The sequence below is a fragment of the Pseudonaja textilis genome, chromosome 2, assembly GCF_049901715.1.
Source record: "Pseudonaja textilis isolate UNSWEBS1 chromosome 2, rPseTex1.2, whole genome shotgun sequence".
NCBI lineage: Eukaryota > Metazoa > Chordata > Lepidosauria > Squamata > Elapidae > Pseudonaja > Pseudonaja textilis.
The window spans coordinates 73,149,111-73,259,855 of NC_141991.1; the positions used below are offsets into that span (position 1 = coordinate 73,149,111).

The 110,745-nt window shown below is 37.5% G+C and overlaps 2 protein-coding genes across 2 annotated transcripts; both read right to left on the reverse strand.

The window, feature by feature from the left end:
* Nucleotides 1-12,428: 12,428 nt before the first annotated feature.
* SLC6A7 (solute carrier family 6 member 7) lies at nucleotides 12,429-49,486 on the reverse strand. The gene is made up of 14 exons (XM_026696171.2): nucleotides 49,282-49,486; nucleotides 37,509-37,692; nucleotides 32,668-32,799; nucleotides 31,190-31,424; nucleotides 29,782-29,920; nucleotides 28,461-28,595; nucleotides 27,619-27,722; nucleotides 26,306-26,430; nucleotides 24,662-24,774; nucleotides 24,439-24,570; nucleotides 23,172-23,271; nucleotides 21,480-21,580; nucleotides 17,085-17,255; nucleotides 12,429-14,667 (listed from the first exon to the last, which is right to left on the reverse strand). The coding sequence occupies exons 1-14, from the start codon at nucleotides 49,312-49,314 to the stop codon at nucleotides 14,455-14,457; spliced, it is 1,917 nt and encodes a 638-aa protein (XP_026551956.1). The 5' UTR covers nucleotides 49,315-49,486; the 3' UTR covers nucleotides 12,429-14,454.
* An 8,778-nt stretch (nucleotides 49,487-58,264) lies between these two features.
* On the reverse strand, nucleotides 58,265-92,518 carry CDX1 (caudal type homeobox 1). Its single transcript, XM_026696136.2, has 3 exons — nucleotides 92,092-92,518; nucleotides 61,332-61,477; nucleotides 58,265-60,910 (listed from the first exon to the last, which is right to left on the reverse strand). Exons 1-3 carry the CDS (start codon nucleotides 92,516-92,518, stop codon nucleotides 60,707-60,709), a joined length of 777 nt encoding a protein of 258 aa, XP_026551921.2. The 3' UTR covers nucleotides 58,265-60,706.
* Nucleotides 92,519-110,745: the final 18,227 nt, after the last annotated feature.

Sequence of the window (110,745 nt, forward strand, 5' to 3'; positions counted from 1 at the left end):
TATTAATAGTATGGTTTGTTTCAGTTTGTTTTTTTCTTTCAGAAGTTCACGTGAAATTGTCCCAAAACCATAAGTAAAAAGATCAGGAGAGCTTGGGCAGGGGGAGAACGTGCATCTTTCTGTTGATTGCTTCTCCACCACACATTACAGGAAGTCCTGGACTTGCAACAGTTCATTTAATGGCCAATAGAAGTTATAACAGCACTGGAAAAAGTGGCTTATAGCAATAGCACTTAGACTTATGTACTTTTTCACAGTGCTTTTACAGAGTCAGCCTATTGCCCCTAACAATCTGGGTCCTCATTTTACCCACCTCAGAGGGATGGAAGGCTGAGTCAACCTTGAGCCTGGTGGGATTCGATCTGCCAAATTGCAGGCAGCCAGGCAGTCAGCAGAAGTAGCCTGCAGTACTGCATTCTAACTACTGCGCCACCGTGACTCTTAAATTATAACTATTTTTTCCACATTTATGACCATTGCAGTGTCCCCATGGTCACAGGATCAAAATTCAGTGTTTGCAGTGTCCTGGAATCATATGATGCCCTTTTATGACCTTCTGACAAGCGAAGTCAATGGGAAAACCAGATTTACTTAATAACCGTGTACTTAACAGCTACAGTGATTCACCATTCAACATGGCAAGAAAAGTTGTAAAATGGGGCAAAATTCACATAACAAATGTCTCACTTAGCAACAGAAATTTTGGGGCTCAATTGTGATCGTAAGTTGAAGATTACCTCCTGTGACATACAAAGACACCTTTGTTTGACAGAGGCGCACAACTCTGTACATAGCATATAGATGTCTCTTCTATGAACCAGAAAGAAGTGTTAGATCTGTCCAAAGCAGTTCATATTTATTCCCATGAGAATTTTTCATGTTATCACTGATTTATCACTTTAGCCTCAATTTACCTTTCTATTCCCTGACAGTTATGTGGTAAGGAAGTTTTTTTTCCACACAATACCAGCATGCAACGATTTGCACACAAACTTTTGGGAGGAGGGGGGCTTGAAGGGCAACTTTTCCCATATCGGATGGGCTTTGTGAATTTTGCCCTATCTAGCAGCGTCTGAAAATACAGTGCTTGAGGACTAGGCTGTTGGTGAGACTCTGAAGATCAATACCCGAGACAGGGGAGTTACCAGAAAAAAAGAAAAGAAAAGATGGCAGGAATCATAGTAGATACAGATGCATTTCAGCACCTAAGTAGCAGCAAAGGGTAGAAGGGGAGGTAGGGTAGGATTGCTTAAAAGTCACAATAGTTGTGATGATACAACTGGTGCCCTTCTCCCTTTTTACATGACACTTCCACTTGATGGGCTTTTTAACACCTCTGCGCACCATCAGCAGGCACCTCTGAATATACAACAATACTGTATGCTTTTTATTTTATTTATTAAATTTTTATGCCATCCATCTCACTGCCTGAGATGATTTTATATTCATATTCCCTTCCAAAATATTCCCTTCCAAAAAAAATTCTAAAAACCCAATTATGTTATATGGGGGTTTTTTTGTATGGTATCTTCAGTTGAATTTCAGGTTTCCTTATTTAGAAGGTTCACAGATGTTCATCTGGAGAGACAGGCCTGGTTATTTCTCCATCTGGCATGGCCTCCTCAGAAGAGTTTCCTCTGGAAAAGAACAACAGCCCTGTAACTGAAGGCTGTTGTGAAACAGAAGGGTTAAGAGAAATTTAACTGTGTACCAGGACAGTCTCACATTTCACCTCAGCAGTGAACTTACTAGAAACATTCCCAGATAAGGCATTGCCCTGCCTCATTCAGAGACTTTTATGAGGGATCCAGATAAGGTCAACATAGATTTGTAATACTCTGTTTCCCTGGCACTTGTTCTTGTCTTTTCTTCTTCTACTTTACTTTAGTACTGAAATACTGGTAAGGAAAGAAAATAGCTGCAAAATGTCCAGCAGCGTGAGAAACCATTGATTTAGAGACATTTTTAGTAACATTTTGCAAGACTCCACCTTTTAGCTTCAGCTTTCATATATGCAAAATAAAGGTCCTGATTCCGAACTATCAGTTTTTTATTAGCATGACATTCTGTAACTGCAACAAGTAATCTAAATTAATATTCCTAATACTCAAATAATTAGTTGCAATTATTTGCAAACTGTTTAAATATATTTTCCAATCCTTAAACAAAACTGCAAGAATTTGACAATGAATAATGGCTAAAGTTTTAGAGCAACTTGTAGAATAGAGTTATTTTTACAATTTCCCTCCATATTCACCTAGCATTAATATTACATTAATGGTGCCAACACAAGCATAAAGTGAGCAAGATTCTTTATAGAAGATCATACTCCCTACTATCTGAAAAGGAGTGCATTTGCTTTAGCTTATATTTTCTAACTTGATGGAAGATGTAGCATCCAATACTGGGGAAGTGTACTGGGTTGGGGAAAAACTACTTTTGTAGTTGGAATATAAAAAAATGTAGAATATAAAATATTCATTGAAAGGCAATGCAAAGTCTAAACAGTAGTACAGTATGTGATATCAACTAGCAAACTGCATGTAATTAATATTTTTTAGCATTCTGATCATTATACTTAATCATTAGGAAGTGGAAGTTTCTGCCAATCTTATGGGTTGCAATAGTACTAGTGATTGCAATTCTTAAATTGATATGACAATTGATTAATTTATATGTTTATTTCTGTATTGTTTACCTATTTCATTCTCTCTCATTAGTGCCTATATCTCCTGCAATGACAAGTGACCATTCTAGAAGGAAGGCTAGCTGGCTCAGGTACATTATTACTAAAGCTGAACTATTGATTGACCAATATGGTGAATTCTCCATAGATGGAAATACCCAGAAAGCACATAAGTATATTACTAGAAGGAACTGTATGAGGTAAGTAGAATTTCTACAAGAACAATAATAACCCTTTCTAACTCTAATGTTGGCATTAGCAGCAAAGAAAATTAAACTTAGATTATATAATTAAGCATTTCTGGGAGGTGTTCGTGTTCCTTTCTGCAACTGCCACACAATTCACAATGACAAGAAGGGCTTCTTGGAACGCTAGGCTGCCATTAGTTTCCATTATTATCGTTCTAATCTTCACAGCTTGAAATATGAAATAACTGCTAGATCCCTCAATGCTATATAATATATTGGTTAAAATATTGTTCTAAGGCACCATTTGAACACAAAGCCTCCTGGTCATACATCTCATAGGTTCGCTGTTGTAGGGATAAAATAAAGAAAAATCCACACAATATGCCACACAAGGGAAAGATAAGATATAAATGCAATGAATAAATAATAAATTAATGTAATCTGGTTTACATTTATCTTTCTCTATACATGATATATTCTATGAAAAATAGCACTAAAGAATGCCACAGCTCTTTGCATTTCTACTGTATTATGCAATCAAATTGCACAAAACTATGCAATTTAAAGTAAGGAGCATTCATATGCTCTGCTTTATCGCAAATACAGGTAGCCCTTGATTTAAAACACTGACCATTCAAAGTTACAATGGCATTGAAAAAAGTGATTTATGACCATTTTTCACATTTACGACAATTCTGGCATCCCCATGGTCATGTAATTAAAATTCAGATGCTTGGCAACTGCGTCATATTTATAATGGTTGCAGTATCCCGGAGTCATGTGCTCACTTTTTGTGACCTTCTGACAACCAAAGTCAACAGGGAAGCAGATTTGCCTAACAATCATGTTACTATCTTAACAACTTCAGTGATCTACTTTCCAACTATGGCAAGAAAGATCTTAAAATGGGGCAAAATTTAACAAATTTTTACTTAGAAATTGAAATTTTAGATTCAATTGTGGTCATAAGTTGAGGACTAACTACCTCTTAATTGCAAAGCATAGTTAGTGTCAGGTGCAAACAACCATATCCCTCCATGTAGAGTTCAATTATCTATTTTATTGCTCAAATGTATACAGATGAATCTTCTCAGACTGATGTTTTGTACCTGGATAAAACTAGATAAGGTTCAATGGCATTCAAGGGAGGTCAGATTTTGTCCCGTTGTGCCCACTTTGGGATTTCAGACTAATTCCTCACTTGATTCCTCCTTCTGGCTTGGCCAGTCTCTCTCTTATGGCTATATCTCTCCAGGCATACAGGCATAAAATCACAAAATTAGGCTCAGTACTCTTCAATATCTTCATTAATGACTTAGATGAGGGAAGAGAAGGGGAACTTACCAAATTTGCAGATGATCCTAAGCTGGCAGGAATAGCTAACACCCAAGAAGATAGGCTCAAGATCCAGAGGGATATTGACAGACTAGAACACTGGGCTGTATCTAACAAAATGAAATTCAATATAGAGAAGAGTAAAATCCTACACTTAGGCAAGAAAAACCAAAAGTACACATATAGACTGGGTGAAACCAGGCTCAATAGCAGTAACTGTGAGAGGGATCTTGGAGTCCTAGTGGACAACCAGCTAAATATGAGCCAGTAGTGTGCAGCAGCTGCCAAAAAAGCTAATGCAATCCTAAATTGTATTAACAGAGGGATACAGTCAAGATCAAGGGAAGTACTAATACCACTCTATAAAGCCTTAGTAAGACCACACCTAGAGTACTGCATCCAGTTTTGGTTACCACATTATAAAAAAGAAGTTGAGACTCTAGAAAAAGTACAGAGAAGAGCAACCAGGATGATTAGAGGACTGGAGGCTAAAACATACAATGAACGGTTGCAGGAACTGGGCTTGACTAGTCTAGTAAAGAGAAGAACCAGAGGAGACATGATAGCGGTCTTCCAATATTTGAGGAGCTGCCACAGACAGGAAGGGGTCTAGCTATTTTCTAAAACTCCTGTAGGCCAGACAAGGAATAATGGATAGAAACTGAACAAGGAGAGATTTAACCTGGAAACAAGGAGAAACTTTCTGACAGTGAGAACAATCAACCAATGAAACAGCTTGCCCTCGGAAGTTGTGGGAGCGCCATCAGTTGAGACCTTCAAGAAGTGATTGGATTGCCATTTGTCAGAAATGGTATAGGGTCTGCCGCTTGGGCGGGGGGTTGAACTAGATGACCTACAAGGTCCTTTCCAACTCTGATTATCTGTATCTGTATCTATCTGTAAAATAAAGTATTAGTTCCTAATTATGTTTGCACTCTAGCTATCAGTTGTAGGTAAGAACAAAGATCAAATAGACTGTTGATCTCCAAGATACCCTTATTATCCAATAAAGAAATATAATAAAATCAAAGGCCTAGAATAAACTAAAAAAAAAAAGAGTTCCACTCCTCCATCCATCCTTATGTAATTTGGCATCCACAAACACTATTTATTTATGCAGTCATGAATTCTCCTTCATCCATCTAACCATCCATTCATTCTTTCTTTCTTTCATTTCTATGTGTAGCCTTTCTACCAAAAATTTAGCTAGCAGCCAAAATTGAGAAGATAATTTATGTTTCAGTTCATCCTTCAAAAGAATAATAAGACTGAGCATTTATTATCATGCCTTTTATGTTACAGATTAGCAGTTTGTAAATGTGAGTTCAAAGATATCTAGTGGCAAGAGCCATTTAAGCCATTACTGTCACTGCAACGTTTTTCCTAGTCACTTGAACTTTTATGTTAGATATCCCCTAACAAAAATACTGTGAAACATAGAAAAATGCCCACCAAATTAACACCCTTTCCCCAGTGTGCCCAACCATTCTGCTCAACAACTATGCAAAACCCTTGCTGGTCATCAGCTACTTTTACATAACCAATTGCTTTCTTCTCTACCGAGCTTCTGAAATCAATGTGGTTCCTCGGCTTTCACCCAGTCAAAGGCAATTTGGGCAGTAAAGTAGCCTCTCCTTGGGCAAACAGTGTCAAGGTTAGAGCAAGTCATTAATTGTAATAATAAATCTTTATTGCAAATCCCTCTTCTTCCCATCCCCCAGCCTGGATGTAACTTTCCATAAACTACATTTATGGTATGCTTTATAATGATTAACTCATTGCTTGGTAGCTTGCAAAAGTTTTTGAAAAGCCTGGCCCTGGCTAAGCTAAGAGTGGGTTGGAATCTGAAACAGAAAGAGAAAAGCATTTCTCTTTTTCAGGATGGTTTAACCGCTCCTTTCATTTGTAGAGCTAATGGCCTGCTGGCAAATCTGATTAGGAAAGCGAAGAATGCAGCTAGTTGCCTTTCCAATGAAATAATGTTAAGACAGCTTCTTTTTCTAAGCTCTGTAATGGAAAATAAAATACGATTACATAGACCCGTTGTCAGGTTGACTAATTTAACTGCCTCAAACTCTTCCCCAGTTTCCCTTCCATGGGGAGATATAAACATATGACGGATCAGAAAGAAGAGTTTTTATACAAACACCACAATCAAAGACATCAATTTGGCATCTATTTTGCTATTTGGAGGGGTCACTTGGCAATTATATTTATTCTTTTGAGTCCCTTCACTTGCACTTTGGTTCCCCTGTGAACGTTTTAGGGCATTTTATTACCATAATTTTCTTGTGACCCCTTTTTAGCCTGCACTTTTTTCATTGATGGTTAGCTTCAATTTATACTTTTCAATGGTTTTATTCTCTTGTTTTATATTTGACTGACATGCGTCTTAACGTTTTGTTCTACATCATGCTCATATCTGTTAATTTCAAGGTGATTCATTAAGTCATGCAAGGACAACTCAGAATAGTTCAATCAGGCCTTCTGCAAGAAATATCTACTGAAGAATTGACAAACTTTGTATCAGAAAGCAATACAACATAAATATTTGAAAAAACAACGAATTTGTTTTGCTTTAAATTTGTCCCCTCCAATGATGATTATTACCAGAGGGACTCTGCTTAATCAAATGCATTGGGGAAGCTAGAAATGAAGACATTCCTACATACAGTCCTATACCTATACCATTAGACATATTTCAGTTCAAATTAAACCTGAATTCTTTCTGTGATTTGGACAAACAACCTGCAATCCCCAAAGCCCCTTTTGTCTCCCCCAAAAGCCTCTTCTGTAATGTCACTTTTAGCAGCACGACTAGAAAAACTTTGTTTCCTGTCATTTTGAGGCAAGAAGATCCGAAGGAAGCATTGTACACCTTAAAGTTCACATTTTTATAAAGGCAGAGCTACCCTATTGGGAGAAGGAAAAGGGCATTGGGTGAGCAAGAGCAGGAGCAAAGAGAGGGGAGAGAGGAGGTGGGAGGCAGTTTCAGTGTGTTATTTCTCAAAGGCAATGCCCATTTTTCTACCATTTCTGCTCTTTTACCTTTTTGTTCAGGTCACCTATAATACAGAGGCCAACTGCTGTTTAAATTCATGCTCATTCTCCCCAGCAGAGAAATCCCAGCTCTGTGGTGCTCTTTTGGTTGCTGCTGCTGCTGCTGCTGCTGCTGCTGTTCAATAAATGGGGGCACCCCAAACCCCCAGGCTTCTCTGGCCAGCTTAACTGTCCCATAGCTTTTCAAAGGAAGCTGAACTGAAGAAAAAAAAAATCATTATTAAAGCCTTCCTTCATTTCCTAGCTGCTGCTTAGTCTCAATGGCCTGTTTTCTTTGCCTTATTAAAATCATGAAACACGCCCAAGTAATGTAGACTTTGAAGAAAGCAGTTCTGTACATAAAAGATAAAATGTGATTATTAAAATTTTCACATGAAGCTGCTTCATGTGAAATTAATAAAAGCAGAATCGTTTATTTTAGTGACGCTACTTTAAGGATGCTTTTAACATGAAATCACCTTGCTTTATTCATGGAATCTTACACAGAGCTTACACTCTTAGAGACATGTAACTCTTGAGATGCTTGCATGAAGACATCATGACAGAAACATAATTGCTAGAGAAACTCCAAAAGAAAATACAAAGTCCAGGAAACAACATGTGCATTTTAAAAGAAGTTTTTCAATATTGATTTTTTTCCCATGCTTCCACTGACTTCCTTTAGGTTTGAGAGTGATGGTGATGTGATCCTACATCTCCATTGTCCAAGTCTAGCCATTACTCTGTGATAGCTGTGATCTGTTTCTATCCATCGCATTGGAATGTTTGTATTCCTTGCACTTACGGCTACTGAATGCTTTAGTTTGCTTAATCTTCTATGGAACTGAGCTGCCTGCTGGCCCTGATTTACAAGAAGGAAAGGGAAAGCCATCTATCTCCTTAAAGAAGGTCACATCTAAATGTCTTTCTTTCTTTCTTTCTTTCTTTCTTTCTTTCTTTCTTTCTTTCTTTCTTTCTTTCTTTCTTTCTTTCTTTCTTTCTTGACAGCAAGACAGGAAGTCTGTTAGCTTTTCATTCACATTGAAAAGAAAAGAGCTTCTTTGGGAAGTCACAGACAAGATACATTGTCTTTACACTATCTTGACTATCTATTACGAATCCAGTGGATAATGGCATGGTGCAGTGCAGGAATTCTACGTTACATATGATGGATACCAGGAAAGTCATATTTAACTATGGTGAACATTTAGAGCAATGTTGTATTTGTTCTCTTTTAGCCAAGAAGCTAAATAGCAGTGACATCTGGGAAATGTCTGATACTAAGCACTTGCACCTGGAGTCAATTATTATACTGCCAATATTGATGTCCCATAGAACTGTTTTAGAGAGTTTTTACCCTAAGGGAAGCCTTGACATTCTGAAAAGTATGAGCTTTGCAAAGCTGAAAGCCTAAGTATATACAAACTGAAGCAGAAATTACTTAACTCGGGCAAAAACAAACTCAAATTGTTGATACTAACAAACAAACATTTGAATATTTTTATCCAAGGCAATGTATAATTAAGTAGGAAGGAAGGAAGGATTTTGACATTTAATATTGAATCATATTTTTAACAGAACTTTTCAGAATATTATTTGGCTATTAAAATAAATAGGCATTCGCCTTAAATCTACAAATAATGATGCAGATAGATAAATATGAGATCTTCCCCTACACAAAACTTATATTCAGTATTTAAATTTCAAATCTTCCTGAAAATACCTTACAGAACTGAACAGCATCCTCTTAAACATAGGACTTTCATTTTAGCATGCTGTTCTGTTTGATGTTATAATCATTCATCATCTACAAAGGTGATAAGCAGAAAAACATATAAGAATTTTCTTCTAATTCCAACTTTGTCCATTCAGTTGAATAACTAAAAAGGAAGGTATATTTCTTCAGGGTTTTTTTTCCTTATATGACCTATGTTTATGATTTCAGTTTCCAGGAACAAGGAGAGACCAGGATGGGTTAAACTATCTGCATAAATTTGGGTTGTGAATATGTATTCTTAGAACACCTGCTTCAAGGTGGGAGGAGAAAGAAGCAGACAAGGAATATTCTGCAATGTATGTATGAGGGGCCAGTCCTACCATCAACATTCAAATTGCTGTCCACTCACAACCAGCACTTCAAAGCTTTCCACCTTCATTTCACAAAGCTGATATTTGTTGCAATTCAGTGAGAAATGTCCTTTTGACCTCTTTCTCCCACACCCTGGGAAAATGTGTGTCCTTCTTCCTCCTTTTATTCCTCCCAATTCTATCATTTTAGAAGACATCTTTAACATTGTTCTGCAAATGTATAAAAATACAGAGACTGTTTAAAGTGCTGAATCTTCATGCTATGTTCAAACTCTTAGAATCTTTCTTTTTTTTAAACGACTTAGTAGTAAATCCCTAATTTAGTCCCAATATCACTAAATAGGCAATAACTATAGTTTTCTGTTTGGTCACCACTAATACAAGCATTGAAGAGATAACTAAAAGCTATTGTTTGCAATTTGTACTGTTTCCTTTCAATGGTTTTGGCACCAGACTGTATTTCTAGTAATACTTCTTAAGTAATAGAATTCCCACGTCAGAAGAAAATCACAAACATAGGTCATGTGACCACCTTTTGCAACCTTCTGACAAGCAAAGTCAATGGGGATGCCAGATTCACTTAACAGCCATGTTGCTAATTGAACAACTGCAGTGATTCACAACTGTGGCAAGAAAGGCCATCAAACGGGACAAAAATCATATAATAATTGCCTCACTTAGAAAACAGAAATGTTGGGCCCAACTGTGGTTGTAAGTCAAGGACTATCTGTATAGCCTTGTTTGGATTTAAAATTACTACATGTAGTAGCATAATCTTGGAGAGAAATATGATGGGAGGACCACAATGTGATGTTAAATTATATGCTTAAAACATAGAATTTGTCATCTTGTGAAGAGCTTAGCTCTACTGAGCCTGGGATATGGGAAAGAAGATAGTTCTACATAAGTGGAAAGACAATTATTCTCCTGATTTTTTAAAAAATGGATTCGGGATATAACTGTGTGATTTGTTTTTAAAAAATCTTTGCATTGTAAAAATGAGATGATTCGGCCTGTTGCTATAGGGTCAAGACTGAGTTATAAGTTTAATGGTTGAATTAATGTTATATGCTGCAGTTATTTCCAATTATTATTTGGAGAGGCTTTTTGTAGTTTTTTCTTCTTCTCTTCTTTGCCACATTTAGTTAAAGTGCTTTTTAAATCAGTTGGAAATTCTAAAGCCTCAAGTGACTACTGTTGGGAGAAAAAAAAACTTGTAGTCCAGTCTGTCTTATAACCATTAAGCCTTGCTGGTTTCTTCTAGGAATGTAGCTGCTTATGAATGATTGCAAGGTCAGTTCTAATATGGTTATGCTGGTTGATCCAAACACAACAGGAGGAATTCAGTAATTTGCATACTCCTCCTTGTGAAGCTAATAAATAATCAAGGCTATTATGTTGTCCATGCTGACTGATATCCTATTTATTTTTGCATAATGTATAATACATCCACAGTAATCAAGATCCAAATTATCTATATGCATGACCTGTGCAAGACAATCTAAAAATTGTGTGTGGCGGAGGAGAAGTTGGGTACATTTTAGAATGGATTATTGGAATACTACATCCATGAGGCAAATCAGAATCATTTATTACATACAAATTTATTCCATACAAAGAACATGACCAAAATTGTTCTCAGTGAGTTTCCTATAATCACTGGCACATTGGCAAAATAGCCACCATCAGCATCCAGTCCTCTTAAAAAGAATTGTCATTATAAAGCGCTAATCCATTATAATACAAACATTCAGTTGCATTCAGCACAGGTGTCAAATTCACCACTTTGTCGTCACGTGACATTTTGCGACATTTTTCCCCTTTGCGAACCTGGAGTGGCAATGGCTTGATGCATCTGGCCAGCAGGCCTCCAGTTTGACAAGACTGATTTACAGTATTTGACACTGTATGGAGCATATTATCCTATCTTTAAAAACTGGAGAGAGAACAAAATATGATCACTAATAAACCAAATGTTTATAAACACTGCTGTTTGACAATATCTCTTATTCAAATAGTACTGAATAACTGTGAGGAAGGTTGACTGTGCTGCATTAGTAACAGAGTCTTCATTGCCAATGAAAATAACAATACAGAATACTTTATAACACTTTATTGCATGTTCCATGTTGCATGTTTCATATTGAGGGTCAAAGGTATGTACAAGATCTGTTTTTTTTCACTGTATCAGCCAATGTTAATATAAAAATCAGATTCTTTCTTCTTGACTCTTGCTTTTTGAAAAAAAAATCTCCCCCTTTACCAATATTTGAGGAAAAATATTCATATATGCATTCAAGGATTTTAATAGAAATTTTCCCCTACTCAGCTAATGTGAATTACTTTTTATTTGCCAGTGTGTGTGAAAAAAACACTGAATTTTTATTTCTTTGGATATTCAGAGTGACCACTAAGAGAGCCTATAATGCAAATGAATAGGCCACAGATCAGACATTTATAGTCTGTATTAGGTCTAAGAAAAAAGTGCCTTGGTTTTGCGCACCATGGAAGTTTTTCCAGGTGATTTTAAAAGGAGTGGGAAGATAAGAAAGTACAATGTGGGTGAGTTTGGCTGGACAACAGATATGAACCGATAATTAAAAAGCGCACTAAAAACATAATTATTCAGGTTTCTGGCCAGGATGTTAAGGTGAGAAAAAGATCAGTTTGGCAGTTGAAGAGTGACAGTTAGAAAGTGAAGGATACAGTAGGCCAAATCAAGGCAGTGTTTCTCAGCTTCGCTACTTAAAGAGATGTGGACATGAACTCTCAGAATTCCCCAGCACCTATATAGGTAGTCCTTGACTTATGACCACAACTGAGCCCAAAATTTCTGTTGCAAAGTGAGACATTTGTTAAGTGAATTTTACCCCATTTTACAACTTTTCTCGCCACAGTTGTTAAGTGAATCTCTAAAATCAGTAACATGAATCCGGCTTCCCCATTGACTTTGCTTGTCAGAAGGTTGCAAAAGGGCGACTCTGTCAGAAGGTTGCAAAACATGAACCCTGGGGCTCTGCAACCATCATAAATATGAGTCAGTTGCCAAGTTTCTGAAATTTAATCACGTGATCATGGGGATGTTACAATGGTCATAAGTGTAGAAAACGGTCATAACGTGTGTTTTTCAGTGCCATTGTAACTTTGAATGGACTACCTGTATTTAAAACTAAGATTTCGTCAGAGATATTTCCTCTAAAATCTCATCAGAGATTTTATTGTAAAATGCTTCCCAAGGAATGATTTTATCAGAACTGACAGCATTGGCAATATCAACATTTCATGTTGAAGGTTGTCCTTTATGCTGGTTGTCCTCATGAACAATGCTAAAGAGTAAATTTTATCTTCTACTATATCTGCAATACACAACTGTATTCCAGATAATGGTATAAATTTTACACTCCATTAATGGCTGATTTCAGCACAAGGCAATGTCAGCATCCTATAATAAATTGTGAAACCAACACGTTTCCATAATGAATTAAAAAGCGTATTGTACCATGCAATCATTCCTTTATTAGTCAGTCCAGCCATTCATCCATCTAAGCAGTCAGCCAGCCCACCATAACATTTCTATATTATACCCGTTTTACATATCTCCACTTATGATACTATCATTCTTTAGAAAGAAAAGAAGTAATATGGACAATGTTTGTAGGCAAGTATTCTGACATCTGCATGTGTGGAAAGCTGGGTCCCCGTCACTAGAGTTGCTGTAGCCACTTCAATTTCATACAGGTTACAGTGATCTAGACTTAATGGTATTCTATAAAGCAATTTCATACAGGAAAAATCACTGATGGGCACGTAATTTTTTGCATTTTCAAAGTCCCATGCTCTCTGAAACCCTGAATAACTAACATCAGTTCTTCAGGGTTTCGGAGAGCATGGGACTTTGAATTTGCAAAAGAAAATGTGCTCCATCAGTGATTTTCCTTGTATGAAACTGCTTCATAGAATACTATTAAGTCACATGGAGTTATATAAAATAGCTTCCTATATTCACATAAACTGTACTTTTCATACATAGTGAATGTATGGACTCTTGGCATTAAAACGTCATATGAATGTGCATAGTACTTGAATTTGAACTCTTATTCCTGCAGTTTTCAGAGATAATTTATGAGACTCTAAAGATATAAATTAACCCCTTTATAAACAGATGCCAAAGTGTCCAGTCACCATACAAACAATTGTCAAAAATGTCGGTTGTAGTTGTTATTATTATTTTTATAATGTATCTTCATGTGAAAGACATTTTTCAGTCAGTTTAACTTTTCGAATGAAGATATTTCTTTTACTGACATGAATTTGCTTCCCTGGTTTGTGTTAATCCTTAGAAAAAAAAGAGACCTAAGTAAGTTATTTTTAACTTCTGAAAATCTACATCAGCCCAAGACAAGACTGAATGCATTATTCATTGAATTTTAGGGTTGTCTTGTCACCAAACAATTCCTCTAGTCTATATCTTTTAATTTACCCTAGACTTAAAAATTAGACTAATTGATTTGGAATTTTAGACTTACTATGATATTGAATTTTTCTTGAAATTAATACAAATATTCAAGGTCTCTTTCTATAAGGAATATACTCCATAAGCTATTTTCAAACTCCTTAGGCACTATGCAAAGTTACCATTTACTACGCCACAGAAGATAGAACAATAGAAGGATTTTGAGACTTGGTCCACTGGATAAAGAAAGTTCCATGTTTCTATGGTACAAGGAAGTTTGTGAATAAAGAAGTACAAGCATATAACTACAGGAAAAATAGACTGGATCAATACAATAGAAAGTAGCATACAGTATACTTATTCTGAATTTGAGGAACCCATTCTTGGTGACAGCAGCAAGGACAACATGGATGAGTGACCTGCATCAAGCATCAAAGCACTAAGACAAGTTCATTGCACATTTTGTCACATTGAACAGAAACCTCAACAACATTGGGATTTACAGCCAAATGCCCTAGTATAAGATTCTGAATAGGCAATTTTTGGCTGTATCTGGAAACAGACTGCTGATTGGACTGATGTGCCAAAGTGCAAAATTGGGCGGAATATATTCCCCACAATCTCTTTGCCTTCCATCACCTGATGTGAATAGGGAGACTGTTCCTTCATATGATAGATTCTTCTTCATCCTCTTCAATCTCTTTATCAATTTGAAAAGCTATGTTTTCATAGCTAGTTATCCCTCCATATTTTCTCATATGGACCATCAAAGGTTTAGGAGACTGGCTACCTGCCAGGGTGGCCACATACATGCCAGTTCTGTTCTCCTCCAGAGAAGGACCCCAATCCATAGTTGGTCTGCTAGCTTGCTGGATTCTCTGCAGGGAAATGAACAAATGAATCAGTGTTAATGATATGCCCAATGAAATTCCAAAAGCTAGGAAATAATTATTTTGTAGTTCATGGGTATTAACAGAATCGGCCATGTATTATTTGTGGGTTTTGATGGGATTCCAGTTAATCTAAGCTAACCTCCAGTTTGCATAAGAACTGATTTTGTTAATCTTTCACCAATGATTCAGTTTAATCATACCATATGTAGTATCTACAATACTTGTCTTACTGTTAACATAAGAAATGATTCCACTAGCAGTTCAAAAAATAGAAATTTCTGCATTTCTTTTCTCCTGGAACTATAAGGAATTATGGCACTCAAGTTCTGTTCTGCCTTGGAATCTCACTAAGCCTTCTCAAGACTTGTAAACCCTTAGATACGAAAAACTTATAGTTTTGTTGCAGGTTGTTTTTTGAGATCTAATTACTTGACCTAATGTGGTTGTAACACCTGCACAAGTGAGGTACCAATAACTTCTGCTGGGACCAACGTTCTTCCTTGTTTACTTACTTTATCTTCCACCTGCCTTTCCCACTCTGTCTTACTTAGTAAATACAATACATTAACAGACACCATCAAGGAAAATAATAAGTTTGTTCTGCTGATTGAACATGAAGATTTGCCCCATAAACGAGGAAGAATGTTGGTACCAGCAGAGATGCCCAAATGAATTATTTGCTTCCTTTTCACAAAATTGCTTCCGTTTTTGTGAAGGAAGGAGACAGGTCTATGTTTTTTTTAAACTCACAGAGCACTGGAAGCTTCAGGGACAATGCACCCAGCAATTGATTTGATGCAAGGAGAGTGAGCATTTGCTCGCCAGCCTTCTCTGTGCTTATTTATGGGCTTGGTTGGCTGAGCAATAACAGGGTGAAGGCGCAGATTGACAATACATAACAATACAGGTGATACCATGTTGAAAGCCGATTGGATTTGCAGACAAGTAAGACACAGAGGAAGAATGATGGGTTGACCTTCAAGTGTGCAAAATGGTTGCAAGCAGTAAGGCTGGGGTGTGGCCAAGCTCTTTATTTATTCACTGTATGAATAGAATGAACTGTATGAGTTCGCAATGACCCTTCAGGTGTAATTCTAAAGTTCAGACTTGTACCAAACAAATTTGAACAAATCTGGAGGAGCATTGGGCATTTCCTGCCCAGCTGTAAGTTCAAAAGCTTTCAGGTTTTTTTAAGTTAACCAGTAATGAATACGCCTGACTCTAAATTGTGCTTAACTCCAATTATGATATACATATTTATAGACCATTTGATTAGAAGTGCATATTTGATTAAACCACAATTAATACTAATTGGCTTCAATCCGAATGCTTTAGTTAACTATCAGAATGAAAATTCCAGTTTTATTCCTTATGGCAAAAAGGACTGAAAAGAAAATATTGCTGAGGTTTAACAAAGGTGATTATACACCACTGTACAAAAATTAGAAGTGGCTAATTGCCACTTCCATGCCCTCTAATTTCCTTACATGTGTAATTATTGTTTTCCTTTGACTCTTCATCTCTGTAATGCAACCAACTTGTTCGTAGCCCTGGTCTGATCCTCTTCCTTGGGACCGTGCAAAGCCTTGATGAAAATTAGGGACATACTTTCTTAATAGGAGAAATGGAGAAACAGATAACCGATAATCAGAGTTGGAAGGGACCTTGTAGGTCATCTAGTCCAACTCCCTGTCCAAGCAGGAGACCTACAGTATTTCTGACAGATGGCAGTCCAATCTCTTCTTGAAAGTTTCAAGTGATGGTGCTCCCATAACTTTTGAGGGCAAGCTGTTCCATTGGTTGATTGTTCTCACTGTCAGAAAGTTTCTCCTTATTTCCAGGTTAAATCTCTCCTTGTTCAGTTTACATCCATTATTCCTTGTCTGGCCTTCAGGTGCTTTAGAAAATAGCTTGACCCCTTCCTGTCTGTGGCAGCCCCTCAAATATTGGAACACTGCTATCATGTCTCCCCTGGTCCTTCTCTTCACTAGACTAGTGAAGAAGCTCTGGTGGTGCAGTGGTTGGTATGCAGGCTCACTCTGTCCACAGCCAAGAGTTCGATCCTGACCAGCTCAAGGTTGATTCAGCCTTGCATCCTTCTGAGGTTGGTAAAATGAGAAGCCAGATTGCTTGGGGCAATATGCTGACACTGTAAAACCACTTAGAGTACTGTAAAGCACTATGAGACAGTATATAAGTTTAAGTGCAACTGCTATTGCTAGACTGCTATGGAACAAAAACCATTATAACTCTAGTACAAGTCCTATAATGGTTTTAACAGTGTTTTGAACTCTAAGAATCTTCTCAAGTATTCCTTTTCTCTTTGCAACTATTTCATTTGTTTTAGCCTAACAGGATTACGCTGATGTTTTGTATTGGATGCTTTTCTCCTTGTTACTTACTTGCCAGAGTGTCCCTTCTTCTCGGAGCACAGCAAACAGCATTCCCATGGGAATCATCAGGCAAGAGAAGATCCCCATTAGGATGCCCAGAGCCTCAGACCAAAATGGAAAGCAGTAGGTCCCATTGTACTTTGAAGGCTGGTACTTGATAATGCTATACACAAGCAGTGCCTGAAACAGAGCATCAGATATCAGAGAACCGATCAATCTGCTATGGGAGTTTTCATTTCCCTTCAAACTTAGCTATTACAAGTTAATTAGATATATATCATACTGCTTAACAGATGCAATATTAATCCCATGGGATTAGGATAGTGGCACTCCAGAACATCATCAAGGAGATGTACTCTTTTATCCTTAGCTGCATAGAACTATCTATTTCCATATAAATGGTTGGGGATTGATACAAAATGAAGTTAGCATTTATTTAATCACTAAAGGGTTATCCTTTGGTGTTGTTGTTTTTTTCTGCTGTTGATATGGAACACCTGTGTAGAGTAAAATGAACTCCCTCAACTTCAGTAGATGATGTTTCATCACCACCTTGTACAAACAAATAGTCCTTAACCTTGGGATGTTCTCCTGCTTAGCAGAATAGGCAAAGCTTTCCTGGAAAAAGATAAGATAAACCTATCCTTCTTGCCCTTAGTAAAATCAAGTGAGAAAGAACTGTGGCCCCATGCTTCTGCAGAGTCATTTGCAAAAATGAATTAAGCAAATGTAAATTCATTTATATTATAAATTAACTCATCAAAAACAACACTAACCATAAAAACCTCCAATCTTGTCCTGATCTAAACTTACAGCAATGTGCCCGCTCCCATATACTACCCACAGAACTCAAAAATCATCTAGACAATGGAGAGAAGGACCTGTACATTGATTACAATGCAGACTGTATCAAAAGAAAGTCACACAACCCACAACTCAGCACCCAACCCTACTTCAACCAATCCACCATCACTCAAGACTAGGCATGCACTCCCCCAACTACCTCAATTCAAACTACAACTGGCCTTAAATGCAAGCTACTCAATGCAAGAAACCTTGTAAATAAAATAGAAAATAAAATAAATATATTTCTCCTCTTACTAAATACGGCTAAATTCGACATCATATTTGTCTGTGAAACATGGCTCAACACATCTCTCCCTGACTCCATTACCACAGTAATAGACTGTCATGTTTACCGATCTGATTGTGAAATCCATAGAGGAGGTGGTGTTGCTATCTTCTATAAAAAGTCCTTACATCTAAAAAAACATCCAAGTTACCCAAGAGCTTGCTCTTCCTGAGACCATTATCTGTGAACTGACCTTAAATATCACATTTTGGTTCTTACTATGTTACGGAGCCCCTGATTATGACATTGAACATGTAAACAAGCTAAATACACTACTAACATGGGCAGCATCCTGCCCACATGCTTTTATCTTTCTTGGTGACTTCAATCTACCTCATATTAACTGGACCCTAAACGAATGTACAACTGAACCCATACATGCAACCTTCTACAATGCTGTAACAAATCTGGGACTGGAACAACTAGTAAGCAACAATACTAGGCTTAACAACTGCCTCGATCTCATCTTCTGCAGTAGTTTGAATTCAATTTATGGAATGCAAATTAAAGAATCCTTTTCCAACAGTGACCACAACGTGATTGACTTTTGTCTCAACATACATCCACATAAAAATCACCACAATGATGTAATCCCCATTTATAACTTCAAAAAAGGCAACTATGATCTTATAGACAACGATCTCTCATCCCTTAATTGGCAATTTCTATTCATTGGATGCATTACTGTTGAAGACCATTGCAACATATTTTTACTTGAAGTCAAGAGTCATCAAATTATATGTACCACTAACAACTCCCAAAACCAGAAAACCAGAAAAAAACAGATTACCCATAACAATAAGGAAGCTTCAATCCAAAAAGAAATCACTTTGGCAGAAAAACAAATCTGGTCACGTTGCCAACTTCAAAAGCTGATACAAAAATTTGTGCCACCAGATAAAGACTGAATGCATCAATTATCATATTAAAAAAGAGGAAAACCTACGGACCAATTCCACCTGTGCTTTCTACAATTTTGTAAACAGCAAACTAAAAGACTGAAAGTCCATCCCACCCCTTTAATGGTAAAGACTGTAATGATGACACCATTAAAGCAAACCTCTTTAACACATTCTTTGGCTCAGTATTTGTAAACAGCAATGGATCATACCCAGTATTTCCTAGTTGAACCACAGACAACTACAATGATCTAATAAATATCGATTTTACAGAAGACATTGTTGAAAAAGCACTGCGCAATCTAAAACCATCTCTATCTATTGAACCAGACGGAATATGTGCCTACTTCTTAAAAAAGCTGTCCACTGCCATAAATGAACCTCTAAGCATAATCTTGGAAAATCTTTCAGGACCAGCTCCTTGCCAAACCTATGGTCACTAGTCACAGTCATCCCCATCTTCAAAAAGGGAGACCCCAGCCTAGTTGAAAATTATAGACCAATCTTCTTATGCTGCGTCACCTGTAAAGTCATGGAATCAATTATTAACCAATCCATTATCCACCACTTAGAGACAAACAACCTACCCTCTAATAAACAATTTGGTTTCAGAAAAAAAACTATCCTGCAATCTGCAACTCTTACACTGCAAAAACATATGGACTACACAACTGGATCAGGGCAAAACAATAGCCTCAAACTACATAGACTTCTGTAAAGCCTTTGATTCAGTGATACATGACAAACTACTATTAAAACTAAAATCTTATGGTATCTCTGGACACCTACATAATGGGATAGAAGCATTCTTGTCAAACAGACAACAAATGGTGGAAATTGGGAATATCCTATCAAATTCTGTACCTGTCAACAGTGGTGTCCCCCAAGGCAGTGTTCTAGGACCAACTCTCTTCATACTCTACATAAATGACCTCTGTGATCATATTAAGAGCAACTGCATTCTCTTCACTGATGATGTAAAGCTATTCAACACCACAGGCAATATTTCTACCCTCCAAAAAGACCTTGACTCTTTATCAGTATGGTCAATCAAATGGTAACTTCAAATCTCAACAAATAAATGCTCTATCTTGCATATTGGCAAAAAAAATCAGAAAATAAAATACAAGCTAAATAGTCAAAACCTTGTTGATGATCCAAACTCTGTCAAGGACCTTGGAGTACTCATCTCTAATGATCTAAGTGCTAGAGCCCACTGTAACTACATAGCCAAAAAGGCACTAAGAGTTGTTAACCTAATCCTATGTAGTTTCTTCTCTGGTAATATCATACTACTAACTAGAGCATACAAAACATTTGCTAGACCTAAACTTGAATACAGCTCATCAGTTTGGAACCCATATGATGTATCTGATATTAACACAATTGAAAAAGTCCAGAAATATTTCACAAGAAGAATATTTCTACTCATTGCAGAATACCTTATGCTACCAGACTTGAAACTCTTGACCTAGAAAACCTAGAACTACACCACTTCCGGTCCCATCTAAATATAGTATATAAAATCATACATTGCAATATCCTAGCAGTCAATGAATACTTCAGCTTCAATCATAACAATACAAGAGCACACAATAGATACAAACTCAAGGTTAACCACACCAAACTTGACTGCAGAAAATACAACTTCAGCAACAGAGTGGTCAATGTCTGGAATACTCTACCTGACTCTGTGGTTTCTTCTCCAAACCCCCAAAACTTTAACCTTAGACTGTCTACTATTGGCCTCACCCCTTTCCTAAGAGGCCTGTAGGGGGCGTGCATAAGTACACCAATCGTGCCTACCATTCCTGTCCTATTGTTTCTTTTTATTTTTCTTATAAGTATCTATCCCATGTATTCAAAACTATGTTTATTCTTATACCTGTATCTTGTAAGCAATTGACAAATCAAAAATAAATAAATAAAAAATAAAACTAGGGTGATTTTTTTAATGGTTTAGAGCGCATGTTAGGTGGTCAAAAATCCCAATGAGATTGAACATCAGCGCAGAGCTAATCAGGAGGGTGGTCCATGTTTGCTAGCTGTAAATACATTTGTTAGCTTTATCTCTTTGGAATTCCCTGACTGGAAGAGGGAATGTAAGGTCATTCTTTTTGTTTTCCTTAATGTTCTTCCAATATTCTTAGGTATTCCTTGATTGCTGTTTTATATTATTTTCTCACACTGCCATGCAACAAAGCCTTGAGTACTCATACCGATATAATCATTGCTTCTAAATTCAAAAGTATCTATGATTCAAATCTCCTGGGCTGGGGAAGGAACAATGCAACAAAGATGAAAAATAAATCTCTGGGTGACAGACATAGGGACAATAAGAAGACCTAGATGCTTCAGAGCGATTATAGTTACCGTCATTGTTACTGGAGACAGGAACAACCAGCAGGCCCTAAAGTAAATTCCTGGTTTGAAACCCAGCATCATGTGAATGTCACGGCAAAATCTGTTCATGCCTACGGAGAAGAAAAGGAATGGGAAACAATGATGTTGTTCAGTCAGAAGTGTATTATCGAATTGAAACTAACAGTTTAACTGTTTGACTCTATATAGATTTACTTAAATGTTTTTCAAAGTCCGGTGAGACTTTCTTCCTGGTAAACATGCATAAAATTGTAACCTGAGAGGAAATCCCGCTGAGTACAGTGAGAATAACTTCTAGGTAAGCAGGCATTAGTTTGTGCAGTCCAAGACACACAGTCTGTGATATCCAAACAATATTTTGATATTTCTACAGCAGTCTAAACCACTGGGTTGTAATGTGAAAATTGATGCAATATTTAAACCATGTGAATGGGATAGGGTCTCCTGCCTGAGGAGGGGGTTGGACTCAGAGGTGGTATTCAGCATGTTCTGACCAGTTCTGGAGAACTGGTAGAGGAAATGTTGAGTAGTTCAGAGAATCGGCAAATACCACCTCTGACTGGCCCCTCCCCCATCTATTATCTGCCTCCCGAGTCCCAGCTGATTGGCTGGGTCTTCTTTTGTTGCCTTGCACACAGGAGTGGGATTCAAATTTTTTAACAACCGTTTCTGTGCGTGTGGCTTAGATGGTAGGTGTGGCTTGGTGGTCATGTGATTGGGTGGACATGGCTGGGTGTGGCCAACTCAATATCACTCACATCGAGGCATGTATCTCCTCGCCTGGCCTCTCATGACTGTGGGGATGCTGCAACAGTCGTAAGTGTGAAAAATGATCAAAAGTCACTTTTTTCAGTGCCATAGTAACTTTAAATGGTCAATCCACACAAGCAAATACCAGCAAAAGGAGGGGGAAAAAACTTCAGAGAAGTTCCAGAGACAGGAAGTCTAATCCTGCCAAGAATGTAATAAGGGTTAATGGAGAGGCAGTTTCTGTAAGCAACACCAAAATGTTTCCTTCCTGCCTTCCTTACAGGATTAGGCCAGTAATTTCTTCTAACAACTGGTTCTCCGAACAGCTTAGAATGTTAACAACCAGTTCTAGCGAATAGGTGCGAACTGGTAGAATCCCATCCCTGCCTGCACAGGAGAACAGAACTGGAAAGCAGGTTAGTGGGGTCAGGAGGGAGTGGGATTTTGCAGTAGCCTTCCCTCAGGAGTGGGGAAGGAATGGGGATTTTGCAGTATCCTTCCCCTGCCACGTGCACCAAGCCACGCTCATAGAACCAGTAGTAAAAAAAATTGAATCCCACCACTGGTTGGGCTAAAACAGTGCCTTCAACCTTTGGGGCACCAGGGACCAGTTCCAGTTCCATGGAGAGAGGTTTTTCTGCACAGCCAAGGGGACGTGGTTTTGCTTGCTGCCTGCATCACACGGATGTGGCTTCGCTTGTTTGCACGGCCTGCTTTCTGGCTGCTGTAGCCTGGTGCTGGTCCATGGACTTGGGGTTGGGGACTCCTGTGGACTTAAAGACCTCCAAGGTTCCTATTAAATCACTGTTACTCTTATTCTGACTTTTAAGAAAATGCCACTGATCCTAGATTTTGGCTCCAAAAAAATAATACATTTTTGCACTTCTCGTTTCACTTTAAAGAAAGCTTGTAACAATAGCAAAGATATTTTACCATAAACACGTGTTACTACTAGACAGGTAGTTATGACCACTACCATGAGCCCAAACCCAGCACTGTAGTCATCCAGCAGCACCAACCAGTACATTCCACCCTGCAGAGAAAAATTCAGAAAAGGTCCATTTTATATATATAATTACATAAATATATATAATTATTTATCAATAGAAGAGTATATTTATAGTTCTGGATCAAACTGTGGGTTTCTTGGCTGTTTTTTTGCAGACATTTCATCACCCAACTAGGTAACATCATCAGGGCAAGAAAACAGCCAAGCTCAAAGAGCACCAAGGACCCCACACTTATTTATTTATTTATTTGAAAGCAAAAGCTGCCCAACTCCATTTTGTGAGAGCTACATTTTAAAACATATTAAATGGAATATTATCTTTGTTTCTGAATAAAGTTGTTTGGGACAAAATATCATAGCTATAGGTTAGGTTTCATTAGCTAAACATTCAGAAAAGGAATAAATGCCAGGATTTATATTTTTATTTTAGCTGAAATTCCAAAGAAACTGATAAGACCCTGCTCAGATTTTGAATGTTGGGGATCAAGTAGCTGCAATTAACTGTTAATAGAAATTAGCCAATTAGTTGGGTAGACAGATAAATGACATCTTCTGCTTTGATGATCTTCTCTTGTACTCATGTCGCATAGTTTACTAGATAATGTGTGCAATCCTTTCATTCCTTGTCCTTTTGTTCCTTTCTCCTAATACAGTACAGGTTTTACTTGTAACTATGCCCTAGATCAGGGGTCCCCAACCACCGGTCCCCGCACCGGTACTGGTCCATGGAACAATTTCTACTGGGCTGCCAGTTTGCTGGGCACCACCATCTTGTTTTGATGAAAAAGTGCTTCCGGTGAGCTTTTCCAGGTAGAAAGCGGCATTTGGGTGCTGAAAGAATCCTTGCGCCTTAGTTTCATCGAGGTGGGGGGGTGGCTTTGAACAAAACTAAGGCGCGAGGATTCTTTCAGCATGCATGGCAAGGCGAGGCGAGCGACCGTCCCGAAGCCGTCGTGAAGCCCATTGACACAGGTACAAAGGAGGAGTTGAAGGTGGTGGGAAGAAGCAGAGGACGGCTGGCTGGCCGGTCGCTCGGCTCACCTTGCCATGCGTGCTGATGCCTGTACCGGGCTGCGGATGATTTTGTGATGCCGGTACCGGGCCGCGGCACAAAATAGGTTGGGGGCCACTGCCCTAGATTATTATGTTAAACCCCAGCTATTGCAATATCTTCCAATCTACTTTGCTTACCTCTGTTGTGAGAATGAGCCCCATTAAAAACATCGCAACACAAATGATGCCTGAGAAAAAAGCCTTCTTCGGCCGCAGGTAATATGGGAACTCATCTGTCACTGCAGTAACAATGGTCTCTAGAAAGGCAAACTGAACACAAAAGCGATCTCATCAACTGTAAGGTCCATTCATTTGAAGGTCCATGGTTAAAGCCTTTCCTCTCAACAGCCTTTGCCCTTACCTGACTGTCCAAGCCAAGAGTCAACAGCATGAAGAAAAAGAGGAAAGACCAGAAAGGAGAAAGAGGAAGCATTGTCATGGCTTGTGGATACACTACAAAAGCCAACCCTGGACCTAGAATGGGCCAAGAATGAGAAGAATTATGAATGCAATCAAGGAGACATCATCAGGGCTGCATTTTGGGAGCATAAAAATTGAGTCACTGAACAAATGAGGTTGCAGGTCTCACTTTGTCAGCTTGCTCACATTGTCACACAATCTGCATTTTCCTTGGCAATATTTTCAGAAGTGGTTTGCCATTGCCTGCTTTCTAGGACTGAAAGAGAGTGAATGCCCCAAAATCATGCAGCTGGTTTTGTGCCTAAAGTAGGAGTATAAGTCTTAGTTTCTAGCTCACTGCCTTAACCGCTATACCAAACTAGTTTTACTCCATAGTTGGTAGCCGAATGCTTTCAATTGCCCTCTTGGTAATATGAATAGGGTGGGATTGGATCTCTTCTGAAATTCATATCGATAAAAAATTATAGCTCACACGTGATCAATCAGGAAATATATTTCACAATTTCCACTTAATTTGGCTGTACATTTATCAGCTAATGCTAACACCTGCTGGATGCAATGTACATTTTTCTTGGCAAAAATACAAATGCAGTTAGTGATAGTCAAGCTCTGGATTACAATGCTAATGAGATTTAAAACCTTTTATTGTTGATTGCTTGTTCTCTAGTACATTTTATCATAGAGTGATGCACAAAGAAGAAAAGTAATCTCTTCTCAGTCTATGGGTTATATGATTAGTTGGAGAAGCTATTCATTATGTACAGTTGTTCTTTGTCTTCTGTTAACCTGCTTATTCTATTGCCTTTAATCTTTCCAAGCATCAACATCTTTAAAAATTATGTGTCCAAAATATTAAACTTTAGCCAAATGGAGGGTGCACTTTGTGAAGGCAGCAAGATTTAGGGTGCCACTATTTCCTACCAGTCCCAGGATGGGAGGATAGTACCATGAAGCAGTTGGGTGAATATAACCTAGGAATAGGTAAGCTCCAATTCTAACCTACGCTCAACCATGGACGTTCACTGGGAGATGCTGGGCTAGTCCCTTTCTCTCAGCCAACCTATTTCACCAGGGCGTTCTGGTGGGTAAAAATAGGAGGAGAAAGTGCTATATGAATCTCCTTAATCTTCTGAATGAAAGATAGCATATAATATAATAACGAAATTAATTTAATTTCTCTTTTCCAAAAGGTCTGGCTTTATCCCAGTATTCATAGTTTTTAACATATCAGTGATCTGGGAGTCCTCCTTGTATAGTGCTTCTTGTGTTTGTACCCTTTCTTCCTCATATCTACCTTACCATTAGATCTTGCTTCTTACTGTATCCAATGTTGTGTAAAAGTTTCTTTTGATTCTAGTTTTCTTAAATCTCCTGTCCTTTCCAGTCAATTTTTTGTTCTGAATTTCTTTACATTTTATATTTAAATATACCTGCTTGTCTCTTCTTCTTTTTATCTAGAATTTGGAACTCAGTTGAATTCATATTTCCTCTGTCATTGCAGTGCAAATTCTCTGGCAGTCTAACAGACATTCTAACCTGCGTATATATACTTGTACAAAAGATAGAAGAAATTTTTAGGTTTTACCTGCTTTGGCCACTTCCTGAACAGGAACATCAAGTTCTTGGGACATGTATCCCAAAACAGAAAAAATGGCAAAGCCAGCCAAAATGCTGGTAACAGCATTCCCCACAGTGACTATAAATGTATCCCTACAGAACAACAACAAAATAGGACCTTAATAATCTGATCTCAGACATTGCAGAATATCTAAGGAGATATAAGATAGCAATAGCACTTAGATTTATATACTGCTTCGCAGTGTTTTACATCCCTCCATAAGTGGTTTACAGAGTCAGCATATTGCCCCTAACAATCTGGGTCCTCATTTTACCACCACCCTGGAAGGATGGAAGTCTGAGTCAACCTTGAGCCATTGAGATTCAAACTGCTGGCAGTTGTCAGTCAGCAGAATCAGCCTGCAGTACTGCATTCCAACCATGGCTCTTGATAATAAACAGGCTGGTATACTTACTTGCTATTAATGCAAAGGTAGAGTGTAGAACTCTTCAGATGTTGAACTCTACCTGCTATCGGCCCAATCTAATAGGACTACTGGTGAGATACATTAGGAACTGCAAGCCAATAAATGCCTGGAAGATCACTTTTATCCATGCCCATGTTAAATGGCATCTGTATATACATATATGCCTACTACGCACACTGTCTTCTGGGGAAAGCAATGTTATGCCGACTTGTAGAACTGAAATAAGAAACACAGTGTGCCCTGGCATTGGAAATGGGGAGATCTTAGGATATGCAACATTGGTAGATATTTCAGGAAGAAAAAGCAATGGATATAAGAATTCTCACTAATTTGAAAATTAGTAGGGACAAAGCAATCATGACAGACATATAGATGGATAAAAATGTTGGATCCAGTCTAAACATCTGACTGACTATGCGACAAACCATAATAATAATAATTTCTTTGATTTATATGATTGTCAATCTTATCTAAGCAACTCTAGGCACCTTGCAAAAGTTTTTTAAAAAAACCAATCCAATTTAAGTTAAAAGCCAATATACTGTACAAAAAGCATACCAGCAACAGCCTGACATCAGCTCAACAAAGGCATTGTTAAAGTTCCTACCATTGCCAGACAACCAGACACAATGAAAGATATCTTCCAACTCAATTAGCCTTTCCTTTCCTTTCCTTACCTCTCCACTCCTCCCCTCTGCTCTCCTTCCCTTCCCTTTTATAAGTTTAGCTGTATATCCATAATTCTCTTTTCTCTCCTCTGACATCCCATCCGTGATTCTGTTTAAAATACACAAAACAATAATTTGCTTTAAATACGCTCCATCTCTAGTACATATAAATTGAGAATATATACCTGTAAATATTCTGGTGGAAGGTATTATATGATGCAAAGGTGAGAAGTCCCCCAAATCCTACCCCAAGAGAGTAAAAGATCTGCAAAGCTGCTTCAATCCACACCTACATTAGAAATAGAAAACAAGAAGTTAAATAATTTCAATAAGCCAGCAAGCAACCAGTATTGGTTACTAAAGCTTTTACCCACAATGGTATACAAGCTGTCTTTTTCAACACAATGAATATAAAGATAGTTTGAAAAGGATGCATTTGAATTCTCTGTGAAGGGAAACTAGAAAGAGTGGTTTTTCCTGGCACATTTTTTTTTTCAGTCATAGCTTTTATAATGATGAAATTCTAAAGAAAAATGTTGCCAAATTACTGTCATCTATCACTACCTGAAATTTCTTTTAAATATATTTTATATCTTCCCTGCCATAAATGCTCATCATATAAGGGAATCAAAGAAAATGCTACTTGACAAATAGTAGAGAAATATGAAAACTTATTCATACTTTCTCCTTTGTGCAATAATGAACTACAGTATGCATAGACAGGCCCACTCAAATACATTTCAGGTTCATATATAAACTTCTAGTCCTTAAACAGAGAATGTTAAATAATGTTAACAATGCCTTGATCAGTTTCTGGTTATTGCAGTTTTCTTGGCAGGGTTACAGAAATGCCACTGCCTTTTTAAAGGATTTCTTTTAAAGTTTCCAGTTTACCCAAAGATCTGGAGTTTACCCAAAGTCCCAGCCAAGAACTCCGCTTAGTTTCTAAGATCGCTCAAAAAATGAGATACTCAAAAGATATACATAAATAAACTCTTTTATATAATAATATTGACACAGAGCTCACATTGGGAGACAGTAGCAGGTCAAACTGGGGTGTGAGATAGAACTTGATTCCTAACCAGGCCCCGTCAAGTGTCACCCCACGAATCAGGAGCATGATCAGAATAAGGTAAGGAAACGTGGCGGTGAAATAAACAACCTACAAGAAAATAGAGGCATTTATTTGTAGCAGTTCTAAAAAGATGTTTCTTTTTTGACAACCCTATAACTCTTGTAATCTTCCATAAATTTACATTACTGCCATGTGCAAAATGGTTATCGTGATTCCATGAACAATAATGAAGGATCCATAAATTGAAATAAGAGAAATGGCAAAAGCCATAAAGCCCTTCAACAACCTGCTTAACGCATACAAAAAATCCAGAAACAGAATGTGTCATTCTATATTTGAAAAACTCTAGTGGGTCTGCTCATTATATCTATTATCAAATACTTTTGACTATCAAAATATCTTATTTAATAATCAAGTAAAATCTTTCTTCCTGTGTTTGATCTAGTACAATCCACTTGCAGAGCATTATGACAGCATTTTTAGATTTGTGATCTTTCGCAAAAATGCTCAGAACCTATAGGTGATGCTGGAGTATTACATTTTCTATCAGTCCTCCACAATTATTAAATTATACTGCTGAAATAAAGAAAAGTTGAAAGAATCAGGAGTGAGTTTGGCATAGAAGAAATGTAAAATTCATTTCTTAGCTCATAACTTAAGTGTAGCACACAAAATTATCTGCTACAATGTCCTACCAGTCAATAACTACTTCAGCTTCAACCACAACAATACAAGAGCACACAACAGATACAAACTCAATGTAAACCACTCCAAACTTGATTGCTGAAAGTATGACTTCAGCAACAGAGTGGTCAATGCCTGGAATGCACTACTTGAGTCTGTTGTTACATCCTCTAACCCCCACTCCTTTAACCTCAAACTATCCACTATTGACCTCACCCCATTCCTGAGAGGTCTGTAAGGGGTGTGCATAAGTGCACCATTGTGTCCTATTTTCCCCATTTATTCGTACCTATTTCCTGTATTCTTACTCATGTTTCTACTTTTCCTATTATCTTGTAAGGGATTGACAAACCAAATCAAATCAATAAATAAAATAAATAAAATGATCTAAGAATTCATGGAGGAGGGAGTTGACCCCATGGGAAAAATAACGTTAAAGATGCTCACCCCTGTCCTAAAATATAGAAAAAACATGTTTTCCAATTCCTACTACAATTATAACATCTACAAAAAGTCAGATAAAATTATTTTATAATTTGAGTGTGGGGAAGAAAAACAGACAGGTGCCTTCTGCTAATTTATACTTTACCTTGCCAGAAGATTTGACTCCCTTTAAGATGCAAAGATATACGATCAGCCAAGCTAGCAGGAGGCAGAGGCAGAGATTCCAGCGAATCCTCCCAGGATCTCCAATGCCTGAGCTCCCTTGGATGTGGAGGACATATCGGCTTAAAAAAAAGAGAGAAAAACTTCAGTGGGTGGAATTTCCTCCTGCAATTATTCATGATGAGGTGACAAAGTAGATCAACCTGAAAAGCCTTTCCAACTAGCAAAAAGCATAACATTGTGTGGAGATGGCTTTATATGACAGTACTGTATGTGTGTATATATTTTCCCCATACATATGTGTGCACCATGCAGGGAAGCAATAATTAAATGGTTGTTAAATCAGATGTATTTAATCTGGTTAAATACATCCAATTAAATGGAGGCTTTTTTTTAGCTTGGGATTTGGTGGCTTTTTCTTGAATAGAGACTTCCTTGTCTAAAGAATTTGCAATATTACCACAAATTAAGAAATGCTTTATACGGTTCATTTTTTGCATTTGTATTATTTCAAATAATAAATTGGTGATCAGTGCATGTGTCATGTTTGTGCATGATAAAAAACATTTATGTGTGTGGTAGCTACACACAACGCGACACACAAAAGCTATTTTTCACGTTACATTAATTTGCATGGTGTTCAGCATACACTCTGCTTAAGGTGCCTTTGTCAATAAGGCCTTTAATAATTTCCAGTCCTAGTAACAAAATAGTTTATTTTGAACACAGTGAACAATGCCTCCACATAGACTGATGAAGATGAACTAAAGTTCCAGTCCCTCCTCTTTGGCTGTTTTAACCTTATATGGATTGCTATAGAGTCTCCTTTTCATAATTCTCACTAAAATATTATGCAGTTAGAAAACAAAAGCAAGACCTATCTTACGCATATAATAATATGGATAGATTCATATATTTCACAGCAAATGTCACATCCATATCATGAACCATTTGTGAAGATTTGGATAGGAAATGTCCTCAATTATTTGCCCCTCAACTACAACTCTCATACTGTGGCACTTAAAAGTTTATGAACTCTTTTCAATTTTCAATATTTCTGCATAAATATGACCTAAAAGGAGATCTGTTTGTCACATAAATCCTAACACTAGATACAGAGAACCCAATTAAATAAATGAGTCAAAAACTCATTTTGCCTGTGCATTTACTGAGGAAAAAAATCCAAATCTATTCATCACATTTTAGGTTATATTTATGCAGAAATATTGAACATTCAAACCAATTCACAAACTTTTAAGCACTATCATTACTAACCTCTGACCATGCTTATGAGTGTTGAAGAATATCTAGAGAGCTCTTAGACTGAAGAAGGCAAACTTATCACCATGGGTTACCTTCCTTCCCACCCTTTTCTTGTCTAAGCTACTTACCTCCAATATTCCTCACTCGGACTGACAGTGTTAGAAGTGTTGAAAGGGGCAGCACTGTTCCCTGTGTGCATGACATGGTGGTCCAGGCACAGGTCTGTGTTCCACCAGTTGCCGCAGTACTGCCAAGGCAAGTTGTTGGTCAACGAGGCAAAGAGGTAGAAGAGAACATAGGCAATGATCATGTTATAGTAAATGGCCACCAAGGAGACAATCAGGATTGTGGCCATACCAATACCTAAAGAAGAGCAGAAATGATATATAGTGGCAACAAAACACAGGCAACCCCCACAGTTGATAGTTGTTTACTGCAACATTCATGATGCAGCTACACGAAGCCCTGATGGCACAGTGATTCAGTGCTTTATTGCAGGCAACTCTGCCCACAACCTAGAGTTCAATCCTGATGGAGCTCAAGGGTTCCATCCTTCCAAGGTTGGCAAAATGAGGACCCAGATTGTTGAGGGCAATATGCAAATAATGCTGACATTGTAAACTATCCAGAGAGTTCTGGAAAGCACTATGGGGCAGTATATAAGCCTAAATGCTATTGTCCCAAAGGTACTTCTTCAAGAGACAAGTGGACTGTCTGGTTTTTCTTTGAAGGTGTTTCACTTCTCATCCAAGAAGCTTCTTCAGCTCTGACTTGATGGTGGGAAAGAATTTATACTCGCATTCCACACCATCCGGTCAGAACAGAAGAAGCTTCTTGGATGAGAAGCAAAACATCTTTAAAAAAAACAAAAAAAACAAACCAGAAAGTCCAGTTGCCCGTTTAAAAAGCACCTTTGGGACAATCATGACCTGGATAACTGAAAATCTCCATAGACATCTAAATGCTGTTGATATAAATGCAGTCCATGAGCTCAGTTGAGATTGCTAGCTTTTTCTAGCCACCTTGTGAGGGCACCAATAGTCTTGCTGTTTTCTTCTATTGCTTTAACTGCATTGGATCATGCATTAAATTTAGCCCTTTTTTTCAAAATCCTAGATTAGTCAGGATATCCCAGGATATCCAAGTTATCTAAGTTAAAATCCTATAGATGTGTTGGAATTATAACTCCCAGAGTTCTTAACTAGTAAAGCTGAAAAACGGCTGGAAATTTGAATAATTTCATTCATTCTTAACACATTTGGAATTTATTAATTCTATAACACTGTTCTAACATAATTTATAGTGAGTTAATTTTGAAATGTTTCAATATCTATCTATATTCAATCTGCCAAGTGTTAGTCCACCTAGCCAGTCTTGCTTCTAAAACTTTGGGAAAGAGAATTCTCTTCCCAAATGTTTTTTTTTTCACTTTCACAGTAATCAAAGTATACTTCCGGTAGTAAATTACTGCTCTCACATATTGAAGTAAGGAAGGCTCTACAATGCGTGAGGACTAACCTGTTCCACCGTCAACCATAAGAATTTCATCTGCAAAAGAAATGAAGGCAGGCACCATGACAAAACTAGATTAGTATTTCACACAGACCTTTGAAGAGTGGGCTTATCTTCCAAACAGCAAGAGGCCCCAGGCTTGAGAACTGGCCTAATGATAGCTCCATGAAGAAAATGGGTATCCCACATATAGCCAACATAATGAAATAAGGAACGAGGAATGCTCCTGCGGGAGAGAAATTATAAGCAAGTGACAAAAGGGACACAATTGGGATGGAAAGTTGAATGTGATAATCACAGCATGAGCCCAATGATATTCCTTCCTTATATATGAGGTATGGTCCTCATAAAATGAGAATATGGACCATCTAGCAAAAGTGAGAGATGAGAAGATTCAGAACATACAGTGGAATAGATCTTCATGCCAAAAAATAGCTAAAATAGGGACCTTTTTTGCAAGGAGATGTTCTGATGGTCACACACTTGGAAGCCTTTAAGAGGTGATTAGAAGATAATCTAAAAGAGGCTCGCAGTGTTTCACAAAATTCTAGAGACCACATGGCAGGGCCAGACAAGTCTCTACAGTAAGAAAACAGCTGGTCCTCAGGTCTTGCAGAACTTCAATCTTGAAAAAGGAACATTTGGCTTGTGCAATTCAAGTTACACTGCAGTTAATTCAGAAATAAAATGGCTTAATTACTGGGCACAGTCAACAACAGAAGATCATAGAAGTGCTCAGCTTCTTCTGCAATGATTTGAAGAACCCATGTGGAACTTCCTGGAGTAGAAATCTGGTATTAGTAAATCTCCAGGAAGTTCAGGAAATCTACACCGGATAGTGTAGACAATATTGTATTAGTTTTTCACTGAAGAATCAGAGGTGGTATTCAGCAGGTTCTGACCAGTTCTGGAGAACCAGTAGCGGAAATTTTGAGTAGTTCTGACAACCTGCAATTACCACCTCTGACTGGCCCCTCCCCCATCTATTCTCTGCCTCCTGAGTCCCAGCTGATCGACTGGGTCTTCTTTTGTTGCCCTGCACAGGAGAACAGAGCTGGAAAGCAGGTTAGTGGGGTGGGGAGGGGATGAGGATTTTGCAGTAACCTTCCCCTGCCACACCCACCAAGCCATGCCCACCAAGCCACCCCACGCCCACCAAGTCATGCCCACAGAACTGGTAGTAAAAAATTTTTAATCCCACCACTGTGAAGAATATCATGACCTGGTCCATAGTAGCTTTCAAAGAAGCAACAAAGTCTTAATTTATTCTTTGGCAGAGGGGAACTAAGGCACAGTGTGTTTCAGAAGGAGAATCAATAGATGGTGTATATGTACTGTATCTTCCTTTCTTCATAAATTTTTGTGGGCAGAAAAAAGATGGAAAAAATTGAAGAAAAACATGGGATGACTATTTAGATGTACTTATATGTTCTCCCCATCACCACTATCTATTAATATGTCTGGATACATATCTTACAGAGTTTTGAAGGCTAATTGTGTTGCAACCCAAATATGTAGAGGATTAAAAGCCAAATATGAAAGAAAATTGAATTTCCTACTGCAGCAGTTGGCAGGCTTTAGTTTGTGGAAGTAGTTATTTATTTTATTATTCCTTTTTATTGGCATTTTAAGATCCTTGCAAAAATATGTATACTTAAAATTAAGGAATCTAAATCACAAATATATTTTTGAGTACTAGAAGTGAGCAGGGAGGAGAGAGCCAGTTTGGTTTAATGGTTAAGCTAACAGGCTAGAAACCAGGATACCATGAGTTCTAGTCCTGCCTTAGGCATGAAGCCTACTGGGTGACTTGGGTCAGCCATTCCCTGCCAGCCTTAGGAAGCAAACAAAGGCAAATTACTTCTGAAATCTTGCCAAGAAAACTGCAGGGATTTGTCTAACCAATCACCGGCAGTCAACGCTGATTCAAAGGCACCAAAGGGGAAAAAGTGTGTGTGGAGTTCACAGTCCTTCCATATTGAAACCTACTTCTATTTATTTAAAGTTCTCTTTAATTTAGCAATAAATTTCAAATTCAAGAAAGTCTCTCTGTCATTGCTATCCCTTAACACTTTGAAGGTAGACTAATTGCTCATCTACTGCAAATCAACCAGAGATCTGTTATAACATCCCGATTACTTTTTCCTGCAACCCTGTTATAAATGATTTGACAAGATCACAGGATTGTGTTCTGTGTTCTGTTCTGATTGATGCACTCAACAATCCTACTTAATTCTCAGCTTAGTACCTTGGTAAGTAGCAAGGAACCAGAACAACTTTGTGAATAGGATAAAGCACTTTCTATATTGCTGATTACCTGTGTTACATAAATATCACAAGACTGGCTGCATTCCCTCAGGAATCAGAATATGTTTCCCCCTCTTCCTCCTCCAGTATGAAGCACCTCCATACTAGCATGCTTCTTAACTCCCACCTCCAAATACACACACACCTTTAACCAGTGATATTGGCAAATTTATATCATTTTCTTTCCATGCCAAGTGCTCATTGTTTATTTTTCTGAAGTGCAGGAAAATGCAATGAAAAGATAACTTTAATAAACTCAATGGAAAACAAATTAACTTGTGTGGGATCATTTTTTTTCTTAATTATATCTGTATCCTGGAAATAATTTTCTAATTTCTAATTTGGGAAGTTTCTACTTTCCCAAAGCTGAATCTTCGAATATCAGAATTTTTCCCCCTCCTTTTGCTGATATTGTTGCCCAGTAGAAAATATTTCCAGCAGTGTGTTGCCCTTTGGTGTAATTTATTCATGCAAGCTGAATAACACACTGACTCAGAACGGGGAAGCCACCTATTGATTCATCAGCATGGCTTTTGGGAATACATGAGATATTTGGCCAATAAGCTTGGCATCATGCTGAAGCTGCTTCACAGTAAATAATTGACATAGTATGATGTCCAGAATGTTTTAAAGGAAAGGTTGTATTGTACACGCACACACAAAGAATTTATACTTACATATTTATATCCCATATTTATTATTTTTATAAATAATGTAAGGCAGTGACTATATACATTACTCTTTCCTCCTCCTATTTTCCTCACAAAAACCCCGGTTTAGCTGAGAGAGAGCAACCAAGTCAAATTTGCCTAGCCAATTCTCCTGCTTAAGGAGGGACAAGAATTTACTGTCTCCAGGTTTCTAAGCCTGGTGCCTTCAGACGTCTTCTTCATTTACCCAAAAGTCTCCTGAATTTCACCCAGACCCAGAAATGTTTTCATGAGGAGCAGGAGCTTTCAGCTACACAGTTCAGATGAAAGCAATACTTGTCACATGTTTAAAAAGAAGAGCAAGAGAAAGGGAGATAAAATCATTAGCAAATTATGGGTGAATGAGGGTACACGGTGCCAGAGATATCATGCTGGAAAGTGCAGCCTTATCATTTCATAATCAGCAGAGGCCAAATCAATTGGCTGTTTGTTACTTGACAACATTTGAAAGTATGATGAATGTACAGATCAATCTATATCCAGTTGTGTCCATATGACATTCATTATTCTTCCTTTTGAAGGCCGCTTCTCCAACTATAGGAACGTTTGTAAATAATTTTACAACTGAGAAATATTTTGAAATAAGACATTTGCAGACCCCATGAATTATGTGCCATTGTACTTGAATAGAAACCTGTGAAAAGATTTCTGCAGCAAGCCTAGTGACAAGTAACTCGTGAAGAAATGTATTAAATTATATAAGGGATAGGGTGAGCAAACAGCAGGTGACAAATTGATCAGAAGGAAAAGGAGATGATACACACTATGGACTCCAGAGTCTTTCCATCAGCAATGAACAGAAGTAATACATATAATTTAGAAATGGGTTGTTCATACTTGGAATGTCTGTCTCTTTATTTTTACTGTAAGCCTTCTATCACCATTTTGATGCTGTGATTATTATGGAATACCTGAAAGTATCTTCCATATCACTTGTATGCTTCATGTTTATTTTTTTCTAAACTTTGCTCCTTACTCCTAATTCTTGCTAGTTTTACAAATGGAAGTATGGATAAGCTCAGTGGAACAAGTATACAGTTTCTAACAGATCAATGTCTGCTATCTAATTTGTAGAAAGTCTGTCTCATATGTATGCTTCATTTGATATCTGTACATTAGGCTTAAGTAAGTGCACGTTTATCCCTAAAAGGCTTTTGTGACTATTGAATTTGTAGCAATATATCACATAGTATTAGTTGATGTGATAGTGGTTGTGGGTAACATAATAATGACTTGGAATCTTTCCATGCCATTACCCACGTAATGTAAAGTGGAATTTAATAAATGTAGAATCTAATGTGTCTCTGATGCTATATTTGATATTATGTTGTTATTTGTGCTTTATATAGCATCAGAGAACATTAGATACTACATTTATTAAATTCCAGTTTACAGGGAGTTATGGCATGGAAATATTCCAAGTTATTATTTACGTTATTTGCTTGTTTGTGCTTTAGAGTGATGTAGTGGCCTAGTGGTGAAGATGCTCGCCTCCCACTCGGAAAGTTGAGAGTTAGCAGTAGCGGCAGATGTTTTTCTCTTAAGGCACAAAGAAAAAATATCTGCTGTGAACTTTGCATGGTGTCAGGAAGGGCATCCGTCCAGTAAACACTCAGGTCCATCCAGTTGCCCTGACTCTACCCTGAATTCAGGGATTACAGGATTATAAAAAGGCAGTTGTTATTTGTGCTTTAGCCTCATTTTTAAATTTTAATATGGACTGCTCAGTCTCCACTTCAACTGGAGCAACCATACTTACATAAAATTTCTCTTCTCAGGGGCCCTACTTTTTAAAAGATGCTGATATCTTTCCCTGTTGCCAGTTGTCAATACAGATATGAAAATCTCACTATAAAACAATAAGAACAATAGAAATCTTCCACACAAAGGCAAGGAACAATAACAGTCAAGTTCTCACCTCCCCCATTTGTATAGGCACGATATGGAAATCTCCAAACATTCCCCAATCCAACGCAGTAGCCAATACAAGACAAAAGGAAATCCAGCTTGCCTGTCCAATTTCCTCTGTCTTCAGGATATTCGGTCTCTAGGTCACCATCTCCTTGGTCACTAGGTGTCATTAACAAGTCTGGAATGACTGGCTGATAAGAAAGAGATAGAGAAATGCAGAGGAAATGAAAGAGTCACATGAAAAAAGGGCGAGGGGAGAGGACAAGGCATATTTCAGAGCAAGGAGATGATGGCTTTCAACGTATTTAGTATCTAACAGAAGCTAGAATGAGGTATACAAGTCCTTATTTCATAGGTTCACTGAACCAGAGCTTTTCATATTACTTAGTATGTATCGTGAAGTGAGATTGGTAGCAAAGAAATGTAATAATAAATAAAAGTGCATCCTTCGGTCTTGCACTACCTTGTAAATTGCATGTGTAAATCAGCCATCACAGCTGGGAGGTAGGGTTCAGCCATCAGGTAGGGTTTCATCTCCATTCTCACATCCCACCAATATTTCTTCTGTCCATAAAGCCAATTTGTATATTTCAGATGTGACTCTCGAAGTCTGCTTCACAAAGCTGACAGCCTTTACAGCAAGCTCTCCAGTACCACGGAAAGCTCTTGGCAATTCTCACAGCCCAGCTGCTTCTAAGTCAGAGTGTGGATTATGTGAACTGACATAACCACACAGAGCTTTAGCACAGTGCCAGAATCTGTGCAGGCACAGTGACTGGCAAAGGAGCATCCACAACCACATCAAGAAAAGAAAAGGAGTTATTAAATATTATATAAAAGCAAGACTCTTTTTGAGAATGCTTATATTGTCATCTCATTGAAACATTTTAAATGCTACTTTTATCCTATCAGATTAAGTTGTGTAGCCATACGTTTGGCAATCCAACAAATAGTACTAATTTACCCATTCTGATATTTTTTTGTATGAATAGCAATAGCAATAACACTTAAATTTATATTCCACTTCACAGTTCTTTGAGCCCTCTCTAAGCAGTTTACAGAATCGGCATATTTCCTCCAACCTCATTTTATCAACCTCAGAAGGATGGAAGGTTGAATCAACCTTGAGTCCATCAGGATCAAACTCCTGGCAGTGAGCAGAGTTAGCCTGTATTCTAACTACCACCAGAGTTCTAGTAAAATATCTAGAAATAGTAGTTGATAGCAGAAGGAAAATTTTCCAAGGACTTACCCAATAACCTTAGACAAAACATCCACAATTCTGCAGTCTCAAAATATGAGCAACAGTGCCCATAATTCCAAGTTGGATACTCCTTTAGGAAAGGCTTTATGAGAATATACCTTCCAGGTGTTTTAAAAATGTAAATGCACTTGTCCTATTTAAGAACAGCCCAACTAGCTCTGCCTTTAAAATGTTCCTCCCTGCCTCCTTTTCATGGCTATCAACTACATCTTCTCAAGAAGCTGCCTCATGGGTTCCATCTAATCTGGAAAATGTACATATAGATAGATTTGCTTGGATTTTTTTTTCATTCTTGATATGAATAACTATGGGCACTTCCATGTCATCATTTCTACAACCTCTAATATCCATCTGCACTATCCTAAAAATGCAAGATGAGTCAATGATTCTTTGGGTGGCCAAAAGGGAAGCACTCACACGCACACACACACACACACACACATACACTTAATGTTCATCGTACAACACCCTTAACTCTTCTCACAAATGATTTAAAGAAAAAAGACCTATTGATGGGGGACAATTCAGTTATCCCTTCTCATTAGATGAAGCTTGGTAAAACAGCGATGTGGTACGACAGCTTGTTAGATTCAATAGAGACTGAGCAGAACTAAAGAGCAGGAGACAAGAAGGGGCAATATTCCATCAAAGGGATCCAATGTTACCACTGTCTTTGCACACTGCTTTCACACCTAAGGGGAAACTGATGGATTACTAGCCAAAGAGCAATAATGCTGTGAAACTGCTGTGAAACTATGGCTGATTTAGGTGGAACCCAAAACGCTTGTGTAGAAATGCTCTCTGGTTATCTAAGAATGACCCACTGTAGATGTTTAGAAAATAGCTAAAATCTATATTGGTCATTCATATATTCCTTAGAGACAATTCCAGGCTGAATTCTGGAAGTCTGGTGAGCTCTGACCTAATTTAAGCATTAGCTCTTCTTTTTCACAAGTCATTCTCTTTTCACTTACCACAGTTATAGATGCAAAACTTATTTTGCTCAGTTTCCATGGAAACAATGAAGAAAAAGTTAACACAGAAAACTGGCCCTAATAGTGGAGCACTATTAAGTCTTTTCCCACAAGGCTTGAGTTAGGTGGTGTCAAGCCTCTTACATGATTTTATTTGTTATTCTAAGTGCTCTCTCTTCTGAAAGTACATTATTCTTTTCTTTGTTTTATGGTTCATATTATTTTTAATAACATATGCCACTCAGCATCTTTATGAAGTTCAGCAACTTTTAAATTTGACAAATAGCTAAATAAACTTCCTCTACTCTGTTTTTGAACTATAAGTCAACAACATCTACTTTTCTTCCCCACCTCCCAAGCATTTCAAAGCCTAAGTATACATTTTTGAATATTCAGATACTATCACATCTTCTATGACTAAATTATGTGGAAATGCCGCTTTAGAATACTAGTTCTATTTCTGATTTTTTAAAAGTGGAATTAGATTATAGGATACATTTTTATCTTACATATATTTCCCAATGATTTTCCACAAATATTAGTCATGAACAACAAGGAACGTGTTTGTATCCAAAAGGAAAGAGGAACTAGCAGTCATGATAATTTACAAGGGGACACTTAACTGCTGGTGGATTCAACCTTCAACCTATTTGCCAGCAAATTCCAGGAAAAAAATTACCATCAATTGTCAAGCTGGGTTATTCTAGAGTTTTGATTTATGATGCCAAAATTTAATATGAATTGTTTGTTTGTTCATTTGTTTGTTTGTTGTGCCTTTGAGACAGACAGCTTTGATTTTTCAAAACTGCCTAGATTAATCCTTGCAGTTTTCTTTAAAAAGTTTTTAGGAGTGATTCAACGTTGCCTTCTTCCTAGGTCTGAGAGAGAATAATGGTTTTAATTATTGTTATATGTTACAGAGATTATAATTACGTTTGCATTATTGTTATACCATTTATTCTTTTATGATTGTTGCTCTGAGCTGCTTAGGACTGAAATTGATTGAAGCAGCATAAAAGCATATGAAATAAATAAATGCTGCTTTTATTATCATTCAGCTGAACCTCTTTTCCTGTAACTTAAAGCTATTGTCCTGAACTCTTAAATTTAACACTCTGGAATAATAAAGACTGGTTCAGCTTCTAGGATGTCTGTATCACAAACTTTCTACCGCCACAGACCACTGAATAAGCTTCCAGAATATGTGATATCACCCAGTTAAGCAATTCTTTCAAATTTAATAACATGGGGAATTCACATTTTGGGTGAATAAGAAAGGGATTTTTGTTGCATTTGTATACGTCTTCCTGTCCCTTCCATTGTGAACCTAAATCTGAATCCAAATTATGACATCCAAAAATAAGTATTCACCATTTGAATTATTTTATGAATCCTCTGCTACAGGGGTGTTAAACTCAGGGCCCGAGGGCCAGATCCTGCTTGCGGCGTGCTTAAATCTGCCCACCGGGGCCAACCTGAAAACCCTGAAAACAGTGAAGGACTGGTCCATGGTGCCTCTGCCAGTGAAAACAGAGCTCAGGAGGGCCGTGGGCAGCCCTCCCAAGGTCTGTTTTCATTGGCAGAGGGTTGCAGGAGGCCATTGCAGCTGAAAATGGAGCCCGAGAGCCTATTTTCACTGGCACAGCAATTGGGCAACCACAGACATCCCTGACATGAGTAATGTTGACCTGGCCATGCCCACCCCAGCCCCCTGAGGTCAAAAACAACCCAGATGCGGCCCTCAATGAAATCTAGTTTGACCCCGCTCTACTACAACAAGAACTCTTTGCGTTATTTTTTCTGGTCAAGGAAACAGAAATCTCTGAGTATCAAGCTCACTGTGCGTGAGTTTGGTAGCCATATAAATTTGTTTAATAAACATGTATAGAGTTGCATAAAGTAGGATGGGTGTCAATGGCTAATGGGTGTCAATGGCTAATGACAAAACATGTAACACAATGCTGCAACATAACTCTGCATTAATTTCAATATACACCACACTGTCACAGGTGTCACATCAAGACTTCACAATGTTTATTTATTTATCTAAGCAATTCTCAGCTTGCTACATATGTCCCACATATGTATTGTATCCCTCACCTATAAAGGGGTGGCTTTTTCTTTCCCACGCACACATTTAAAACAAAGTTCTTTCACTTACGGAAAATGGACTTTTCTATGCATTCCATGGACTCTCACTTTGTAATAGTCAAACCTATCAGCACTTTGAAGTCAGCTAGACCAACAAAGAGATGGGACAGGAATCCCAGGAATGCTGAATATAATCCTGAAAGCCTATCATAGTTTCTCTCTGCCCCATCAAATATGAGCAACATTAAGGTAGGATTATCTTGAGTTTCTTTCTAATGCTTTTCTCTTTCTCAGGACTGAGAAATCTTTTTGAAAGTCCTCTTTAATCATTTGCTCATTTCTTGTCTATTCCAAAGGCCATGCTAGCTGGGGAATTCTGGGAGTTGAAATCCACACATCTTAAAGTCACCAAGCTTGAGAAACATTGCCATAGGCAAATTTACATAGTTAAAAAGCTACGTAATACAGAACACATTTTCAGGTACATTCTCCGTATGTTGCATTTAGTTCCCCACAATGGCTTCAACCCATTTGAAGATTCCTAGGTCTCAAGAAAGCCAGAATGAAGAAGGCTGCCAAATGATATGCAGGTGGGCATTATCAAGGTTTCTTTGTGATTTTGCACAGTAGTATGAAAAAGTCACAGATATTCATCTTTTTCGAAAAACATAACCTTAGAGACACTTTCCAAAGGCAAGTTGCACTATAAAACAGTGACGCTGAGTTCTGAGCAAACATACATAAGATTGTACTCAACAGCAGTTTGGAGTGTAGAGGACAGAAATTGGCAAGGAAGGAATTGGATTTTAATGTAGATGCTAATAGATCTAATCATTGTATCTTTTATGACTATGTAACAAAGAGCAAAGCAGGACAACTGGATGCACACAGTCTTTGTTTGAAAGCTCTGTGGGATGGAGAAATTTCACTGAAAATATTAAAATATATTAAGGTGAGAAAAAGTAAAGTGAAGCGTAAATGTGCGTGTACATGCACACGACCAGCAAACCCCTGCCAACAAAAATGCAGCTCACCTCTAATTTTCTCCCTTTAGTTTACATTAAAGGAAACCTTGTGATCCTAAAAAAAACCTGGCTCTTGGGTGATCCTTTCTTTCTCACTCACAGGCATCCATTGCTAGAATAAACAAATTGTGAGACGTTTTCATTGGAGAATGGAAAGATTATATGCTATGTTTTCTATATTTTCCTTACTTCTGAAGGAAGGCATAAAGGAAAACTCCCTCAAGAATAGAGCCTCTCCGCAGGGAATTTCAGGGAGTCTGTAGTTGTCCCTTGGTAATCTACAAAATCTACCTACGTTTTCTAGAAAGACTTCCAACAGATATAGTAAAAATAGGAAATAGGAAAGAAACTGTTGAAACAAAAAGCAGAGTGGGAGAAAGTGAGAAGCACTGAGACAGATAAAATACTATATCTGGCCTTGTAATTCATATGGAAGAGAAGGGATTTGGTAATTATTCAGCTCTACATTGTATATGCTTGACTAAGTCATAAGGGGCTTCTGATTCTGGCTGAAATGAAGAAAGGGGAAGCCCACCCAAATAAGTTTAGGAAATGAAAATTTGATTGATACCTTAAAGGATTCATTCATTCATCCATCCATCTCATTTCCATACTCACCTAAGTGACTCTGGGTAGCTTACAATAAAAAAAAAACCATGCCGCCAATTATAAAAGCATAAATACATGCAAACTTAAAAAAACTGTATCAAAAGATAGAATTGCAGTATTAAAAATTTAAAAAGTGCAGAGAACACCCTTATGACAGCAACCACCCTGAGGGTTGCCTGTCATTCCTCAACCTCCATGTAAATTGGCAGAGTCAGGTTTTAGCACTTTTTCTGAAGGTCAGAAGAGTGAGGCCCATCTCACTTTTGGGGTGGGGGGGGTAAAGTGTTCCAATTAGCATGGAAATTATACTTTCAGAGAATTAAAGAGAATTCTGAAGAGCCAGTCTTTCCATATGTTATTTAAAATGGGTAAAATAAAAGCTCAGTGTTATCTTGTTTGTTTTAAAACGTACTCTTATACACATACAAAACAAAAGACTGTTTTCATCTCAGATCATCTACTCCTTCAAGTAATGTTTGCAACTTTTCAGCCAAATTAAATTGGATTTATTATTTAACAGTTTTAATGCTGTTATTAATATTATTTAAAGCTGTAATGTTATTTTTTCACAAGTTACTAAATTAAACTTCTTTTACTGTTGATACACTGTGTTAATGATTCAGGAACGACAGACAGGTAAAATGGGGAAATTTTTCAGCAGAAAGAACAATTACTCCTTCTGATTCCTTGTTTCAACTGGTAGAAACAAAAGGCCTCTGTCAAGCATAGAGCCTTGAATCTGCATTCCTGCGCCTGGAGCATCACAACAGTGGTTGTGAGATGAGGAAGGTTGCCATTAAAGACAATCCCCATGCCAGATGCCTAGAAAAAGAGAGGTGTAAACTTAACAATAACATTATAACACTTTATACTGCCTTGGTAAGGCCACATTTGGAATACCTCATCCACTTTTGGTCACCATGATGTAAAAAAATATATTGAGACTCTAGAAAGAGTGAAGAGAAAAGCAACAAAGTTGCTTGGGGGACTGGAGGCTAAAACATATAAAGAATGGTTGCTGGAACTGGATATGTCTAGTTTGAAGAAAAGAAGGACTAGCGGGGACATAATAGCAGTCTTCCATGCCTGTCTTGGCTTCTTCCAAACTATGGAAAAGACTCCCTTAGGAGTTGTGCTTGATCCTCACTGCCTCACCCTTTAAAAAAAAAACTCTGTGAACGATCACCTGGCTTTTAATAGTTAAAGTCATTTTGAAGTCCACCTTACATATTATTATTTGTTTTGTATTTTGGAACATTGTTAACTGAGTTGAGTGCTCATGTAGGGAACAATAAATCAAATAAAAATACTTATTAAAGATGTATTGCAAATAATTTTATGTCAAGACCCATAAAATTTCCAAAACCTTAATGTGGCAAGATTTACTTTACCATTATCAAATTACATATATTGTTTCCACTGCATGGGGAATATATTTTGTAAACATGATTATCTAACTTTCTTGAGATCAACTTTAATAAATGTCTGGAATATAGCATTATTGTATATTGGGTGGAAAACTTGCTCCTTAGATAGTCCCACCTCAGGACTGGACTTGCATTCTTCTCATAAATATCAGGTAAATGCCTTTCATTTAAAATAAATAAAAAATAAATAAACACATAAATAAATAAATTGAATAGCTAAAATGCATGAGTCGATTCTTAATTGACATGTCTTTATTTTGCTAATAATGGTTATTCCTTCTGTACTACTCTCAGAACAGATGGTGCTTCCAGACTAGACTTTTCTTATTCCATCACCATTCCTTTGTGGAATTTTTTTTTACAGGCTGTCTAGATGTCACTGCCTTGCATCCTTTTTCCCATTGTTTACCTTTTCAACAAAAGCAAAAGTATAAAGAGGGAAGGAGGGAAAAGTTGTACAGGGCATTTGGATTGGATCTATTAGTAAAAACATTTTCTCATGCTAAGTGGGGGTGGAAAATCTATGGTACAACTGAATCACAGGGTATACTTGAAAAATCAATATAAGCTGTCTTTTTCAAATCAAAAGTCTTTCCTTATTATTATGGTTTGTTGTACGGTCAACCAGATGTTTAGACTGGGTCTGGTATTTTTATCCACCTGTTTAGTCCTTTCCAAGGACTTTGGATTAGCAAATGATGATGCTTGATGGCATCATTGCAAGCTATAAGCGGTTCTAACTAATCCTGTCTTTTTCAATTGACCAATGGTAATTTCATCAATGCCGTTGGTATTCAAGTTTGTTGTCAGTTGTTTTGGGATTACCTATTACTACTGGTTCAAACTTTGCTTAATAGGGGACATGGGTGCAATTCCAAAACAACTGAAGCATCACTTCAACATGAAATCATAGCTACCAATTCTTTAGCTGATGTTGCCTTCACACACATCAAGTTCTTGTCATAATACACCAGCATTGTATATGTATGGATCTCTAGAGGGACCACTGTGGCTGGTTTATGCCATCAACATTGATGGCATAAATAAATCAACATTGATTTTCAGATCTTGATACTTTGTGATCTTCGTGTTCTTTGTCTTCTATTCTACTATCCCCCAGATAACATCAATTATCCACAATTTCTTCTGTTCAACCCCAGTTAAATCTGGTATGTTATGTGCCAAGATTTTATTTGTGTTTGGAAATTATTAATAACGATTTGCATAATGTTGGAATCAGAACAGCCTATTTTGTACACTATAATGAAATTTTCAATTAGATGTGAAATAAATCAAAAGTTGCTGCCTGTACAATTTCCTGCCATTTGTAGTTATCCTGTCCACATTCTGCATTATCACCCACTGCTAAGGAGAGAACAAGACTTACATTCATGGGGAAATGAGATCACATCAATTATTTCCTCAGGCCATTTTGCTGGAAGAGGATTTAAAAAGGATAGTGGGTCTTACTGTTAAAGAAAAGAATACCTTATTTGAAGGTGTATCCCAGCTCAGGGGGGTCAAACTCAATTTCATTGAGGGACGAATCAGGGTTGTGTTTTACCTCAGGAGCCATGGTGGGCGTGGCCAGCTTGACATCACTTGTGTTGGGGACACCTGTGGTGGCCCAAGTGCTCTGTCAGCAAAAATGGGCTCCAGGGGTACGTTTTCAGCTGCAATGGTTTCCTGCAACCCTCTGCCAGCAAAAAAGGAGCTTGGGAGGGCTGTGTTTTTGCTGGTAGAGGTACAGTGGGCCAGTCCTTTCCGGGTTGGCACCACAGGCCAGATCTAAGAATCCTGTGGGCCGAATCAAATTCAAGGCTGGGTTTGACACCTGTGTTTTAGATGAAATGGGTTCATTTCTGTCAAGAAGGTGAGATCTGGGGCCTTAAGCTGCCCGTCAGTAGTACCATCTGGATAACAGATTGAACAGGCACACAGGCTACCCAAACATTGTCTTTCCAAAATGACAATATGCATGATTGTATTTCTATTTATAAGACAGTAATTACTAAATTGGCACACATGCACACTTACAGAAGCCTGCTCTATACCATTTTGTTTTCTTTTGTCCTCATTATTGGGTTTTTCCTGTTTGCCTTTGGGTGATACTTAAGAGGAACTTTAGGATATTTGATGCCTGTATCTATGTCACCCATGCTCATCACCAAAGCATGGAAAATTCAGCTTGCTTAATAGCTTACAAATCAGATGGATCATGGCCAGCTGATTTTTTTCAAACTGTGAGACTCAGGGCCGTGGATTTGCCCATATTATACTAGCAAAATACTGTCTTTGAGGAATCGCTGTGACTATTTATATTCCACGTTTGCTTACCCAGAAACAAGATATTCCTTTTACTGCTCTCAAAAGACACCTGTCAAAGAGACCTGTCAAAGAGATTAGCATCTTGAGAGTCACTGAAAAACAAAAAAGCCTTACTGTTTTATCAAAAGTTTAATAAAGCTTGGCTTGGCTTTGTCAGGGAGAAAAAGAGAGACTTTTTATACCTATATTCTTTGTCCAAAAGGCAAGAATCAATCAAGAAATGATCTAAAAATTGAATGAATGATCATCAATATATGTACTGTAAGCCTTTGGATTGTGCCTTTGGATTTCTTCTGAAGTTCACCAGAGACAATAAGGGGATAAAATTCAAGGATCAAGTGGATATATTAGAATTAGAATTCTTTTATTGGCCAAGTTTGATTGGACACACAAGGAATTTTTCTTGGTGCAATATATGAATTTATAACATTGTGAAATCTGTACTGGCCAATTTTTGTACGGAAATCTGTAGGAAAAATATTCTGTCCCTCCAGAATTCCAAGGAGGCAATTAATTAATGGAAAACAATCTGGAACAATAGAAGTCAATGTCTTCTGTCCATATTTCTATATCTGTAGGTAACAAATCAAGTGAAACCAAGCTTGATTCAAATAGAATCCGACTGAACCAATAACAGATAACTGACTGCTTCAGCTTGTTATTTAATTGTTCTGAGTACTTTTTTTCACTTTTTTAAAAACTCTAAACCAGAGGTCTCCAAACTTGGCAACTTTAAGACTTGTGGACTTCAACTTCCAGAATTCTTCAGGCTGGCTGGGGAATTATGGGAGTTGAAGTCCACAAGTCTCAAAGTTGCCAAGTTTGGAGATCCCTGCTCTAAACAATGTTCTCCTCCTTTTCCTTCTCTGCTCTATACAAAATGTTTGCCCTGTAGGCAAACTAGGTATGAAATATAGTGCCCAGGAAAAGCAACCCTCATAAAAGCAACCTTCATAAATCACATTCATCCATAGCCAAACATGTTCTCATTGCATAAATCCTCTCAGAGGGCTTAAGGTAGTGGCAGTAACTTGGAAAGATCTAGAATCTATTTAACTACAAAACAGAAGTTTGAACAATATATATCAGGAAGTCTGTATTATTTTTGGAAATGGACAGAGCCAATTTCTATTTGTCCAGCATAGAAAAGCAGAGTTTTTGTAATGAGTTGGAATCTTCAGCCAACAAAAAGTTCCTTAAAAGTTCTGAGTCCACCAAGAACCAGCCAACACAATGTTATAGGTTGGTTCTTGGTGGACTCAGAACTTTTAGGGATTTTTTTTTGGGGGGGGGCAAGGGCTAGAAAACAGGAAAGACATCTCTAGGTAACAAAACTCAATGCCCCCCAAAAGGAAGGAAAATGCCACCAGGTAACACAGGACTTTCAGGGTGGGTTGAGGGGGAGGGGTGGAATATGGAAAGAGACCCATAGACTAGCCCCAGTGATTGTGCCAGCACTTCCCAAGTGCAGCAAGGCAGACTGAATGCAACATCACAATCCCTTCCATCTCTCTCCCTTATTCTGTAACACGGTGTTCAGTCACACCTGTCACATGTTGAATAAAGTGGAGCAAAGGGACAGTAACTGTTGCAAACACTCTCTGAACCTCACCCCAAAACCCACTGACTTCCAGTCTTGCCCTCCCGCCCACCTGCTAATTACCCACATGAGTCACCCCAGTGGAAGCACCTGCTGCCTTTTAGAAAAAACAGCTGCCTCTTGGGTTGGATGCAGCTGACTCCCTGTGAAATGCAGGCGATGAGGGAACTTGCTAATTATAAAGGGTGAGACCGAAGGTTTCGTCCTGAGAGCTACCCACCCATCTCATGTGCTGCCATCAATCTAGGAGCAGAGAAAGCTCTACTCCTCCCAAGGGCGATACAGATAAATCCTTGGGGAATCTGGTTACACACAATAGACCCCTTGCCACACTTACCTAAGGCTGCTATGCTGTATCTCAGCCCCTCTGATAGGAAAAAAGAACCACCTGCTGCAGCTCCTCTCTGTTCCACCTCTGTGGCATCCCATGAAGTGCTTCCAATACAAATTGCAGCCTCTTACCTTTTGAGCATGATGCTCCTGGCTCTTCTGCATGGTAGAGCCTGGTTGCTATGCTCTCCCTGCCTACGTGTGTACTCTTCCTCTTCCACTTGTTCAAGAGATGTCTTCTTTCTCTCTGCACAATGGGAAAGGAAGAAAGCAGCATCCAAAACAATAAGCAGATCAATAAATATCCTCCTGGTTGTCTTTTCTGTCTGTTTCCAGATTGCTGCTTCCTGACTGAGTGTAACTGGCACAGTGAGAAGAGATGTTAACACTCTCTAGAATAAAGCAAAATGAGAGAGAGAGAGAGAGTGAAAGAGGGAAGGACTAGGAACAACAGAAGCTGGCTAGTGTGCAGGTTTGCTTAGCATTAAATGAATATTGCAGATTGTCAAAAAGAAAGACAAAGGGCAAAATATTCATACACTTAAATCTATAGAAGAGAATATCTGTTGCTCGGGATATGTGGGATTCTTGTTGCTCGATGAGCTTGGTTATTTTCTTGCAGATGTTTCATTACCAAACTAGGTAATATCATCAGTGTTAGTGTCAGATCCATGTATCTGTCATTTCTTTAGTGGAAGAAGAAAAAGTGGGGGGAGGCTGTAACCTGAATATATTTAACCTTATATCGAATTTATATAACCCACACATGATACAATGGAGGGAGAAAAGCCAGATGGCCAGAACCTATCAGCTCCAAGAGGCACAGGCAGGAGATGAGAAGATCATAAAAATTCCACAGTGAGATGTATCCGGGAAATCTCTGGAAAAAGTTCATTCTAAAAAAGGTGGGGGGGAATTGGGTATGTCCTGGGAAACTGTGAGAAAGATCGTTCCTACAGAAGGGGAATTAACATACTGGCTCTTGTTTCTCTAAATACACATCGAGATAAGGGGAGGGGTTCTAAACTCCCTTATCTATCCCTGTATGCTTGAGGGACCTCAGGCGCTGCTTTGAACTCCTACATGAATTGTCTCGTCTCAATAAATGATTCCTTTTGATACATTTGATTCTCAGAAGTTCATTCTTGCTAATTGAATGGGATAAAGTTCTGTAGCCAGTTAGTAGGGAGTGGGGACTAAAGCAGGCTTTTAACACTCAAGGCCCACCGGCCGGATTCGGATCTGTCACTCTGGAAACAGCAAAGGACTCAGCTGTGGTGCCTTTCCCAGTAAAAACAGAGCTCGGGAGGGCTCAGACAGCTCTCTGCTGGCAGAGAGTTTCAGGAGGTTGTTGTGGCTGAAAACGGAGCTCAGGAGCTTGTTTTCGCTGGCAGAGCACTCAGGCCACCACAAGTACCCCCGACACCAGTGATGTCAAGCTGGCCATGCCCAACCCAGCCCACCGAGGTCAAACACAACCCTGATGCAACCCTCAATGAAATCGAGTTTGACACCCCTATACTAGAGGCTTGCCTTGTCAGTGGTTCATTGATTGGGTTGTTGTTCACCTTTAGCTTATTTGTCTGAGTTGGCAGTTCCTTGATTGGGGTATTGTTTGCTTCTTGATTGTTGGTCTAATGTTAACCTTGGTGTTAGACTCTGCATAGCTGGGTGTTGATTGCTGGTGAGGAGGTGTTTTGATCTTTCTGTTTATTTTCTCTCTTTTTTTGGCTTTTGATTGTCTTTTTGGAATGATATGTAGATGCTGTTTATTTCTGACAAATCAGCCATCAACAGGCACATAGAGATAAACAATATGCACACACAAAAGGGGTTGTAGAATTGCAAGAATGTATGAGCTCTTAAAGAATGTATGACCTTTTTGGTAGACCAAGTGCTTGAGATATTTATCAAGGTAAGCATCTATCTTCCCACTATCATTACAAACTGGCAGCACAAGAAACAGCTGATCACAATGAAAAGCCATTACAACATTTACCAGAGTTTGTGATTGTTTGTTTGGAGTAGATTGCCTGCAAACTCCTATCAAATATTTGGGGATTGCAATAGTAGAAAGGGACATTCTGAACACTGCCAAAATCATTCATTGAAGCTCATGAGAGTTATTGGGCTATATCAACTCCATCTATTCGGCACAAACACTACACTTCCTCTCATCATCATGGATACTGCGATTATTGGCTCATTCAGCCTCGTTCCATCTGCATGAGTAGGAGTGACATAAAAAATGAGAAGACAGAGGCTGGATGAATGCAAAAACAAAACCCAAAAACCCAAAGACCTCTTAATAGTAAGAGCAATTTAATGAGAAATTTAAAGTAATAACATCTGGATCATCACTTGAACATCATTTGTACTGAAAAAAATCATAACCAATCAATTGCAAACAGCAGCTTTACTTGAAACAGCTTACATCCTGAGACAATATCTTTAACACCATGAAACAACAATATCTGATTGTCCAGGTCTTTGGGAAGGATTTGATGGGTAGACAAAAATGCCAAATCCAGTCTAAGATACATTAGACTGAACCAATTAGTGTGTGACTAACAATAATAGGAGAACTAATGACCCAGCAATTTAATGGCCTCTCTTTGAATTGCAGTGGCTGGACCATCATCTGTCATGCTGCTTTAATCAGGATTCCTCCAATGAATAAGTTGGATTTGGTGCCCTAAGTGGTCATTTCCAAATCTACAATTCTAGGACAGTTGCTGTTAGTGGAATAGGTTTAATTCATCCAAACAACAATTTTCCACTCAAGAACCTGACAATATCATATTGCTTCACAATATGGCTCTAGTTACATGGAAAGTTCCATTTTCTGTTCCCCTTTCTCTGTTATGAGGATTCTAAACTCTGCTATCCCAGATTATTCTATCCCTTTTCAAAACACTTAATTTACTGATTTCATAAAAAATATTAATAAGTCTGTTCAAGATCCATGCTATCTAAAGAAATGAGAGGGGAAATGCACAGCAGCAGACCTGAAATGCAAATTTATACATTAAGTTTGATTGAGCAATGTTGGGTATAAAACTAGAAATATTCCCAGAAATAATAATCCACTTGAAGCAGGACCTTACTACAAGAACAGAGAACACATGTTTTTCTTAGGTCCTCCTAGTTTTCTTTTCAGTTTACATCTCTTCAAAAGTTCCTGTCAACTCGTAGGGCAGTTCCATTTTAAGCTCTGCAGTTTTTCATTCTTCTCTCTTCCCCTAAGATTGACAGGAGTGCAGAGTTTACAGTTAAACTGTAGCATTTTCTTGTTCTTCTTCCTCAGTACTTGATATCCTTGCTCCCTCTACTGGCAAAAGTAGATAGGGTAAAATTCAGAAGGAATGTAATAATAAAATAAGAGTAGAAAACCAGTGACGTCGTTGTTGCTGGTTAATAAATGACAAGAAACAAATGACATCCATTTCCAGATGTACAAAACATAGTTGATCCAAGGCAAATTAGCATGTCTCAACTAAGCTTTTGGAAGCTCAGATGTATGGGAAGATGCTTTCAAAGCAAAAGCATCTGATCCCATTTCAGGACTGAGAGGAGATGGAGACTGAGGACTAGTTTTATGGCTGTTTCTCATCACTGTGCACACAGTCTTTGCGGGAACCAAAAGGACCAGTCTGTCACTTCATGGACTTTTAACCCGCTAGGTAAACAAGCAAAGCCTGATAGAGTTTCGGTTGGAAGTTCATCTTCTCAGTATATGGCAGGAGCCGCTTTGAATTCACATTTTCTTTATTAGTTTTCTGAGAACTCCTCTTTTATACGCATTTAATATTTTGTTAGTTGTCAACCAGCACCCAGAATTTGATGGTCCTCCAGGCAAAATGGCCTCCGGTGCCTAGAATTCCATACTCAGTATTTGTCAATCTTAGCAACTCTAAGATGTATGGACTCAAGCTCCCAGAATTGCCCTGCCGCCAAGGCTGGCTGGGGAATTCTGGGAGCTGAAGTCCACACATCTTAGAGCTGCTAAAGTTGAGAAACACTGCCATAGATTATCGGGTTGGCTGGGAATTCTGACTGATACCTAATATATTTAGAAAGTGCCACCATTTATGGAACGGTGCATGGGATTTTTCCTCATATTTGCTAGTTTGTGCTGGCTTTTATCTCTGTTTCACCACTGTCCTTACCCTGAGAATTATTTGAATGATGCATGTAGTTTTCGCATCTTCTTTATCGTGCACACACAAACTCACAATTTGATAGAAGGTTTCTATAAAAATGTCACAATGAAGTAGAAAATAATATATCATCTAAGCAAAAGGAAGAAAAACAAAGAAAAATGATAAAGTAGCGCTTGGTAATTGGAGCCTTGGAAGCTAATCTGGACACAATCGTGGTTTCTAATCTCAGAAAATTAAGCATGTACTGAGAGTGGAGAGTAGGTATAGGCAGACAGATTTCCTGGATCCTTTTCCTTGTATAAGACAGGAGTTTGGCAGAATTGGTAAGGCTGAGCCTTCAACTCTCAGATCAAAATATAATTTCCGCTGTTAAATACAAGTTCTGATTGGCCTCGTACAACCTTTGAAAGAATCCTTTTCAGAAGCAGATATGGGCTGTTGTTGATATATCAATTCACCAGGAAACATCATGTGTCCATGAGTCTAAGAAGGTGAAAGAGAAAGGGCCATAGGCACATTGCTAAATATACATAACCTCTTTCTGTTTCCTTACTAGCAGCTTCATCTGCAGATGATTTTTTTTCTTTTGGAAAAATGTTTTTTGTGCACTCCACGGGTGATGTGCTCACAACAACCTCGGGATCAGTTTGATTGAAGCAGAAAGACTAACCAAAGATTACCCAGAAATTTGAGCCACTCTCCAGAGAATTGAAAGGGAATGCAACTGGACATTCATGCTTGTGTGGTGTCTGCTGGGCCCTTATTTCACAATCTGTGTATCTCTTGTCACTGAAAAAGTTGTCCATCCACACACTCTATTATATTATTAGCTCTCCATATAGTATAGAAATACAAATCACCAAGATTGGTGATGATGATAGTATTTTCCCCCCTGCGGCCATCTTTAGAGGGGAATTCCCAAGCTCAGATATTTTTCTCCTTTTTGTTTCTGGTGCTCCTATTTATTTTCCTATCTGCTCCTAAAATGCTGTAGGGCAAGAAGTAACCAGCTTCTTAATTGGTATGGCTTTTCCATTGATACGATTACATGAGAATTCCATGAAGTCGCCTAGTTGTTATGGTTTCCTTATGGCTGTTCCTGCCATAGAAAAGAAATATTTGTGAGGGAATAAAGGAGAAAGAAAGGCTCCGGACTGGCCAAAGTACATATTACACAAGCTATAAGCAATTCACATACATTTCTGTATACAATTTAAACAGATTTCAGGGAAGGGCTCAAACAGCATGTGGACTGTAGCACATCAGAAGTACATTAACTCTTTCATCTGCCATAGACTTGACAAAACTCAATCAATCAGAATAGAGCTGGAAGGGACCTTCGAGGTATAGTCCAATCCCCTGATCAAGCAGGAGACACTATACCATTTCAGAAATGTGACTGTCCAGTGACCCACAACGTCCGAAGGCAAGCTGTTCCACTGGTTAATTGTTCTCACTCTTAGAAAGTTTCTCCTTAATTCCAGGTTGCTTCTCTCCTTGATTAGTCTCTATCCATTGTTTCTTGTCTTATCTTCTGGTGCTTTGGAAAATATGTTGACCCCCTCTTCTTTGTGGCAAATACTAGAATACTGCTATCATGTCACCCCTAGTCCTTCTGTTTTTTTTAGACTATCCATATCCGACTCCTGCAACAGTTCTTCTATGTTCTAGTGCAGAGAAGAGCATCTTAGTTGCTGCTCTCTGCACTTTTTCCAAAGTCTCAATATATTTTTGTAATGTGGTGACCAAAACTGGATTAAGGTATGGTCTTACTAAGGATTTATAAAGTAGCATTAATACTTCACCACCACCCTGCTAAGCCTCAAGTGTGACCATCCATTGATACAAAGAGAGTGAAAGACATAATGTTATGTACAGTGTAGTAAAGCAGCAAAGAGTATGTTGCTTGGATATTGTCACCAGTAAAAGGGAGGACTGTTAATGACAGTATAAATGTTTGCATTTACTCTTTTCTTCTGTTTTATTACAAACTTAGGGCCATGGGATACAGTCTGCATAGAATAGATGGTAGCTGTTTATCAGATTTTCTGAGATGTTGGATTGTTATTTCACATAATAAGAAAGCTGGCTTTCCAGGATGAATCTGACTTTTGATCACATTAGTTCTCCACTGTTCTCTGCTTCTTCAGGTCCAGCCACAGAAGCTGAGTCAGAGCCCTTGGCAAATTGGTAAGTCATCTTCTGTCTCAAGCAGCAAGCCCATCTCCACAAGCATTGTGCTACAATAGCAATAGCACTTAGACTTACATACTGCTTCACAGTGCTTTTACAGCACTCTCTAAGCAGTTTACAGAGTCAGCATTATTGCCCTCAACAATCTGGGTCCTCATTTTACCGACCTCGGAAGGATGGAAGGCTGAGTCAACCTTGAGCTGAGATGAGATTTGAACTGCCAAATTGCAGGCAGGCAGCAATCAGCAGAAGTAGCCTGCAGTACTGCACTCTAACCACTGTGCCACCACAGTTTGATTTCTTTTCAGGAAACTGAGGCCAAAAGGAGGTGCTGTGTGTGTGTGTGCATGTGCACACGCACATGTATGTGTGCATGAGAGAGAGTGGGGGGGGAGGGGGGAAGGAGGAAGAGGGAATGAAATGCTATGACACAGCTTTGTTCTATCAACAGAAGGCATATCTATTATTTTCAACACTGTGAAAAACAATCTGTTCTAAATCCTCTTCTATGCATCTAGTAAATATAGGAGAACTTAATTATTTCTCCAAAATGGCTGGTCTGGTTAATCTTCATCAGAACAGTTCTAGATATTATAGCATTCTAATATATTTAGCAGGCACCTGTCAAATCTAACCCTATCCAGTTTGTAAAATGGCTGTCACTCTCCTATGTGAGGTACACCCAAGGTTTGGATCTGGCTTTTTCAACAGTTACTCAGTGTGAACAGAATCTTACCACCATCTTTCTGGAATTTCTGTCTGTCCCCAAGTGACATCCTGATTCCACAGTCCAAAGTGCCATCTGCAAAGTTAGTCCTGGTGTCAACAAGTAGAAGCAATGTGAGTCACAAAGCAATTAAGCTCAAGAAATGGTGAAGTGTTGACTGTGTTGTGTCCCAAAGACATCAGTGCCAGCTGCTTCACGTGCTATCTCAAACCATCTTTCTATGTTTGCTGTTCTTAGATGGGGGCTTGTCAGCCTGGGGACAGTCATAAAGCAAGATTAAAAACCCAGAGTAACTAATTGTTTATGACTCACTGTCCTTGGTCTTTGGCCCTAAGAAAGCAGCCCTTCCCTTCTCTTCATTTTCCTCGGCTGCCCCCTTGTTAAGATGTCAACAGTCCAAAAGAGCCGCACATTCCGAGCTTCAAGGCAGAGTAAACTGGTTTAAAATGTGACATGAGTGTAACAAAGATTTAAACTTTTCTTTCGTGTGTGTGAAAGTTGCACGTTTTTTGTTTTTTGTTTGCAAAAGTAATGTTTGCAAAAATTGACAAGAAATGGATTGATTTAGTAGAGGCAACACAGTCAGCCAGATGTTTAGACTGGATTTGGCATTTTTATCCACCTATCCACCTATCCTTCCCAAGGTCTGAGATATCCAGATGTTTTATTTATTTTTATTTATCACATTTATTTACTGCCCACCTCATGATTCAAAGTGACTCTGAGTTGGCTTGATGTTGTACCTCAATAGCGTTAAAGGTATTGTTACAGGATGTAAATTGTTGCAAGTAAAGTTGCCTTTTGGAATTGACTAATAATGGTTTTGTTAGTGCTGATGATGTTTATTATTATCATGGTTACATTATTATTATTACTACACAGTATGCTATGAAATCATTGATATCTTTGCTGAGTGCTTGCAACTAAAAACAGATTTAGTTCAAACAAGAGATATTTCTCAGTAATCACACCTAATCAAAATAATTAGTTGATAACTTTCAGAAAATAAAAATAAATAAGAGAATGCATGTATAATTTATTGTAGTTCTTTTTATTTTCTGTATATTTAGAACTTACTGGTTATTTATTTACAGAGGAAAAATTCAGCAAAACAATCCAATCTAACTCAGCAAACTTTTTTACATGTATATAATCTTAAGATTAGGAAACAATTGGAAATAGATCTTCCTTGCACCAGTCCTTTAATGTGGGAGAAACAAAGGAGTTGAAAGAAATTTTAGTAGTATTAGTAGTTTAATTAAACCAATTCAAAGAAGTGAACCAAAAGAAACATAATGAATTGATACTGATATTCCAAATATAATAGACTAAATTTCAGATATGAAACAACAATATTCAAATATTCCCTTTGAAGAATAAATGCATTTATTCTTAGCTTTTAGAATGCTAAACCATGAAAGTCCTTGTTTATTACTGAAATGGGTTTATTACAAAAATCTCCTGCCTATAGAAACACAGACATGAAACATTTCAAAGCCATTTAATAATTCAAGTCTAATAATTTGTAGCATAAAAAATATGCTTTGCTTTACTACAAAGAGTATCTACCTGTATCATGTTCTAAATTTTAAAAAGGCATATGGTCACATTCTCTCAGCCCAACCCACCTCACAAGGTTGTTGTTGGAAAAAAAGGTAGAAGTATTATGTACTCTACTTTGACTTGTACAAAAATAAAGATGGGAAATTATTAGTTGTTTAGACAGGATTTGGTATCTTTATCCACCTATTGAGTCTTTCTGGATCTGGGACAGGCAGACATCGTTACTTTTTTATTTATTCAATTTATATGCTGCCTATCTCCCTGATAAGACAACCCTGGGCAGTCTGTTTGATGATGTTGTATCATTATTATTTACTCCTTCCTCACCTCCAGACTTCGAAATAGTACTTCAATGAATCTCATTAAAAAGATGGAAGGGTAATCACAAATATCCAAAATATTTTTTTTAATTATTTAGGCTTATAAAATTACCTTAAAAACACATGCAAACAAGGTAAACTTGAGCAGGCATAATGAAGAAACATAAACTTGCTTTTGTTGTCAAGTTCTGCTGATTATTAAATTGAGAAAAAAGAATAAGGCAGCCTACAAAGCAATTAGTTCGAAGCCAAATATATACCAAGAAGGTGAAAGATAGAAAGTCATCTGATCAGCTACAGATAATCCTCGACTTATGACTTCATTTAACAAGAGTTTGAAGTTACAATGGACTTGGAAAAAGTGACTTACTGTAGTACGTGTCCTTGAAGTTATGACCATCACACCATCCCATAGTCACATGGTCAGAATTCAAGCACTTTGGCAACTGGTTTGCATTTGTGACAATTATGCAGCATCTTGCAGTCACGTAATTGTGATGTACAATCTTCCCAGCTGACTTCCAACAGACATTGGGGGAACAGACTTACTTAATGACTTTCTTGATCACTATTAGTTTCATTTCATTGGCTGAGTTCACACACTATGTTAAGTCATAATGTGGTTTGCTTGTTAAATAATTTATTTATTTATTTATTGTTAACAGGTAAACTCCACCACAGTAGCTTGCCACCACTGTTGTTTGTGTAAACTCAGTCATTGTGGTCTGCCACTGGCGCTTGTTCAACAAACCATGAATTAATGTAATGGGTGAATCCAGTTAATGTATATTTCTGCATCTCTGCTGCATGTAATGGGTGCTATTAGTGGAACTCAATCAAAGATATAAGGGGGAAATAAGTTGATTTTGTTTTTGAGAATTCCATTTTGAAGTTATGCCCTCTCCTGTCAGCTATAATCACACAAAGAAGATGCCCACGTCCATTTTAAAGAACTGGTGAAGTTTTACTACAAGTTTGATTAGAGTACTGATAGCAGAGCAAGTCAGTGAACAGTAGAGACCTGGTCTTATTGATTCATTCTGCTCTTTTCTTCATATAGGGAAATCATGACTGAGTTCCCACATTGTGGGAAGGCATTGTTTTAACCATGCTTCTTAAATAAACATAGTGGCCTAGTTGGCACATAATATTATGCCATATAGTATATTTACAAACCCGACAATGATTGGATTTACACATATGAAGTGAACTGCAGTCATCTTTACTAGGTAGACCAGACAGGAAACACAACCAGATAAACTAACTCTACTTTATTGTAAAGCTATAGAACAGAAGTCTTGCAAGTCTGAAAGTAAAATTCTCCCACAGTCTCCTTTACAGCCTGAAAAATTAAGATGGGTCCCTTCTGAGCATCTTGCTCCACCCACTAAGCATCTACAGGCTATGCTATCTCTTTTTGGACCATTCTCCAGGCAGCACCTTTTTCACCTGTCACCCAATGTCTTTCCCGCACATTATGAAAATTGCTGATCATGATGATGATGCAATGTGGTCCATAACCTGAGCCCCTATGTTTTACAGCCAGGGAAGCTTTAATTCAGCCTTTCTTCAGGGCTGCTCCTGATGATATGGGGCTGCAGGTGCCAGAATCCTCACCAGCATAGGAATATAAATCCTCCTGCTGAGGAAGTAACAGATAAATCATAATAGCACTGTTGATGTTACCTAGTTTGGGTAATGAAGTGTCTGCATGGAAACAAGAAAACCCAGAAAGCATCAAGGGCCCCTCAGATAAATCTCTTGCTAAGTAGGATGACAATCCAAGCTCTTATCCTGAACCCCAAAATACTGTGCAGGAATATGGTGGGAGGAACTAAGAAAAACATGAGCCTATAAGTGTCTGACACCAAGTCAGATGCCTTTGACGCAGAATATATGCATGAATAAAATTTTCAAGAAAACAATGTTGGACTTTTAGCATTCTAAGAGAATCTGTTTTGTGGAAGCCAATAACAGACTTCCTTCCCTCTCTTGAGGATTTTGGCTAGTTTTTCACCAACTTGACTGTCATGTTCCTTCCTACCTGTTTCTCTTCCCTACTTAGCCTTTAATTTGACTTTAGTTCCTAATGGTATACATACTGTATAGTATGTAAAATTGGGGCTCAGTTTCTATCATCTGACCTAACCTATGATTTGGCTAGGACTGGGCTTGGAATAAGTCACTTGGCTCCTGCCTTTTTGACCCACATAACAAGGCCTGAGTAATGATAAAACATAATTTAATAATTAATTAAACTTGTGAATCACCTGACTCTATAAATTCTGATCCAGATGAAGATGAAGATTCAGATTTTTTTTCCCTAAGTACACCACTTCCTTGTTTCTTTCTTCCCAAACACCCATGCTTCCTCCCCTGTCTGAGACAACAGCAAGTCTTTCTCTAATAGCAACAGAGGCCTATTTGGTTTTTAACTCCTAGGAATGAGTTGATTACATTTGTCCAATAGAGTAGCATATAGAAAAAGCCACTAGCTTCCAGTGTTGAGAGTCTGACAACTAGTTTGACTCTCGAGGAAATCCGTATCATTCTGCGTACGTTAGTCTGGAGATATAATGGAAAGGCTGAGTTCAAGGCAAAAATTCTTCCTTGATAGTCATTGGTGAGGTGGAAACTAGATTGGTGGTGCTGCTGCAGATGCCGCCTATAGGGCCGGGAGTGCCGACCGCTGGTGGGGTAGGTGTGGTTGTACTGGCCGGCTGCGTTTGCTGCTGCATCTTCTTCTTGTTCACTTTCCTCTCCTTTGCTCGCCGGTTCTGGAACCAGATTTTCACCTGCAGGGACAAATGAAGGCCATAAAATTAAGAAAGGGCTTAGGGAAACAGTTCCTCCTAATCTATCATAGTTTACCATTAATATGAAGGATTGACTGGTGAACTGTTACTTATTTTCACAGAGGAACAGAATGGATTTGTAGATAAATATTGCAGAGGAACTGCTTTGCAAATTTCAGAAAAGTGTGCATACTGAAATATGAGTGCATTTTTATTCATATAACGGTTCAGGGAGCAATTAAAATGAAACAAATTCTTCATGCTTATATAAAAGTCCATCCATTTATTTCCCAATGAATATTAATTTGTGTATATATAAATGATAGTAAATAACCGGAACATTTATACTCTGCTTAATTAGCCTGTGTAATTTAAAAACAGGGTGATGGTTTGCAACCGGAGGGATTTCTGAAGCACTCACCTGCCGCTCAGTGAGTCCAAGGGCTGCTGCCAGCTCTGCTTTCCGCCGGATGGTGATGTAGCGACTGTAGTGGAATTCCTTCTCCAATTCCAGCCGCTGGTGGTCTGTATATACAACGCGGTACTTGTCTTTTGTTCTGGTCTTGCCTAACAAAAACAAACAGTTGTACATGGTGTTAAATATCTAGATATAAAATATGTGAGGCAATTGATGGCCATAATAATAAGGAAGGATGCAAGATTGTGAAATAGGAGGAGGTGGGGGAAATCACTGAGAGGAGGAAGAGAGGTGATGGGAGAGGAGAGGAAATACTGCCACAATATGTTGTTTTGGTAGTGGATACTCACTTTCTGAAAATTAAGGGCTGTGCATTTTGTTTTCATATGTACATCCCTTTCAAACTATGATTCAGTTAAATCAAAATTAAGCAATTCTGTTTTATAAAAATTCTTATCAATGAGATTTAAAACTGTTGCATTGCTAAACCTTCATTATTAATAGTGAGGAATTTGAATTCATCCCAGGCTGGTCACTTGCCTGTGACATGTTTTTTTTTTATTTCTTTTGTCCTTTATTTGTATCCCACCTTTATTATTTTTATAAATAATTCAAGGCAATGAACATAAACTACACACCTCCTCCTCACTGGTGGGATTCAATTTTTTTTTACTACTGGTTCTGTGGGCATGGTTTGGTGGCTGTGGCTTGGTGGGTGTGGCAGGAGAAAGAGATTGTAAAATCTCCATTCCCTCCCCACTCCAGGTGGAAGGTTAGTGCAAAATCCCATTCACCCCACTAACCTGCTTTCCAGTTCTGTTCTCCTGTGCAGGACAACAAAAGAAGACCCAGCTGATCAGCTGGGACTTGGGAGGTAGAGAATAGATGGGGCATGGCCAGTCAGAAGTGGTATTTGCTGATTCTCTGAACTACTCAAAATTTCTTCTACCAGTTCTCCAGAACTGATCAGAACCTGCTGAATACCACCTCTGCTCCTCCTCCTGTTTCCCCACTGTTACAACTCTAGGGGACCAGTTGGATTGAGAGACAATGATTGGTCTAAGACATCCAACTGGCTTTTATAGTTAAGAAGGGACTTGAACTCTCAGGGTCCTGCTGTCTACTCTGGTGCCTTAACCACCAGACCAGCGTTCCCCAATCTTTCCAGGTCGGTGGTCCGGCCCAGGGGGGAAGAAGAGGGGATGCTTTGTGTGAGGGGCAGGCACACCCCACACAGCTAGTGCAAGTGGGGCTGTGAGCGCCAGCGCCTGAAGTTCACACATGCTCCCACACTGTTCATGTGGTCCAGTTCTGAATGTGGTAGTGGGCATAGCCCAGGGGTTGGAGACCGTTGCACTACACCAAAGATTAAAAGAGGTTACTGTTTTTCTGTTACTATTACTTATTTTCTCTCTGAAAATTACATTTTTATACTAGAAAACAAAACAGATCTGAACATGATTAATCAATGTTTATTTAACTTTTTTTCTTCCCTTCTTCCTCCATTTAGATCTAATTTGACAGGATCCAAATGTTTTCTGTAGCATCAATGCAGCAAACATTATATGAAGGTCTTCTATCCATTTTGTCACAATGTTTTACAGTTTTAAAACAACCAGTACACAATCCAGAAATCTACTAGTAGACTAATTCAGTAAGATTTTGTCTCATCTACAGAACCCTGCAGACTTTCAAAATCTGCTCTTAAAAGTTTGAATTTTCCTGAGCACATTTTGAGAATGCTGTAGGCTACAGGAGGAAATGTTTCCTCACAAATCCTCAGTGATAATTCTTTCTACTGACCAAAAAAAACTTAGTGGACTCTACCAAATCCACTACAAAAAAATCTGGGTGGATGAACTGCATGTCATATTCCACTCGCCTCAGTTTTTATTCTTTAAAAACAAAAAACAAAAACTAAAGTTCAAATTCTTATTCAAGATGTGCAGAATGTGTGTCCAAGGGACTGCTTGCATCTTGCCAGAATTTTTTTTTGTTCCACCTCCAAGTTTGGGGAATAGTTTTCTTAGAACTTGTATATTTCCACTCTCGTAGAATACAGATTGCTCTTATGATAGTGCAGATAATATAAAGAAATGTATATATAAAATGAAACTTTATGACTGGCTGCTACATAATGTGGTGAGTCTTTCTAGAAGTCATCCAGATGCTAATTCTCACATGCTATTTTCCAATGCTATGATTCTGGCATTCTCTCTAGCTGTGCCTTATTAATTGTACTTCAATTTTTCTCAAATTAAAAAAAAAAGTAATGGACTTTGAAGATGCAGATAAGATGACTATTGACACTTCCAGTTTGGGGTTTGGAGAAGACTCCTGACCATGTGGACAACTAAGGGAATAAACAAATGGACCATGATACAAATCAACTCAAAGCTCTCACTCAAGGCACAAATGACCAGACTCAATTCATCCAACTCTGGAGATAATATGTAAAGACTTAGCTCTCTGGACAAGGCTCTAATGCTGGGAAGGCTGGAAGGCAAAGAGGAGCAATTTGATTTCATTGTATACATAAAAATACAATTTGGTCAGGTGTAATTTATATGAAAAATTCTAGTGTAATTATTTATATCAGTAGCAAATATTGTATGTATGTATGTATGTATGTATGTATGTATGCATAATATGATTTAGAGGTGTGTGTTTTTCCTTTTAAAAAAAAACCCAGGAGCCTCTTGAAACTACTATTTTTCTTTTTTATTGTTAGAAATGCTTGTTGCGGTTACATAACAACTGGCACATGGAGAACTGAGAATTTTCATTATTATTTATTATGCATACTGATAACAAAACAGAAGGCTTTCATCTCTTTAAATATTGTGTCCCAGAAGCTCTATTGGATATGTTAGTATTTAAAACTACTTCAGATTAATTTTTTCACAAATGTACTGAACCACGTGGAATCCTATATTCCATTAATTCTCCAGTTTGAATCTGTGAAGCCTTATTATAAGTAATGTGCAATAAAAAATACTCTGTATATCCTCATGAAAGATAAGCATATAAAAGAAGCACAGTACAGGTAGTCTCAAACATCATGTCCAGGAAGAAGAGCTAACCGATTCGCCCCTTGGCCTCCCTATAGAGTACAGAGGTCATGTGGCACCATGCCAAAGCAGGCACCATTTTAGAGCAGGTGTAATGAATTGTGGCTGCTCCCAAAATGGGCCCACTTCTGGGACATCATGCCACGCAGCCTCCATGTAAGAAGGCCAGGACAGCTCCATGTAGCTTCCGTTTAGAAAGACTACTTAAGCAGACCAGCTGCTTGCCAAGGGAGGTATATGAAAAAATAAGATGGACAGAATTGCAATGGGTGGGGGGTGGGGGGGAGGGAGGGGAGGGAGGGGAGGTGGGGATGGGACCCAGTGGGGTGGGAAGCAAGCCCAAAGCCTGGTATGCTGATCAACTGATAGAGAGATAATGGCTGACTGAGCGGCTTTACTAACATTGACAACTTCTTTATGTAGCTCCCATAACTTCGGGGGATGTAAGCATTTCATAAAGTGTCCTCGCCTGCCATCATATTTCCCCAGTGTAATTTTCACAGCAAGGCAAATAACCGCACACAAAAGCTGTAAAATTTAAGTGAGACAGGAAAAGTAAAGTCATTGAAACAGATTTTGAGTAGGAAGGAGATTTCAAGCATGAGGAATAAAAGATGCCCAGAAAAGAAATGAAAAATATTAAATGCTTATAATGTCATTCAGCAATATTTCTACTACAGCAGCTTGTAAATATATATATTTATATATAATCTTTACACATTCTAATTCAAGAATCAGTTATTTTTAAAACAATACATATTTTTTAAAGATTAAAATGTTCAGGAAAATTAAGAGATATTTGTCTGGCTATAAAAAGAAAATATCATTGGTCTTTGATGATCAATGAAGATGAATTCTACAAATGGGTGCAACAATCATTAATGTTTTGCTTGTTTCCAAGGAGATGTTCCCACTATTGAAAGAGTTCCAATATGTTCAAAGTATTGGCTCCAATGAATCCTAGCTTCTAGAAATCTTAAAACTGCATTACTCCTGCCAAAAACTAATATATGAAATGGTTATCCCTTTCCAAGACAGTCATAATTTCTACTGTAAGACAAGGTCAGAGAAGATGTTCCATATCACTGAGTGAACATGAATATTTTTGCATGTACAGTATGTTAAAGCTAAATCTAAGAGCAAACCCAGTCAAAAGCCTTATCCTTCAAGATGAATTAAGCCCCTGAAGAAAAGCACTGAAGAGATGCCCCTGAACCACCTACTCAAAACAAAGAAAACTGATAAAATAGTTAAATACGCTCATCAATATACTTTGTAAATGAAAGTATATGTTATGATATTTATGTAGTTACTTACCAAGCACATCTAAATTATATTAAAGTAACCAAAATATCTTTACAATTCCCAAGGCATGTCACAACTTTTGAGCACCCCTAATGTTTGGAAATTGAAAGTTGAAAAATTTGACACGCCCTAATGTAGTAGGCCTCAGAATCAATCATTAACATTTTTATCCAGAACCAACAGCCTGTGGATAATGGCAAAGACCCTTGATTGGGACCATTGATTTAATATATTTTCCATTTAGCAAAGGGATACAAAAGTAGGACAGGATAATTTACTTTGCCTTAACAGGGAACCTGTGTACTGCCTTGAGCAGTGCTCTCTTGACAGCTTTAATATGGGACCAAGCAAAGAAAAGCCCGGTTGGTTGGCTGGCCGGCTGGCTGGACCAACAAATAGGCGCACATGTACATACACATACACACATACAAACCACATACATTTATATATATGTAACTGTTGGATTTTCTGCCATTAGGAGAAGAATTCACTAATTGCTCTCCCTGTTATATGACTGGGAAGGAAACAAGTTTTGACTGATAGCTAGACCATGGATTTATCCATTTATTGGAACCTGATCCTTGGGGTAGATGGGGGGTTTCTGATTCTCCTGTTTCCCAACTGCCACTCATATTGTGGAATTATTACTGTAGCTAATTTTGAAGGAGTGTGTGAGTGAGGAAGGCTATCTGTTTACCCAAAGGCTGTTCTCGTCTACTTTACTGGGAAGTCCTCACCTATCTTTTAGATTAGATCCCTCTCACATTCTTTTTATCCTTTTATGATCTCTCTTATGTCCAGTATATTTCTTTCTTTTTCCCTCTCATTAGTCTATCTCAGCCCATTGTTCATTACCCCCCCACTTTCTTTCTCCCAAGCTTTTTCTCTGCTTTCTCTTATTTCTTGTCCTCATTCATAATTCTGTTTTTCTCATAATTTTGCTCTGTTTCTCACTGTCTTTTTTGCCCTGTCCAAATCAACCATAAGGATAGTTGGCAGATGCTGGATTCCTGCTTCACACAGGAATGCTCTTAATTGAGTTATTATTATTTTTTCCATGTGCATCTTGCAATCCTGTATTAAATTGACTTGAATAAAAAGAGCCCTGAATAATGCCTGACTAATGCTATGAAAAATCATTGCCCAATGGTTGATCAATCTTTCTCCCAAAATAAAAGGGATACTTTGCAGAAGTCAAAAGTTGCTGGGCAAATCCTAGCCCCTGCCACACCATCACCATGGTCTCCAATAGAGCATTGTAACTACACACATGTAATAGCAATAGCACTTAGACTTATATACCACTTCACAGTGTTTTATAGCCCTCTCTAAGTAGTTTACAGAGTTGGCATATTGCCCCCAACAATCTAGGTCCTCATTTTATTGACCTCAGAAAGATGAATTGCTGAGTCAACAGCAGTTGACTGGTGAGACTGGTGAGACTTGAACTGCCAAATTGCAGCCAGCCAGCAGACAGCAGAAGTAGCCTGCAGTACTGCATTCTAACCACTGCGCCATCACAGCTCTTAATAGTTGTGTTGGGAGGCAAATGGAAAATCCCTTTAACATTAGATCCGATAAATATGGAGTTAGAAAATTTCCTATGGGCGGGGGATGAGACAAAGGTTGTATCTTGATGGCATACAGCATCTTTAAAGAATGGCTAGCAAATGATCTTCCAGCCAGTGTTAAGAGGACATAACAAGCCTAAAGACTTCACTAGTCACAGCAAGCAATCAGGGACTGTAATATTAAGCACTAGTGCTCTGGAGAAGAATGCAACATAGATAAGAAAGGCAAAAAAGGGACTTAAATGGCTGCTACTGTTCAGCCTAGATAACAACTGTTACCATATTAATATAGACTGGGAAAATTTAGCATTAGTTTATAACATGCCATTTCATTCAAGCTATTTTGCATTTATTTAGCATATAGCATGTCATACATGGATTTGCAATATATATATATAAATATTTCCCCAAGATTAAAAACACAATAAAATATGAATGCTAAAAAGATCTATATTCTGATACCAATGACTAGGCAGTCTAACCAGTCTAACCAGATACTGAATTAGTATGTACCCTCAGCTAACAGCTGGCCACGGTATGATCTTCAGTTTGATCTGGGACCCCAGTGGTGGACTGAGGGGAAGATACTATGCCTCACTTATAGACTGAGTCCAGGTAGACACCATGTGAGGTATGAATCCTATTGTAGATTGTCCTTTGCTGGCATGATAGTTCAAAGCCTGGCACCTTTTTCATGGGGTCATTTATATGTCCTCCTGTATCTGGACGTTCAGCAACCCATTTGGCTTTTCCTTGGGAATCGATGTTACAGTTGTTGAACAGATATTGTGCAAGTGCCAATGGGGGCTTCCTAGATTTGAACCTTCCGGATGATACATGAGGAAGGTCAGCATGCATGGGAAGTAGTGAGCTGTTCATAATTTTTCTACATTCTCTCACTTGCCTTTGTAAAATGGGGTGGGTGGGTGATATATGATTCAGAATAGGAAGCCAGCAATTCAAGAGTGGTTTTAATACATCGTCTTATAATCTTTATCTGTTGTTGAGTCTGGAGTCGAACTTACTTGTATGACAGATGTTAGGCCGTACAGGGGCACAGGATTCTGCTGCTGAATAGACTAGGCCAGGGGTAGGGAAACTTGGCTTTTTTTATCACTTATGGACTTCAACTCCCAGAATTCCTGAGTGAGCCATAAAAGGTTCCCCATCCCTGGCCTACTGGTTTTTCAGTTGTGAGGGAAATCAATTTTTGACTTGAATGGGACTGTTTAATATACAAACGTAGGACATATTCTTTATATGTCCTACATTTGTATATTAAGCAGTCCCATTATTCTTTATATGTCCTACATTTGTATATTAAGCAGTCCCATTATTCTTTATATGTCCTACATTTATATGTTAAATGGTCCCATCAAGTCAAAAATTGATTTCCCTCACAACTGAAAAACTAGTAGGCCAGGGATGGGGAAACTTTTATGGCTCACTCGGGAGTTCTGGGAGTTGAAGTCCATAAGTGATAAAAGAGCCAAGTTTCCCTATCCCTGGACTAGCCCCAATGCTGATGACCTGAGGGTGGCAGTTGAAGCTCCCCATTTAGTTCCTCATCATTTCTGCAGTATTTTGTGCAGTATATAAACAGAGCTATAGGGTCAAATAATCCACTTTTTATTATTAGATTCAGCTGCAAAAGTACTATGATATTGCAAAAAAAAAAAAATCTGATGATGGATAAGTCCCCCCCAGTGCATGAGAATTTGTCACCAACTTAGATGATTAATGTTTTCATGAATGTGGCTCCATTAGTGATGTTTTTTAAATACTCAAGTATAAGTGCATGACAACCTGTACTGGGATGGGACATCTTGGCCAGTGGTGGGATTTTATTACCGGTTCTGTGGGCGTGGCTTGGTGGACATGGCAGGGGAAGAATACCAAAAAATCTCCAATCAGAGGTGGTATTTGCCGGTTCTCTGAACTACTCAAAATTTCTGCTACCAGTTCTCCAGAACTGGTCAGAACCTGCTGAATACCATCTCTGTTCTTGGCCCACAGAGGAGAAAAGCCTAATATTTCAATACTACATGAACTTTCATGTAGTAGAAAAATTAAAATGAGATGATAGAAATGACTTATCTCTTTATTGTTACCGAATTGGCACAAGACACTTGAGAAACTGAAAGAATACTGTCAGAAGGAGAAATGGTGCCCAGTTATGTGATTTATGACCAATCAGCTATTAGCTATTAGTAATAAAATCGTAGCAGCAGATGGCAAGTGATCAGCCCAGGGGAAATATGTTACTTTCTAGTCAAACAACCAAGCCCAAGCTAATCAGTTCCTTTTTTTTATTCCTTGCATCAAAGAGACAATGTGCATTTATAGAATATGCATAAATACATGCTTTTATTTGTGTATTTATTTAAATTAGTAAATAAAAACATACACATAAAGCTGTGTAACTACTCAGTCAGATAGTGCGCACATTTAAAAGCCACAAATGTCAATCATGAAACATTATATGTGACAACCAACACCTTGCAGTACACCTGGGAAGCCTCTGGCAACCAGTACAATTTATTAAGTAGCAGTGTTGCAGATGCATTTTGAAGGACTCTCATAATTACTTTGTAGCCATAACTATTTGCTCCACTGTTTTCTGGAGCAACTGTAGTTTCTAGGAAGTCTTCAGGAGCATCCCAAGGCAGAGCACATTGCTGTCATCAAAATGCAGTGACCAAGGCATGAATGACCATAAGTAGGGCCTCCCAATTGAGAAATTGGTGCATATGGTAGATTTGTGCAAAGGTCCTCCAAGTCACTGTTCCTTCTATTTTTCAAGTAGGAGCTGAGAAATGGCCCCCAAAATGTGAAACTGGTCTCCATGGGGCAACCCCATTCCCAACTAGAGGTGAACAATCTCCAAATCCAGATGGTCCCCAAATCCACTTGATCTTCTAAAGTTGGGCCTGACTGAGCCTGCTTTTCTTCATCTCAAACCCAAAGGCATCTTATTCACATGGACTAGAACTGAGCCTGGGCCAATAAACTGAAACTGAATCTGAACTGGAGCCAGATTGACATAGTTGTCCCTGTAGTTATTAAGCAGATACCCTTAGGATCAATGCAGTCATGTGAAACCTCCAACATGGGCTTTTTTCAATAGGTCAGTACTAGCATTTTTCCTTATTGCACCAATATGATGGGAGTATCGTGTATGTATAGAAGATAAGACTCAGTAGCCCTTCATCAGTATTGCATGTATTTACTGTCTTCAGGGCACTCTGTCCTATTTATATTTGAAAATATCAAGCTGCTGATGCCATATATGAGCTTTTGCCAGGATCACAGAAAGAGGAAGGAGCTCCACTTAGCCAAGTCTTATGGTTAGCATAGATTGTGTCAAAGAGATGTGTAATTTGTGGGTTCCCTTTTCCTTTACCAGGATCACTATTGCTTTTCACGGGAAAAAGTTTAGGTGTCAATTGACACACAAAGGAAGATGTTCATGGGACACAAAATGTTACAGCGGAAGCCAGAAGATTCTACTATTTGGGTTCCATTGCCAAAATCTCAAGATTCCCACTTTCAAAGGTAAACATTGAAGTAGACATTGATAAAGGCTGAATAGTCAAGTGTTTCTGTAAGAGTCACACCTTTTTATATAATGGAAGTGCAGAAGTAGAAACTATGAAAATTGTCAAATTTCTTTTGTCCTTGCAGTTTTTAATCTTACAACAAAAATAATAGCAACCATGGAAAAAACCAAAAGGGCTAAACTGTTCCAATGAGAGCAGAAAAAAATGTCATTATACAGTGATATCTGTTTCTTTGAGGGAGGGGTTTGCCCTTTGTCTTGAATAAGGTTATGGTGTATCTGCTCCTCAAGAAGCCATTGCTGGATCCAAATAATCCTGGATAATTTCCATCCAGTCTCCGACCTTCCTTTTTTTTTTAGAGAAAGTTGTTGAGGAGGTATTTGGGCTTTGATCGTGGAAGTGAATGGATTACCTGGATCCATTTCAGTCAGGTTTCAGGCTAGATCGCAATTCAGACATAGCATTGGTTGCATTTGTTGATGACCTGTGCCAAGTCAGGATGGGGGTAATGTGTCTATCCTTGTGTTCCCTGATCTCTTAGCAGTTTTTGATACCATCAATCATGTTATCCTTCTTGACTGGCTCCAAGGATTGGGGGCGGGAACTATTTTATAGAGAGTCTCCTTTCTTAGTGGCCAGTTTCATTCAATATTAACAGGGAGAGGATTTGAGTCTCCCTGTTAATATTATTGTTAAATCCACAGCCTCTCACTTGTGGGATGCCAGTTTCCCAGAATTGTTGAAAGACAGGCAACCTTTAAATTGTGTAGCTAAATAAGTATCAATTTGAAGTTGATGCATAATTACTTTTGCTGCTGCAACAAAGGCCACTGCAAGGAAGTTTCCCTGATATAAATTCCAACTTTATCAAGAGTTAGAGACACCACCAATCTTCATAGAGAAAATCTACCAGGCTAGTGCTTCATCCAATTAATCTTCTTCTATCTTTTTCTCAAGACAGATAAACTAGATTGCAATAATTAATTTGTCTCCTGATTGCAAAGTAGGGTCATCTGGATCTATACAATTCAAATACAGTTAGAATGTGTGAGAAATGTGTTAGAGCTGTGAGATGCTCTTTAGTACATCCATGTATTTTCTCCAAAATGAATACTAACATTGATTGCTGTACTGACTGTTAAGTAGCAAAAGAAAGTAAGAGATCCTTATGTTTCTTGGCCATCATCTAGTGGTTATTCAGATTTGTGGAGTGGAGATGCAGCCAGTGAGTTGTTGAAGAGCTGGAATTTAATACAGATTTAAGAATGTGGTGCTGCAGAATTTCTTCAGTAACAACCATTAACAAAGCAAAATTTGACATATAAGAATGTTCTTCCTTTGACAGGCCATCTGACCTGCAATGACTCTGGGCAGCTTACAATTACAAAAACAAAAAATTACAAATGATCAAGAAAGTTCATGAATGAAAACAATATACAACTGAACACACATTCCACACACACCCTCCAGTCAACCTTAATTCTGCTCCAGAAAAGAGTCTTTAATAGAAGCCTGAAGGTCATTAAGGTGGGAACCATTTATGAAACAGAAGAACATGTAAAAATGTGGACATTATTTACAATTTTGTGTGTGTGTTTCAAAATTTGTTTCATGTTCTTTATCTATATTTTATATTAATTTTGGGAAAGGAGATAATTTCCAAGAAATAATACAAATTTTAATAAATATAGGTTTCATTACTAACATCTTAGAAATTATGTAATCCTGGGGGAGAATTTGACTTGAACATTGACCAAACCCCAAGGTTCTATCTTATACCTTGTCAACCCCTTCATAAATGGTTTAGATAAGGGGATAGAAAGGGAACTCATCCAATTTGCTAACAATACCAAGCTGGGGAAAATAGCCAACACTTTAGAAGATAGGCTTGACAAACTTGAACACTGGCCCTATCCAACAAAATGCAATTCAGTGGTAAGAAAAAATATGTCACTTAGGCAAGAACAACCAAATGAATAGAACTGGTTCAACAGCAGTAACTGTAAGAGAAGTCTAGGAGATCTAGTGGACAACTACTTGAATATGAATGAGCAGTGTGCTGCAGCTACCAAAAAGGATAACGCAATCCTAGTCTGAGTCAACAGAAGAATAGTATCAAGATCATGTGAAGTATTAGTACTCCAGTATATAGTAGTAGTGTAAGACCATACTTGAAACATTATGTCCAGTTCTGGGCACCATGATAGAAAGCAGATCTTAAGATTCTAGAATGAGTGCAGAGAAGAGCAACAAGGATGATTAGGGGTCTAGAGGCTAAAACATATGAATGAATGGTGGAAGGAACCGGATATGTCCAGTCTAGTGAAAAGAAGGACTAGGGGTGATATCAGGGGTGGGATCCTACAGGGTTAACTACCGATTCAGTGATTTATGAGGTTCGATTATTTATGATGTGCTTCCCTGCACGCTGCGTGCTGCGTACGTGCCTGTAAATCGTCATCAGCATGCTGCGTGCAGAGAAGCAGCCTTTGAAAAAGCACTTTTTTCCTGCTTTTTCAACCGCAGCTGTGCCTCGTTCAGCAGCTGAAGTTGAAAAAGGAGGAAATAAAGATCAGGTAAGAGGCCGGGTAGGTGGGCAGGTAGGCAAAAACATCATCAGACATAGAACCGGTTCTATGTCTGCTGCTCTTCAGAGCTACTGGTTCTACAGAGGTGGACAGAACTGGTAGAAACACACCCCGGGTGATATGATAACAGTTGTCCAATGTTTAAGGGCTGTCCCAGAGAGAAACGGTCAAGTATTATCCGAAGTACTTGAGGAAAGGACCAGAAACAATGGATAGAAACTTATCAAGGATAGATATAATCTAAAACTAAGAGGACATTTTCAGACAGGGAGAGGAATTAATCAATGGTAGGGCTTGCCTCCAGAAGACGTGCATGCTCCATCACTGGAGGTTTCAAGAAAAGATTGGACAGACATTTATCCAGAATAGTATAAGATTCCCTGCTTAAACAGGGGATTGGACTAGAAGTTCCCCAGGGTCCCTTCTGTTATTCTGTATTCTGTAAATTGATTGAAGATGGTGAGATTATAAAGACTGAAATTGTCTTTATATTCTACAAGAATTTGGGCTAAGAAATCATTGGTCCAGAATTAACCAAAGGAAATTTCATGATTCTCAACGTACTTGAATGTAATTTCTCCAAACCTAGTTCAGTTCCTTAATTACTGAACTAGGTTGGCTCTTTACAGAAGACAAATTATACAGTAGTCCTCAATTTACCACAACTGAGCCCAGAATTTCTGTCGCTAAATGAGAAATTTGTTAAGTAGGTTTTGCCCCATTTTACATATTTTCTTGCCACATTTGTGAAGTGAATCACTGGAGTTGTTAAATTAGTAACACAGTTGCTAAATGAATCTGGCTTCCCCATTGACTTTGCTTGTCAGAAGGTCTCACTGCATAAGGAATTCACTTATTCTTACAGCTAGAAGATCTCATGTGATAGGAATCCATGTATGAGAATACCTGACAAAATATTCTTTCACTTGAGCCTGCTAATTTAAGTAAGAACCCAGATATAGATACCCACAAACTCCCTAACTTCAAAGACAGTCTCCTGTAATCTTTGCTTTCTAATTAACTCTTATTCTTTATCCATTAAACTAGACCCCTGATAATAGGTCTGGAGCTCAATTCTCTCTCTTTTTCCCCTCCCTGCCTCCCTCTCTCTAATATATGTATATTTTGAAAAGTTCATTGCTGACACCCAACTATCTAAAGATAACTCAAGAACACTTGTTTTGTCTTTTTTCAACCTTACTATAATTCTGAAAGGTAAATGACCCCCTTGATCAGCCCAGATAAATCCACTAATGAGACAAGAGGCAAGGAGTTCAAAATGGAGATCAAGGGGAGGCTAATGTCTCCATGCAAGTAAAGCTATTGTTACCTTTGTTAATGTGTAACTCTAATAATGCTCAATTTAGCTATCAATAGATAAAGAAGCTGCTTTAATATGCTCACATACCATAAAAGAATCACCTCTGAGTATATAGACGGAGTAGAAAAATTGAAACCCATTCAGGCTCCCTTATCCCTAGCAATTCACCCTAGAGAAATGATTTTAGTCAAGATCAAGGGTACTGACTGCATTCTTTAGTGATTCTGGGATCAGAACAGCTCAGTTAATTACAAATTGATTGTAACCAGGTCTCTGGGTAAAGGGGTAGATCAAGAGGTAAAATAAGCCTGTGCTTTGTGAAGCTTTTTCTCAATATGTTTCATTTGAAAGATGCTGGAGATCTGTATCTAAAATTCAAAATTCTTAATGAAGTTCCATTTTTTCTATACAGGTAGTCCTCGACTTAAGACCACAGTTGAGCCCAACATTTATGTTGCCAAGTGAGAAATTTGTTTAAGTGAGTTTTGTCCCATTTTACAACTTTTCCTGCGACATTTGTTAAGCGAATCATTGCATTTATTCAGTTAGTAACATGGAATATTATGAGATATGAAATAAACTCTATCAATAGTTGGAACTGAGAGGAGAGACCCAGAATAAAAAAACAACCAGGATTTATAGAATGGAGATTTGAAGTTATGTATGTAATCACAAGAGAATATAATTGGATAAGACAAAAGTTAAAAATCTATATAGATGAGATTATGTTGTCTTTATAAATGTATATACTGGATAGACCAATTGTATAAAGATAAAGGTAACAATGTACATATGGTACCTATCGTATATTTTAGTATGCAAGGCAAAGATGATGCCAGGGCAGTTACACTGTGTCCAGTGTTTTAATGTGTAATTAATAAAATTTATTTTTTAAAAAAATAAGTTAGTAAAACAGTTAAGTGAATCTGGCTTCCCCATTGACTTTGCTTGCCAGATGTTCGCAAAAGATTACCACATGACTCTGGGATACTATAACTGTCATAAATACTAACCAGCTGCCAAGCATCCAAATGTAAATCACATGACCAGGGGAATGCTGCAATGATCATAAGTGTGAAAAAGGGTCATGTCACGTTTTTCAGTGCCACCGTAACTTTGGATAGTCACTAAAGGAACTGTTGTAAGTTGAGGACTACCCGTATACATATCATTAGGCATTGAGGTTTTTCTCATGATGATAATAGGAAGATTTTATGTTCCCAAATAATGCTATAAAATAAATAAAATGAAAAATTGAGGTACTTTCAAGCTACAAATCAGACATAAAGTGGGACAAGGTTTTCCTACTCAATCATAATATTAAATTATCTCAGTTCCTGAATGGAACTTGAAAATCCAAAGAAAAGGATTAGCTGTGCTAATTCAAATACCTTTGTTTAGTGAAAAGCCTTATTAATTCTTTAAATTCATTTATGGTTGCATGATTTCCTTTTGCAAACACTTTTAGATCCCTGCCCAGTCTCAAACAAATGTAACATATTAAATAAAAAAGTTTTTGACCCATTTCTTTGAATCCCAAAACTAGTCAGATACAGAATTACTGGTACATATTAGGGAAAAGTTAGAAATATCCTGAAGCTCTTATCATGACGTCATTGCTCATAGTTAATTATTTAAAGCATCCCTTAGCTAGAAATGTCTGAATCTTTCAATGTATATCCAACAGAAAGCAAATACTCTGCCAATGAAATATAACAATCTGTATGAATATTTCACAGAAATTTTAGTTGTACGTATACTCCAATTACCATCTAGGTATACATATTCACATCTATATTACAGTAACATGGGATGCAATACTAAAACCCATGCATATAGTATTGATGGGCAGTGGTTTTTCCGAAGCATTTCTTTTGCAGCATAAAATAATTGTGAAACCTAAATTCATTATAAAGAACTCTCTGGTTGAATATATCTCTTGGTGATTACCTGGACCTAACCATATAGCCCAGGGTCTGCAACCTGCGACTCTGGAGCCACATGCAGCTCCCTGTCAGCTGATCTCACCACTGGCTGGTCCCCTCCACTCCTCTCCCCGTCACTCCTCTCCTGGCCTGTGAAGGTAAGGGTGATGGCAGGGGATGGAGATTCACCCCATATTCCAGAGCAGCGTGGGAGTGAGTGACATTGAGTTGGCCACACCCACCCAGTCACACTGGTTGTTAAGTTATTGGCTCCTGGTGTTTTCTTTTCTGTGGGAAACAGTCCAAGTGGCTCTTTAAGTGTTTAAGGTCGCTGACCCCTAACATAGCCTTCTTGGTAGCAATGCAGAAGTTGCTTGTCATTGCCTTCTTCCCAACCTGCTCTAGATTTTTTTGATGTTTTGCCATCAAAACTTATTAACCGTCTTTGGCTTTTCAAGATCAGCCAAAGCCAGTTAGCTGCTGCCACCTACTATATGGCATAAATTCAAATGAAACAAACAAAACGTTAAAAAGTTATGATGTATATATAATTACTTATCAAGCATGCCTAAATTTATATTAAAGTAACCAAAATATTTTACAATCCCCAAGGCATGTCACAACTTTTGGAAATTGAAAGTTGATTATGTGACATGTCCTAAATTGGCACAAGTTCATTATATAGCATAATGTCCCCAAAGGACAAAGAAAAGCATCTCAAAAGTGGCAAATAACTAATTATTTTAAAATATTTTTTTCATCAAAAAATGCAATCTCTGGTACTAAAGATGGACTGTCACCTTTCTGTGAAGTGGTATAGAGAAAATCCTACAAAATCCCATAATCTGAATTTGAACAAAAAGTTGTAAACAAATTCATGTTTCTCATAGATCTTTGAAATAGGATCCATTAAACATGGAAGGGTTACTTTCTGCATAGATAAATTACACTGTCAGAGAAAATACATAATTACCATATTTTTCACACTATAAGATGCACCTGACCATAAGACACATCTAGGTTTAGAGGAGGAAAACAAGAAAAAAAATATTCTGAACCACAGAGAGGTATCCTCTCATGTGCCAGCTTTGTCTATTGACTACTACACTGTGGAAAAGAGACAGAAGAGGCATGTTCAGCACTGTAAAAGGACCCCACTGCCACAGCCTAGCTGCTATTCAGCAAAGGACCAGCACCTGTCCACCACTGGGGACCCCTGAGGTAATACACTTCATGGTCTGTGATGCAATATTCACTCCATAAGATGCAAAGATATTTCCACCCACTTTTGGCGGAAGGGGAAAGTGTGTCTTATTGTTGTGGTTAGCCGGCAGCAGGTGCGGACTGCTGAGGAGAGCGAGGACTCAGATGAGGGGCCAGGAACATTAGGGTATGGACTGCTGCATTCAGAGATTATGGGAGCTGGCAGCAGTGATGAGGAGGTTCACGAGGAGCCTGTGCCAAGTGCACGTGTGCAGGATTGCTCATAGGAAAGAGCAGTTACAACAGCATGGGCGACTTGGGAGTAAGACTGCAATGTAATGGCCCCTCCTTCAAGAAGATAAAAGTCAGTTGTGAAAGGAATATACTTTGCAAAAGGCAAAGACATTTTGAAACTCCAGCCTCGTGGACATTCCAGTATCCTGAGTTTGTATTTGAAAATTCTTGTATTACAAATTATTTCTTGTCTGTTATCTTTTGGCAAGTCCTGCACGGTTTGGCAAGGCTTGTGCTTATCACAGCTAATTATTTTGAAAAAGTATTAGAAGGTTTCTGTTCCTTTTGGATTGTGTTTGATTTGTTGGAAAAGGACGTGGAGCACTTTTGCTCCACTTATGGAGCAAAAAATACGGTACATTATTTTCTTCTTAGTGATACTTATTACAAAAAAGGATATGAATAAAATGAATTTCTTTGTATACTAGAAAGAAAGAATAATTACTCTACTAAGTTCGATATGTGATTCGGTGGAATGGCTACTTTGCACTGAAATGACCTTTGCTGGGAACATATGACATGTGTTTCAGCTTAGAAGAAATTCTTCCACTTGTGACAACAGTACAGAACCACTATACTTTCAGCTGTGAAATCTAAAACTCTAGTAATGCTGCCTAGCATATATAGCTCAATCTATATGCTGCTGCAAAAGAACTAGGCCAAAAGGCCTAGACAATCTCAACATTTTTTTAGTTTTGCTTATCCAGAGGTAGAAAATGAAGTGCAGGATCAAATATTCTCAAACTATGATTTGTTTGATTCCTGATGATCTATGAACTTAGAAGGAATAGTCACTAGCTACACAGGCATTGTTTTTTTGTCAATGATAAAGGATTCTTTCGGTCAGAATCAAATTATCTATGTAAAGTGTCCCTGCTATACAGGCTCTAAATTATTTTAACATTGCTAATGTATTCTATTCTTTTACTTTAAAAACTATAACTTTTTAAGAGTTCCATCCCTTTAAGTGAAAAATTAATTTTATATGAGCTTCAATTTATACAACAAAAGGAAACATTTATTAAATATTCTAAGTCCCCCAATAATTTTCAAATGGTCTGTTAAAAAAGATTAAATTATTGATGTAGGTAACTAAACACTAAGGATGAAGAGTTTTATTTGAGAACAATATATATTTTATAAGACAAAAGTAAAAATATTTTTGAAATATTATGTATTAGAAGTGTTACTAACAAACTATAGTATATAGTAGAAACTTCTGAAAACCCTAACTTTAGGTTCAACTAACATGGAACATAAAAAATCCATTTTCCAAAATATTTCAGATAATTGGAAAGGGATGCTCAATATACTCTTAGTAATTAGATCATGGATGAAATAGGAGTGGAAAATGATCCTTGCATTATGGATTTTTCCCGATCAAAACATGCCTCTTCAAAATTGTTGTCCATTTTGTTTCGTTTACATTTTTGCCTAATGGCGAGAAAGGAGTCATGGGAAAGATTTAGCTCCCTCCACCATTCTCAGATTGTGAACCCACAACATTAAGATTAAAATATAAGTGAAAAACATCTCCTGCATTCCTAAATGTTTCTTATATTACTTCATTACAGTTTTCCTTTCTCCATCTAAAGCAAGGCTGTCAGACTCACAGCCTGCAGGCTGGATACATCAAGCGCTGGCCAGGCCCACCCCATTTTAGTGAAGGAGGAAAAAGTTGTGATACATCACATGACGATGTTTCATTAGGAGTTTGACACCCCTGATCGAAAGCAAGAGTGGGAAAACTGGGCTTTGTGATCACTTTGTTTTTACTACAACCTCCAGTTCTATTCAGTGAGAATCAGGTGTGAAAGAGGTAAGAATTAGGTGTAAAAGAACTGTGCAATCTGAATAAGTCTGAACCCCTCCTGGAAGCTGGAATCTTTGTTCCGTGTATCCAAACCCCCAGAAAAGATTAAGAGTCTTTTCATGTCTTTAGATTTAGACTAGTAGATTTACATTTTATTATTTACTTATTTATTTAAATTTATTGACTGCCCAATTCCAGTGTCTCTGGGCAGCCTGTTATAATTTATGTAAATGTATTGACCACCCCAAATATCTCATCTGGGCCTTTCAATCTAGTTAAATCAGTAATCATTCTACAGTTATGATTCGTCAGTTTAATATGAAATTAATTCCCAAATATTTTACCATAAACCCAGACCTAATTATGAGCCAACTACATGGACTTTTCACACTTAGAAAAGAAATGAATTGCAAGCTTTAACCTTGCTGGTATATTTTTTTCCAAGCTGATGAAGAACAAAAATAAAATTAAAATAAAATGAGGTCAGAACTAAATCTGGAAAGATCTCACACACTGAGTTTGGTCCATAACTTTATTTCCATTTAAAAAAAAACCCATATTGTTATTCTTATCAATGAGTTCAGACATGCGAATGAACTTCTCTAACTGTATTAGTTCACTTAAGGAGAGGTTAGAAACCAAGGAGAGATTTTTGTCTGATAAGAGCTTTGTTGATTGCAGTGGAGAGTGTAATGCTTATCCTTCAGTAACACTGCCTTTTAAATCAACAGGACTTAAATTTAATGTTGGTGACACTGTATGTGTCCACTTTCATAAAAGTAGGAGCAGTGATCTGATCTAAAGGAAAAAGTAAAGGTAAGGTTTTCCCTTCACAGTTGTGTCCAACTATATGGGGAAGTGCCCATCGCCATTTCTTAGCCAAGGGAGCCAGCGTTGTGTAAAGATTTTTCCATGGCCATATGGCCAGTATGACTATATGCCGAGATGCATGGAATGCTGTTACCTTCCCACTAAATCTACCTACTATTTACCTACCCATATCTGCATGTTTTTCAACTGCTAGGTAAACAGGAGCTGGGGCAAGTAAAGAATGCACACCCTGTTGTGCGGCACCTGGGTCTTGAACCCAGGTTGTCAGTTTTCAAGCTCAGTGTCTTTCACCCCTGAGCCATCACATCCTCAGACCTAATATGCAGTACTGCATTCAAATACTTTGCTCTACTTTTACCTAGGGTGCATGGTTTATACCCTATAATTCTCTGTATAATCTTCTTTGTCAACTCAGAAGAAAATCATATATTTGAACTCATTGGGTCTTTGTGCTAAAAACAGAATACAGGATTGCAGCCTTAATAATTTTCTCAAACTTAAAATTCACTATTATTACCAACCATAGCCAATTTTAATCTTTTAAACTTACATTTCAATTTGCTTTCCTTTTCTCTGTTTTTTTTCTGCTCTTTCATTATTTATGTTTTTCACCTATGTGTTCCTGTTATAAAATAACAATAAAAATGAGAAAAAATAGTGGCATTAGTTAATTTTAGATTGCTGCAGGAAACAGTGTGCATTAGGTTGCCACCCTGCTTTTTTAGGTCAAATGTTGCTGTAGGTTTAAACAATATTAACCACTCTGCCATATTTATTACAGTATTTCCAATGGAGTTACAAAATTATTTTTTATAGAAGCTTTTTTAGATATGCATGAAATATGATATAGAAATGAATTAAAATAAAAGCATCTGCAATGTATAGATTTATGGGGCATATTACAATTAAAATAGAACAATAAATTGAAGAATCACTTAAATCACTTTTGAAAAAATAATTATGAGAATATTACAGTGCAAATCTTTTTAAGACAAATGTATCCACTCACACACATATTTCAAACTGAAGGAATGTTGTATTTTTTGTATCATTATGGAAAGGAAACTTTAAAATATTTTAAAAGGCTACTGGTTACTCAAAACATCTCAAGTCATCTCAGTAGCATGCTGTGGTTAATAATTCAAGAAAGAGTTCTTTGTGTACGTGCATAGTTGTGTGTATATCTAGAATGCTTCTGTATCTCTATATACATTGCAATCAGGGCTTTGATGGTATATGTTCCATACTGAAAAATTGAAAAAATCCAGAATTAATGAATTAATGTAAGAATGAAATAGAAGGTCAACCGTTCAGTTGAGCTAGAGTTCATTAACTTATAGGGTGCCCTAAACCAATCGTATAAAACTAAAACATGTTTATATGTTGGATTTGAATATATTTGCGTTTTTATTCTTAGCAGAATTGATATTAACCAAGCAAATATTTCTAAGGGTTTTCATTTCAATTGTAATCAATTATTTTGTGCGGTATTAAAATGCAGGTTGCTCACGGCATTCATATATCCTTTCATTACCTTTACCGCCACCTCCATCAACAGAGTTAACAAGAACCAAACTATAATATTATCTATGATAAAATAGAGCACTGTTGTGAGATAATTACCCCAACTAAAGCATAGAAATTACACTACAGTGTTGATACCACAATTGAAAGAAAGGAAAAGTTCAAAGCTCAAACATAAAAACATGTACTGGTTATTTATAAATATTGAGAGCAATAAGATCATAAAATTGGTGAATGTTTGCAATTTAAAATTGCAAGATTTCCACAAGTATTTTGTGAATATTCACAGTACAGATTAAGAGCCAGAATGTAAATCTGCACAAAAGGCTTTTGCCTTTCCTTACCACTATTTCATTACCCCTTTTTAATCCAAAAACATTAATATAATCACAATCTAGGAAAGTTAATTATATTTCCTACTTTATATTTTAAGCCACCCAGTTATATTTTAAACCACCTACAGTTGCTATATTAGTGAGATGGGCAGCACAGATAAGAGAGGGGGGAGGGGAGAGACGAGGGAGGGGAGAGAGAGAGAGAGAGAGAGAGAGAGAGAGAGAGAGGCTGGAATATGTTTTATTCCCTAACTATAGTCGCTTAAAAATAAGAACTTTACTGTGTTTTGAATTGCTGGTTTTCTTTCTAGTAAGTCATATATATTTTATTAGTTACTATGAGGGAGAAGTTGCTGAAAAAAGTTATCTGCATTTTGAAGTCTTTGTAAAGCATGCTGCCTTAACTTGAAAGATTGTAAATGAGTACCACAATGAAGAGTGAAGTAGTTTTTGATAGCATTTTTATAGTAATGGTGCAAATTATAAACCTAACCATGAATTGTATTTGGAACCAAAGTTTAAAGCAGAGATAACACAAAAGTTGACTAGATGTAATTGAACAATCTGGCTAAGACTGATAGTTGAGTTCAATGACATTTGGGAGAGCTACACTTCACAGTTCACACACACCATAAACTAATTCAATAAAAGTGTGGAATGCTAACTTTTTTTCTGCATTGCTGCTTATAGCGTCTCCAGCAAATGACAATGATAGCAAAATTACGATAGAAAAATTACAATCTCATAATTTTGGTGACATTATTTTGCCATTATCATAGTTTGCCATCATGGACTGGGAATTGCAAAGAGAGAGAGGTTTATTTCCTCTTTCTGAATTTCTGTAATTTCACCTGACTTCATGTCTCTGGCGTTTCTATCCTTTAGAAAACTGGCATTACAAAAATGTAGCACAGATTCAGTGTGGGATTCAAATAATTTAACAACCAGTTCTCTACCCTAATGATTTCTTCCAACCAGTTTACCAAACTGCTCAGAAACTTAACAACTGGTTCTCCCGAAGTGGTGCGAACTGGCTGAATCCCACCACTGTAGATTTAATAAAATACTTCCACATATTGCTCTTTGCTTCACATGACAAGCAGTCTGGACTTGGATGGGATAATTTCAGCAGAGAAAATAGTAGGAAAAGGGGCTTCAGCATCATAGTACAAAAATGAATATCCAGTCTATGATGGGTGTTTATTTTCTATGATCTACCATATCACCTAATGCAGGGGTCTTCAAACTTGACACTTTAACACTTGAGGACTTCAACTCCCAAAATTCCTCTTCTCGTCATGTTAGCTCAGGAATTCTGGGAGTTGAAGTCCACAAGTCTTAAACTTGCCAAGTTTGAAGACCCTTGACTTAATGCAACCATAAGGTGAAATGTTCCTTTTCAACAAAGGATTTTTACTGACTTTATTTTTAAAACAAGTTATGTGACAGATGCTGCTTAATGTGCTCTAAAAGTTTTAATTAAATGCTATTAATTGGTATCAACTCTTAGTGACCACATCTTTTTATCCATCACAATGGAGGAAACTGGGCCATTCAAGTGTTCTAACAGTGCACTCATCACCACTGTAACGGAGGCCGTCCACCTTGCTGCTAGCTGCCCTCTTCGTTCCTTCCACCTTTCCCAAAAAATGACGTCTTGGCTTAACATATCCAAAGTAGGATAATTTAAGTCTCGTCATATGTGTCATGAGAATTATGGTCTGATATGTTTGACAATCCATTTGTTTGTTTTCTTGGAGGTCTACGGTATTCTTAGATGCCTTCTCCAATATCTCTAAAAGTAACTGCAGGTACAATTAATTTGATAATAGTATCCCTCTTTGTATTTCTACCCAAAGTTAAGCAGCTGTGGGGATTTCCTGTTTCTGTGTCTTAGACTTAAAACTTTGAAGAAATGCCTGAGTTCAGACTGCTTTTCAGCAATACAGAATTCTGCTGGTATAGAATCCCTCTGTTTCCATGGAAGATTGTCAGTCTAACAAGATCTAGAGCAGACTAGAAAAATAACCAATGCTGTGTAAGTGAGGACTACTCTAATTGTAACAGCTATAGTGCAAAATCATGCAAGTATGAATATGCTTGCCTGCTACCTCACTTATGTGATCTAGAAATGGTCTTACCCGGAACATTCTTTAGTTTCTTGGCTCAAGTTCAAGTATCTCCCCTTATTTAACTGTTGCCTTGATGGCAACCTTTTCTCCTTTCCTTTAAAGTCCATTCCCTATGCTTTCTACAAGTTCCACCTACAGAAAATCCTCATTTAATGAACACTTCTTCAGCAACCATTCTAAATAACAACGATGAATGAGGAAATTTGAACCATTCCTCATAGCTCTTGCTGTCACTGCTTCCGCATGGACATGTGATTGCAACTTGGACACTATCACAATTATGGTAGTTGCAGTCATGTGATGGCAATTTGCCACCTTCACTGCCATCTCCCAAAAGTGAAGTCAATGGAGAAGGTAGCAGGAAGTCGCAAATTGCAACTACGTGACATCAGCCTAGCATCCATACTTCCTGGATTCTGGGGTGCTGAAACAATAAATCAGGTCCTTGTTTTCCCTCTAGCTACTTTATTGGGGCTACCCTTGAAGACAACTTGGAAGTTGCAACATAGAATGTTGCTTGTTGAAGAGTGCTAACCAGTTCAATAGCAATTTTCCAAGCAGGATGCTGATAATTACCAATAAAGCTTTATTTAACTTGGCTCTTTGTTAACTCCTTTAAGTAGAATCTTCCTGACTTACCAAATCTAGCTGGGAGAAGATTTTTTTGGATACCCATCCTGTGGAAAATCTGTGAACCTGCATCCTACAAAAAGACCTTCTCAGTGGCAGTCTCCTCTCTGTGATACAATATGACCTCTGAAGTCAGGTTGGTCCCCACCTTGCTATCTTTTCAAAAACTTTTCCAAGCGGGTAAGATTTTTCAGTGTGATATATTACACAAACTTTAAAATGGAAGTTTAAAATTTAAAATTACTTAACATCCTACCTGTAACACTGATGCATAATCTACATGATGCATAATCTATATATATTTGTTGTATTATTCCAGATATTCAGGCTAGATTAAACCAATGGCTCTTGAGCTAGTAGCCTGTATTTTACATATTTACGTTTACCAGTAACTTTAACTGATTTCAAACCCTAACCTAAATGCAAATAAATTGTACTACAACAAATTACAATAAATTGTATTAAATTTGATACAATTATTAAAGGATGTATCTTTTAATATTATCTGGCTATCTAAATAATACTAAAAAGTAATTCCTTAAAGGTCCTCCCTCCTGGTTAAAAATACAATACCAACCCATTATTTTTCTAGTATCTAACATGTTATTTTTCCATAACATTACTAGGTTATTTATACTTGGGGCTGAGAAAAAATTATATTATGATTTACTATTTACATAATTAGGATGTTCATATTTGTAGGACAAATGATAATTTCTTACTATAGTAGCAGCAAGAAAACAACTATTGACCCATTTAGGCTGATAATGTGGTTGCAGCAATTCATAATTTTCATTTATCTTTTATCTTGTGTCCTTAAGATTTTTATTTAAAAAGTTGTAATAAATTGTCCCTTTGATTATATACCTGTACCAGTCATTCATGTAAATGACAAGCTTTATCTGTATTGTATGAACTGAAATCATGGTAATTTTTATCAATATTTTCAAATATTTTTAGCTTAGCTGGGTTTACTTGAGTAATGCAGCATCTGCAAGAAAACAATTAAGCTCAAATTACACTACTTCAAATTAGAATTAACATTTTCAGTCACTGACATAGACGTATATATAACTTACATAATATGAACTTCCCACATATTTAAAGACATCTTCTCTTCAAGCTATTATTCCCTAATTACAAGACAATTCCACCCTTTTTTTTCAAAGTACAAAATACATGTAGTCCTTGACTTGTAACTATTTGTTTAATGATGTGTTTAAAATGGTGTTTATTTATTGTGTATTGAAATAAATTTCATATACATTTTTAAAAATCAAATGTAGCAATTTTATAATAAAAGATATTTTTAGAACTTTAAAAAAATTCACAAAGTTATCTTAGGAGCTGCTAGATGTGTTTAAAATGATATTTATTTATTGTGTATTGAAATAAATTTCATGTGTAATTATTATGTACTAAATGCTCTATATATTAAAAGATTTTCTTCTTTAGTTTGTTTTGTAATATGGTATATTACTTTACAGGGTGTTTAAGAAATAAAATGATCAGTCGCATTAAAGAAAATCAATTTCCTTGGTTGTAATCTAGAAGATAGAAAACAAAACTCAAGATATGTTTTATAATCAAATTAGATTTAATTTAGTTAGAGGTAATTCAGTCAGTTTTTCTATTATGTTTTTATTTTATGGAAAATCTGAAATAGTTTTTTCTTTGTTACCATTACAAAATAAAGCAAACCCTCCAAATCATTTGACCTAGTTTTGATAAATTTAAGATGGTATCAAGCCTTTGATTTAAAATCCTTTCCAGGTTAAAAAAAAAAAAGACTCTGAAGTTAACCATTCAGATAACAAAAGTGTGAGCCTCCCATTAATTATTAGTCTTGCAGGCTCTTAGTAAACAATCAAACAAGTTGAAAGAGCAATGCCCAAAATGTGTTACCATGGATTAATATATCCAGTCTGAACTTGGATAATTAAAACATATAAAGATGTGAAAGATTTTATGTAATGATTCCATTACATAAATTAATAGATTCTGCATTTTTGTTGTATTAGACATGTGATCATCCGCATGTTAAATGCTACAAAAGAGGTAACCACTTCCATGCAGTTTCCTTATCAACCCTCATTGAAACAGCCTGTAAATTTGGGGATTCCCAGAACAACACAGCAGCATTGAAGAGGGAAGGTAAGATCTCTTCCACAAGGTCCTTTCAACGTGTAACACTGCATGTCAACCAGAGCCTGTAAGATGAAGAAAGTATCCTACCCAGATCACTAATGATTCAACACCTATTTTGATTCACACTAACTTGCAATATGATCACAGACCACTAAGAAGGTTGAAGACAGTAAATTATCCTGGGGTTGTTTTATCACCACTTCTAGAGTATCAGGGAGCAAATAACAGGGAAGCAATCATTTTGGCTGTGGAGGTATTTTGGCTGTGCAAGGCAGTCACTATATACTTTATGAAAGTAGATACATTTTTGTGACAGACGAATACTTACAAAAAAAACCCAACAAACCTCCTGGCCTCCACTCCAGGCTGCAACGGAGAATATACAATATATTTTCCAGAATGTAAACTTCATTGAGCTGAAGGGGCAGCTACTTCTGAAGACAGGTATTCTGCTGAAGTCCTCTTGCCTTCAGTGGGAAATGACATGTCTAAACTTCATTCTCTGAAACCAAGGGAACTTGAAAATTTAGACTTTTGGGGCTCATTTACAACACCAGCCATCTGCCCAGCGAAACCTTCCAGCGCAGTTCACAATTACATGTTTCAAGTGTCCTTTTTTCGATCCCGCTCCAACTGAAGTCGTCACTGCCATCATCATTTATTAAATGTATATGGCGCCTCACTCCCAAGGGATGATGGGTTTAGAGTACTGCACGCTTAGGCTTACATTTTCAGGATGGTGCGTTATTTCATCTTGTCCTTGTTTCTCTTCACAAACCAACCTCACCCGAATACATATAAGCAATGCTTGCCCAGGGTCCGCAGTATTGTCTGGGACACTATCATCCTCTTCAATACCTGTTTTCCTTGCTACCTTCTGGGAGAACAGGAGAACATCCAGATTCAGTATCTGAAGCAGAACATCCAGATTCAGTCAATTTTGTTCCATATAGTATCAACCTTTGTGAGATATATATTTGTTTTCTTAAGTTTTTGCGGGTATCTATATGTATGGTATTCAGCTTTGTTCGGGTATTTTCCCACGTCATTATAGTTGTGGGAAAATACCCTAACAAAGCTGAATACCATACATACATACATACATACACACACACACACACATATAACTATCCATCTTGAATATATAATACTACACACACTCACATATATACACTTGCTATATGCATATTACATACACACACACACACCTGCTCTGTTTGTGTTTGTGTGTGTGTGTGTGTGTGTGTGTGTGTGTGTGAACAAAATTTCATTTTAATGTGTGCCAGTGTGCCCACAGTAAAAATAAAGGTTATCTATTCTCTATTCTGCCCAGGCCAGGAAGCCCGAAAGCGCGAGGACGATAGTGGCCTCGTATGGGCGGCCCAGCCTGGAGCTCTGCAGGTAAATGGAAGAGCCCCCACTTCAAAGGCCGCTTAGCCGCCCATCCTCAAAGCTGAGAACAAGGAGGCTCGCTGGGCGCCCCGCCGCAACGCACCCTCTCTGCCTATCAGCATAACAAAGCAGCACGCTTGCAAATTTGCCCCGAGTTTGACTGAGGCGTTCGCAGGGCCTTTTCAAGAAGCAGGTCGCCGGCCTGCCGCCTTTGAACTGGGCACCGGTTGCGGGGTCTTTTGTCACCCCAGAATGTTCATTTGCGTTCGCCTGGAGAGAGACTTCCACTTTCCCACCGCGTCACCCTGGGGTTCCCCTTAAAACTCCTTTCTCGCCCCGAGTTCAAAAGTTCAGCGCGGCCGCAAAATTAGAGGCTGGTTTTCGGCGCTGGAAAGATCCCACGATCCTGAGAAATAAGTTGGGGAAGAGAAGGAGACGAAAGGAGGGGGGAGGGGAAGCAACGAGGCTCACCGGGCTTGGCGGGAAAGTAGCTTCGCGCCTCTTTTTGCTCAGAGACCCGAGGAACGTGTCGCCTAAATGCAAGGGCGCTCATTTACAACCAGTCGGTTTGGCCATTTTAAAATCTCGGATCCCGTTTGAAAAAAACATAAAAAGATGCAATGAACAGCAAGTCGGTTCTACGACATTGAGAACTAATTTTAGTTTACTATGCATTGGTCAGCAAACTCTAACATTTACTGCAGTGGCATTGAGAGAAGCAAACTGTTTTGAATGCAGGCTTGTCTTAAAGACAATGATAAATAAAACGACACACACAAAAATTTTCTCCTTGCAGTTATAAATCCCAGCTTTATAACTCAAATTTACAAAAAAAAGAAAAACAAAAAGCAAGCTAAAAGCTATGTGAGGTATCTATTAGCATGCATATAGATATCTTAGCAAAGAATCCTATTTTATATACATGGAGTGATTTTTTAAAAACCAAGGTAGGAAATAAGTTCATATGAGAAAGAAAACCCTTTAAAATTTCCACCTCTTTATTAAAAAAAATAACTGAGCTGAGATCAATGAAGCTTGTTCTCACAAATAAGGGTCATTAAATCACACACACACACACACACACTTGCTGTTACCTCTGTCCCATAAAAACTTAAGGTGCCATACATTCATTAGATGAACCTATTTACTGTGCCATTAACTTTCACTTCTTAAGGGGTGTGGGAATCGTACTGATAAGCAACTTATATATTCACCAAAAATGGTCAACACTTTCTTATACGGTAGTACAGGAACATCACTATCTCATACACATTTTAACTGAAACAAAGATGTCATTATTCTATATTCACAATAGTTTTTTTTAGTTTAGAGAGCAACCACCAGTTATAAAGTGAAATGTGGGAATATAACCATCTGAGAAGGCTAGAGAAAGTAAGAATGTAACTAATAGGCAGTAAGTGTTGAGCAGATGCTTAGGCATGAGCAAACACAAAAGAACTTTTCCACAGAAATGTTAATCAGAGAACAGAAGTTACTACGTTTTCAAATACTGAATTCTACCTGAATTTTTAATAACGGAAGAATTGGTAGATTATTTATTTTCATATTGTATACCTTTTTACTTGTTATTGTTGTACAGGAATCCACTTCATACTGAATGATGGGTGGGGGGATTTTTGAGAAAATTAACATTTGCCCAAAGGGTGTCCTTGAGTTTGCTAAACGTTTCAGAGACTGTACAGAAAGAGGAATAATCTACCAATAGAATAATACTGCTGAACACTAATGTTAAAGAATAAAGCTAGTATTGACACATATATCAATATACACCTTATCCAAGATATGGTAGTATCTCCATCATACTGAAAGGGGTGCAACAAACAAAACTGCAAGAATGAAATTCATTGAAAACAGTAGAATTTGATAACAGTAGCCATACAGAATAAAAACATCAAGTGTGCAGTGCCATCAAACATGGAAACCTATGAGAGATAGCTGTACTTTGATAAACACAAAAATGAAGCATACAGTTATGTTGTCAGATGTTCCCATGCCTTAACAAAAAGATAACTTATTTTTATTGTAATCTCTTCCTGGCTGATTTGCTAAATCACACCTACATGCAGACAATTCCCAAAACTTTCTTTACCAGAGCCTTCACAATCAATATTTGATATTTTCCCTGTGTCAATTATCATTCTCGGTAGAGAAGGTTTCAGTAAACTAGACTGAGAAAAAATGCAGTTTACTGCAGCTTTACTTGAGAGAAAAATTAACTTGTGACTCAGTGTCAGAATCTGGGTGACGTGTTTGACAATGATACTGGGAAAGACTTAAGTAAAAGGTAGTTCTTGGAAAGTTCTAGTCATTCCTTTCAATGTAGATTAGGCAAATATACAGATACATACATACACAAACAGAAGACCATGTACCTATTAGATTTATTTTTGTATATTACTCTTCATCCTACTTCCTTGAAATTCCCCTTTGAATGTAGTTCTGAACAATTGTGAAAACTTACATTATATACTGACTATAAGGTTAATTTGTTCCAAATTCTATCTTGATGTGATCATCAACTGGGGAGGCCTAGCCAATCATAATATGGGAAGATATCTGGTCCATTGTTGCTCAGTCAAGCTGATTAGAATAGGACTATCTATTCCTAAGGATGAGCCAGCATTCTGGCCAGCAACCAGCTTTCCTGTGGTTCCTATCAATTTAGCCATGGACTGAACCAGGAACTCTTTGCTTGAGAAACAGAAGACCCTTTCCAAGTCATTAATTCAGCAATCGAAGAATATCCATGTATAACTCCAGGAGTAACATGTGACAAATTGTTTATAACTAGCAAACATTGCACAAGTGGAATTTCCTTCTGTGTAAGGAAGCCACCTCCGAACCTCCTGGACCTGTAGCCAATTCCTGCAAGTATCCCTCCCTTTTCGTGTTAAAATGTAGTTTGACCACAAATTCTTGTGTCTACAAGTTGATGGGGAAAGATAATGAAGAGTAAACGTTATAAAGTGGCCAGCTCAACCCTGCAGAAACGCGAAGGAAAAAGTCGTCGAACCGTAGAGACTGCTCGTTCTACCAGCCTGAAAAAGACCCCTTTCCCGGAGCCAGAGACGGAGGAGAGAAAGAGAGACAAATCCTTACCACTGTTGCTGCTAGTGGGAACGTGGCGCCTCATCCACTCATAAGGCGTGCGCCTTTGCGCGTTTGGGGAGAGCTGGGGGACTGGGGCGCTCATGGGCGGAGGCAGCAGTCCAGAGCCGGGTGGCGGAATTGGATTGAAATCCGAGGGGCTGTATCCTAGCTGCCCCGGGCTGGCGACAGAAGGGGGTCCTGCGCCGTAGGTGTGCCAGTCCTCTTTAGTAGGCGGGTACGGAGGGCCCCAGGTCCCCGCGGGCTGCCCCTGGTGAGGATCGCTGTTAATTCCGGGCATGTGGTGGTAGCTGGCAAAATCCGAGTACTGAGGGGGCACGGGCACATAATTTGGGGGGCTGAGGTTCAGGCCCGGGTGCCTGACCGGGTTGGGGTACATGTTGGTGTCCTTATCCAACAGATAACCCACATACATCATCCCCAAGTAGCTCAGCGTGCATAATGTGCCCGGCGCCTCAGCAGCGTCTTCCGTGGCTTGCCTTTGCAGAGAACTCCCAGCCTCTTCCTGATTAACAGTTCACCTGAACTACTTGCTCAGGTTTTTTTTTTCCCTTCCCTTCCCAACTTTGCAAAGGCACCTCCCTGAGGAAAAGCCTTTTTTTTATTATTGGGCCAACCTCTCGGAGCATTTGCATTGAAAGGCAGGGTTGCATTTCAAAGTCCCGGAATCAAAGTGGAAGCCACTGAGGCGAATTCAAATGGCACTAAGCAGATAGAAGGGACGGGGGTGGGGGCTGAAGGTCCTTATAAGGACTGTGCTTAGAGGGCAAGGAAAACCTGAGAAATTTCCCAGAGGTTACAAAGAATTCCAGGTACAAAAGGATTCATTAGGGAAATGACCCAGGGAGAAAAAAATGTCAGTTGATGTTTCAATTTTCCCAGATTCCAGACAGGCATCAAGACAGTTACAGGAGACCCCTCTGCTAACAATTTCAACAATCTGATTTTAAAAATTCAACAACTGATTTTGAAAGAGGGAGGGCCCCTTAATTTGGTCATTATATTCTCTTGCATTAGCATTTCAAGGTCATTTTGCCTGCAAAACTAATATTTAAGCCCTCTTGCTTGATATGCCCAATGGGGTACATGTTAAGGTGGGTTAGAGGTGGCCTATTTATTTCATTTCCACAATGCTTTAACCTGGTGCCCAAAATTTGTCTCAAAACAATTTCTTCCAGCACAACCAGCCAATATCTGTATTAGAAGTTAGCAGCTGGATGTCTCCGGACTGCAACACCTTGAGGAATAACGTCAGCCTTGATCAAGCACCCCAGAAAGATTGGGCAAAATATGTGGAACTTCCTAAATCTAAATATTAACACAAATAATCACAATCTATTTATCCTAAGAATATCTTTTTTATACTTCTTTATTTAAAGAGTGTGAAAGCCATAAACCATTTTTCCACTTTGAGCAAAACTAGAGCCTTTTTTTAATCAGTGGATTTTGACTCAAGCAAGTCTGAAATAATTGATTTGTAATGTTTTAATTGAAGAAAAGTTTTGTTTTGCTTTGCAAAAGAATAAAAAGCCATATAACACAGGGAAATGGATATTAGCCTGGTATTCTACACATACCTCCCCCACAAAAAATCCCTTGAATATACTTCAGTGTGTATTAAGAAAGGTTTTATGCCAAAAAAAGAGAGGTTAAGTTATAAAAATCCCAGACCTTGACTGGGATCGATAGAGGGAATTTTCTCAACTGAAGTTTCAGAAGCTGAGAAAAATTCACTTGTAAAGAAAATGAAGTTTCTTTCATACCAAACTGGGAGTGATTTCATTTATACTGTTTGACAAAAACCCTAACAACGGATATCGATAGAAAAGGATGCCTGGCCGGACTGTTTTTCCTGCCCCAGCTTCAGAATCTGAAGGTGCCTCCAGTTATGTGCTTAGTTAATTTAGGAGATCCAGCCTGGAATAGCTAATTAAAACATAGAAATACAACATCAAATAAAACTTTGCATCACTTTATTTTTAATGTTTTAAATTATTAAAAGCTGCCCTAGAAATGAGAAATATAGATCCATCTTGGCGGAAGGCCCACGAAATGTGATGCTAGGTGCATGGTCCAAGTAATTGCATTTATAGGTGCACGATAATCCTTAAAAGAGAGCCTGAGTGAGTGATATACATCAGGACTGGAAGGATCCCTTCGCCCCCAAGCCTACGAAATTCATGGGGCTTGCGCGCGTATACGGTGCGAAGGTAGGGGTGCTAGATCTTGAGGCACCTGTTGTTGCTGTTGTTTTTAAAAAGCCGGTCCAGGAAGAAGTGGGGTTCCCAGGACTCACTTTTTTCCCCGCAGCCTACAGCCAAACGCGGCCAGCCCTCCCTTTTATCCTTTTGATGCCAGCTCACACCTCTCCGTTGTGCAAAGCGGGTGGCCCTAGGGCGAGGGAAAAAACCCTTTTCCGCAAGAAGGGGAATTCTGACAATCTGCAGCTTGCAGGTTAAATGAAGAAAAGAAAGGGGGGAAAAACCCCAAGCGGAAAGTGGCAAAACTTTCACTCCAGCTGTTGCAACCTTACACTGCGAATAATAAGCAGGAAGAAGTTAGCACTACTTCGGACTAGGTTAGCGCTGTTTCTACTGACTCTCTTCGAAAACCATGCGGCTTATACAGACAGAACCTAATAGGTTACCAGGCAGAGAACCGTGCGTCTGTGGTCGAACGACATTTCCAAGCGTTTGTCCAACCTGTAGTTGCTCTTATCATATCGAGAACCCAATCCACAAGGTTCTGCGCGCTGCCTCTTTAAAGAAACCTCAAGCCACGATTTGTCGTATCCCTCAATCCACGGAATGATTAATCAACGGACCTCGGTTCTTCCCGTCCCGTTCCCCTCCACCCCGAGAACATTATTCATTTGAAGGCTACTGCTTTAGAAGGCTACGGCAGGATGACAGAACTCATGGTTAACGACAGAGCATGGTTAACGATGCCAAGGAATACGTCTGACAGTGTACCATTTGCAGTGTACTATGCCACCACCTCTATCCCATTTAGCCATATTCTGGGAAAGATACTCTGGGAATGTTTCAGGGTTGTACCTTCAATTACATGTCTCCAGATTTTAAAACTCTCTTTCCATTAAAAGTGTGTGTGTGGGGGGGAGGTGTCCTGTGCTTAGAAAGAAATAGGGATAGAATTAAACAGGGAAAGGAATAATCATTGTGGTAGCAAGTTACAATGTGAGGCATAAAAGTAATTTTAATAACACTTTTCATTCAATGACCTGGGCTCCTTTGAGAGAGAGAGAGACAAATAGTTCTCTTTTGGAACAAGCAAATGTTGCAAGAAAACATCAAGAGAATGACCACAATGTTTCAACTGCTAAATTTTGGAAAATAATACTCTTATAAATTTCATTATCAGAAAGGAAATGAAAACAAACCCCAAATATTCATGTATTTCTAAATGAAAATTTAAAAAATATTTTAATTACTAGACGCTGGTTGTTGATTGTTTTTTTTAAAAAAAACACTTTTATCTCGTATAGTAGAATATTATTTATTAAAGTAAGCAAGATATTAAAGGTTTATAGCTGTTATTATTTGATGCAACTCTACTACAGCTAAACATACATTATCAAATTTATAGGCCACCTGATACCATTGTGATTTTGGGCACCATACAATATTAAACAATTTATTGTTAAACAGAGTAAAACAAAACTAAAATTCAGAGAATATTAATGCAGTCTTAACAAATCAATTTTCAGACAATGTATTCAAAATAAAGGGAACTATGAATGTTTACATGGAATTTTTTAAAATATGACATTTAAATTAGTATGTTTATTATGCCATCATTTAGAATCTCCACGTGCAGATATGATATTGGGAAGAATGCTCTGATTTAAGTAGCAATGAGGACCTGTATATTAGCAGATGGAAAACAAGCAATGCAAGAAATATTTTGAACAGAATGTCTTTGCTGTGAATCTGAGCTCCTTTATTATCTAGGAATTCAAAATGTATCACAAATATGCTGACCATTTTGGTGAATTTTGATAAGGAAATGCTTAATCCTTCTCCTTTTTCTTTGCTACTATATAACATTGAATTTAAAAACCAAAAGCAAGACTCACATTTTCCTACTAATACTTTGGGTAGAAAGTCATTGATAACATTAAGAGGAAATCATTCATAACTGAGAGACCCAATACAATGCAGCACCAAAAACCTCCAGCAGTAAATCATAAAACATTACAGTAACAGATCACAAAATACAGCAATGGAACCTGAAATCTGTATCTTGTAGCATGTGAAACAGGTAGTGCTCAACTTACAACCTCAACTGAGCCCAAAATTTGCCTTGCTAAGTTAATTGAATTTTTTTGCCTCATTTTACAACCTTTTTGCCAGAGAGTTGTTAAGTGAATCACTGCAGCTGTTAAATGAATAATACTTTTGTTAAGCAAATCTGGCTTTCCTCCGTAGCCTTTGCTTGTGAGAAGCCAGCTGGGAAGGTTATCCATGGTGATGACATAACTCTGGAACATCACAACTGTGATAAACATGTGCCGGTTGCCAAGGGCCTGAATTTTGATCATATGGTCATGGGGATACTGCAAAGTTGTAAGTGTAAAACATGTTGTAAATTGCTTTTTTCAAAGCAGTTATAACTTCAGTCCCTAAACAAATGGTTATAAGTCAAGAACTACCTGTATCAGAAATAGCTTATAACAAAAAAGTTCTCAGAGATAAAGAAGATCAGACGCTGAATTAGAAAAGCTGGCAAAATCTAATAAATTCTCTCTAATAACATATAATTTCCCATTTTTGTGTGTCATTTATTATTTTGACGGGTTAACAAGGACAAGAGATTATGAAGCTTCTAATAACTTAGTTTAAAATCATACAGTTTTACAGTCCTCTTTTCCTTAATAACCTTCCACATCTTCCCAAATATCTCTGTAAGTCGGGACCTCCCCTGAATAATCTTAGATGTTATACAGCAGATGCCATATTGAAGAAGAGAAGAGAATACTCAGATTTGATTTTAAACACTAATTTCCATTATGGGAGTATATACAACAAGCAAGGAAAAGCACATTTAAAATGTCAGCTTGGTGTACTGCAGTCATCAGCCACAACAAAAGGAAATTCACCGCTGTTAAGTTGGGAATCATATTAATTCATAAGAGGCATATACGGAATTCAGTGTAATATGTAGTCTTGGCTTTTAGTTTTAATTAGCTTTAGAAATATTGTTACAATTATTGGTCGAAGACTGGTGTAAAATTGTAACAGTTCCTTAAGACAATCAAATAGGATTTGCTACAGTGCCTAGCAATTCTAGTAATATTCAATAGTTGAATATTACTAGAATTACTAGTTCCCCACTCCTGCAATAATTAAAAAAAACAGCACAGAAGTATTAATTCACTTGAAATACACATTCACCTTGATTCTTTCACAACAATATCGCTTTGCAATATACTTAAGATCAACTATCTAAACACGAGAAATCAGAATATAGATATAAAAACTGGTAAGCTTCTAGGACTAGCAAAGACATAGCATTTGCTTAGATTAAAAAGGATCTGTGTTAGAAGGTTATGATTAGGGCCCAATTTTTTTTTTACAATCTCTATTAAAAGGTCTTCTGTTTTTGTTATTGATTGTAATAGTTGTACTGAGATTACAGCCAATATGTTTGATATTAAAATACAATAGTTAACTTGCATCCAATCAATAAGCATTTCACCAATCAATGAAATCACAGCATTCTACCCCATGGCTGGTTGTATTGGGAACAAAATACAATCAGAGCCATGTTCAAGTTGTCATTACAAATCGCATGGCTATCCTAACTTAACATTGCCCCTATCTTCCCGCTTAACTACTCCATGCATAACATCCACAATGCTTAATACCCACAATTTACTTACTGTCTTACAGTCCTACTATTATTTACATCATCAATAAATCCTATTAAACAGATATAAAATATCAGCTTGTGATTAATAATATTATAACACTTATTAATATTATTAATGTTAATAATATTGTAATTAAGTCCGTTTTAATATTGTAATTTAATTATTACCAGTATTTTTCTGTAAGTTATCTAGAGTCACTTTAGTGTAAGATGGGCAGTTATATAAATATGTATGTATGTATGTATTGGCAATAGAGCGAAGCTGGAACCTAGTAGATTAATTACTGGAGGCTGTTGTTTAGAGTACCACGACTTGTTCTTGCCTAGATGCTGGTTCATGCTTTTTTGTGTATGTTTTTTTATTGTTGCTATAATCTACCCAGGATTATGATACATAAAATAAATGGCCATGTAAATCTTTTAAATAAATAAACACACAAAACTCCTATTCCCAGAATAGAAACAAATAGTCTGGTCTTAGTTAGTGTAATTGTGCTAAGCTTTAATTTATTAAGTACCAAAAAGAATTATTATCCTGATGCTACATTTTTTAAATTCATAAACGAAGTCAGAAAATAACTAATAGTTAACTAATAGTCAAATAACTAATAGTCAATAGTCAGATGCAGAAAACCATACCTCCTGTTAAAATAAATTTGGAATCTATAGCAAATTACAACACTTAGATAAAATCTTATTAGGATCAAATAAAAAGAATATCTCCAAATTTTATAAATATTTATTGGAGGTAGAATTAGAGCAAGAGATAGTGAAAGGGAACATGATAATGTGGAGTAGGAATATTGGAAGAAGCATTACATTAACAGAATGGGAAAAGATCTGGAATAGAATCATTAAGATCACGAAATCTGCGTGCGTACAAAGAAAATATGTATAAAATGTTATATAGATGGCACTTACCCCCTTCGAGGTTAGCGAAAATGAACCCAAACTCTAGTCCAAAATGTTGGAAATGTAAAAACATAGAGGGAACCTACTTTCATATGTGGTGGACCTGTAAAGAAGCCCAGAAATACTGGCAAAAAATTAGAAAATGGCTGGAGGAGATAACTAAAGAACAAATTGAATACAAACCAGAGTTCTTCCTACTAGGGATCTCTGATAAACATTTTCTTAAAAAGACGAAATATATAATAATTCATATTCTAACTGCGGCCAGATTAGCATTTGCCCAGTGCTGGAAATCATCCCGTTTACCTACAGATCAATTGGTCATTCAGAAAATATGTGACTGCGCAGAAATGGACAATTTAACCAGAGCTCTTAAAAATAAAGAGTCTTCAGCATTTGATAATAATTGGAATACGTGGTATAATTGGTTATATCAGAGATAAACTGTTCAATGAGCATAAATAAGCATAAATAACCATAAATAGCAATAAGATGTGTATATTTAAAGTAAGGTAGGAGAATTGGATCTTGTAGACTGTCAAAAGAATATCTGTCTGGTTTTAACGTATTTTCTTTTTCTTCCGTCTCTTTGTTTTTTTCTCTCTTTTATACTTCTTTTTCTTCTTTTTCGGTCGCAAGACCGGCGTTTTTTCCTCTCTCTTTCTCTTCTTTCTTTCTTCTTTTCTCTCTCTGTTTCTTATGTAATGTTGTTATGTTATTTTTAATTGTAAATTCAATAAAATTTATATGAAAAAAATAAAAATAAAATAAATGTCCCCATTCACAATCCAGTGGAAAAAATTAGAGAAGCTGAGGCAAAATTTCAGATCTTTTCTGTGTTTGTGAAATAACCCATTCTGTTCTTGGAATTGCGAAAGCAAAAATACAGTAGTAGCTAATTTTCTGTAAGCATGAAAATAGTATACAAAGCTATGAATGATCTATTGTTACTCTGATAGCAAAAAAAAATGATATGCAAAAAGTAATGTAAAGTCTAATAACATTTCTATGTTTATAAAGGAAAAAAGCACAATAAAATTCTGGACACCAGGCCTCAAATAATTCTAAACTAATCTCATCAATATGGATAATTATAATGATTCAATTGCATTTATTTCCTTACCTTCTGCGTCTAGGATACTATCCTATCATTTTTCAAAGATCAGTTGGGACTATTATGACTCCATCTTCTAAATGTACACCTGCCATTTCCTTTAGTATGTCAAGTAAAGTCACTTTTTTTCTACTAGCCTTTATTAATCTACATTATGATTTTATCTTTCATCTTTTTGTATGATGTGAGTCAGCCTCTGGCAAAGTTGTAAATAAATACAGACACAAGCCAAACATATTACATATGTAGCAGCTTGGTATCATTCATACCAGAATATAGCTCTAGACAAGGAGTTTCGGAAACACCAGAATTTTGGGAAAGGACTATCATTATTTGAGATAGCCACTGACAATAGTCCTGTACGGTCTATTCACAAAGAGGCAAGTTTTTCTTGTCAGAATGTCCTTAACCTTAGATGGATTGGGAGAAGTGCTGTTCAACACATGAACAGTTGCTAAACTGTAAGAAGGACAAACTTCTTACGTAAAATATGTGATACTAAGCCCCAGAATCTTATGACATTTTGGTTCTTGTATTCCAAAGAAGAAATGAAACAGTTAAAATCTGGAATTTCTTACACAATTATCAGACATATACTTATGGACTGCCCTTCTAAATCTATGTGAGCTTTCTTTCTGATGAAAGTTTACTTTGGTCTAAAGGATTAGATGGGATAAGAAAAATCAACTGAATTGACAATAGAATAATAAAGATCCACTGATAAGCTTTCCTTTTGGTCTCTTTTACAACTTAAGAATTATATTTGGAAGAGTGAATTCATGAAAAAGACATCTACCTTTCTGGTTCTACCAAAAACATTTGCACGCTTACAAAGAAAACACCACTCAATTAACACTGATGATTTTATAACTTTCTGTTCACCACTGGATGATGCAAGCCCAATAAAAGTAGCCCTACATCAATTTTTGCTTTCTTATTGTAGGAAAAAGCTAATAAATGTCATGCATGTATTGCCTGAAAATAAAAGAGGGTGTTATATTAGGGAATGTAATTAGAGGTCCTTTGTTTCTTTCCAAAGAGCTCTTTCTTGCCCTTTGTAACTTTTCGTGCCATAGCGATTTATAAACCTAAATCGGGCTAGAACCACAAAAATGCTATGGCAGAGCAGGGTGCAATGGTTAAAACCAGGAAATCTGAATTCCAGGAAGACCTTTGGGCCAGTCACTCTCTCTCAGCACAACCTACCTCACAAGGTTATCATTGTGGAGAAAACAAGAGGTGGAAGATGTGTTGCATATGTTCACCACCTTGAGTTTTTGTAAAAATAATGGTGGAATACAAATCAAATTGTAAATAAGTATTATAAATAACTAAACTGACTACTGTTACTAAGTAAACAAATCGATTGTGAGAATCTCTGGTTTGGTATATGTATGTATGTATCAAGGACGTTCTGCTACACAGAGGAAATAATAAAATACAACAAACAATAATAATATCTTTCTCCAGTTAGATGTATATTCTAGCCAACATGAAATTGCTAAATTTGAAAAATGCATATTCAGGAAATGCTTTCAGAAAGTCATGTGTGATTTCATGGGAAAGGGTCAATGCGAGAAGAGGCCTATGGTTAAGTATTTGAAATTACACTATCACAGGATTCACTGACAGGAAAGTGTGTGCATGGGTGAAATTACTATTTTGCTTCTGGGGTATCTGAAAGGTTTTTAAAAGCTCTACAAAGCCCCCAGGTATTAGCCGTAGATCTCCTTTTTGTATTCAGGTATTTTGCACAAACTCACCCAGAAATTTAATGTAGTGTCCCATTCTGTAAATTCAAAATTTGTCTATTTCTCCACACATCATTTTTTTCTGACCCCATTCACTCTCTGTGTGTGTGTATGTGTTGCCATTACTTCAAGTTGTGCATCAGGAAGAAAGCATGAAATCAATTGTTTTAATGCTAGCTCTATTATCAAGCAATCCCCTTGGTAAACTTAAGCCCCAGACGTAATTAACAGAAGCCACTGTTAACATTTTGCTGCTGCTCCTGGGATCTTTTAAAAGTCCCAACACTCTGAAAAGTTGGACCTTCTCTCGTGCCCTGATCTCTTCACAGTGTTCATGTTATCAACAGTGGGGAAATTATTGTTTCAGAATGAGTTTCACTTTCCCAAATATGAGAATGCTACGATTATTTTAAAAAATTGTTTTAACATTGTCCCATCCAGTTGGAAAAGTACAGGCAAGATTAAACGTGTAAGCTCCCCAAATACTCAGTTTTCTCTAAGCATGTCTTTATTTTGATAGTCTTCTGAATGCTAGAATCCACTAGAACCGCCAAGACTTTGCTTTTCCATAATTTGCCTAGAATGACTTTATTTATCTTTGTGATTATGCAGTGCACTATAGTTCTGAATTCTCTGTTACTATCTCATAAAGTATATTGCCACAACAGTGGTAAAAAGAGGCAGAACAAAACTACCTAACCTATAGCAATTTCAATAAAAAGTTTGAATAGTTGTCTGCCTTTTGGTTTAATTCATACACTTGCAAATAAATAAACAAGAGAAAAACAAAATACCCACCCCACCCCACCCCCACCGCCAAATTGTTAAAGAAAATAAATGAACATGATGAAAAGGGGTCAATTTTCAGACAATGCAAGAGAGGATAAATTATGTAATTTTGCATAAATAAAGTGCAAGTTAGGAATTGTGTTTTGTCTTCTTGAACAAAAGTACAAAAGAAAAACCCCAACATATATTAATACAAATTATCCCATCAAAAGATAAGAAGCTTGAGACATCATGTTTGTATATCCATAAAGTTTTCCAGTATTTCTCTCTGCCTGTTTGGAACTTTCAGTCACCCTCTGCAGGCAATAAATAGCCTTGCTGAGTTTTGCCTGCTTCCTGATGCAGTGATGCAGGGTTTTGATGTAAATAGGAACTGAATTGGTCACTTTGAAGTGGTCATGTATGTACACTCCCTTCAAATCTTTATTGAGGCAAAGACCTATAGAGCATTAATAGAATAGGGCAATCTGTGAACCATGTTTTATAGTAGAATGCCTGACCATTGATAACATTTAGCATTGTTTTGGGAGGGGCACCCTCATGTCCAGAGCCCCCAATCTTTTTTCTACCCAACCTCTCAAAACAAACAAAACCTCCAAAGAAATTATCCTGCCCCTTCCAGTGACACTGAAGTAATCAACAATCTATCACAACTGGTTAAGATGATCAATTGAAACCCACACTCCTTAAATCTTGCTAATTGCTGTAATGCCTACAATTAATCTAATTCATAATTAATTTTAAAAGCTGGCTGGTCAGGACTTTTTTTAATGACTACTTTGTAGTTTTGATGATACTTTGTAGTATCATAAAAATCCTATAAGTGGTACTACCAAATATCACTCTTCTGTGATACTTTTACAAAAGTTCCTACCCCAATTACTGCTTTAATTGGCAGGACTACTCTGGCTGTTTCTCAAAGGTTCAGACAACCATTTGACAGTAACATGATTTCTTTTTTTTTTAAATACCTCTTTGCTGCCATCTAGCGGATATCCAAATATATGCAGCTCAGACCACAGATCAATCCAAAACTTTTACTTTTAAGTAGGACCATCACACACAACATTAGACATTCTCAAAAGAGATGAAACCAATGCCAATTTTGTAAAATGTCAAATGTTTGCTTTTTTGGTGAGTGAGTAGCAATAATGGAAAAGCGTCTTGCATCTCTAATAAGTTTCTATCTCCTCTAGCAATGTTCACGTTCTCCCTGATTTTTTCCTACCTGACCTTCTGGATTCTCCCCTGATTCTTGGATTAAATTAACTTAAAATGTGCTTGAGATTGAGGGCCAAAGGTCTCTTCTTCCAAATGCAAAGACAGGGACAAGAATGTAATGAATGTAATATAGGGATCCCTCCCATATCTGGGCCATGTACAACCATATGGTCACTACATTGTAGAAAAGAATGAGTTTTCTGTGTCTCTTTGCTGTCACCTAGTGAGGAACTAGGTTTTTGCAACTCAGATCTAATAGTCCCAGATAAAACATTTCGAACTGGAGAATGGATATCGGTCAGAGATCCCTATATATTCTCTGCTAGGAGATACGTTTTTTAGACCAGCAATTCCCACTCGGATGTTGTACTACAAGTTCTAAAAATGTATATCAGCTGGAATCTATGGAAGTTGCAGTTGAGCAAATTTGGAGAACATTGTTTTAAACACCGCTGTTCAGGAGGAGGAAATTTGGATCCTTTTTCAAACAGAAATGTGGACCACACTAGCTATAAAAAAGGAACACATGATGCATGGATTTACTTTTTTTAACATGCCTCCTTCCTTCATGAGCTTCTGGGCTGCGCACTGCATAAGCATTCCCCAGGTAGAGTGCAGGGAGATGGCTCAGCAAGTAGGAATGGATATTGCTGCTCTATCTCATCTTACAAATCTTTCTCAAAGCAACTGCTTAAATACTGAGAGACTGAATTTTGAACCAGATATTCACCCCACCTAGCAAAGAACGGGAGAATATTTAGTTCAAAAAAAGGAAAACCTTGTGATAGTTAGACTACAATTTCCTAGCAATATCTGAAGGGTTGCAAGTTCTTCAGCCCTGTCCTAGCGCTTAGATAGAACAATTTATCATTATTTGTCAACAATACTGTACAGAGAACAACCCCAGCTTCCAAAAATATGGAACAACTAATTTTTCTCCAATTTATCTTTGGATTAAGCTGTTCTTGGATCCACAGGAGGACATGCTGTCACCAGAGCAATGTGAAACAGCTAACAAACTGAGTTCTGGTGGGGTGGCCTAACGTCTTCTGACATAAAGCAGTAAAGCACACCCACCCACATGCATACAAACAGGGTTGGGACAGTATACTGTAAGAAAGGCTGGCCTTAGCCTTTCTACTCCCTTAGCCTTGCTTCTGACTGAACCAGCTCTAAACTATGTGCATATTTGTACGGAGGGAGACCAGAGTTCTTTGCGACATTCCACTAAATTGCAAATGGATTTTTTTTTCCTCAGTATTTTTCCAGTGATGCATTCATGGCCGCTTTGCTGGAAGGCCTTCTCAGTCTTTCTACAAACTTCTCAGGGCAAACCCTACTGCAAACATTGTCCGCTTTGGAATATCCTCCAGAAGTCCTTGAGCAACTGAGCCATGCCACCCCCACCCTCCTTACCTGATTACAACTAACTGAATCAAAAGGTAGTAACAAACTAAGCAGTTTATTGTTTTAAAGTCAGATGCATCAGTTCTTTCTTTAATCTTTTACAGCCAGTCAAGGGCAGATTAAAGAAGAGATTTAGAGGCTCCGAGCTCTGTAATTCCTTGCAACCCAGATACAGGAACATGGATCAATGAAGGCAGAGATCAAAGCAAAGCATAACGGAAGCAAAAGTAATGATTAATTGTTTGTATGTGTGTTTTTAAAAACAGAGGTGGTTCCTATAAGAGGGGAGTAAATAAGCGAAAACAGATTCAAAGCATTTAAAAAGATCAAAACTAATACGAAACAAATTGCATAATTAAGACCATTGTTGAAAAAAAGAAAAAAGAAAAATTGTTTTCAGTACCTACAGGAAAACAATGGTGCCACCACTAAGATGATTCCCTCCTCCTGATATGCAGCAGTTAGATGTTCAATAAATATCTGCCACAAAGGTCCTTTAAGGACCAGAAGCAAATAAGCAACAATATTAACAGACAGCTGCTTGGTGTATTATCCTGTTTGTTCCCTCTAGCATTTTGATTTGTCTTAAATTATTCAGAGCTTCCAGATTATTGCAGATAGATCCAGTAAAAGATCATTATAACACTTTTCTCTAAGGATAACAGCAACATAACACCACAACCCCTGGGTAGAGTTGCAAATTTGAGAGCCAGGAGAAGGCAATATTTGTAGCTCAGAGTTGAACTGTGGGGTCCCTGGTGCTCTGTGAGCTTGGTTGTTTCTTTGCAGACATTTCATTACCTGACTAAGTAACATCATCAGTGTTAACACTGATGTTGCCTAGCTGGGTTATGAAATGTCTGCAAGGACACAACCAAAGCTCAGAGAGCACCAAAGTCCCCACATATTTCAAAGAAATGGAAACTGATTAAAAGTGCTTATAAATGGATCCAGAACAATGTCAGATCTAAAACATTTTGATACTTAGGTCAGAGCATTCCCCGGTTGAGTCTTATATTCAGAGAATGCTGTTTTTGCTAAGACTTGATCTTATATATGTAGCTTACTTGAATTTTAGAATCACAATCTTATACTTCTATTTTTCGTAAGGGGTCTCTTGTTTTGTTTTGTTTGTTTTCAAAATTAATTCCAGAATTATTTTGTTGAATTCATAACAAGGGGACAATTGGGAACCTAGAAAGTGAAGTAATAAAAGAGAATCCAAGCTTTTGAATTGTAGGCAAAACTGTGAATAGAGTAAAATAGGAGAATCTTGGGGTAATAAAGAATGGAAAGGAAGTAACTGGAAAGTTTTTTTTATAAAAATCCTGGGTGGTGACAATGGCAAGTCACTTCAATTTATATTACCAATAAATTGAAATTGAGATAACCAGCGCCTCCTTGTTACAAGGGACTGAGTTTGATAATATGATACCTTTTTGTCCAATAAAACATCACATTGTGATATTTGTATGTCTTTCTGCTTTAGCCAGGATGGGTTTTTTTATTCTTCCAGAATGACAGCGCCACCTCATGGAAATTAGAATAAGGCTCAATCCAGAATGTTAAGGTCCAATCCTCATTATAAAGTTACTTGTAAGAGTTCTTTTGCAAACTTGCAAGAATTCTCTTGGAATTGTTTTCCTTATCCATGATACATTTACTTCCAAAAAGTACACAAAAAATTGTAAAATGTTTTTCAAATAATCTTTTTTAAAATGCTGTTTGTTTGAATTTTTTCAGAAAGAAGTAGTGCTGACTTACACGTAGAACTTTTCAGTCACTTGAAAATGTAATAATATTAAAATATTACCTAAATACTAAAAGGAACATTTATTGGAAAACAAGTACCATATAATGCAAATATAGTCTTCAAAGAAATACTATGTGTTCAGAATTTCCAGTTACAACTTTTTACCAGGAGTAAATTTTCTTTAGTTACCTCCTGTGAACAGTAGATGGTGCAGGAAGAAGGGAACTGACACCTACTTCTTACAAGGGACAGAGTAGAGAACTTTCTTCCTGTTGCATAGACAAGTTAAGAAAACTTGCACACCTGGCATCTATAATCAGTGACTTGGAAAACAACCTGAATTGTCTGATTCAAAAGATTCCTAATTTGTCTTGGGCTTCAAATTGAAATGAATCTATGGAGCTGCCCACATTTTGAATCTGTAGTATAGGATTGGGGTTTGTTTGTTTGTAAATTTTATTTGAGTTTTCGCAAAGAGAAAAAAAAATACAAATAAAACATCTTTTTTGAAAGTAGTGTAATCCCGGGTTACATTTCTTTGTACAGACACAAATTCAGGTTCATGCTCATTTTTATATTCTATTCCATATCTTATTACTATTTTACATTTTCTGCATAGCTGCTCCCCTTTTTTAATTTTCTCAATTTTATTTTAATTATCTCATCTCAATTCAAATCATTGTATTTATATTTTTTGTCTGTCCTGTTTCAATTATCTATTATCTTTTCTCATTAAACAAAATTTCTCCTGTAGTTACTGATTGGAGTATGACACCTTTATATCTTTTAAGTTTATCCATTTAACTCTTGTTTAGGCTTCAATATATACCCTAAAGTTATAACATTCAATATAATACATAACTTCCATTCGGATTCTGCTTGGTACATTCTTAAAATACACACTATATTCTTAAAAAAAGAAAAAATTATAAATGTATGTAATTAAAACAACACATTCCATTCCAATTCAATTCTATCATTAATATTAATATTCATTAAAGTCTTAACTTCTTTAACATTACTTTTCAATTAAATACCATACTTCTATGGGAACAATTATAAGCTTTCCATAATTAATCCCCCCTCTTCACTTATATTTTATAAAACATTAACTAATTAAAATGTTCCCGTTCCTTCCTAATTCAATTTTCTCATTTATTTTATTTCACTTATTTTATTAACAAACATTTCACTAAATTACACTAACTATTTTATCCCTCATTTTAATCATACATTGTTTCCAATTTTCTAAAGTTATTTCTATTACTAATATAACAATACAATCTTATGTACCTTTACAGAATCCCTTTTTCAGTTAGATTTTCACCCATTATCTCTAAATAGGTCCTGTTTCTCTATATCTTGCTCCGGTCCTTTGTAACTTCTTTTCCTTTCCTTCTTCCCTCTCTTCTTCTCTCTCCCCTTTTTACCCCCCTGTCTCTCTACCTCTATTTCTCTCTTCTGTATTCCCCTTTTCTGTTACTTTCCAGTATTATACTTATTTTTTGAATTATTTTTCTTTTCTTTGGTTGTTTTTTTAAATCTTAAATTCTCCATTCTCTTTCCCCCCTTTCCTTTTTCTTCCCCACATAAAATTATTTGTTCATTAAAGATGGCTTCTTCTTTGTCCCAGTCTTCTTGTTTTGCAGACGTTTCTTGTTGTTTCTCTTAATTCCAAATCTCCATTTCTAAGAATTGAAAAACGAAGCCAAAAGAACTTCTCCCTTCTTGTGCATCTTCTTTGTACTTTTTAAGTTCCATTTTCAATTCATCCAGAAGTGGTGCCATTGTATAAATTTTTAAACAACCACCGGATTGATTTTAGTCATTCAAATATAATAACCAAGAATCCAAAGATCACCAAATAATCCAAATACATGCAAGCTGTTTCTTTTTGCTCTTTTTTTTCACTTTCTCTTCCTGGTGTTACTGTTTAGTTACAAAGTTTCAGTTAAAATGTATCTTTTAGAAGTCTTGTTGAAGTTTTACTGTAGATACTTTTAAATTCCAGGCAGTCTCCTCCCTCTTCCAGATCTTGCCCTTATTCTTTTTATCTCCCTTCCTGCTTATGAAAAAAAAAATAGTGCCCAGAAATCTTTATTATCCCTTTGGCATTTTGTTTTATTTTCAGCTTAATTGCCTATTGATTTCAAAGTGGACTTTTCCGATTTCTTATTTAAGTCTCTTAGTTGTCAGTATAGGGAAGGAGAGAGAAGGAAAAAAAAGCCAGACCATTCCCTTTTCACTTTCCTTCGCTGCTTCCGACTCTTCTTTGGGAGCGATGTTATTTTTTTGTAAGTTTAAATTCCAGGGTACCTTAGTTATTGCTTTTAAAATTTAACCTGGTCAGCCAAAACTTTCACTTCTTATCTTCTTCCTGCACATTCTTTTCTGGTTGAGTTCTTCTTTGTGGTGGCCATTTCTGACCACCGCTGCAACCGCCTTCAGGAAAGGGAGTAATGGCCAGCTGAGGAGGAGAGATGCGGCTCTCCTCAACCCTGCTGGCGGTCTCCTCCCTCTTTACCACCTCTACGGGGTGGCTAGCCCCGAAACCAGCTGGCTCGGGGCACTCCAGCGGCAAGCCCAGACCGAAACCACGCACGATCGCGGATTTCTGTCTGTCACTGAAGAGACTTCAAACCGGAAGCCTTCAGGATTGGGTTTTGAGGTTTGTACGTGAATATAGTTTGGATGTGTGTTAATCATTACTTTTATCAATGAAAATGATATAAAGTATAAATATGACTCTAGGTTAAAAAATGTACAACATTTCCAACTAATAGTACAATAATATTTACAAGAAGGGACCTTTATAGGAGAAAATGACTGAAAATTTGCATGGCATATATCATGTGTGCGTCTCTACCCTCTTAAAGTGGAACTGTAGAGTGATGAATATAGAAGCAAGAAGGTTATGCTGAATGAATGAAAACCAGTACTTAATTGGTGCCAAAGCTACAGGAAGTACTGCAAGTCAGAGGTCAATGATGGATATGTAGCAAACAGTTACATATATAATATACAGTAACACAATGCTGTCAAACTCTCGGCCTATGGGCCAGATGCGTCATGCACTGGCCACTCCCACGCCCAGTTTAGCGAAGGGGAAAAAATCCCGATACATCACATGACGACATGAATTTGACACTTCTGCACTAACAGGATCTGAGCATTTAGCATTTTCCCTGGAAGCATTCAACTAACAGTTGTACTAGAAACCTAGGTTATTCAAGATACATCCAAGTGAAAGCTAAAAAAAAAAGATAATTCAATATATAAGCAATGATCCCAGTACAAAGAAAAATACCAACTGCAAGAAGAAATTAAATTTGGAGTTGTAAAGGAATTTAAAGCTGACCTCGTGAAGATATGAAACAGCTGCTGAGGTCAGAGGAAGGAATGAACTATTAAGGAGAGACTTGGAGAAATGATTGCATAGTCCAGAGATTGAAGCAACCTTGACAGAGTAATTTAAAATAACTGTACCTTGATTTTTATTTTTATTTTAGTATAACAGGGAACAGAGAAAAACTGATAGATTTTCAAGATTATATTATTATATCCTCTAACAATAAAATATTCCTGTTTCTTCATCTGATCCAGAATAAAGGGCTGAAGAGTGGGAGAAAAAAAGCAGACATTTAAAAATGTGATCCAGAATGATAAGGGCGCTAAATGTATGCACACAAGGCTCAGGCAGGGAATATTTCAGCAACTAAATCTGCATTATATGCCACAACCTTATTAAAAAGCCTAGCAGTGAATTAGATACTCTTTAAGAAAAAACAAATACTTTTCTGAAGTCA

Bases quoted from the DNA above. Each gene is read 5' to 3' on its own strand.
- SLC6A7 (XM_026696171.2), bottom strand. From the start codon at position 49,314: ATGCAGAAGAGCCAGGAGCATCATGCTCAAAAG. The intron at 37,693-49,281 runs GTAAGAGGCTGC...CTTTCTTATCAG, and splicing joins AGGAGCATCATGCTCAAAAG to CCAGTCATTCCAGACTTGTT. The intron at 32,800-37,508 runs GTGAGAACTTGA...TCTCTCCCGCAG, and splicing joins TGCCTATACAAATGGGGGAG to GAGCATTCCTCGTTCCTTAT.
- CDX1 (XM_026696136.2), bottom strand. From the start codon at position 92,518: ATGATGTATGTGGGTTATCTGTTGGATAAGGACACCAACATGTACCCC. The intron at 61,478-92,091 runs GTAAGGATTTGT...TGTTTTTGTTAG, and splicing joins TCCCACTAGCAGCAACAGTG to GCAAGACCAGAACAAAAGAC. The intron at 60,911-61,331 runs GTGAGTGCTTCA...TTGTCCCTGCAG, and splicing joins TTGGACTCACTGAGCGGCAG to GTGAAAATCTGGTTCCAGAA.